The sequence below is a fragment of the Pseudophryne corroboree genome, chromosome 2, assembly GCF_028390025.1.
Source record: "Pseudophryne corroboree isolate aPseCor3 chromosome 2, aPseCor3.hap2, whole genome shotgun sequence".
Taxonomy (NCBI): domain Eukaryota; kingdom Metazoa; phylum Chordata; class Amphibia; order Anura; family Myobatrachidae; genus Pseudophryne; species Pseudophryne corroboree.
The window spans coordinates 76,821,936-76,948,230 of record NC_086445.1 but is presented as its reverse complement, the minus strand read 5'-3'; the positions used below and the strand labels follow the sequence as shown (position 1 = coordinate 76,948,230).

At 47.1% G+C, this 126,295-nt stretch overlaps 1 protein-coding gene across 2 annotated transcripts; it reads right to left on the bottom strand.

The window, feature by feature from the left end:
- Positions 1 to 46,614: 46,614 nt before the first annotated feature.
- LOC134999652 (high affinity choline transporter 1-like) lies at positions 46,615 to 125,572 on the bottom strand. 2 transcript variants are annotated; one of them, XM_063951439.1, is made up of 8 exons: positions 125,187 to 125,572; positions 110,682 to 110,795; positions 69,309 to 69,464; positions 65,061 to 65,209; positions 63,714 to 63,857; positions 57,068 to 57,221; positions 53,132 to 53,349; positions 46,615 to 51,473 (listed from the first exon to the last, which is right to left on the bottom strand). In XM_063951439.1, exons 1-8 carry the CDS (start codon positions 125,362 to 125,364, stop codon positions 50,922 to 50,924), a joined length of 1,665 nt encoding a protein of 554 aa, XP_063807509.1. In that variant the 5' UTR covers positions 125,365 to 125,572; the 3' UTR covers positions 46,615 to 50,921. The 2 variants fall into 2 exon arrangements, with proteins under 2 accessions (XP_063807509.1, XP_063807510.1); XM_063951440.1 differs by lacking the exon at positions 125,187 to 125,572 and adding an exon at positions 122,489 to 122,590.
- Positions 125,573 to 126,295: the final 723 nt, after the last annotated feature.

The following is a 126,295-nucleotide window of genomic DNA, read 5'->3' as shown; positions in this document are numbered from 1 at the left end:
ACTCTGGTTGCAGTAATTTGTCCGTTGCACTATAAATGGAAGTGTAGGGGAAGACTATGGCGCAAACAGGAAAAATAGGTACAATGGCCCTCATTCCGAGTTGTTAGCTCGGTAAAAATCTTCGCATCGCAGCGATTTTCCGCTTAATGCGCATGCGCAATGTCCGCACTGCGACTGCGCCAAGTAAATTTGCTATGCACTTAGTAATTTTACTCACGGCTTTTTCATCGGTCTGGCGATCGTAATGTGATTGACAGGAAATGGGTGTTACTGGGCGGAAACAGGCCGTTTTATGGGCGTGTGGGAAAAAACGCTACCGTTTCCGGAAAAAACGCAGGAGTGGCCGGAGAAACGGAGGAGTGTCTGGGCGAACGCTTGGTGTGTTTGTGACGTCAAACCAGGAACGACAAGCACTGAACTGATCGCAGATGCCGAGTAAGTCTGAAGCTACTCAGAAACTGCTACGAGGTGTGTAATCGCAATATTGCGCTTACTTCGTTCGCAATTTTAAGATGCTAAGATTCACTCCCAGTAGGCGGCGGCTTAGCGTGAGCAACTCTGCTAAAATCGCCTTGCGAGCGAACAACTCGGAATGACCTCCAATATACACAGTTGAGTCACATTATTATGACCAACTCCTGCATTCAACGTCGGCAGCGCGTAGCCCATGAAGTACGTCACTTGTCGTGCGCTGGCTTGGTGGGTATATAAGGTGTGCGATAGGCTGTCTGCACACATATCACACGTTCCTGTCATGGGTAAAAGGGGCGATTTATCTGAGTTGTAATAAGCGATGATTATCGGCTTTCGGGTCAAGGGTGGCGGTATTTCTGACACAGCGCAGTGTGTGAACTGTTCGCGTGCTGCTGCGGTCAAGGTGTATTGTGACTGGGCAAATGGCACCATTGCGAATAACCGGCGTGGAAACTGCAGAGCGCCACGTGCTATTGATGTGAGAGGTGACTGTCAGCTACGAAGGTGTATGAGGGCCGACTGACATGCTACAGTGGAGCAGCCCACCGTGACAATGTACCTGCGCCAACCTACCAGCACCTTATTGAGTCTCTCCTAGCCCATCTAGCTGCTGTCCGTGCTGCATGCGGCAGTTACTCTGGCTATTAGCTGGTGGCCATAATAATGTGACTCGCCCGTGTACAATCAGTGCAGATACATGATCAAAGGCTCTATTAAAATAAAGCAATATACTGTACAAAGTGAAAATTATATTCTCAAGCATAAATGGAATATTAATAGTCACTTATAATAAAGATGTATTCATCAGGGATCCCAGTGATATGTCGAATTAATCTTCTTTACGTTAATCTGCTCATTAAATATCCTCGTGCTGATATAGAAGCATGGAAACACACAAAAAAGGAAACAATGTGTAATACTATATCAGTAATATGTAAAACACCAATATTGAATCGGTAGAGATATGATCTAAAGGATCATCAAATAGATAAAACCACATATACAAATGTCACAATAGGCCTGGTGAAAAGGTAAATGCACCTCCAAGTACAACATTAATGGATAGCAGATCCTACTCACTTTAATGTGAAATAAATGATACACATAATGGTATATTTTAGTTATTAACCTCCCTGGCAGTGGTACATGCAGGACACCCAAGACAACGGTAGTGCATACCTCACTTACATGTAAGAAATGAATATTCATACGAATGAAAGTTTCTTTAACACCTTCTGTGGTGACTTTATTTGTACTATGTCACACCTCCCAGGGTGGGTTTTTAAATGAATTACCTGCTCATTGCCAGCGGTTTCACGTACTGGGTGTCATGCTCATTGCCAGGGTTTTTATGCTTTTGGATCCATGCTTGTTGCCAGGGGGAATGCTCGTTGCCAAGGGGATGTATATTTGATGGCGAGCTCTAGCCTGCCAGTACTGAAATTCTCTCCCCCTCCTCCCTCGTACTCTACATCGGGGTGCATAGTTTTGCGGAGTGACGCGGTTGTGTCGTAACATCATGATGCAACTGCATCATTCCGCAAATCTCTGCACCCCCCCTTCTCCCCCAGGTGGAGTACGAGAGAGTATGAGCAGTGGCTTGCCCCGGAAATATTCCGAAATAGCCAGTCTCACTAGTGCAGCTGGCTCCAGATATTTTCCGGGCATGCTACTTAAGGGGTTAAATACTACACAGTAAATCTACTGTAAGCTTGCCCAACTCACAATCACACGGAGTTGGGATCCTCACATAAAGGCTTCTTTCAAGGCTCCTCCTTATGGTATGGTTTTCCTTTCATAAATCCGTATATAGGGGGTCATTCCGAGTTGTTCGCTCGCAAGCTGCTTTTAGCAGCTTTGCACACGCTAAGCCGCCGCCTACTGTGAGTGAATCTTAGCTTATCAAAATTGCGAACGAAAGATTAGCAGAATTGCGAATAGACACTTCTTAGCAGTTTCTGAGTAGCTCCACACTTACTCGGCATCTGCGATCAGTTCAGTCAGTTTTGTTCCTGGTTTGACGTCACAAACACACCCAGCGTTCGCCCAGACACTCCTCCGTTTCTCCAGCCACTCCCGCGTTTTTCCCAGAAACGGTAGCGTTTTTTCACACACACCCATAAAACGGCCAGTTTCCGCCCAGAAACACCCACTTCCTGTCAATCACATTACGATCACCAGAACGAAGAAAAAACCTCGTAATGCCGTGAGTAAAATACCTAACTGCATAGCAAATTTACTTGGCGCAGTCGCACTGCGGACATTGCGCATGCGCATTAGCGACTAATCGCTCCGTTGCAAAAAAAAAATGACCCCCCCCCATAGTGGATATGAGCCAGAGTACTCAAATTAAGTCTTAAAACTACAACCATTCAAAATGACAAAAATAAAAATGTTAAAAATATATATATTTAAAATAGGGTTCCAGAGGGAAACTAACAAAGTCCACATTCCTTTTTAAGAGAAGGTTAAAAGTTAGACCCATATAGTCCTATGCACAGGTGTAAGTGTCCAGACTTTCTCCTGAACATGTTGTCAAACATACTTCCAATCAAATAGAAAAGGCTTTGGAAAGTGTCCCTGGTATCCCCAACTCTCCAACACCAACGCGTTTCGATCTGGTGTGATCTTTATCAAGGCATCCTTGGTCAATTTAGTTGGTAACCAGAACTGGGCTCTGGTTGCGGTAATATGTACATTGCACTATAAATCGAATTGTAGGGGAAGACTATGGTGCAAAATTGGAGAACAATCAGATATCTGAACCTGCCTAAAGAGGAAAAATAGATGCAATATACAAACAGCGTAGATATATGATCAAAGGTTCCATAAACATAAAGCAATATACAAAGGGAATTCGGCACGCACAAAATCCCAACTTCAGCCACAAAAATGCTGGGAGGTATGCACTATGTAACTCTCAGTCTGTGGTTTCCTGCTGCCTCCATTCCCCTCCTCACATGCTACTGCCCCTGTCACATGCAGCCCTGTCCTCACTGATACATCACTCCTCTCCTGATATACTCTGTGCTGCTGGGAACCCTGCTCCTTACACTATATAACTGTCAGTCTATGGCTTCCTCTCATGGACCAAAACTGGCATGGACATCTCCAGACCAAGGAAGAAAAGTAGCTACCGGAATTATATCAACAGTAATTTGAATCCTAAAGGAAACTCCAACATTCTAAAGAGCTCTGGACCAAGTTTATGGACATAAAAAAAAGACAATTTACTTTGCACCCCTCATTCCATAACTGTGCTGTCCCGCTCCTCTCTCCTCTTCCTGCCCAGCTTTATCATGGGAGAGACACCAGCTAAGCGCGATGGAGGAGGAAAGGGTGCACTGTGGAATCCCTACACCCATCAGGGAAGCCCTGGTGGAAGGGAAGTGAGGTTTATTTGAACTAATTTTACTGCACTATAGGATTAGTTGGCATCATCAATTAGACAATCTAGGCTTCTGCATAAGGCCCGGATTACTTTGAGGTATTAACACTGAGCACTGAGAGCAGGGCTGAATTAAGGCTTTGGGGGCCCGGGGTACTCAAGACAGACCATGGAATTGGGGGGGGGGGATAATAGGTTGTGCATACTTCCCAACATGACCCATTCCATGAGGGACAAAATGCTTTCTCGGGACATCCATCTTAATATATGATTGGGTCACCTGTGTTGAACTGTTTAATTGATAAGAAAGGTATTTCAACAGAGGTGATTGCAATCAGAAATTAAGAGGGGAGTAAAATAGCGTTTTATCCCTCCTGGAAGGGGTCATGTTGGGAGGTATGGATTGTGTATATTACACTAAAATCAATGGTGTATATTAGACTTAATCATTTAATAATACCTGAGTACTGTTTATAGTTCCAATTCATTTAGAGACAACTATTTTATAAAGTGTTCTTGTAGAGCATGGGTGGCCAACCAGTCAGAGGCAAAGAGCCAGAAAAGATCTGTAGTCAAGGGGAAGAGCCACTATCATGTGCGCGCCCAAGGCGCGTGCGCAAAAATGGGGGTGTGGCCAATTTGTCACAAAGCCACACCCCATTTTTGTGCGCACACCTTTCGGTATGACGTTTGTAGGAGTATGACCTTGTGTCATAACCCCATTTTTAGTCATGTTGTACAGTGCCACATACATGTAATGCCCCCGTGCAGTGCCAGATACATATAAAAATGCCAAAAAATGGGTGCCTCCACAGTGCCAGAAACATATATGCCCCCACAGTGGCAGATACATATATACCCCACAGTGGCAGATACATATATGCCCCCTGTGCCAGATACACATGTGCCCCACAGTTCCATGTACACATTCCCCACAGTGCCAGGTACATATATGCCCCCAGTGCCATATACATATATGCCCCACAGTGCCAGATACATATATGCCCCACAGTGCCAGATATGCATGCCACCACAGTGCCAGATACACATGCCCCCACAGAGCCATATACATATGCCCCCAGTGCCAGATACACGTCCCCACAGTGCCAGATATGCCCCCACAGTACCAGATATGCCCCACAGTGCCAGATATATATATGCCCCCAGTGCCAGATACAGATACAGTATGCCCTCAGTGCCAGATACACATGTCCCCAGAGTGCCAGATACATATATGCCCCACAGTGCCAGATATACATGCCACCACAGTGCCAGATACACATGCCCCCACAGAGCCAGATACATATGCCCCCAGTGCCAGATACAGATACAGTATGCCCTCAGTGCCATATACACATGTCCCCACAGTGCACTCCCTGCGTGCTCCCCCCCCCTCACCCTAGTGCCAGATGCAGATATGCCCCCAGTGCCAACTACACATATGTCCCCACAGTGCCAGATATTCCCCCAGTGCCAGCTACATATACTGTATGTCCCCCCAGCGGCAGCTACATATATGTCCCCACAGTGCCAGATATGCCCCCAGTGCCAGATACACATGTCCCCACAGTGCCAGATATGCCCCCAGTGCCAGCTACATTCAGGTATATGTCCCCACAGTGCCAGATATGTCCCCAGTGCCAGCTACATATATGTCCCCACAATGCCAGATATGCCCCCAGTGCCAGCTACATATATGTCCCCACAGTGCCAGATATACCCCCAGTGCCAGCTACATATATGTCCCCACAGTGCCAGATATATCCCCAGTGCCAGCTACATATATGTCTCCACAGTGCCAGATATGCCCCCAGTGCCAGCTACATTCAGGTATATGTCCCCACAGTGCCAGATATGCCCCCAGTGCCAGCTACATTCAGGTATATGTCCCCACAGTGCCAGATATGTCCCCAGTGCCAGCTACATATATGTCCCCACAATGCCAGATATGCCCCCAGTGCCAGCTACATATATGTCCCCACAGTGCCAGATATGTCCCCAGTGCCAGCTACATATATGTCCCCACAATGCCAGATATGCCCCCAGTGCCAGCTACATATATGTCCCCACAGTGCCAGATATACCCCCAGTGCCAGCTACATATTTATCCCCACAGTGCCAGATATACCCCCAGTGCCAGCTACATATATGTCCCTACAGTGCCAGATATGCCCCCAGTGCCAGATACACATGTACTCACAGTGCGCTCTCGCCCACCCACCCCCCGTGCTGCTCACCACACTGCTGCTCTGCTACGTATGAGGGGAGGAGAGCTCAGCATGCGCTTCTCCTCTCCTGCCCCTCAGTCTATGGCTGCGGTGACTATCTTCAATTCGGCGCCGAGCCGTGAGCCAATCAGAGCTTGCGGTCCGGCAACCAATCAGGACCCTTAGCTGCCGGTCCGTGAGCTCTGATTGGCTCACGGGCCGGTGTTGAATTGAAGATAATCACCGCCGCTGGTGTCCTTAGAATAGAAGTACAGGTATGTGTGTGTGCCAGGCTGTGTCGGGCAGCGGTGGCCGGGAGCGGATCGAGACACATGCGGAGGATGAAAGAGCCGCATGCGGCTCGAGAGCCGCCGGTTGGCCACCGCTGTTGTAGAGGAACAAAGACAACTTATATAGAATTTATCTTGCAAAAGGCAATAGCAGCAGCCTCTGTACTACTTACACACTGGGACAGGACTCAGGAGGATTCTCTGGGTGTCTCTAGAAACGAATGCTCTCATTAGATAATAGGTTACATAGGACCCTGACACCCAGATGGGGAGGAGGAGAAGCTGGGATTCCTGGGTCACTTGCAACTCTCTCTCCCTCCTATCTCTCTTGTCGGGAAGCTCCATTGGTAGCTCATGAAACCTGATACTCCTGTGTATCTGCCTGCACTGCAAACTGCCCTGCTCACATTCTGGCTGCCTGGTTCTGCTGCTGCACAAGAGGAAGACCTAGTGACGCCATTGTGCTCCAGGTGGGGGGCACTCTGACAGGAGGGGGGGGGGGGGTACTGGGGTACAGTATCCCCTGGTCCCCACCTTAATCTGGCAATGACTGAGAGTAGTGCTGGTTACAGGATGAGGCACTCACAGATCACTGGAATTGTAGCCTAAATATTTACTTTTGAGTCGCATTCGCCAATCACCCAGATATCATCAGATTTCAGCTTCACCTTCTGCTTCATGCCAGTATTATTCTCCAGGATCCAGCATGCTTCCACCGAGCTCCCAAAGCTGATAGCGCTGCGGATAACTGGAACAGGCTCATTTGTATTAGTAACACTGTGAGCACCTTCGCCTAACACGTACATACTCAGCCAGCTAATTTACACATTTTGTAAAGCTGGGTACACACTGAATGATATGTCAGCCAACCTGGCGGATCAGACCAACATCGGGTACATTGTGTAGATTGTACCCACTAGTGCACACTATACTTGGTTATTTGCCGGGCTGTCCTGTCGGCCGTGCTGAACGCCCAAAGAAACATCCCTAGCAACAACCAATCAGGGAAATGCGGAGTGAGCGATATAACACGTAATATATTGTGCAGTGTGGGGGTCATTCCGAGTTGTTCGCTCGTTATTTTTTTCTTGCAACGGAGCGATTAGTCGCTAATGCGCATGCGCAATGTCCGCAGTGCGACTGCGCCAAGTAAATTTGCTATGCAGTTAGCTATTTTACTCACGGCATTACGAGGTTTTTTCTTCGTTCTGGTGATCGTAATGTGATTGACAGGAAGTGGGTGTTTCTGGGCGGAAACTGTCCGTTTTATGGGTGTGTGCGAAAAAACGCTACCGTTTCTGGGAAAAACGCGGGAGTGGCTGGAGAAACGGAGGAGTGTCTGGGCGAACGCTGGGTGTGTTTGTGACGTCAAACCAGGAACGAAACTGACTAAACTGATCGCAGATGCCGAGTAAGTCTGGAGCTACTCAGAAACTGCTAAGAAGTGTCTATTCGCAATTCTGCTAATCTTTCGTTCGCAATTTTGATAAGCTAAGATTCACTCCCAGTAGGCGGCGGCTTAGCGTGTGCAAAGCTGCTAAAAGCAGCTTGCAAGTGAACAACTCGGAATGACCCCCTGTGTACGGCACGACCGATCTATTGTTAGACCAGTCGTGCCGTCGCTGTGTACACTCATAGCTCAGTATGCACCATGGGCTGGGCAAAGCTGCTCAGTGGAAGCTCCATCTCCCACAAGGTGCAGCTGCACAGCCAAAGCTCCACCTTCCACAAGATGCATCAATAATATTGTATTCCATACAGTATCCAGTGTATAAAAAGACCAATGTTTACATTAATGTCCAGGGTCGTTACCACAACATATTACATTAATACAAATAAGTGGTCAGGAAAAGGTTAAACATACCATAATAAATAAACAAACAAGCAAACAAACGTAATAGAACAAGTACTGAACTTTGTAAGCACACATTCTCCCACCTCGTGGTAAGGCTCCTGTCTCTTCTTCCTAGTAGCTACTCTCTGGTCTAGTGCACTGATTGAGGACTGAAATCCACACACACAACAGACTTGGTAGAAGAAGCTGCTACCACTGGGCATGTGCAGCAGCTCTGCTCTGTCCCCTAAAATGCATGATGCAGCGGCAGCTTTAGTAATCGTATTATATACCATTGCTATTGTTGTCATAATTTGAGCCACTTGCCAAGAGGAGGGGGGTTTCTAAACTATAAATTGCTGTACACGTATGTAGTGACATTGTAGATATTGGGGGTAATTCCAAGTTGATCGCAGCAGGACATTTGTTAGCAGTTGGGCAAAACCATGTGCACTGCAGGGGGGGCAGATATAACATGTGCAGAGAGAGAGAGATTTGGGTGTGGTGAGTTCAATCTGCAATCTAAATTGCAGTGTAAACATAAAGCAGCCAGTATTTACCCTGCACAGAAACAAAATAACCCACCCAAATCTAACTCTCTCTGCACATGTTATATCTGCCTCCCCTGCAGTGCACATGGTTTTGCCTAACTGCTAAAAAATGTCCTGCTGCGATCAACTTGGAATTACCCCCCTTGTGTACTGCGTAAGAAGGAAAGTATCTCTAGAATAATATACTGTTGTACATTAGAGTATTCCGTTCTGTGGGCCTACTTCAGACTCTATCGCTGCAGAGGTAGTGATCATAGTCTGAATCCCTTTGGGGAGTGCGCCCGTGCACCCCGGGAGGCCCAGTGACATGCTAAAAGCATCTCAGGGCTGCGATCGTCTCTGCCTGATTGACAGACAGAGGCGGTCGTGGGTAGGGAGGGGGCGTGCACACGGCGTTAGAACGCCGTTCGTGAGGCACGGTCCAGACAACGCAGGCGTGTCTGGTCTGTTGCTGGGGCGGGCCGTGGCGGCTGCGTGATGTCACACACAGTTGCTGCAACCCGGAATGCAGCGGGTAGCCACCTGCGAGCGCAGGTAGGGGGCTACTTAGCGGGTGCGAAGGGCCTGACATGCGGGGCGGACTAGCCCTGTGCTGGGCATTCCCCACATGATTAGCACATCTACGATCAGGTCTGAGTCACCCCCTATGTAACACCAGCTCCCAAGGCAGGTGACAAGGGGGATCCTGAGGATAAGCCCTGATTTGTTATTCGGAGATTGGGGTTGAAGATTCTAAACCCGAACAACCAAATTACTATGTTTTCCCTAAAAACATAAAGATTTACCACGTGCTGTGTGTTCCATCTCTTAGGGAAACAGCCAGGGCTCGGGCAATTACAGCCCATTGTTAGGGGCAACGTTGGGGTCAGACTCACAAGCGCCTCACGCCATGCACAGTATATCATTGGGTGTGCGCTGTTTCTGGTGGGAACTTCTGAAACTGAAGGGGGGAGACCTAAATCCGACCTCACTAGCAGTGACAGCGTTATACAGCCGGTAGCAGATCTCAAATGACAGTGTCCCTAGGACCCATAGAGTGTGAGCGATGCTCAGCGCCATCTAGTGTACAGACCCAGATTGCTGTTACAGCCACATACGCCCGGGGTGCCACCACATCTTAGCGTGTTATGTACTCCTGCCAACAGGAATACATCGCAGTTACACAGTATTTATGTAATGCCCAGAGAGTCAGGGACATAAGGGGATATTTACCTTCTGCACTGATAGGTGCTAGTGTGATGCCAGCACAATAAATGTGCAATGGGTAAGGGTGTGTGTGTGTCTATGTGTATCTATATTAGTATGTGTGTGTACGTATGTATGTGTATTTATGTATGTGTATCTATATATGTGTGTGTATGTATCTATGTGTATCTATGTGTGTGTGTGTGTGTGTGTGTGTGTATGTATGTATCAATATGTGTGTGTGTGTGTGTGTGTGTGTGTGTGTGTGTGTATCAATATATGTGTGTATCTATATATGTATGTGTGTGTGTGTGTGTGTGTGTGTGTGTCTATGTGTATCTATATTAGTATGTGTGTGTATGTATGTATGTGTATTTATGTATGTGTATCTATATATGTGTGTGTGTGTATCTATATATGTATGTGTATCTATGTGTGTGTGTGTGTGTGTGTGTGTGTGTGTGTGTGTATCTGTGTGTGTGTGTGAGTGTGTGTGTGTGTGTGTGTGTGTGTGTGTGTGTGTGTGTGTGTGTGTATATGTATGTGTGTGGGGGGGGGATTTTGACATCTGTGTTGTTTTCACAAAACAGTTTGTGATAAGAATACATAAAAGTGGACTTCCGGTTCCGGCGCTGATGTGAGAGGAGGGGGAGCTCCGCTATCACCGCCGCTGCCTCCCGCTTCAATCGCTGCTGAGCGCCATCCAGACACTATTCAGTGTCCTCCCCACAGTGCACTGAACCCTCTGCCCGTTTATGGAGCGCTATTTCGGCCCCAGCATGCCCTCCAACTCCAAAAATAAAGCTAAAGCTGAGAAGTCCCGGGAATCCAAGATGGCCACCGTGGCTACTGTACAGCACGCTCAGCAACCCTCTGCCCTCTCCAGAGAGCCTTCTGGCTCATCCTCTGCTGCCTCTACCTCTCACAACAGACATATATAGTGGCAGATGCTCAATTAGCTTAGTGATATCACTCAGGTGCTTGCAAGGGAGGGGTATTTCTAAGCAAGAAACAAAAAGCATTTTGTTTCCCCCAGAACCCTGAATGATACCAGTAACCAGATTTCTCTAACGTCCTAGTGGATGCTGGGGACTCCGAAAGGACCATGGGGAATAGCGGCTCCGCAGGAGACTGGGCACAAAAGTAAAAAGCTTTAGGACTACCTGGTGTGCACTGGCTCCTCCCCCTATGACCCTCCTCCAAGCCTCAGTTAGATTTTTGTGCCCGAACGAGACGGGTGCAGGCTAAGGGGCTCTCCTGAGCTGCTTAGTGTAAAAGTTTAAAGTAGGTTTTTTATTTTCAGTGAGACCTGCTGGCAACAGGCTCACTGCACCGAGGGACTAAGGGGAGAAGAAGCGAACTCACCTGCGTGCAGAGTGGATTGGGCTTCTTAGGCTACTGGACATTAGCTCCAGAGGGACGATCACAGGCCCAGCCATGGATGGGTCCCGGAGCCGCGCCGCCGGCCCCCTTACAGAGCCAGAAGAGTGAAGAGGTCCGGAAAATCGGCGGCAGAAGACGTCCTGTCTTCAATAAGGTAGCGCACAGCACCGCAGCTGTGCGCCATTGCTCTCAGCACACTTCACACTCCGGTCACTGAGGGTGCAGGGCGCTGGGGGGGGCGCCCTGAGACGCAATAAAAAACCTTTGTTTGGCAAAAAATACATCACATATAGCTCCTGGGCTATATGGATGCATTTAACCCCTGCCAATTTTTCCATTAAAAAGCGGGAGAAAGGCCGCCGATAAGGGGGCGGAGCCTATCTCCTCAGCACACTGGCGCCATTTTTTTCCTCACAGCTCCATTGGAGGAAGGCTCCCTGACTCTCCCCTGCAGTCCTGCACTACAGAAACAGGGTAAAACAAGAGAGGGGGGGCACTAAATTGGCATATTAATATATACAGCAGCTATATTAGGGAAAAACACTTATATAAGGTTATCCCTATATATATATAGCGCTCTGGTGTGTGCTGGCAAACTCTCCCTCTGTCTCCCCAAAGGGCTAGTGGGGTCCTGTCCTCTATCAGAGCATTCCCTGTGTGTGTGCTGTGTGTCGGTACGCTGTGTCGACATGTATGAGGAGGAAAATTATGTGGAGGCAGAGAAATTGCCTGTGTTAGTGATGTCACCCCCTAGGGAGTCGACACCTGACTGGATGGTCTTATGGAAAGAATTACGTGATAGTGTCGGCACTTTACAAAAGACTGTTGACGACATGAGACAGCCGGCAAATCAGTTAATACCTGTACAGGCGTCTCAAACACCGTCAGGGGCTATAAAACGCCCGTTACCTCAGGTCGATACAGACACTGACACGGACACTGACTCCAGTGTCGACGGTGAGGAAACAAACGTATTTTCCAGTAGGGCCACACGTTACATGATCACGGCAATGAAGGAGGTTTTGAACATTTCTGATACTACAAATACCACAAAAAAGGGTATTATGTGGGGTGTGAAAAAACTACCCGTAGTTTTTCCTGAATCAGATGAATTAAATGAGGTGTGTGATGAAGCGTGGGTTTCCCCCGATAAAAAACTGCTAATTTCTAAAAAATTATTGGCATTATACCCTTTCCCGCCAGAGGTTAGGGCGCGTTGGGAAACACCCCCTAGAGTGGATAAGGCGCTCACACGCTTATCAAAACAAGTGGCGTTACCGTCTCCGGATACGGCCGCCCTCAAGGAACCAGCTGATAGGAAGCTGGAAAATATCCTAAAAAGTATATACACACATACTGGTATTATACTGCGACCAGCAATCGCCTCAGCCTGGATGTGCAGTGCTGGGGTGGCTTGGTCGGATTCCCTGACTGAAAATATTGATACCCTGGACAGGGACAATATATTATTGACTATAGAGCATTTAAAGGATGCATTTCTATATATGCGTGATGCACAGAGGGATATTTGCACTCTGGCATCAAGAGTAAGTGCGATGTCCATTTCTGCCAGAAGAGGGTTATGGACGCGACAGTGGTCAGGTGATGCGGATTCCAAACGGCATATGGAAGTATTGCCGTATAAAGGGGAGGAGTTATTTGGGGTCGGTCTATCGGACCTGGTGGCCACGGCAACGGCTGGGAAATCCACCTTTTTACCCCAAGTCACCTCGCAGCAGAAAAAGATACCGTCTTTTCAGGCTCAGTCCTTTCGTCCCCATAAGGGCAAGCGGGCAAAAGGCCACTCATATCTGCCCCGGGGCAGAGGAAGGGGAAAAAGACTGCAGCAGACAGCCTCTTCCCACGAACAGAAGCCCTCCCCCGCTTCTGCCAAGTCCTCAGCATGACGCTGGGGCCTTACAAGCGGACTCAGGCACGGTGGGGGCCCGTCTCAAGAATTTCAGCGCGCAGTGGGCTCACTCGCAAGTGGACCCCTGGATCCTGCAGGTAGTATCTCAGGGGTACAAATTGGAATTCGAGACGTCTCCCCCTCGCCGGTTCCTGAAGTCTGCTTTACCAACGTCTCTCCCCGACAGGGAGGCGGTATTGGAAGCCATTCACAAGCTGTATTCCCAGCAAGTGATAATCAAGGTACCCCTCCTTCACCAGGGAAAGGGGTATTATTCCACGCTGTTTGTGGTACCGAAGCCGGGCGGCTCGGTGAGACCCATTTTAAATCTGAAATCCTTGAACACTTACATAAAAAGGTTCAAGTTCAAGATGGAGTCACTCAGAGCAGTGATAGCGAACCTGGAAGAAGGGGACTATATGGTGTCTCTGGACATCAAGGATGCTTACCTCCATGTCCCAATTTGCCCTTCTCACCAAGGGTACCTCAGGTTTGTGGTACAGAACTGTCACTATCAGTTTCAGACGCTGCCGTTTGGATTGTCCACGGCACCCCGGGTCTTTACCAAGGTAATGGCCGAAATGATGATTCTTCTTCGAAGAAAAGGCGTCTTAATTATCCCTTACTTGGACGATCTCCTGATAAGGGCAAGGTCCAGGGAACAGTTAGAGGTCGGAGTAGCACTATCTCAAGTAGTACTACGACAGCACGGATGGATTCTAAATATTCCAAAATCGCAGCTGATTCCGACGACACGTCTGCTGTTCCTAGGAATGATTCTGGACACAGTACAGAAAAAGGTGTTTCTCCCGGAAGAGAAAGCCAGGGAGTTATCCGACCTAGTCAGGAACCTCCTAAGACCAGGCCAAGTGTCAGTACATCAATGCACAAGGGTCCTGGGAAAGATGGTGGCTTCTTACGAAGCGATTCCATTCGGCAGATTCCACGCAAGAACTTTTCAGTGGGATCTGCTGGACAAATGGTCCGGATCGCATCTTCAAATGCATCAGCGGATAACCCTGTCTCCAAGGACAAGGGTGTCTCTCCTGTGGTGGTTACAGAGTGCTCATCTCCTAGAGGGCCGCAGATTCGGCATTCAGGATTGGGTCCTGGTGACCACGGATGCCAGCCTGAGAGGCTGGGGAGCAGTCACACAGGTAAGAAATTTCCAGGGCTTGTGGTCAAGCATGGAAACGTCACTTCACATAAATATCCTGGAACTAAGGGCCATTTACAATGCCCTAAGTCAGGCGAGACCTCTGCTTCAGGGTCAGCCGGTGTTGATCCAGTCGGACAACATCACGGCAGTCGCCCATGTAAACAGACAGGGCGGCACAAGAAGCAGGAGGGCAATGACGGAAGTGGCAAGGATTCTTCACTGGGCGGAAAATCATGTGATAGCACTGTCAGCAGTGTTCATTCCGGGAGTGGACAACTGGGAAGCAGACTTCCTCAGCAGACACGATCTTCACCCGGGGGAGTGGGGACTTCACCCAGAAGTCTTCCAAATGATTGTGAACCGTTGGGAAAAACCAAAGGTGGACATGATGACGTCCCGCCTCAACAAAAAACTGGACAGGTATTGCGCCAGGTCAAGGGACCCTCAGGCAATAGCTGTGGACGCTCTGGTAACACCGTGGGTGTACCAGTCAGTGTATGTGTTCCCTCCTCTTCCTCTTATACCAAAAGTACTGAGAATCATAAGAAGGAGAGGAGTAAAGACTATACTCGTGGCTCCGGATTGGCCAAGAAGGACTTGGTACCCGGAAATTCAAGAGATGCTCACGGAAGACCCGTGGCCTCTACCTCTAAGAAAGGACCTGCTCCAGCAGGGACCATGTCTGTTCCAAGACTTACCGCGGCTGCGTTTGACGGCATGGCGGTTGAACGCCGGATCCTGAAGGAAAAAGGCATTCCGGATGAAGTCATCCCTACCCTGATCAAAGCCAGGAAGGATGTGACCGTACAACATTATCACCGTATTTGGCGAAAATATGTTGCGTGGTGCGAGGCCAGGAAGGCCCCTACAGAGGAATTTCAACTGGGTCGATTCCTGCATTTCCTGCAAACAGGACTGTCTATGGGCCTCAAATTAGGGTCCATTAAGGTTCAAATTTCGGCCCTGTCAATATTCTTCCAAAAAGAACTAGCTTCTGTTCCTGAAGTTCAGACGTTTGTCAAGGGAGTACTGCATATACAGCCTCCTTTTGTGCCTCCAGTGGCACCTTGGGATCTCAATGTAGTGTTGGGATTCCTAAAATCACATTGGTTTGAACCACTCACCACTGTGGACTTAAAATATCTCACATGGAAAGTGGTAATGCTGTTAGCCCTGGCTTCAGCCAGGCGTGTTTCAGAATTGGCGGCTTTATCCTATAAAAGCCCTTACCTAATTTTTCATACGGACAGGGCAGAATTGAGGACTTGTCCTCAATTTCTCCCTAAGGTGGTTTCAGCTTTTCACTTAAACCAGCCTATTGTGGTGCCTGCGGCTACTAGGGACTTGGAGGATTCCAAGTTGCTGGACGTAGTCAGGGCCCTGAAAATATATGTTTCCAGGACGGCTGGAGTCAGAAAATCTGACTCGCTGTTTATCCTGTATGCACCCAACAAGCTGGGTGCTCCTGCTTCTAAGCAGACGATTGCTCGTTGGATTTGTAGTACAATTCAGCTTGCACATTCTGTGGCAGGCCTGCCACAGCCAAAATCTGTAAAAGCCCATTCCACACGGAAAGTGGGCTCATCTTGGGCGGCTGCCCGAGGGGTCTCGGCTTTACAACTTTGCCGAGCAGCTACTTGGTCAAGGGCAAACACGTTTGCTAAATTCTACAAATTTGATACCCTGGCTGAGGAGGACCTGGAGTTCTCTCATTCGGTGCTGCAGAGTCATCCGCACTCTCCCGCCCGTTTGGGAGCTTTGGTATAATCCCCATGGTCCTTTCGGAGTCCCCAGCATCCACTAGGACGTTAGAGAAAATAAGAATTTACTTACCGATAATTCTATTTCTCATAGTCCGTAGTGGATGCTGGGCGCCCATCCCAAGTGCGGATTGTCTGCATTACTTGTACATAGTTATTGTTACAAAAATCGGGTTATTGTTGTTGTGAGCCATCTTTTCAGAGGCTCCTTCTGTTATCATGCTGTTAACTGGGTTCAGATCACAAGTTGTACGGTGTGATTGGTGTGGCTGGTATGAGTCTTACCCGGGATTCAAAATCCTTCCTTATTGTGTACGCTCGTCCGGGCACAGTATCCTAACTGAGGCTTGGAGGAGGGTCAGAGGGGGAGGAGCCAGTGCACACCAGGTAGTCCTAAAGCTTTTTACTTTTGTGCCCAGTCTCCTGCGGAGCCGCTATTCCCCATGGTCCTTTCGGAGTCCCCAGCATCCACTACGGACTATGAGAAATAGAATTATCGGTAAGTAAATTCTTATTTTAAATCCCACACAATATTAGGATTCAGAGATCTCGGTTACATATACAGTATTTGCGCGAATGTATGAATAAGACCCCAAGCCGCGTCAAGGCCTCTCTGTATATTGGGGGTCCCTAGCGCAATATCTAGGTGCAGGGTGCGACACCCCAAAAATCAGCATAAGCTAGAAAGCCCAGAGCAGCATACCAGTGAAAAAACTAAAGTGTTAATAAATTAGTGTTAGGAAGCCGAAGCTATATACAGAAAGTGATACAAAAATAATGATATGTAATTAAAATAATGAAATATTGAAGAAAATAAGAATTTACTTACCGATAATTCTATTTCTCATAGTCCGTAGTGGATGCTGGGGACTCCGTAAGGACCATGGGGAATAGCGGCTCCGCAGGAGACTGGGCACATCTAAAGAAAGCTTTAGGACTATCTGGTGTGCACTGGCTCCTCCCCCTATGACCCTCCTCCAAGCCTCAGTTAGGATACTGTGCCCGGACGAGCGTACACAATAAGGAAGGATTTTGAATCCCGGGTAAGACACATACCAGCCACACCAATCACACCGTATAACCTGTGATCTGAACCCAGTTAACAGCATGATAACAGAGGAGCCTCTGAAAGATGGCTCACAACAATAATAACCCGATTTTTGTAACAATAACTATGTACAAGTATTGCAGACAATCCGCACTTGGGATGGGCGCCCAGCATCCACTACGGACTATGAGAAATAGAATTATCGGTAAGTAAATTCTTATTTTCTCTAACGTCCTAAGTGGATGCTGGGGACTCCGTAAGGACCATGGGGATTATACCAAAGCTCCCAAACGGGCGGGAGAGTGCGGATGACTCTGCAGCACCAAATGAGAGAACTCCAGGTCCTCCTCAGCCAGGATATCAATTTTGTAGAATTTTACAAACGTATTTGCTCCTGACCAAGTAGCTGCTCGGCAAAGTTGTAAAGCCGAGACCCCTCGGGCAGCCGCCCAAGATGAGCCCACCTTCCTTGAGGAGTGGGCATTTACAGATTTTTGGCTGTGGCAGGCCTGCCACAGAATGTGCAAGCTGAATTGTACTACAAATCCAACGAGCAATAGTCTGCTTAGAAGCAGGAGCACCCAGCTTGTTGGGTGCATACAGGATAAACAGCGAGTCAGATTTCCTGACTCCAGCCCTCCTGGAAACATATATTTTCAGGGCCCTGACAACGTCTAGCAACTTGGAGTCCTCCAAGTCCCTAGTAGCCGCAGGCACCACAAATAGGTTGGTTCAGGTGAAACGCTGAAACCACCTTAGGGAGAAACTGAGGACGAGTCCTCAATTCCGCCCTGTCCGAATGGAACATCAGATAAGGGCTATTTCAGGATAAAGCCGCCAATTCTGACACGCGCCTGGCCCAGGCCAGGGCCAACAGCATGACCACTTTCCATGTGAGATATTTTAACTCCACAGATTTAAGTGGTTCAAACCAATGTGACTTTTGGAACCCAAAACTACATTGAGATCCCAAAGTGCCACTGGAGGCACAAAAGGAGGCTGTATATGCAGTACCCCTTTTACAAACGTCTGAACTTCAGGGACTGAAGCTAGTTCTTTTTGGAAGAAAATTGACAGGGCCGAAATTTGAACCTTAATGGACCCCAATTTCAGGCCCATAGACACTCCTGTTTGCAGGAAATGTAGGAATCGACCCAGTTGAATTTCCACCGTCGGGCCTTACTGGCCTCGCACCACGCTACATATTTTCGCCAATTGCGGTGATAATGTTTTTGCGGTTACATCCTTCCTGGCTTTGATCAGGATAGGGATGACTTCATCCGGAATGCCTTTTTTCCTTCAGGATCCGGCGTTCAACCGCCATGCCGTCAAACGCAGCCGCGGTAAGTCTTGGAACAGACAGGGTCCTTGCTGGAGCAGGTCCCTTCTTAGAGGTAGAGGCCACGGATCCTCCGTGAGCATCTCTTGAAGTTCCGGTTACCAAGTCCTTCTTGGCCAATCCGGAGCCACGAATATAGTGCTTACTCCTCTCCATCTTATCAATCTCAGTACCTTGGGTATGAGAGGCAGAGGAGGGAACACATACCCTGACTGGTACACCCACGGTGTTACCAGAGCGTCTACAGCTATTGCCTGAGGGTCCCTGGACCTGGCGCAATACCTGTCGAGTTTTTCCCAACGGTTTATAATCATGTGGAAGACTTCTGGGTGAAGTCCCCACTCTCCCGGGTGGAGGTCGTGCTGAGGAAGTCTGCTTCCCAGTTGTCCACTCCCGGAATGAATACTGCTGACAGTGCTATCACATGATTTTCCGCCCAGCGAAGAATCCTTGCAGCTTCTGCCATTGCCCTCCTGCTTCTTGTGCCACCCTGTCTGTTTACGTGGGTGACTGCCGTGATGTTGTCCGACTGGATCAACACCGGCTGACCTTGAAGCAGAGGTCTTGCTAAGCTTAGAGCATTGTAAATGTCCCTTAGCTTCAGGATATTTATGTGAAGTGATGTCTCCAGGCTTGACCATAAGTCCTGGATATTCCTTCCCTGTGTGACTGCTCCCCAGCCTCGCAGGCTGGCATCCGTGGTTACCAGGACCCAGTCCTGAATGCCGAATCTGCGGCCCTCTAGAAGATGAGCACTCTGCAACCACCACAGGAGGGACCCCTTGTCCTTGGTGACAGGGTTATCCGCTGATGCATCTGAAGATGCGACCCGGACCATTTGTCCAGCAGGTCCCACTGGAAAGTTCTTGCGTGGAATCTGCCGAATGGGATTGCTTCGTAGGAAGCCACCATTTTACCCAGAACCCTTGTGCATTGATGCACTGAGACTTGGCTCGGTTTTAGGAGGTTCCTGACTAGCTCGGATAACTCCCTGGCTTTCTCCTCCGGGCGAAACACCTTTTTCTGGACTGTGTCCAGGATCATCCCTAGGAACAGAAGACAAGTCGTCGGAACCAGCTGCGATTTTGGAATATTGAGAATCCAATCGTGCTGCCGCAACACTACCTGAGATAGTGCTACACCGACCTCCAACTGTTCCCTGGATCTTACCCTTATCAGGGAATTGTCCAAGTAAGGGATAACTAAAATTCCCTTCCTTTGAAGGAATATCATCATTTCGGCCATTACCTTGGTAAAGACCCGGGGTGCCGTGGACCATCCATACGGCAGCGTCTGAACTGATAGTGACAGTTCTGTACCATAAACCTGAGGTACCCTTGGTGAGAAGGGTAAATTTTGACATGAAGGTAAGCATCCTTGATGTCCCGAGACATCATGTAGTCCCCTTCTTCCAGGTTCGCAATCACTGCTCTGAGTGACTCAATCTTGACTTTGAACCTCTGTATGTAAGTGTTCAAAGATTTTAGATTTAGAATCGGTCTCACCGAGCCGTCCGGCTTCGGTACCACAACAGTGTGGAATAATACCCCGTTCCCTGTTGCAGGAGGGGTATCTTGATTATCACCTGCTGGGAATACAGCTTGTGAATGGCTTCCAAAACTGTCTCCCTGTCAGAAGGAGACATCGGTAAAGCCGACTTTAGGAAACGGCGAGGGGGAGACGTCTCGAATTCTAATTTGTACCCCTGAGATATCACCTGAAGGATCCAGGGGTCTACTTGCGAGTGAGCCCACTGCGCGCTGAAATTCATTAAGACGGGCCCCCCACCGTGCCTGATTCTGCTTGTAAAGCCCCAGCGTATACTGAGGGCTTGGCAGAGGCGGGAGAGGGTTTCTGTTCCTGGGAACTGGCTGATTTCTGCAGCCTTTTTCCTCTCCCTCTGTCACGGGGCAGAAATGAGGAACCTTTTGCCCGCTTATCCACGAAAAGACTGCGCCTGATAATACGGCGTCTTCTCATGTTGAGAGGCGACCTGGGGTACAAACGTGGATTTCCCAGCTGTTGCCGTGGCCACCAGGTCTGAAAGACCGACCCCAAATAACTCCTCCCCTTAATAAGGCAATACTTCCAAATGCCGTTTGGAATACGCATCACCTGACCACTGACGTGTCCATAACCCTCTACTGGTAGAAATGGACAACGCACTTAGACTTGATGCCAGTCGGCAAATATTCCGCTGTGCATCACGCATATATAGAAATGCATCTTTCAAATGCTCTATAGGCAAAAATATACTGTCCCTATCTAGGGTATCAATATTTTCAGTCAGGGAATCCGACCACGCCAACCCAGCACTGCACATCCAGGCTGAGGCGATTGCTGGTCGCAGTATAACACCAGTATGTGTGTAAATACATTTTAGGATACCCTCCTGCTTTCTATCAGCAGGATCCTTAAGGGCGGCCATCTCAGGAGAGGATAGAGCCCTTACAAGCGTGTGAGCGCTTTATCCACCCTAGGGGGTGTTTCCCAACGCACCCTAACCTCTGGCGGGAAAGGATATAATGCCAATAACATTTTAGAAATTATCAGTTGTTATCGGGGGAAACCCACGCATCATCACACACCTCATTTAATTTCTCAGATTCAGGAAAACTACAGGTAGTTTTTCCTCACCGAACATAATACCCCTTTTTGGTGGTACTCGTATTATCAGAAATGTGTAAAACATTTTTCATTGCCTCAATCGTGTAACGTGTGGCCCTACTGGAAGTCACATTTGTCTCTTCACCGTCGACACTGGAGTCAGTATCCGTGTCGGCGTCTATATCTGCCATCTGAGGTAACGGCGCTTTAGAGCCCCTGACGGCCTATGAGACGTCTGGACAGGCACAAGCTGAGTAGCCGGCTGTCTCATGTCAACCACTGTCTTTTATACAGAGCTGACACTGTCACGTAATTTCTTCCAACAGTTCATCCACTCAGGTGTCGACCCCCTAGGGGGTGACATCACTATTACAGGCAATCTGCTCCGTCTCCACATCATTTTTCTCCTCATACATGTCGACACAAAAGTACCGACATACAGCACACACACAGGGAATGCTCTGATAGAGGACAGGACCCCACTAGCCCTTTGGGGAGACAGAGGGAGAGTTTGCCAGCACACACCAGAGCGCTATATATATACAGGGATAACCTTATATAAGTGTTTTTCCCCTTATAGCTGCTGTATAGTTAATAATATTGCGCCTAATTTGTGCCCCCCTCTCTTTTTTAACCCTTTCTGTAGTGTAGTGACTGCAGGGGAGAGCCAGGGAGCTTACCTCCAACGGAGCTGTGAGGGAAAATGGCGCCAGTGTGCTGAGGAGATAGGCTCCGCCCCCTTATCGGCGGCCTTATCTCCCGTTTTTTTATGTATTTTGGCAGGGGTTAAATGCATCCATATATCCCAGGAGCTATATGTGATGCATTTTTTGCCATCCAAGGTGTTTATTATTGCGTCTCAGGGCGCCCCCCCCAGCGCCCTGCACCCTCAGTGACCGGAGTGTGAAGTGTGCTGAGAGCAATGGCGCACAGCTGCAGTGCTGTGCGCTACCTTGTTGAAGACAGGACGTCTTCTGCCGCCGATTTTCCGGACCTCTTCTGCCTTCTGGCTCTGTAAGGGGGCCGGCGGCGCGGCTCTGGGACCCATCCAAGCTGGGCCTGTGATCGTCCCTCTGGAGCTAATGTCCAGTAGCCTAAGAAGCCCAATCCACTCTGCACGCAGGTGAGTTCGCTTCTTCTCCCCTTAGTCCCTCGATGCAGTGAGCCTGTTGCCAGCAGGTCTCACTGAAAATAAAAAACCTAAACTAAAACTTTCACTAAGAAGCTCAGGAGAGCCCCTAGTGTGCACCCTTCTCGTTCGGGCACAGAGATCTAACTGAGGCTTGGAGGAGGGTCATAGGGGGAGGAGCCAGTGCACACCAGATAGTCCTAAAGCTTTCTTTAGATGTGCCCAGTCTCCTGCGGAGCCGCTATTCCCCATGGTCCTTACGGAGTCCCCAGCATCCACTTAGGACGTTAGAGAAATAGTGTTAGTGAAGAAATTAGTATGTGATAAGTGTTAACAGAATGTAAAGGTATGCCACACTAAAACCATCCAGCTCAGCCAGTCCAGGTGAAGCACACCCCACACCTCCATTACCCCAATCTGGGTCTATGATCAACCAGCAAGGAGCCACATGATAATGGCTCCTTACTTAATATATCTAAGCTAAGAGCTACCTACCTTAGAGCAACCCCATAATGCTCCATATGGCATATCAGGACCTGCACCTCCTCCTAATGCTAGAGCCGTTACTGCCTCTTACAACAGACATATATAGTGGCAAATGCTCAATTAGCTTAGGGTGGGTACACACTGATAGATATATTTGCAGATCAATTGATCTGCAGATATAGCTATAGACAGATCGGGCAGTATACTGTGCATACACACGGCCCGATCTGTCGGGGACTGACGTCATGAACTGGGCAGGCATGTACACATGCCCGCCCAGTTAAGCTGTCACCGTCGGCTGCCGCAGCATGTGTGCAAACGGTCGGCTTATCGCCCGTACACACACACAGCGGTGCGCCAATATATCAGTAGATATCTTGGCAGTCGGCTGTGCTGCAGGGCCAACACGATATGTCTGTGAACGACGGAGTTCACAGACATATCGCCCATACACACTGGCCGACGGACCCACGATATATCGGCCGTACAATAGAACAGCCGATATATTGGCCAGTGTGTACGGGCCTTAAGTGATATCACTCAGGTGCTTGCAAGGGAGGGGTGTTTCTAAGCAAGAAAAAAAGCGTTTAGTTTCCCCCAGCACCCTGAATGATACCAGTAACCAGATTTAAATCCCACACAATATTAGAATTCAGAGATCTTGGTTACATATATTTGCGCAAATGTATGAATAAGCCCCCAAGCCACATCAAGGCATCTCTGTATATTGGGGGTCCCTAGCGCTATATCTAGGTGCAGGGTGCGACACCCCAAAAATCAGTATAAGCCGGAAAGCCCAGGGCAGCATACCAGTGAAAAAACTATGGTGTTATAAATTAGTGTTAGGAAGCCGCAGCTATATACAGAAAGTGATACAAAAATAATGAAATGTAATTAAAATAATGAAGTATTGAAGAAATAGTGTTAGTGAAGAAATTAGTAAGTGATAAGTGTTAATAGAATGTAAAGGTATGTCACACTAAAGCCATCCAGCTCAGCCAGTCCAGGGGAACCACACCCCGCATCTCCATTACCCCAGTCTGAGTCTATGAGTAGCCAGCAAAGAGCCACTTGATAATGACTCCTTACTTAATATATCTAAGCTAAGAGCTACCTACCTTAGAGCAACCCCATAATGCTTCATATGGCATATCAGGACCTGCACCTCCTCCTAATGCAAGAGCCTTTCTGCCTCTTACAACAGACATATATAGTGGCAAATGCTCAATTAGCTTAGGGTGGGTACACACTGATAGATATATCTGCAGATCAATTGATCTGCAGATATAGCTATAGACAGATCGGGCAGTATACTGTGCATACACACTGTCCGATCTGTCGGGGACTGACGTCATGAACTGGGCAGGCATGTACACATGCCCGCCCAGTTAAGCTGTCACCGTCGGCTGCCGCAGCATGTGTGCAAACGGTCGGCTTATCGCCCGTACACACACACAGCGGTGCGCCAATATATCAGTAGATATCTTGGCAGTCGGCTGTGCTGCAGGGCCAACGCGATATGTCTGTGAAGGACGGAGTTCACAGACATATCGCCCATACACACTGGTCGACGGACCCACGATATATCGGCCGTTCAATAGAACAGCCGATATATTGGCCAGTGTGTATGGGCCTTAAGTGATATCACTCAGGTGCTTGCAAGGGAGGGGTGTTTCTAAGCAAGAAAAAATAGCATTTTGTTTCCCCCAGCACCCTGAATGATACCAGTAACCAGATTTAAATCCCACACAATATTAGAATTCAGAGATCTTGGTTACATATATCTGCACAAATGTATGAATAAGCCCCCAAGCCGCGTCAGGGCCTCTCTGTATATTGGGGGTCCCTAGCGCTATATCTAGGTGCAGGGTGCGACACCCCAAAAATCAGCATAAGCCAGAAAGCCCAGGGCAGCATACCAGTGAAAAAACTATTGTGTTAATAAATTAGTGTTAGGAAGCCGAAGCTATATAGGTGATACAAAAATAATGAAATGTAATTAAAATAATGAAGTAATTAAGAAATAGTGTTAGTGAATAAATTAGTAAGTGATGAGTGTTAATAGAATGTAAAGGTATGCCACACAAGAGCCATCCAGCCCAGCCAATCCAGAGGCACCGCAGCCCACGCCTCCATTACCCCAATCTGGGTCTATGATCATCCAGCAAAGGACCACATGATAATGGCTCCTTATTTACTATATCTAAGCTAAGAGCTACCTACCTTAGAGCAACTCCATAATGCGCTACCTCCCCAGAGCTGGGCAATCAAGTACCTGGTCTCTCCCCTTCTCAGACTTAGCCTCATGCTGACCCTGCATCCCCAGCCCTGGAGTTGGAAGCTCCTATTACTTATACTATGATGGTGCTAGCTATACAGGCTGCGCAGTTTGCCCAGGCTATACAGCAAGTCACTGTGCAGGTCAAACATCTTGAATCTACCATGGCTGTGCTTGAAAATAGAGTGGATGTGAATTTCCAGGATATTAGATCCCAACATGCTTTGACCTCCAAGCTGCAGAAAGACTTCTCAGATATGAAATAAATTAGACCTTGAGAATAGGTCCTGTTGCAATAATCTGAGGATTATTAGTATTCCTGAAACAGTGAAGGGTCCAGCATTATATCATTTTTTAGAAGTCAAGTTGCCTTCCCTCCTTCAAATTGAATTGGTCTGTGCAGACTTAGTGATTGAAAGGGCACATAGAATTGGCCCGCTCCGTGACCGCAACAACCAACGCCCCCGAGTGGTAATCTTTCACTGCTTGAATTATGCTGTCAAAGTCAGAAAAATATCACGCTACACATTGCCATATTTGCACCTCATGCGTGTCCCCGCTGCGAGTGCATGAGCTCTCCCGTGCGTGCGCATACTCGCTGTTGCGTGCACCCGCAGGCGCACGGTGTGCGCATTTACGGTAAAGTTTATGTGCGTCTAGCGGGCGACTCGTTCGTAACATATTTTAACTATATAATGTATTTTGTAGATTATGGTCCCTTTGATAGAATCTGAAAGTTTAGTTAAGGTAGCATGTTCATAGACAAAGAGATCCCTCTTTGTTTGATACGAAGGGTCAGACAGGGGTTATACAGTGGTGTTTAGTATCCATCGGAAGAGTATTTAATTAGCAATATTCCGGTGTTGGTTTGAAGCAGATTAATCGCTCGTGCGAATAGTTATGGACATAAGAAGTTTATGGACATTTACTATTATTTGCACTTTATTATCCATGCGGCGGGAAACCCAGTTTCCCACCCACCTGAGCAGTTGGAAATAGTCACAGCCCACCTGTATGAATCAACCTATGACCTTTTGTTATAATGGGAAGACGAATTCCTGTGTCCAATGAACAATAAGAATATAAGGACCATTGTACTGTATTATGTGTAGGGTATAAAAGGACAAGCCACTCTGGGCCAGCTCTCTATTCTCTTAAACGGTTCTCACCACTGATAATCGGGAGCTGGATATCCAGAGGCGCATGCGATTGTTTCCCTTGAGCGTAAGTTTCTCCGCAACCATATTGCCTTTATTGTTATTGTGAGCCATATCTCTCTCTCTCTCTCTTCTCTTTCTCTCTCTCTCTCTTAAGTGTTATTGTACTGCTATTGTATTTCATGTGTAGTTTTCTGGTTAGGTAGTCAATGTTATTTTGGTAGTGTATGACTTGTATTGTATTATTCTTTTGCAAATAGAACGTTCATATAAGGTGTTAGAACCTAATACCGGTATCTGTGTATTTATTATATTTCTAAGTATTCTCAGAGCTCGTACAGCTTCCAAGTTAATAAGGTTACACTGTGTTACATTTACACCCTATCACTGCACCAAGGTTTATTGCATAAATACATTGTTTATGGTATAGTTATAAAGGTTTAACATTGTGAGCATCAGCGCCGCTTGTGATCTCCTCGTGGTCCCAAGCGTCCGCTACGCTAGTAGCATATCATTACGTTAGTCGGCAGCCTATAGCGTGCCTGCCTGTGATCTCTTGGCCGTGAGCGAACGTGACGCTCGAGCGTCTCGACTACGGCTAAGCGATTGTTACGCAACGTGCGTACCCTTACGGTATACCATACGCCAATAGCGTACTGTGTTCTTTCACCTTTTAGAGGGTTTTAAGTAAGATAAATATTAGGCTTTATCAATTGGCGGCTCGTCCGTCCTTCACATATCTGCACTAGGTAATTTCAGCAGACATTATCCATCAGCAAAGGGCGGGAGGTAATATTCCTCGTAGTGCTGACCGGATAAGCGTCTGCTTCGCTTAGTAAAGGGTGCTGAAGGAATCCGGAACCGGAGGTAAGAACAATACGCTAGTGTCTTTTAAAACTGTTTATTTCTGTCTTGCGTACGCACGCACGCACGCATATATCTGCATTTCTTTTCATTCGTGTATTTTCACATATCACTCTCCTGTTTGCCATTTCACAATTGATAACGTACTAAGAAAGATTTGTTGCTATTAGTAGTTAAAGAGTAAAAGTAATACATTTAAGGGGTAATTTGTAAAGCACGCACACAGCTTTGCCTAAGATACAAGGAAAGACCTGGGTGGTGCTCGGTAGATGATTGAAGACCATCTACATTGATAAACGTGTTAATTGTATTTCTGTGGACATATCTGGCTGGCATACACGTGTTTCTAACAAAAGGGTTAGACTAGTGTACGCAACGTAAAGGCCGACGCACGCAGCGTATATTACGCAACGGAGCGTCTGGGTACGCCCACGTAACTCAAATTACACTATAGTATTATTTTAACAGGCGAAAAGGTGGCAACGCGATAAATAGCGCAAGTCAATTTTAGTGTCCGAAATTTAAACTAATAGATCCTTCTCTAAATTTACGACTCATCTGGTCTAAAGGAAAGAAATTTCTGCGCAGAAATAGAAACAAAAGTAAAGTGTACATGTGGTGAGTGAGTGTTTGTATATATATGTTTTTACAATTTTTGGGTTGAACCACAAGAAGTCGAGTTCTCGTGAGGTACATACATGTAAGTGACGTGCATGGTGGCTGGGGAGGCATCCCTTGTTAAACATAAATTTGAGCATTAGAGTATAGCAGACCAGGAGGTCTACTGTAGCACAGACCAGGAAGTCCGGAACAGACCAGGAGGTCCAGGTACAGCAGACTAAGAAGTCCGCTATAGAGAAAAGAGCACAACCCAGGGGGTGGTGCGGTACCCATATAGGCCATTAAAGCTCTGGCTGAAGGAATTCGCAGCCGCAATTTTCGATTCCACTGATCGCTCCACACATAAGATTAGTTGCTTATGTGCCGAACGATTGTACCGCACGTAATTGTGTGCATTAGTTAGTAATCTGACCCAGTGCCATTTGCGTACGAAAGGGGTCATAAACGCTATTTGTACATTCTAACGTGATTTGTGTAATTTTTTTATTTTAAGGGAGGTTCGCTGGTCACTCAGGAACTATCCAGCAACCAATAGTTACTGGAAAGAGTAAGTGCTCTTCGGATCACCCTCGCATGTTCCAGTAAATAGCGGTTCAGGTCGCAGGGGCCCTGGGTCGAGTACGCCAGCGCTAAGGCAGTGTGTGGGCGTATTGGTCGGCGTGGGCGAGTGAGTGGGGTACTCGGTAAACCGCCACCGTCGGCCTATCTTGAACATCTTGGTTTTTGTAAGGGTTCGCTGAAGACCCTGATTAAGGTCAGAGGTAGTGAAAGCAACACCTGCAAGTTATGGGGGCCAGTTGTTCAGGTAGGGGGCGATCAACCTCGGTTCGGGTTGATTCAGTAAACCGACCAATCGGGTCGGCAAGGTATGTAATGTGTGAAAAATACGGTTCACACACAGAGGTTTTATGTGATGAATGGGAAAGAATGACTGTACATGATGGGGAGAAGTTTCCAAGAGTAGGCAGCTTTAGCCCAGATGTGTTACTAAATCTAAGGAGAAGGATATGTCTCATTAAATCAACAAAGAGACGGATCAAACATTATGATTATTTACAGTTATGGCAACAGGAGGGTGAAATACAGAGAGGACTGGCTCAGGCGGCGGGATCTAACCCTATCAGGAAACTGATAGCTACGGCACCACCGCCACCTTACATAACGGGAGAGAAATTGGTTGCGGAGAATGACGCACTAATGTGTAATAAACAGGCACTTAGTAACTGTATAAATGTTAAGGATAATACGAATAAGATGAGTAATGCAAGTATTAACCCGTGCAAGTTGTACCCTGTTTTAAACTTTCCCCAGGAGTGTGATCAAGAGGACGAATCGGCAACAATATCGGCGCTCTCTCTAGCAGCCACCATATCAGAAACAGCAGTAGGCACGTCCCAACCCCCGAGATTAGTATCAAAAGCCCCTAGCGGAGGGACAGGTGAGGTCGTATCAACGGGTAAGTACGGCACCATACACTATGCTGAAACCATTTCACCACAAGCTGTAGAATCTATTCAGAGCGATGTAAGTAGACTTAATCCCGTTAGGGTAATAGCAGTGCCAAATGGGAAAACGGACACTTCAGGAGTCACTCCTGTCAGAAACATCGCCATGCACTGTCCATTTTCCCGAATGGAATTAAGAGCAATAGTGTCTGAATTCCCTGACCCTAGAAAAGATCTAGTTGCTAGCCAGAAATACATTAGAGACCTAGGGAATACGGTAGAGCCCAATAACAAAGACTGGCAGATATTGCTGAGGGCATGTTTACCCTCCAATGTCGACTCAGCACAATTTTTAGCTGACTGTAAATTAGATGAGGATGTACCCCTTACGGATGTGTACAACCAAGACAATGTAAAGAGAATAAATTTACAGTTAAAAGAGTATTTTCCAGCTGTAGTTAAATAGAACAAGATTTTCTCCATAAAACAAAAAGAGGCAGAAACAGCTGCTGACTATTTTCACAGGGCATTACAGGAAATGGCTAAGTATGCAGGCATAGAAGACATCAAGACAAATGTAAATCATAGAGAAGTAGCAGTATCTGTGTTAATGGATGGATTAAAGGAGGTATTGAAGGCTAGGGTACAGACCACGCAACCATGTTGGCGAGGTCTGTCGGTGGCTACTTTAAGAGAGGCCGCCCTTGATCACGATTGGAATATAACCAAACACAGGGAGTTACAAAGTGATAAATTAATGACCGTAAGTATACAGGCCCTGACTACAAGGCAACCTTTGTATAAATCTCCAAACCCTGTGGGTAAGTCAAATGTGGTAACCTGTTATTTCTGTCATAGAGAGGGACACTTTGCACGAGACTGTAGAGTGAAAAACACACAAATATCATATCAACCCCCTAGACAACGACATGACACACGAAATTGGGATCAGGGACCGCAGAGACGGAGTCATGAGCCACATGCAGGGGAAACAAAAAGGTATCCCCCAAAAAGAGACTGGCAAGTCTCTGGTAGTTCCCATTTACCCCCTTCTCAAGTAGTTGCTGCCAGCGCGATTCAGGGAGGTCACCATACCCAATAGGGGTGTGGCCATACCTGTAATCTGCAGCCAGTGAAATTGATTGCATGCCTTGGAAGTGAACCCGAGGTCACAATTGATGTAGCTGGTAAATCATTAAATTTCCTTGTAGATACGGGGGCGGCCAAATCAGTGATAAATTCGACAGTGGGCATGAGAACCACTGGTAAGACAATTCCAGCCATGGGAGTAACGGGAGTAGTCTAGCACTACCCTGTTAGCAAACCAGCAGAGATTACAATAGGGCCTTTGCATACCAAGCATTCCTTTTTGCTGGCAGCATCGGCACCGACTAATCTCCTGGGAAGAGATTTATTGTGTAAAATGGTGTGTGTCATTTATTGCACTCCTGAAGGTGTATTCTTAGACATACCTGAGAATCACGCTCAGGAAGTGCGAGACATGCTAGACTCCCCATCAAAATGAATGTCCCACACTGTTATGTTAAATAGGAATCCATCCCAGGTAGAAGAAATGACATCCCAAATACCAGAGTCACTGTGGACTAAAGATGGACAAGACACTGGATTAATGGCAAACGTAGCTCCAGTAGTTGTGCAAGTAAAAGATGGTAGGATAGCTCCAAAAATCCCACAAAACCCTCTGAAGCCAGAGGTGGAGTTAGGAGTTTACCCAGTAATAGAGCGCTTGCTACAACAGGGCATTCTGGTAAGAACATCCAGCACTGCCAATAGTCCCATCTTCCCTGTGAAAAAGAGTGGGGGGAGGGGTTACAGGCTAGTGCAGGATCTAAGGGGGATTAACAAAATAGTTGAGAGTCAATTCCCCGTAGTGCCAAATCCAGCTGTCATCCTTATGCAGATCCCTCCCACTGCAAAATTTTTCACTGTGATTGACCTCTGCTCCGCCTTCTTTTCGGTACCCCTGCATCCTGACAGCCAATATTTGTTTGCATTTACATACAGAGGAGTCCAATACACATGGACTCGATTACCGCAAGGTTTCATAGACAGTCCAAGTATATTTTCACAGGCTTTGCATGATTGTTTACAGTCTTTCCAACCAGAGAGTGGATCAATATTAATACAGTATGTGGACGATTTACTACTGTGTTCAGATTCACTGGAAGCGTCCCTGAAGGATACGAAACAGCTCCAGTTTCATCTTTCAGACACAGGACACAAGGTTTCCAAAGACAAACTACAATTATGCCAGCCTAAAGTAAAATATCTGGGACACTGTCTAACACAAGGACTGAGACACCTGACCGCTGATAGAATTCAAGCAATTAGAGACATGACTCTGCCACAAACCCAGCAACAGATCAGAACGTTTTTAGGAATGTGTGGGTATTGCCGTAACTGGATCCCAGGTTTTTCCATTCTAGCATTACCCTTGCAAGAGATGGTCTCATCAAACAAACCTGATCGGATTTCGCATACAGACGAATCCGAGATGGCATTTGAGAGACTTAAACAGTGCCTAACGCAGGCACCAGCATTAGGTATGCCAGACTATGGGAAACCCTTTGAGCTATACGGAACAGAAAGTGCTGGTTGCGCGGCAGGCGTCCTAACCCAAAAGCACGGTGATGCCAGCAGGCCGGTAGCATACTACAGCGCTCAGCTAGATACGGTAGCGCGATCCCTCCCCACATGCTTGCGAAGTGTCGCTGCAATAGCATTGCTAGTTACAAAAAGCGAAGATGTAGTGCTAGGACACAACCTCACAATTCATACACCACATGCAGTGTCAGCCTTGCTGAATTCTGCCCAAACCAGGCACGTCTCATCAGCGCGGTTTACAAGATGGGAATTGGCATTAATGGCCCCCGTAAACATCACCATAAGGAGATGCAGTGCATTAAATCCTGCAACATATCTCCCAGGTGTGCCTGGACAGGCACAAAGGGTGGAGGATGAGAGTGATGGGGAAGGAGGATTTAATACAAGGGATGACACACATGATTGTATGGAATATTTGACCCAAAATTTCACGGCAAGGCCTGACATCAGTGACAACCCACTGGAAGATGTAGATTTTACTTTCTACACTGACGGTAGTTGTCACAGACAGACGGACTCGGGAGACTTGTGTACTGGATACGCAGTCGTAGATGACCAAGGCACCATAGAAGCAGAACCGCTAGGCCCACCTCACTCAGCACAGGTTGCTGAACTGGTTGCCCTAACCAGAGCATGTGAATTGGCTAAGGGAAAGTCAGCCAATATCTACACCGATACATTCTAGATACGCCTTCGGGGTAGTCCATGATTTCGGAGCCCTATGGCGCCTCAGAAATTTCATGACGGCAGCTGGTACACCGATAGCGCATGCAGCTCACATCAAAAGGCTTCTAACAGCGATACAGGAACCCAACAGAGTGGCTGTTATCAAGTGTAAAGCACATACATATAGCCAAGACCCAGTATCACTTGGTAACAGCCGAGCAGACGAAGCTGCTAAGTTAGCAGCCGGTACCCCCAGACAGACAGACACCACACAATTGATGGTATTCAATACCATCAACACACAGAAGTTGTGTGAAATGCAAAATTTGTGTTCCACACAGGAAAAGGCAGTTTGGAGGTCAAAAGGATATGGCCAGGAGTCCTCAGGACTCTGGACAGATGGACAGGGTAAACCAGTGGCCCCCAGAGCATATCTTCCATGTTTAGCTGAAGCAGCACATGGGCTGACTCATCTGGGCAAGGAGGGAATGTGCAAGTTGGTAAGAGCATATTGGTGCGCCCCAGGATTCTCATCCCATGCAGGTAAGAGAGTAATGTCATGCCTTACCTGCTTGAGGAAGAACATCGGAAAGGCAATACCAACAGAACCATCTCATATCCCACCTACAGGTGGCCCTTTTCAGGTAATACAGATTGATTTTATACAATTACCCCCTTGTCGAAATTTGAAATATGTACTTGTTTGTATAGATGTGTTTTCAAATTGGGTCGAAGCATTTCCTGCGGCCACAAATACCGCTATGTTTACTGCTAAGAAAATTGTGCAGGAATTTGTGTGTAGATACGGTATCCCTAGAATAATTGAAAGTGATAGGGGTACCCATTTTACAGGTGATGTCTTTCAAGGAATGTGTAAGTTGATGGGAATTGATAGTAAGCTGCACACTCCATATCGCCCCCAGGCGAGTGCGAAGGTGGAAAGAGTGAACAGCACTATTAAAAATAAATTGAGCAAAGTTATGGCAGAAACAGGATTAACATGGCCAGAAGCTTTACCCATTGTACTATACAGCATCAGAACCACTCCCAGGTCCCCTCTTAATCTGTCCCCCTTTGAAATTCTGTTTGGTCGACAACTACATGTTATGATTAACCCTCAGGATGATTTGAAGTGTAACAATGAAGTGACTGTAAAATACCTGGTTAACATGAGTAAACAGCTAAGGAATCAGAATGACAATCTGAAGTTAATGATTCCTGATTTGCCAGATAGTAATTGTCATGACATTGAACCTGGGGATTATGTAATGATACGGAATTTTCTACGCTCAGGTTGCCTTATTGACAGATGGGAAGGACCATACCAAGTCTTATTGATTAGCACGACAGCGTTGAAGGTTGCCGAGAGAGAGACTTGGGTTCATTCGTCCCATTGTAAGAAGGTTGCTGATCCAGAGAGGTCCCGTGATAAAGAACAGACGGTAGAGGAAGTTGTATCACTGGAGTGTCTGTTTCAGGAGAACTGAGACGGCACCTGAGCATTGAGAATAATAAGATCGGAGGCAGTTGTCAATTCCCTGTTCCCTTTTATTGTTTTTCTCCACTTCCCATCCCATCTCCCTCAATTGTTTCTTTCCCCCTTCTCATTCTTCTCCATTTCCTCCTATAAGATGGACTTGCCCCAAGAGACTGTGATCCGGATTTTTCTGTTGACCATGATGTTGACCAGAACAGTCTGTTCCGGCGAGAGTACCATGGAGGTCGAGAGAGGTTCTGGAATGGGTTCTGATGACAGAGATGGAGGCGTAGATTTCCAAGAACAACATAATCACCGAGTAAAGGCGAGTTTCAGAAAACGATCTGGTAGCATTGACAATAGAAGAAATTGTGAAGGATTGTTAGCTGAAGAGAACTGTATCTGTAGACTCTGTGACAGTGTAGTTGAGGATGGGTGTATCAAGAAATGCCAATCCAGTTTTAATATCCACATGGACCGGCATCCATTGAGTGACTATCACTCCTTAGTGGGTAAAGTGTTAAATCAGACAGATTGTTGGGTATGCTCTCAAGTACCTCAAGGCCATAGCAAATCAGGATTAGTGCCCTTCCCGTTAACTATAGGGGAGGTACTTGAGCTAAGTGGTGGGAGACCGGTGGACAGGAGGTTTAATATCTCCAGTCCTCCTAGTTTGAAGCTCCACCAATATCATGTGGATAGATCCCTAATATGTTTTAACATTTCCAATCCCCGAAAGCCGGGAAATTGGGAAGTGTCATGGAATAACCAAACCATGACCTTTTCATACAGAGCCGATAGAATGCCTACAGATACAGAACTTATACGCCACATAGCCGGTAGTGGAAAATATTTTCGATATAGGTATACCCTAGGAAGTAGGACCATGAGAGTTGGAGAGGTATCACCAGGATACTGTGCACACATCGTACAAACCGATACATGTACTAAACAGATGGGAGAATTAGGGTTAGGAGATTTCATATGGAAAATGTGTAATATGGTTATGTCCTACTCCGTCCCATATGTTCTCCCCGATGATGCATATTTCATATGCGGGAGGAAGGCGTATAAGTGGCTTGCCCCAAACTCTGAAGGATTGTGTTATATTGGAAAAGTACTGCCTGAGGTAATGACCGTATCCCACACTAAAATGAAGGATATTCACCGTGTTGCCCAAGCTCCTTATACTCATACTCATTACGAGCACATCGTTAAACGTCATCTAATAGAGAGAACAGAGCATCCGGCCTCTGACCTGATCAGTGAATCCACCGGGATTCAATTCCTAATCGCGTTAGATATCACTCGTACCGCCAGAGGAGTGATAAATTATAAATATATATCTGCGCTTGCAAATTTATTAGACAACATCACTGAAATGTATGATGACACATTCAGGTATACTGGAAGGGAGCTCCAAGCTTATAAAACAGAACTGGTCCAGCATAGGATGATTCTCAATTATCTCACAGCTGTGACGGGTGGGTATTGTGTCACACTGGCAACTCAGTACGGCGTAAAATGCTGCACTTATATTACGAATAGCACCGAGGACCCGGTCGAGGTCATAGACCAAAAGATGGACGACATTCTCCAATTAAAGTGGGAATTCCGCAGGAGACACAATCTCACCCTTGCTGCTGTGGGTAATGAGCTGACCAGTTGGGTGTCATGGTTGAACCCGCGAAATTGGTTCTCTGGTTTAGGAGAATGGACCCAAGGTATTATCATGGATGTAGGGAAATTCCTTTTGTGTGTCCTGGGTGTCATCATACTAGTCGGTCTGATATTTAGATGCGTTCGGGTTTTAACAAAGTGTAAACGTAGCGCCCGAGTAATGAGTTTAAGGAGTGAAGATACTGTAATAACAACGACTGATGTGATTTATGACCCAACGATAGAGACAATGTTGTGATGAAAATGTGATTCCACGGTCCGTTTCTTTCACCTGTTTCTCGTTTTTCTCCAAGGTAAAAAGTCCCGCTTGGAAGAGGAATTTGACGACCTTGTATGCAGACAACAGATGGATTAAAGAAGAAGTTTGACAACCTTGTACACAGACATCAGATGGACTATGCCATAGACCCCCATGTCCCTAGTACTTTTAATTTTACGCTAGCCCAACACTTTTTGTAAGTCTATGGACATTGATAAAGCTTTGCTTACGTTTATTAGCAAAAGCACAAAGAGACTACAGTCAACATGTACATCAAGACAAGACAAGACCTCAATCGGCAAATGTATATTAAACTCACATAGTTTATCAATGCATTTACCATAAGTGTTGTTTATCTTCATCTCTACAACCTTCAGGTAATGACACACATAGTCGATAGGGAATACAGGCACAGATATCAGCACTCACATACTCCCCCATTCATGTATCATCAACTAAAATGTGCTCCCCCATTTTGTTGCAACCAAAAGCCGAAGAGAGCTCAGTAAAGTTTGACAGCCCATCCACAGACCCGTACCCCGGGATAAGAAGGAATTCAAATGTATACTTCTCAATACCTCGAAGCTTGATTTAAGACACGTACGGCACGATGATACATGACCCCCCAAACATGGATTCATAAACACATGCTTCTGCTATCTCACTAGGTCATACCCGTTTCCTACCTTCTCCTCTCCTCCCCTACCCAACCATAGAAATGTATTTACACATGACATATATTTTTCTCTTTTTGAAATGTTTTAGAAAGTGGCAGTTATTGGTGACTGCCAAAGAGTGGACTGTCAAAGTCAGAAAAATATCACGCTACACATTGCCATATTTGCACCTCATGCGTGTCCCCGCTGCGAGTACATGAGCTCTCCCGTGCGTGCGCATACTCGCTGTTGCGTGCACCCGCAGGCGCACGGTGTGCGCATTTACGGTAAAGTTTATGTGCGTCTAGCGGGCGACTCGTTCGTAACATATTTTAACTATATAATGTATTTTGTAGATTATGGTCCCTTTGATAGAATCTGAAAGTTTAGTTAAGGTAGCATGTTCATAGACAAAGAGATCCCTCTTTGTTTGATACGAAGGGTCAGACAGGGGTTATACAGTGGTGTTTAGTATCCATCGGAAGAGTATTTAATTAGCAATATTCCGGTGTTGGTTTGAAGCAGATTAATCGCTCGTGCGAATAGTTATGGACATAAGAAGTTTATGGACATTTACTATTATTTGCACTTTATTATCCATGCGGCGGGAAACCCAGTTTCCCACCCACCTGAGCAGTTGGAAATAGTCACAGCCCACCTGTATGAATCAACCTATGACCTTTTGTTATAATGCGAAGACGAATTCCTGTGTCCAATGAACAATAAGAATATAAGGACCATTGTACTGTATTATGTGTAGGGTATAAAAGGACAAGCCACTCTGGGCCAGCTCTCTATTCTCTTAAACAGTTCTCACCACTGATAATCGGGAGCTGGATATCCAGAGGCGCATGCGATTGTTTCCCTTGAGCGTAAGTTTCTCCGCAACCATATTGCCTTTATTGTTATTGTGAGCCATATCTCTCTCTCTCTTCTCTTTCTCTCTCTCTCTCTCTTAAGTGTTATTGTACTGCTATTGTATTTCATGTGTAGTTTTCTGGTTAGGTAGTCAATGTTATTTTGGTAGTGTATGACTTGTATTGTATTATTCTTTTGCAAATAGAACGTTCATATAAGGTGTTAGAACCTAATACCGGTATCTGTGTATTTATTATATTTCTAAGTGTTCTCAGAGCTCGGAGACGCTCGTACAGCTTCCAAGTTAATAAGGTTACACTGTGTTACATTTACACCCTATCACTGCACCAAGGTTTATTGCATAAATACATTGTTTATGGTATAGTTATAAAGGTTTAACATTGTGAGCATCAGCGCCGCTTGTGATCTCCTCGTGGTCCCAAGCGTCCGCTACGCTAGTAGCATATCATTACGTTAGTCGGCAGCCTATAGCGTGCCTGCCTGTGATCTCTTGGCCGTGAGCGAACGTGACGCTCGAGCGTCTCGACTACGGCTAAGCGATTGTTACGCAACGTGCGTACCCTTACGGTATACCATACGCCAGTAGCGTACTGTGTTCTTTCACCTTTTAGAGGGTTTTAAGTAAGATAAATATTAGGCTTTATCAATGCTCATAAAGACGCCATCTGGGCGTCGTTGAGACGTCATCTTAATTTGCACTGGGAAGATTCTGACTCTAAACGACTGATATTTCAGGACTATTCGGTTGAGGTCACCAAAGCTTGCAAGGCTTTCTCTCCAGAGTGTACACGGCTCATTCAGGACGGCTGCAAGTTTGCCTTACTCTATCCCACCTGACTACAGATCTTCGATGGTTCCGCTTCATTGACTTTACTACTGTGGCGGATGCCGAAGCACACCTGCGGGACTGTCAAGAGTCGGCTCCCGACAACTCTGATCGTTTTGACGAGGATGAAGATAATTGACTTTTATTCCATTTTCATGATGATCTATATGATCTTGTCAGCTTTTGACTATTTGCCTGTGATCCTGATTTCATGCTCATTGAACCGACCTGCCATCACTACCTCATATGCCACGTACTGTATTTAAGATCTCAACACTGGTCATTGTTATGTCTTTCTAACTACTCTTTTTCTCTGCGTATAGAGGTGGTTTAATATATATATATATATATATATATATATGTAAATATATATATATATATATATATATATTGTATATATATATATATATAGATAAAAAATGAGGCGGCACTCAGAGATTTGTTGAAAAGCAAACAGGTGTGTATTCAAATCATCACATCACATCAACGTTTCGGGGAACAAATCCCTTTCATCAGGAGCATATATATATGCATTTCTAATAACCTATCTGGTCATAGTTGATATGTGGGCTATGTATGTTTATATAGATTTGCTTTTTATATTTTTCATGCCTCTCTTTTTTTTTTTTTGCATTTCCTGTTTTGGGCAATTGTGTTCATTGTGTTCGTTCTGATTTTGTGTCTATTTTCTTGCTATGGGACTTTATTGACCCTTTTGGCCTGTTGGGGTTTACCTCATGCTTGCAATAATTATGTGGCGGTTGATTAGGAGCTTCATCAGCGCCCTGTTTTCTTATTTCTTGTTTTACTACCTAGTGGCTTTTGCTGCTGGTGAATTTACCGGAAGATGTGTATACTGACTTCCATGTTTAATGTGTTTAGGCGGGTAACCCCGGGTTTCCCTATTTACCTTTTTGTATTTGGGAGGTCATTCCGAGTTGTTCGCTCGCAAGGCGATTTTAGCAGAGTTGCTCACGCTAAGCCGCCGCCTACTGGGAGTGAATCTTAGCATCTTAAAATTGCGAACGATGTATTCGCAATATTGCGATTACACACCTCGTAGCAGTTTCTGAGTAGCTTCAGACTTACTCGGCATCTGCGATCAGTTCAGTGCTTGTCGTTCCTGGTTTGACGTCACAAACACTCCCAGCGTTCGCCCAGACACTCCTCCGTTTCTCCGGCCACTCCTGCGTTTTTTCCGGAAACGGTAGCGTTTTTTCCCACACGCCCATAAAACGGCCTGTTTCCGCCCAGTAACACCCATTTCCTGTCAATCACATTACGATCGCCAGACCGATGAAAAAGCCGTGAGTAAAATTCCTAAGTGCATAGCAAATTTACTTGGCGCAGTCGCAGTGCGGACATTGCGCATGCGCATTAAGCGGAAAATCGCTGCGATGCGAAGATTTTTACCGAGCGAACAACTCGGAATGAGGGCCTGAGTTCTTCTGTTCATCTCTCTTTGTTCCTTTATTCTTCTTCTTTCTTTGTTCTTTTCTCTCTTTTTCCTCACCTTTCCTGCCTCTTCCTCTTTTACAGTCAGAGTGGGGATCTGTGGTGCATTTGCATTTGCCGATATTTTTTAATGTGTTTACAGTACTTAACATGTATGTTCTTTCTATTTGCTCCCATCATATGACGTCCCTTAAGATTTGCTCTTGGAATATAGGTGGGAATAACTCCCCAGTCAAACGTAAACGTGTTCTCACATATATAAAGAAGCTGAATGTTGATGTAGCGCTGCTCCAAGAGACACACCTGACCCTAACTGAAACTGCCAAACTTGCTATGTATAATAAACTGGTTTTAGCATCTGCCTTGTACAACTCTAAAGCCAGGGGCGTTGCAGCTCTGCTACATAAGTCTATTCATCATCATGTGCTACATTCTTCATATAGTGACCCAGAGGGTCGGTATGTTTTGGTGGAGGTCTCTTTGCGTTCTGTACGTTACGTCATTTGCACTGTCTATGCCCCTAACACATATTCAAGGTTGTTTTTCAACGTCTGCTGGCTAAATTGCCCACGCACACTACTTCTCTGCTAATTGTGGGTGAGGATTTCAATAAGGTGTCTTCTGCAGCCATGGATATACAGACCCCCCCCCCCCCCCCCCCAGGAAATGGTATAAGCCCCCACGTTTGGATATCACTTTTTTAATAACCATCTCCACCTGCCAGATCTATGGAGGGTTCAACACCCCACAGACCGGGAGTTTACATGCTTGTCTGCTGCACACGGGACCTTATCACGTATTGATTATTTATTATTGTCTACACTTCTACTCACCAGAGTTATTGACTCTGGCATAGAACCCATTTGTGTGTCTGATCACGCACTGACCTGGCTGAAGCTGGCTCCCACTTTTGAGTGGGGTGTTCATTGTCATTGGTGCTTCCCCAGCTACCTACTCTCATCCTTACATTTTAGAAATATGGTGGAAACTGCATGGCAAAACTATGTACATGATAATATGTCCGATTGTGCAGCAGAATCCGGTTCTGTTTTGGCAAGCCTCTAAGGCAGTGATCACAGGTGTCATTACTTCATACATTGATAAACACTCCAAATCTATGACAGCATCTTATGTTAAAAGTCAGGAGGACCTTACCCAGGCCTTCCAACTTTATAAACATACGCCCACCCCTGATCATAAATTAGACTACCTTCTTAAGAAACAGACTTTTGACACTATATTGACTCAGATTAGTGATCACTATTCTTATCAGCGTTGTTATCAGTTTCATAAGCATGGCAATAAGACAGTAAACTCCTTACTAATCTTCTCAGGGGCACCCAGACTCCATCAGTGGTGACATCCTTGATAAAGCCAGACGGCACTAAGCTTCAAACAGGTAGACAAATTATTGATGCTTTTCGAGATTTCTATGCTTCCCTATACTCTAATGAACCTATTGATGTGGGCAACAAATCCAAATTTTGGGAATCATTAGTTCTCCCACAACTTACCTCGCCTCAGGCTACTGCTCTTATTGCCCCTATAACTTTGGAGGAATTAATAGCTCTTGTTAAAACACTTAAACCCTGCAAGGCACATGGTCCTTATGGGCTACCGGGAGATTATTACCATCTTTTATTCCCTAAAATCCAAGATACCCTGCTAGCAGTATATAATTCTATCTTGTCGCCCCATTACTTGCCACTCCATTTTAAAACAGCTACTGTATTACCAAAATATTATCTAACCCGGAACTTCCTGGGTCTTAGCGCCCCATATCCTTATTGAACGCTGACTACAAGATCCTTACTAAACTTATGGCAGATAGACTTAAATTTATTCTTCCCTCAATTATTACATGTTAAAAAATCTGACCTTCCACACTGTGTTATAGACAATTTCCTTTTTAAAGATACATACTACACTTGCCACTCGTTACGTAAGTTTTTTAAAGGTGACCCTTCCGAATCTTTGTACGCCACTTTTTGGGGCAACTCAACCTTCCCGGGGGCCTGGATAATGTGAGATATCTACTCTGGAGATCCAAATGGATCTCGGCCATCCAAGATGTCTTTGACCTGGGAAGCCGTATTCTTCCTTTCCAAGATTGCTTGATAAATTTGACTTGCCTAATGCTCACTTTTACATGTACCGCCAGGCACGTCACTATGCACTTTCAATGGTTCCTCCCGCTTCTCCCTCCCTGTCCAGAGTACCGGCCACTGCTCTCACTACGTTGTTACATTTCACCAGAACTTGCCCATATAAAACTCGGATGCTCACAGTCGATTTACAACATACAGATCCCAATTCTATATGGTCTGCTACTTTAAATGCCTGGCAATTGATTATCCCTTCACTCCTGATTTTTTAATATTATGACTCTGTGCTCAAACATCTATCATCAGCGGCGCTCCAGGAGGTACATGTTAAGGAGATACATTGGGCATATATTGCTCAAAGCCAGAGACGCTACATGAACCCGGAGGAAACTGGCCATTGTCCGAAGTGTCACTCCTCCTGTGCCACGCACTGGCACAATTTTTGGGAATGTGGGAAAATTAGAATATTTTGGGGTAAAGTGTTGCAGTATATCAATACTCTGTTTTCTTTTCAACTTCCTCCTGACCCTTTAGCGTTACTCTGTGCCAATTTTGATAACTCTAATCTAGGAGCGCTGAAATCCGCCATCCTCCCACTATTAACGACTTGTTACTATAGCCAAAAAAGCTATACTCATACAGTGGATTTCTGTCAATCTCCCAAACTTGCAATGGTCAAATCCCATCTTCTGCAAATACTTTATTTTGATCGGAACTCTACGATCACTGATACTGAGAAAGGAGTTGTGAAGTTCCATAGAAAATGGGAATTTTTTATTGCTCAAATGAGTGAGTCTGATCAAGATAAAGTATTCAAATTATTTGAAAATACGACATGGTTCCTTTATAGACAAGTAGATTTAGCATTGTGATCTAACCCCCTTGGCTTGGGGTGGATAGCCTCTTGTCTCTCCACTTCATTTCGACTTTCTTTCTGCATAGTGTCTATTTCCACTGTATGACTATAGCTGACCTGCACATTTTTTCTTCATCATAGCTCATCTTATTTTATTCTCCTTACTACTGTGGATTGTGATAATAGATATGGGTTTCAAGTATATGATGATTTAAGGACCATCATCCTACTCTACCCACCCACTCTGACTGAACTCTACTTTGCCCCCTTCTATGGTTATATCCAGGAAGGGGGTCATTTCTTACTTTTCTCTCTTCTTTCTCTTTCCTCTTCTCTTTACTCGGTCTCTCTCTTTCTGTTTTTTCTCGAGGAACAAATCTGAGGAAGGGTACAGAAAAATATCTGCTGCTTTGAAGGTCCCAATGAGCACAGTGGCCTCCATCATCCGTAAATGGAAGCAGTTCGGAACCACAAGGACTCTTCCTGGAGCTGACCAGCCGTCTAAACTGAGCGATCGGGGAAGAAGGGCCCTAGTCAGAGAAGTGACCAATATTCCGATGGTTACTCTGTCAGAGCTACAGCATTCCTCTGTAGAGAGAGGAGAACCTTCCAGAAGTTCCTTCTATGCACAGCAGCAAAGCCGAAAGGAAAGAATAGTAGGGACTAGGGATCATCACCGGGTGAGTGTGACCTTGGGACAAAGTTGGTTATTTAAATAGATGCCGGCAGTCCAGGCAGGCAAATCACCCCCCCATCCCAGGACCCTCACAGAATGAGACAAGGCCTTGAGGCATTGGAGTCCACCAAGAATTACCTGTCTTCTCAGTCCAACCCTGTCTCCCCTCCCACAGCCTAACCCTAACCCCGCCCGGCTGCCCCTATTGCTTAACCTGAACCCTCCCCTTCCCCAGTGCTTAACCCTAACCCAGTGCCTAACCATAAGCCTCTGTGACTCAGACATATGCGCAGTAAGAATAACAACCGCTTTACGTACAATAAACGCTTTACGACCACATCTGAATTAGGCACCTGGTGCGTCCGGGGGCATGGGCCCATTACCATGTGTACTATTCTGTGGGGTACACAAGATGGTGAATAGGGGTAGTCTTCAGGTTGCCGGCGGCCGGGCTCCTGATGACCACCATACCGGCGCCGGAATCCCAACCGCCGGCATACCGACAGTTTTTCTCCCTCTTGGGGGTCCATGACCCCCCCAGGAGGGAGAATACATAGCGTGGCGAGCGCAACGAGTCCGCAAGGGGCTCATTTGAGCTTGCCCAGCTGTCGGTATGCCGGTGGTTGGGATTCCGGTGCCGGTATGATGCCCGCCGGGAGCCTAACCGCCGGCATCACATACACCCGGTGAATAGTAGACACCAGCGGAAAGAATGGTTGGAGCACACCAGCCGGATAGACTTAAACATGGAAACATAGAAATTGACAGCAGATAAGAACCACTTGGTCCATATAGTCTGCCCATGTACACGCAGACTTACACACTAGTGTTCATTTTTTGGTGTGAGGCAATTAACCTACCAGTATATTTTTGGATTGTGGGAGGAAACCAGAGTCCCTGGAGGAAAACCATGCAAAGATGGGCAGAATGTACAAGTTAGGGCCATGGTAGGAACCCATGACCTCAGTGCTATGACGTAGTAATCCTAGTCATTAACCATCTAGATAGGGCCGTGTGGCGAGAAAGGGAATGGAATGCCGAGGTGGAATAAAAAAAGGTGGGATGGAAAGTTGTTAGCAGAGGTTGGATGGGACAGGATAAAGTTAGTAGAGGCTGAGTAGGATGGAGGTAGGTACATTACAGGTAAGTTTTCACCTTTGTTTCCCATGTTTCCACCTCTCCTTTGTTCCCTTATTCTCTTCCCCATCTGACCTGTTTTCTGTTTGTTCTATAGTTAAAATTGTCAATAAAATATATATTAAATAAAATTAACAACAAGCTATGTTATAGATTAATATAATTTTAATTCCTTGCTTTCATTTTACCCGGATCTCCCGAGGACTGTACATCTGGTTTGCTGTAACCACTTCCCCCCATGTAGTAATGTGGCGGTGTGTGCAAGGTGAGAGGGACGCTGCTGTCTTTTAGAGAGCACGCTGATATGCAGGGCAACGTATGACTGGCCAGTTCCGACACCTGCAGTTTTCGATTTTGACAGCTGCTGGTGTCATTGCCCCATACAGTGCTGTCCCTGGCTGTGGTGGGTGTCGGCTCCAGACTGCATGTGAAATCTCTCGAGAGTAGCGAGATCACTCACATGCGCACTGGAGCCGGCCGGGAGGAGAGACACAGCGCATCAGCACTAAGCTGCGTGATGACTGTGTGCTCTGGTGGGGAGTTTTCACTCCCCCGCTTCGGCAGACAAGATGTTAATACATCTAGTCGATGTTCCTTTCTGCTTCTCCTCGGTAATGAGGTAGTGGCACGTGCCATGCCGCTATAATACATCTCCGCCACAGTGCCGCGCTACTGCTTCCCTCCATAATGCTTCACACCTGAAGTATTTGCCCATACCTAACCAATATGGCCCCCAACAGACGCCATCTTGTCACTCACTTGCTTGACCGCCATGGTTGTACATGGCTGTGTACTACTAAGCTCCATGGCGGACCAGTGAATCCTGCTGCCAATGTCTGAATACATGATGTACTGTAAACACACACGTATGTTCTGGACTGTAGAAAAAACCCTACAGGAACATGACAGAGAACATTCAAAGCTCTGCAAGGATAAGGCTCTGGTTGGAATAGATCCCTCTTGCACTGCGTACTGTGCTACCTCTGGGCCATGTAGACAATAACCCACTTTGTGCTAGTATACTGCATGGGCCGTTGGAGTGGACTCTGGAGGGACATTTGCTTTTGGGCCTCCTTGTATGCTATCTGCGGTGGTGCCGTGCTCTTCAGCCTGGGACCTTCCTTTGCTTTACATAAAGCTAAACCCACCGCAGCACCCATAGACGGTGAGAGACCCTGCATTAGGACTAACTTATACCTGCACTGTTACCACTTTACACATTGCCATATGTGTTTTTATTTGGAGTTGTACATGCATTATGTATTATTAAATATGTTTTTTATGCTTATATTCTCCTCGTACATTAAGTACAGTATTTTGAGGTTATTACATTTTTCTGGGCATAAGCGCCAACACACTTACCAAAATTGGGGTGTGGTATGTAGGGTCGACTACACTTAGGTCGACAGTGTCGAGGTCGACGGTAAGTAGGTCGACATGGTTTCTAGGTCAACAGGGACTCTAAGTCGACATGTTCTAGGTCGACGTGACATAATGTCGACATGAGGTTTTTAAACTTTTTTTGGTGTCGTTTTCTCCGTACAGTGACCGGGAACCCCAATTAGTGCACAGTGTCCCCTCGCATGGCTCGCAGGTTACCGTTCCCATTCGTAGTCCATGTGGATCGTAAAGTATGAAAAAGGTAAACAAAAATGTAAAAAAATTGAAAAACTCATGTCGACCATTTGTCATGTTGACCTAGAGTCCCTGTCGACCTAGAAACCATGTCGACTTACTTACTGTTGACCAATAGTGGTCGACCTAGACATTGTCGAGCTAAGTCTGGTCGACCTAGAGACCGGGTCCCCCAAAATTGTATTTGCAAGTGTAAAAGCACTGAAAGTACAGTGGGTGTGTTACTCTGATTCAGAGGGGATCATACTGGCGATGTTGGACTTAGCGGAGCGATAGTTTGCTGCGCGCACGCACGTCTAAGTCGCACCGCGCATGCTTTGTGCCAGTGCAGGGTTGCAGGTCTAATTTCAGGGGCACGCAGGGAGAAGTGCAGTGGAAATGTAGCGGGCGGATGTACACAAGGGAAGGACTTTGTAGCGGTATTTGCTTTATGTTCCAGGTGGGCGACCGCCAATGTAAGCAGCTCTGTGTCCACCTTTCAATCGGGCTCGGTGTGCTAACAATACTGCAGAGCTTCTTCTAGAGTAGACCAGCCTGAGATAACAAAAAAACACTCCCCTTGAGAACCTCTGTTTTAAACCTTTAATGCACCTTATTATTCTTATTTATCATTGTTTATATAAATGGCGCCACCATATTCTGCGATGTTGTACAGAGGATACTGAATCATTCACATCAGTCCTTGCCCCATGAGAGCTCACAGTCTAAATTCTCTTCCTCACAGACACAGACGCCGGACTCCATTTTTGTCAGCAGACTGAATGTTTTTAGATTACATGTATCTCCCAATATTTACAATTCAGAATTTGGACAAAATAAGCCCCGCCCTATCGCCCCACACCTTGCTCGCTTCTTCCAGAATCGTCCACTTTAGCTCACGCCTGCCTGTTGGTTGCACATGGGGCCTGATTCATATTTGTATGATGTTTGGGGAACTTTGCATGTGCAGAACGGGTTCTGTGATGTCGCTCGCAGTCCCTGGTCAGCTGCAGATGATTGACATGCTGCGGCAGGGCCGTAACTAGGTGTGTGCAGAAGGTGCATTGCCCACAAAGCATTTGCCCTGTAGGCGCACTTCTACATACACCCTGAGGGGGCCGCATATTCCACCTGCCGACAGCCGCTCCTCCCGTTCCCGCTCCTCCCGTTCCCGCTCCCCTGTGCACTCTTGCAGCATCTGGCACCCCAAGCTCTGACCAGCGGGAGCCTCTGCCGCATTTAGTCAGCGGAAGCGCTGGCCGCCAGTAAATCCACTGTGCGCTCCGCTCCCTCGGCCCGCCCCTCTCTTGGCCTGCAATGCAGTGTGCAGGGGGAGCGCCATGTCAGGAGCTGGCAGCAGCGCAGGAAGAAGGAGAAATCATGTAAGTGGCTTCCTACACACTACACTACTCTACACTACAGTACACTACACTACAGTACACTACTCGACACAACACTACAGTACACTACATTACACTACAGTACACTACCCTACACTACTGTACACTATATTACACCCTAAGGGTAGGAGGCGATGTAAAGTGCTCTACGTGCCATAATGTGTAAAAGGGGACTCGACCTGCTGAAATGTGTAAAAGGGAGCTCTACCTGCCGTAATGTGTAAAAGGGAGCTCTGCCTGCTGTAATGTGTAAAAGGGAGCTCTGCCTGCCGTAATGTGTAAAAGGGAGCTCTGCATGCCATAATGTGTAAAAGGGAGCTCTGCCTGCTGTAATGTGTAAAAGGGAGCTCTGCCTGCCGTAATGTGTAAAAGGGAGCTCTGCATGCCATAATGTGTAAAAGGGAGCTCTGCCTGCTGAAAGGTAGAAAAGTGGACTCTACCTGGCGTAATGTGTGATAAGGGCTCTACCTGGAGTAATGTGGAAAATAGGTCTCTACCTGGCATAATGTGTAAAAGGGGCTCTACCAGGTATAATGTAAGTGGCGCTACTGTGCGGTGTAATTTGAATAATGGAGACTACTGGGCAGCATAATATGAATTGGTATTATTCTTCACCATGAACACCCCGACATTTTGGTCGCACGCCTATTTTAAATATGGGGAGGGGCGTTGATGCTGTTTCTCGCACACAGAGCTATAATGTCTAGTTACAGCACTGTGCTGCGGTGTTTGGGGGATGGAGCAGGGGGGATGGGGGGGGCAGCACCTGGCGCCATTCTTCAAAACAGGGGGCGTGTTGCCCCATTTTGAAGGCGTGACGGGTCTAGAGTGTGCATCGAGTCGTTGCACGCAGACTTCTAGGACCTGAGTATCCGGATTTGACAACCAGCCTGAGTAAGCTTCAACCATTGCGAATTGCGACCGATGGCCGCGATGGTGATCCGAGATTGCATACTGAGACGCAGCACTCATTTTCTCACTAATGGGAGGCGCCTATCTCCGACAGACGTCTCCTGCTGCATTAGAATTTTATTTGCATGGAATTGCACAGCCGCAATGAAAGTGGCTGTGCAATTCCATATAAACATGTATCGGCCCCATGATTCGGCATGGTCCCATGTAAAGTGGGACAATTAGGAGGTATGCGTTATTTTAGGCACATGCTGCGCCTGCTTTATGCATTTGTTATCGCAACAGTTATTTTGAATTACACACCTCCCACACGAAGTATACTTTTTTCTTTAATCAGCAACCTAAAAATGATAAATATTGTTTTAAAATAATACCTAGTCTTTAAAAATATTAAGTATTTTCTTATATCCATATAAACTTAACGCAAAAATAGATAAAAAATCTGATATATGACCTAAGTAAAGCACATACAGTGCAGTCTCTAGACACATGTTTCTGTAGGAATATTTTTAAGTCCCATTGCTATATAGGGGGTCATTCCGAGTTGATCGCTCGCTAGCAGTTTTTAGCAGCTGTGCAAACGCTATGCCGCCGCCCACTGGGAGTGTATTTTAGCTTAGCAGAAGTGCGAACGGTTGTATCGCAGAGCGCCTGCAAAAAATTTTTGTGTAGTTTCAGAGTAGCTCAAAACCTACTCAGCGCTTGCGATCACTTCAGACTATTCAGTTCAGGATTTGACGTCACAAACACGCCCTGCGTTCGCCCAGCCACGCCTGCGTTTTCCCTGACACTTCTGCGTTTTTCCGAACACTCCCTGAAAACGGTCAGTTGCCACCCAGAAACGCCCACTTCATGTCAATCACTCTGCGGCCACCAGTGCGACTGAAATGCATCACTAGACCTTGTGCAAAACTGCATCGTTCGTTGTGCCCGTACATCGCGCGTGCGCATTGCGCCGCATACGCATGCGCAGAACTGACATTTTTTAGCCTGATCGCTGCGCTGCAAACAAATGCAGCTAGCGATCAACTCAGAATGACCCCCTTAGTGCCTAATTCAGACCTGATTGCAACAGCAACATTTTTCTCTAATGGACAAAACCATGTGCACTGCAGGGGAGGGGGGGGGGGGGGCAGATATAACATGCGAGGGAGAGTTAGATTTGGGTGGGGTGTGTTCAAACTGAAATCTAGCAAGGACAGGAGAGAACAGAGGGGACAGGAGAGAGGAGTGACATGACCAGGACAGAGGTGACAGGGCAAGGTCAGAAAAGATAGGGACAGGAGAGAGGAGTGATAGCGCTGGGACAGAGGTGACAGGGATATGACAGTGGGGACTGGGACAATACAGTGAGGACAGGACAGAGAGGACAGGACAGTGACAGGACAAAAGTCATATGACCAAGACAGGGGGGACAGCACAGAGGGAACAGGAAAGAGGTATGGAGGAGATGATGCTGCGGGCACCACTGCATAGGGGAAGTGGCAGAGAGGAGGAAAACTACACACAGGATTGTAGTTTTACTATAAGTGAGTGACGAGTTCACTGCATGGATCCAGGGGCCCACACCGCACACCCTGCACCCATTATTTTTAATACTTACCCTCCAGAGTCCCATGGTGCAGCAGCAGCGCTGCAGAAATCACTGGGAAAATGGCACCGCTCCATTTTCCCGGTGTTTCATGCATGCGCAGTAGGAAAATCACTGGAAAAATGGCTGACACGCCATTTTCCCAGAGATTTGTGCATGCACTCTAGTCTCTGGGACGCTAGGGGCCCCTAGGGGCCTTAGTGCCCAGAGCTCTACAGCGCTGCCGGCTAGAGAGGAGGGGGCCCAGATGGAACCTGCATATGGGCCTCCTCCATTCTATATACAGCCCTGTGCAGGGAACACCCTTCCTCTCTGTCCACTACCGCTGGCTGTGCCTGTAGAGCAGCCTAGCCCAGCAGCACATCGGGCAATGAGAGCGGACTGCTGCACCAGCAGTCTCCTCTCTCTCACTGCCCAATGTGCTGCTATAGAAACGATCGTAGACCCGGGCCCTGCATCTGCAAACTTGGCTCATGCAATCCAGCGACTGTGATGCATGCACACTACAAAAAAAATGCTCAAATTCGTGAAATATCACCATTGCGTCTACCCAGGGCAGCCAACTGGGGGGGGGGGGACTGTGGGGACTGGTGTCCCGAGCCCTTACAGGGAGGGGGTTTACCCCTGGCTCCTACCGCCAATACCTGTAGAGCTGCACCGGTCTGTGAATCAACAGCAGGCGGATGCTCAGGGAGGACTTCTTAAAACAAGTCTTATCTGCACATCAGCTCTCTGTGAACCGTTCCTATAGGTCCACAACACTCCACCTATATGTAACGTCAGAATGTATGACATCACATAGGGTTGGAGCAGTGCGGCAGAATATTTTTTGGGGGGGAGGGAGGGGCCCTGTCTATTTGGTCAGTCCAGGGCCCCACAATTTCTTATGGCAGCCATGCGTCTACCTCTGAATCAGGCACTTTGCTCATGATGCTTAAATAACGGGTTGCTGTTCTGCAAATATACACATAGCAGCATAATTATCTTACACGATTATTTTTGGGAAAAGTGTTGGCAGATGTCATCAGGAGGAGGTTCCGTGTTCTCAGGTGTTTGCAGGCCCACCTGCTGCTCCAGCTCATATTGAGGGGTAGGAGACGGCACTTTCCGAAATACATTGCCCATGTCCCACTCAATGGGCAGTATCTTCTTCATGAGCAGGTACTGAGCCAGATACGACGTGACGATGATGGTGATCAGACTAGCCAACATAGTGAATGTCTTGAAGGGGAACAGCTGCACATAGACACCATCCACCAGGACGCAACCGGGGTAGTGGAGGGCTGGGGGGATTTTCAGGGAGTTTTCTCCTCCCAGGAGCCGCAGAATCAGACCCAACAGAAATCCCACTGCGGAACCATAGGCGTTGGTGCCGGGGACGAAGAGGGCGCAGCAGAGCTGTGGGAATAACACGGCATATACCAGCTCTCCGCTCAGGAACCAGAGGTCATACACAGAGTTGGAGAGGAATGCCAGCCCCATGCCTGCGGAGCCGAGCAAGACCATCGAGAGGCGCATGACCCACAGGATTTCTCTGTCTGAGGCCTATGGGAATGAGATAGAAATCATTCATTGTGGTGAGGGAGTAAGACCCTGGAGACATTTCTACTGCGTACAGGATTGTAGTCATAAACCGGGACACATCCCAGAAACAGATGTGACATGCCCTAATCTGAGACGCCATTCCCCCGTTACCAGCCATAAACCATACTTGCCGACTATCTGGCTGCTCCCTCCCGGAGGGAGCAGCCAGGTCAGCTCACTAGGGGGCGGGGCTTGAAAAGGGGGCGGTCAGGGGACGTGGAGATGCAGACACGTCTTTGCAGCCCCGCCCCCAACTTTTTAAAGTCTACATTAACGGCATTGCAAAATGGGGGGCGGGGCTACAATGACGCGTTTTGACGCAAATCGATCAATTGCCCCGCCCACTTTTCATCTTGCTGCGGACGGTTGCAGGCAGAATATTAACCTTTAGAATATTGTATGACGACCATCACTGATTTGTAGGATAATTGAACTATCACTCTATGGGGCATATTTGTCACAATCCGCATCTCAGATGCGGATGGAATGTGATAATATCACCCCAATCCACAATGCAATAATTGAATACATCGCAAGCATGTATCCACTATCATATGCAGTGTCAGAGCTTACAAGAAAGCTCTCTGAATCCGCTCTGCACACTTCTCGGGGTATTTTTCAGAGAAAATACCCTGAGTATGTGCTGCGGCCAGGGTCGGACTGGCCCACAGGGGTACAGGGGAAACCACTGGTAGGGCCCTACCGCCTGGGGGCCCACTTCCTCCTCTAGGGATCAGGTTCCAGACTGTTCTGTTACTAATCTAGTACATTATCTTGCATGCACTACAGTATTTACTGTATATATTATCTAGGGGACCTAAACTTGCAAAATGGTTAGGCAAACCAATGAAATGGCTGGGCACACCCCCTCTAGAGACTAGTCACACCCCTAAACATGGGACCTACCACTGCATTCTCCCGGTGGGCCCTACAAGCCCCAGTCTAACACTGCCGGCGCCTGCACCACCGCCACCGCTGGGAAGCCCCCCCCTTGTACTTATCTGGTGATCAGTGTCCGGTGCGCTCCTCAAGCTCCAGTCATCTGATCATCGGCTTCCAGCTCTGTGACCCCGTCATCTGATGTCTGCTGTAAACTGCTGTGAATTCTGGTTTACAGCAGACATCAGATGACAGCGACACAGTGCAGGAAACCACCGATCAGATGACCGGAGGCACGGAGGAGTGCACCGGGACACCAATCATGGTACCATGTAATATTTTTAGAAAAAAAAACTTTTTTTTAGGTTGCTCAGTCTGTGGTTATTAGACACACTTAGCTGATCACAGGTGCCGAATCCTGACTCTGCTCTGCCTGTCATAACAGAGAATGAAGCCGGGAACCTGTGGATAACGCAGTCTGAAGATTGCGTTATTATCACAGGGCTCCCTCCAGTACTTTTTTTTTTAAAGTTTTCTTTTTTTAGTAAATTCAGCCAGATCGAATATCCCAATACAAGCATGGGAAATGCAATCTGATTATTAAAAAAAAATGGGAGTTGGAGTAGTTTTTCACGAAAACTGCTCCAAAAAACCTTGGTGTAACTAAAATAATGTGAAAAGGGTGTAATTCACATTATTCTTGTAAAAAGAAAATTAATAAATAAGGCCATATAACTCACCGTTTTCCTTAGCAACTTCTTGTAGATGTTGTAGGCAAACATGGAACTGGCTGATAGAAGTGACGAGTCCGCAGAGGACATGACGGCGGCCGCAATGGCTCCTAGGCCAACAACAGATATGTAAGTTGGGCACAGGTACTGCAGAACCAATGGAAGGATCATGTTGGACTCGTTCCTCTCATAGGGTGTTGGCAGGCCGTAGATAGTCTGGTTCCAGTCTAATTGGATGGCAGAAAATAGCCGTCAGCTTTATATCCCGTTATAGCTAAACTGCGGTTTCATCTCACCACTGTTATTTCAACAAATTAATCTGTTCAATTTTATATATCATTTAAAATGGGCTGACATTTTTGAGGGGTGAAGAAAGAAGCTGATAAGGCGGAAGATAGAGGACATTTCTATTGCAGTGCTTTGAACACTGCGATCACCCATTCTTACCCAAGTCACAGAAACTACTGAGGGGCAAGTGAGTTCCAGCATCTGGCATCACACACATCGGACTCCAAACTGGGAGCAGACAGACCACCATGGACATCTGCATGCCAGAGAAAGCCCATCTTCAAGATCCCACTTTCTTGCTGGGTTTCAGTGTAATGGGAGGTTGTCGGCTCTGCCTTTCAGTGTTATTTGTGGTTGTCGAATCTGCCTTTCAATGTTATGGGAGGTTGTCGGCTCTGCCTTTCAGTGTTATTTGTGGTTGTCGGCTCTGCCTTTCAGTGTTATAGGAGGTTGTCGGCTCTGCCTTTCAGTGTTATGGGAGGTTGTCGGCTCTGCCTTTCAGTGTTATTTGTGGTTGTCGGCTCTGCCTTTCAGTGTTATGGGAGGTTGTCGGCTCTGCCTTTCAGTGTTATTTGTGATTGTCGGCTCTGCCTTTCAGTGTTATGGGAGGTTGTCGGCACTGCCTTTCAGTGTTATTTGTGGTTGTCGGCTCTGCCTTTCAGTGTTATGGGAGATTGTCGGCACTGCCTTTCAGTGTTATTTGTGGTTGTCGGCTCTGCCTTTCAGTGTTATGGGAGGTTGTCGGCACTGCCTTTCAGTGTTATTTGTGGTTGTCGGCTCTGCCTTTCAGTGTTATGGGAGGATGTCGGCATTGCCTTTCAGTGTTATTTGTGGTTGTCGGCTCTGCCTTTCAGTGTTATTTGTGGTTGTCAGCTCTGCCTTTCAGTGTTATGGGAGGTTGTCGCACTGCTTTTCAGTGTTATTTGTGGTTGTTGCCTCTGCCTTTCAGTGTTATGGGAGGTTGTCGGCTCTGTCTTTCAGTGTTATGGGAGGTTGTCGGCTCTGTCTTTCAGTGTTACGGGAGGTTGTCGGCTCTGTCTTTCAATGTTATGGGAGGTTGTCGGCTCTGCCTTTCAGTGGCCCTCATTCCGAGTTGTTCGCTCGCAAGCTGCTTTTAGCAGCTTTGCACACGCTAAGCCGCCGCCTACTGGGAGTGAATCTTAGCATAGTAAAATTGCGAACGAAAGATTAGCAGAATTACGAATAGACACTTCTTAGCAGTTTCTGAGTAGCTTCACACTTACTCGGCAACTGCGATCAGTTCAGTCAGTTTCATTCCAGGTTTGACGTCACAAACACTCCCAGCGTTCGCCCAGACACTCCCCCGTGTCTTCAGACACTCCCGCGTTTTTCCCAGAAACGGCAGCGTTTTTTCACACACACCCATAAAACGGCCAGTTTCCGCCCAGAAACACCCACTTCCTGTCAATCACATTACGATCACCAGAACGAAGAAAAAACCTCGTAATGCCGTGAGTAAAATACCTAACTGCATAGTAAATTTACTTGGCGCAGTTGCAGGGCGAACATTGCGCATGCGCAATTAGCGGAAAATCGCTGCGATGCGAAGAAAATTACAGAGCGAACAACTCGAAATGACCAGCAGTGTTGTTTGTGGTTGTCGGTTCTGCCTTTCAGTGTTATGGGAGCATGTCGACTCTGCCTTTCAGTGTTATTTGTGGTTGTCAGCTCTGCCTTTCAGTGTTATGGGAGGTTGTCGGTTCTGGCTTTCTATATTTTACACAACATCTTAGCAAATTATTCCATGTATATAAATTTGGATCCGATATGATATACCGGCAGACGGATGCCGGCTGTCAGTATACTGACAGCAGCATCCCATCTGCTGGAATACCATCAGCGAGTCCCCTCCCCACACTTCTGGCCAGGTGGCAATCAAAGAACTCGGTTGGACCTCCTAACCGAGTGGGAATTATGAGCGGGTGTTGGTGTACCAGCCGTCAGTAAAATACCAGCCGTCGGTAAAATACCGGCTGTTAGGATTCTGGCATTGGGATCCTGTACGACGGGATCCCCACAGCTGCCATTTTAACTGCATCCCAATAAATGTCTGTACTGTACATAACGTATCAGAGTTCTAACAAAGCAGATGTTTGTAAAGTACTGTGAGAGAGATTCTGTCCATGTAATATTAGGGATTAATGGGCATATTTATCAATATTATTTTTAGTGAAATAATGTGAAAAACTTTTCACATTATTTTAGTATTACCTAAATGTACTAAACGGCATTTGGATTAGAATTCACAAAATTCTCCTCCAAGCCCTTAAATTTGCATTTTTTTAAGAAATCAGATTACATTTCCCGTACTTGTAATGGGAGATGTGATCTGCCCAAATTTACTAAAAAAAATAAATTAAAAAAAATACCAGAGGGAGCCCTGTGATAGGTCTTCCCTCTGGTTCCCCAACTCTTGCCCATAAGAAACAGAACACCTTTCTCCTTAGGGGAAGAAGAATAATGCCATTCCACTTGAAACTGGATTGGATATTTTTTTCAATCTTTCAATTACATGGAAAAATATTTAATTTAATTTAAAATGAGTTCCATACGGATGTAGTTTTCTACCATCAGTCTGATGCCAGAAGTAAGCAAACCAGCCAGTATCATACTTTTTAGACCTAAATCACGGGTACTGCCCGGCTGCGACCCGCGTCAGCCCCCTTTCCCACTGCACTCTCCAACCCGGCATATTGCCGGGTTAGTGACGTTGTCAGTGACACGGCTGGTGCGGCGCTTGGAGATCACATGATCTCCAAGCGCCGCCCGCATATTCACTGTAAACGGGAAGCCGGGTCATGCGATCCAGCTCCCATTTACACTGCACAGTTTGCCAGGTTGAACATGTGTTCAATCCTGTAAACTCCCCGAGTTGGAATAAAAGGTCACTCGACTCAGATTATTCCAACTCTGCCCTTTTACACCGAGCAGCAACATGGGTTATGCACTTTCATGTGCAATAACTCGTGTTATATGCTGGCGGTGTAAAAGGTGTATTAGATAGGAAGCCAGTATTTAGGCAGCATTATGGCACACATTTGGGTGGGTGAGATGTTTCAAGAGACTTGGAGAAAGATAAACTAGAGAAGTTGCCCATCGTAATAAATCAGCTTCTGTCATTTACCTGGCACAGTCTTTAAAATGGCATTAATAATAAGTTGATTGGTTGATTTGGGCAACTGCTCCATTTTATCTATAAGGCTTGAGATGTCTCTCCTTTGGTGACTTATTTTCACTGTGCACCCCCTCACTGTGTGACTTCTACAGAAATGGAAGAAGGGCAGAAGCTGGCAGCTTGTTGCTTGCCCATGTCCACTTTAGACGGGAGATCGGGCGTTCAAAACAATTGAATATCGCCCTTAGAGCCTGCACCCTCTATTATTCTGCATGGTAATTTACTAATAGCCTCATGTATCAATGAGTGATACATTTCACTGTGAGTGATAAATTGCACCAGTCAATCAGCTCCTAACTGCCATGTTGCAGACTGTGTTTGAAAAATGACAGTTAGGAGCTAATTGTCTGGTGCAATTTATCACTCACAGTAAAATTTATCACTCATTGATAAATGATCCCATAAATATGAATTCTACAGAAATCATCTAGTTTTTGCACTGACGTGCTATTATTATCTACCTGTGGATGCGGCAACTGCTCCAATGAGAATGGACGGAACACCCATGACGGCACAGAGAATCCCTGAGAGGTAGGAGGTCACCATCGCTTTCTTGGAGGACGATGAAGCAAGAACTCTCTGAAAATATGTTTGCCACGCAATGCCACCCAAACTCTGAAATGATAAAAGATGCCAACAAGCCAAGGATTCATTGATATGGACCCATCCACTACATACAGTGGAGAAGCATTCACAACGATCTTACTGCTTGTGTTTCCTACGTATTCTCTAAGCTGGAGAATTGTGTATTCCTATGCTTCCTATTATAGCACTGGATATTTGCTTTCATAAAGGTACTAATCAGTAATCACACACACAATGATTCCATGAACATTAATCAATGGATCTTTTTACAAATGCCCATTTCTTTAAATAATGAAGGTCATTCTGACCCGATCGCTCGCTGCAGTTTCTCGCAGAGCAGCGATCGGGTCGGAATTGCGCATGCGCCGGTGCCGCAATGCACCGGCGCATGCCGTATGGCCGAAGGCCATCGTTCAGTAGCAATCGCCTCTGCCTGATTGACAGGCAAAGGCGGTCGCAGGGCGGGAGGGAGCTGGACTGCGGTGTTAAGCCACGGTTTAGGGGGCGCGGTCCAGCCAACGCAGGCTTGGCTGGACCGTTGGGGGGACGGGCCGCGGCGGCTGCGTGACGTCTCACGCAGCCGGTGCAGCCTGTGGCCGCGACGATCAACTCCCGGCCAGCCGCAGGAGCTGCGCTGGCTGGGAATGACTCTACAAATACAAAAGCATCGCCGCTGTGCGATGCTTTTGTATTTGTGCGGTGGGGCAGACTGACATGCGGGGCGGACTAGCCCTGCACTGTGCGTTCCCCCGCATGTCAGCACAGCTACGATCAACTCAGAATGACCCCCAATGTCTACAGACAGAATGATCTAAATGAGATCAGTTGATGTATTAAAGCACCGAATGTCCGGAGTGGGCTGGAAAGGGAGGCAGGAGCAAAATTGGCCACTAAGTTCCACCCTACTAATCTTTGAAGTCACATGAGCTGGTCCACACCAGTTATATACTATGGAGGATCTGCATCAAGTCTTGGAGAGAGATTAAGTGGAAAGAGATTCATTGCCAACCAATCAGCTCCTAACTGTGGGGGTAATTCAGATCTGATCGCTGCTGTGCATTTTCGCACAGCGGGTGATCAGATCCGATCTGCGCATGCATATGCACCGCGCTGCGCCGGCACGTCGCACGGCTGCAACGGGCACCGGTGCCCTGCGATGGGATGGTGTGAAAAATTCATTCGCACGGGCGACCGCAAGGAGACTCTTAGCACTCGCCCCTCTGCCGGCATTCTGGCGGGCGGGATGCCGCTGTCGGGATGATGATAGCCGGCATCCCGTCCGCTGGTATAACGTATCACACCCCAGTTTGGGTGGCTTAGCTTAGGAGTAACTGCAGTGAGACCTATAGAACAAGAGTGACAGAAAATAAATCACAATGCGCTAAAAACAAGTGTGATACAAACATATATAACTGAATACGTTCACCAATTTTTCCTCCTCCACGTTTGCGTATGTGGATATATTCCTCATGTGCATGTAAGGAAATCGAAGAAAAAATATGCCATATGGTGAAGTACAGTTTAATACATTAAAAACATAATTTCCAACATCAATCATTCAAAAAAAAAGTGCAAGTGCAATGTAATAATAACAGCAAGTGTGGGGAATCCTCTGGAGGCTGCAAAAATGAACAATTACCGGCTGGGTGCAAGACTATTCACATAGAACAATCCTGGCAGTGCATAAGTCCGTTGGATAGCCCGGGTTCCATAGACCACGTATGCAGATGGCTTTCCTGTCGGGTCTTAGTCCAGTCAGCTGCCTCCGTCACCCCACACGTCCACCAACGCGTTTCAACCCGCTCAATCGGGTCTTTTTCAAGGTGTGTGTCCAGAAAAGAAGATGTCTATCCATCCCGCTATCCGTTTTTAAACTCACTTTGTCCAATCCCCGGCCGGCGAGCGCAGCTGATTCCTATACACAGATCAAACTACAAGTCCCGTGAATCATTGCGGCGCTCGTCCGGCCGGTTTCCTGTTTCCTCCGTGCGCCGATACGTCATTTCCGGTCAGTAACCTTGGTAACGTTTGTATAGCTTCTTCGATCCTTCATGTATAGCAGATGTTCCTTAGATCGTACATAAGTCCAGATTCTTTCCAACTCCAAAAATAACACCTCCGGAAGGAAGGGGACATAATATTAATGCGGGTTTAATTTACAATATGTCATTAAACAGTGGACTGGACTTTTAAAACCTTCAAATACACATGCAAAACATTTTAAACCCCAATTCTTCCATAAAGTGCACAATGCATATATGAAAGTGACTGGTGCAGACAGGCAAAGTAACGGTTTATAGAGTGCAAGGTAAAAAGGTAAAAGATAAAAAGAATAAAATCCTTCCCGGTGCAATTAAAGAAACCACTTGAGTTCAAAGTCAATATTAAGACCTCCAGGCTGTAATGTTCCCAGGTCAAAAATAGCTCTCATCTCGGCCTGTGCTAATTGAGTTGCTGAATCCTTCCTTCTCCAATGACCTTTTACAGCCCGAAGCCCTAAAAATCTTTTGATCTGTGATGTACACTTGCTATGAATTTTCTTAAAATGATCTGACAGAGCGTGGCTGTCCAGGCCCCCCCTGATGTTTCTCAGATGTTCTCCCATTCGGACTTTGAGGGGTCTGGACGTCCGACCTATATAAAATAGTCCGCACCCACATTCTATGGCATAGATGACGTTTTTCGTGTTACACGTCACAAAATCCCTAATTTCATATTTATGATTATTAATTGTCACCTCTGTGGTTTTGTTTTTCCCATCCCCCTGAATATTGCGGCACCCAATACAGGTTCCGCATCGAAAAAAACCTTTCGATTTAATCGTTGAAATAGATTTAGTGGGTGGCAAAGCGCTCCTCACCAACCTGTTCTTTATGTTGGGGGCCTTTCTGTATATACATTTAGGCCTTGCTGGTAATAGACTCCCCACAATAGGATCGTTTTGTAAGATCTTCCAATGTCTTTGTAAAATTCTCTCTACCTCCTTATAGTTGGAATTAAAATCTGTAATAAAGGACCACTCATGATTTGTTACCTCTCTCCTTCTTATTCTCTGATGTTTTCAAGAGGGTTTCTCGGGGGATATCCTTCACCCTTTTTAGGTCTTTATCAATTGCATCTTTCTGATAACCAGATGCAATGAAATTATCCCGCATCTCTATTGCCTGTTTTTCATATACTTCCCCATCCGTACAATTCCTTCTCAGGCGTCTTAGTTGTCCCCCGGGAATATTCCTAAGCCAATCAGGATGATGACAGCTTTCATTTCTTAAATAAGCATGGGAGTCAGTGGTTTTAGAGTATCCTTTTGTTAAAATCTTATTCTCCTCTATATAGATGGTTACATCTAAAAAATTGATAGTTTGTACATTACTCTCAAATGAAATATTGATGTTGACACTGTTCGAATTTAAATAGACAAAAAACATTTCTAAAAGCGCCTGACCTCCCCTCCAGATAAAAAACACGTCATCTATATATCTCGACCAGGACACCAGGTTCGCTCTATTTAAATTCGAACAGTGTCAACATCAATTTTTCATTTGAGAGTAAAAGGATACTCTAAAACCACTGTCCTTTATTACAGATTTTAATTCCAACTATAAGGAGGTAGAGAGAATTTTACAAAGACATTGGAAGATCTTACAAAACGATCCTATTGTGGGGAGTCTATTACCAGCAAGGCCTAAATGTATATACAGAAAGGCCCCCAACATAAAGAACAGGTTGGTGAGGAGCGCTTTGCCACCCACTAAATCTATTTCAACGATTAAATCGAAAGGTTTTTTTCGATGCGGAACCTGTATTGGGTGCCGCAATATTCAGGGGGATGGGAAAAACAAAACCACAGAGGTGACAATTAATAATCATAAATATGAAATTAGGGATTTTGTGATGTGTAACACGAAAAACGTCATCTATGCCATAGAATGTGGGTGCGGACTATTTTATATAGGTCGGACGTCCAGACCCCTCAAAGTCCGAATGGGAGAACATCTGAGAAACATCAGGGGGGGCCTGGACACCCACGCTCTGTCAGATCATTTTAAGAAAATTCATAGCAAGTGTACATCACAGATCAAAAGATTTTTAGGGCTTCGGGCTGTAAAAGGTCATTGGAGAAGGAAGGATTCAGCAACTCAATTAGCACAGGCCGAGATGAGAGCTATTTTTGACCTGGGAACATTACAGCCTGGAGGTCTTAATATTGACTTTGAACTCAAGTGGTTTCTTTAATTGCACCGGGAAGGATTTTATTCTTTTTATCTTTTACCTTTTTACCTTGCACTCTATAAACCGTTACTTTGCCTGTCTGCACCAGTCACTTTCATATATGCATTGTGCACTTTATGGAAGAATTGGGGTTTAAGATGTTTTGCATGTGTATTTGAAGGTTTTAAAGGTCCGGTCCACTGTTTAATGACATATTGTAAATTAAACCCGCATTAATATTATGTCCCCTTCCTTCCGGAGGTGTTATTTTTGGAGTTGGAAAGAATCTGGACTTATGTACGATCTAAGGAACATCTGCTATACATGAAGGATCGAAGAAGCTATACAAACGTTACCAAGGTTACTGACCGGAAATGACGTATCGGCGCACGGAGGAAACAGGAAACCGGCCGGACGAGCGCCGCAATGATTCACGGGACTTGTAGTTTGATCTGTGTATAGGAATCAGCTGCGCTCGCCGGCCGGGGATTGGACAAAGTGAGTTTAAAAACGGATAGCGGGATGGATAGACATCTTCTTTTCTGGACACACACCTTGAAAAAGACCCGATTGAGCGGGTTGAAACGCGTTGGTGGACGTGTGGGGTGACGGAGGCAGCTGACTGGACTAAGACCCGACAGGAAAGCCATCTGCATACGTGGTCTATGGAACCCGGGCTATCCAACGGACTTATGCACTGCCAGGATTGTTCTATGTGAATAGTCTTGCACCCAGCCGGTAATTGTTCATTTTTGCAGCCTCCAGAGGATTCCCCACACTTGCTGTTATTATTACATTGCACTTGCACTTTTTTTTTGAATGATTGATGTTGGAAATTATGTTTTTAATGTATTAAACTGTACTTCACCATATGGCATATTTTTTCTTCGATTTCCTTACATGCACATGAGGAATATATCCACATACGCAAACGTGGAGGAGGAAAAATTGGTGAACGTATTCAGTTATATATGTTTGTATCATACTTGTTTTTAGCGCATTGTGATTTATTTTCTGTCACTCTTGTTCTATAATTCTCTATGTGGTGGAGGTTGAGAGTACCCTCCAAGACAGAATTTTAACACACCTGCTGCTGTTTCTAAGCGCACTCCTATACCCTTTCCTCCACCCCTTGGTTTCACTGCAGTGAGACCTAGCCCAGCAATACCTACCCAGGGCACACTGCCCGAGGAAGCAAAATTATTGCATGAAAGGTGTCTACCACCTCCCATAGGTGCAAAGTCGGCAACAATGGAACTGCATAAAATAAAATTTTGGGCCTAGGTATTAAGGGGCCTTTTTATCACCATCCATATCCAAGCATGCGGATGTGGTGTGATAAAATCGCCCGAATCCGCACTGTGATAATTGATTACATCGCACGGATGTATCAATTATCGCATGCAGGGACAGAGCATGCGAGCAAGCTCTGTCCCCCTGTGATGACACCCAGCATCATTGCGGTATTTTTCTGGAAAAATACCCCGATATCCTGCTGCGCATGCGCCGATGACATCGCCGCTACTGCTGCCGTCACCCCATCGCTACTGCCCCCCCCCCCCCCCCCGGCGCCATGCCCCTCCCCTTCCCCCTTGTATGGTAAATATACTTACCAGTCTAGGAAGCCGGTGATCGCTGCTCCTGCACGGCTGCCGGGCCCTGGATCCTGTGCGCTGCTGTGACCCCCGGTGCCCTAAAGTGAGCTGCTGTTTTGCAGCATCACTTTACTGCACCGGGGGTCACAGTACAGCACATGGAGGACCCAGCGCCCAGGAGCCCACAGCGGAGCACCACTCACCAGCTCCCTGGAGTGGTAAGTATGTTTTTTTTGTTTGTTTTTTTACCAGTGATCAGCCTGTGTGTCCATCAGACACACACAGCTGATCACTGGAGCCCAGTCCCCGTGGGCAAAAGTAGGAATCTTGCAGTGCTGCCATGTGATTTAGCCAGCCTGAGCTGGTGTAATTATCACAGAGCACACTGCGGTATATTTTTTTACATTTTTTTTTAGTATGTACGGCCACATAGCATTTCCCATTATAAGTATGGGGAATGCAATGTGGGTTACTAAAAATATGACAATGAAATGGTTTGGAGCAGTTTTTCACTATATTGGAGTGATACTAAAATAATGTGAAACGGCTGAAAGAAACACTTTTTTTTAACATTACAGGTATTTTAGTAAAAATAATGTTAATAAATGTGCCTTTAAATCTTCTGTATAATGTCATGTTAGGATCTCCAGCTGCTGAACTGTAATATATGCAATCCTCTTCACCAGGAGAAATGATGTAGAATAAAGGCACTTACCAGGTATGCCAAATCATCCAGCCATCTTGCAATGTATTTTGGCTGTATGTTACCAATCCAGGGCCCTTGGTACAGTTTATGCACTGCTGTGTAAGCAATGTTTTCAGATGCAGAATTTAGAAGAGCAAATGGTACACAAATCCACTACGTTTAAAATAAGACAAATGATTAGTATTCATTTAATATTTAATGGACTGTAATAACATTTAGGAGCTTAGCTTCCTCTCTCATTTCCTCTCTACCACTTACTGTAACTACACACTGTATTTACTGTGAGTATTGGGCTGTAATCAGGACTAACGCAATCTGCAATAGGCGCTGCTGGCGAATATACTACGTTTTCTCCCCCCCCCAGAGGTTGACTGTTCATGCGTCAGTCGTTAACCTCTCAAGCCTGTTTAATGAAGATATGTACTTTGTAACTTATAAGCAGAGAAACAGCCCCTGACAAATTATCTGTCTGTGGGGGTATCCAATTAAAGCAGGTCCGTTTTCGCCGGATAGCGCGATTAATGACAGATGGTCATTATGGCGGTATCCTGTTACAGGCCGTTTTCACTGGCCGAAAAATGAACCCACGATCATGTGAAAAACACATGAGATCAGGAATAAGTGTTATCCGCCTGAGGCACCCGAAGCATAATCCGTGGTAAGTGGTAGCATCGTGGGGAGGAGCCTGCCACATCGAGGCTAATAGGATAGCCCATGGTGATACAATTACCCGCAGTTATTGACCGTGAGTAATTGGATACCCCCAGTGCATGTAAAACTCTATGCTCAGTAGTACAACTAAGGTGGTATGGGCGGGTCAGGCATACCAGTAAGAAATTAGTAACTGGTACACCGTACCCCCTACCACCCTACCGCCGACGCAACTAGCTGTGTCGCCAAATGAGTCACAGCGCTTAGTGACGAGATGGTTCCCAAGTCCTGAGTGATAATAACTGGGGGGGTGTCCTGGTGACATTCCCTGTGATGCATGACCACTCCTCCTGTAGTCCATGGCTATTTTTTTTGTGCACACCTACGGGTGGCACATAGAGTACTGCAAAGACGTTACAACTACTTGCATCACTGTCTATGCCTTATATAACAAATTATCACATAATAATAATGATAATAATAATAATAATAATACACATGAGAACTAAACATCGTATTTTGATATAAATTAGCCTGGACTTTGCAATTAGTAATATAATTGGATGAGGGTTTGGCTGTTAGTAAAAAAAAAAAAATCTGGAGTCATGTTCTATATGTGGTCTTACAGTATGTAACGGGACTGAGGGGTTTCTGTGCTATTAGGGGTTTACGTTTTAGCTCTTTCCAAAACAGAATTGTACTCACCAGACTGATTATCATGAAGAGTAGCTGGATAACATCTGTGTAAGCAACGGAATACAGACCTCCAAGTATAGTGTACAGAATGACTGTACACGCCGATATGATAATAGATAAGAAGCCTTTCACATCCAGGATGACACTGACAGTCGCTCCTGTGAAAACAAACACGAACTGGGTGTAAGTGCTACTCATTCAGAACATAATGCTGGGGGGTATGCGGTAAACATACTGCCCATCGGGATCCCGGCTGTCTCAATACCGATGCTGGTATCCCGACGGGGGTACTATATTGCCGCCGGAATACCGGCGATGAAGGTGATACCCCCTCTATAGGTGTCCACGACACCCATAGAGGGAGAATAGAACCTGTGGGGGCCACTGAGCCTGCAGCGAGGCGTGCGCAGCGAGCCCGCAAGGGGCTTTGTTACGCTCGCCCCCCTGCCAGCATTCTAGCGCCCAGGATGACAATGTCGTTATACTGACATTCTACTCCCGGACGGCGGGATCAGAGCCGGCCATAGGTATAGGCAAACTAGGCAATTGCCTAGGGCATTTGATAAGCCTAGGGGCATGAGCAGCTTCTGCTGATTAAAATGATATGCGGCATGCCTATATTCTGTGTGTAACATTTCATATGCAGATACAGCCACAGTCTCACACAGTATATAGGCATGCTGCATATCAGTTTAATCAGCATAAGCTGCTTGTGCATCCTATCCACATAGCGATGCAAATAAGATGCATTTTCATTAAAAAAAAGGTGCCCGATGTTAGCATTGAGGCAAGATTTGTGAGGCAGAGGTTACAGTGTTAGTGGAAGTGTGAGTGCTGTGTGCATGGGAGTGGGTTGGTTGTGTAGTAGTGTGCGGAATATCTGTAAGGAGCATTATGTGTGTCATGTAAAAATGCATTAATAATGTGCAACATATGTGTAGCAGGGTACTACTGTATGTGTGTCATTATGTGTATAATGACATTAATAATGTGCGGCATATGTGTAACAGGGTACTACTGTATGTGTGTCATTATGTGTATAGGGGCACTAATAATGTGCAGCAAATGTGTAGGGGGCACTGTGTGTCATTATGTGTATAAGGGCATTAATAATGTGCGCCATATGTGTAAGGGACATTATGTGTAAAAGGGCATTAATAAAGGTTGTCATAATGTGTAAGGTGCATTATGTTTATAAGGACATTAATGTGTCTCATATGTGTAAGGGGCATTACTGTGTGGAATTGTGTATAAATGCATTACTAATGTGTTGCAATATGTGTATAAGGTGTTCTACTATGTGGCGTTGCATATAGAAAGGGCACTACAGTGTCGTCTAATGTGAATAAAGAGCAATAAGGTGTGATGTAATGTGAATAAGAAGCAATTCCGTGTGATGTAATGTGAATAAGGGGCTCTACTGTGAGGAGTAACGTTTATAAGGTAAAGTGATACTACTGTGGGATGTAATATGAATTACGGACACTATCGCAAGATAAAATGTGAATAAAGTTGCAGTACTGTGTGGCGTAATTGGAATTGGGGTTACTATTGTGTGACCATGCCCCTTCCCAGCGAGAAGATGCCCCTTTCTGGGCTGTGTGTCAAATGTGCGAACTGTTCCTATATAAGATATAGGGGGTACAAGGCCTGCTATGGGTGAGGGGTGATGGTGCTGGGAAAGAGGTGCAGGGTCAGAGGCAGAACCAGCGGTGGTGCTAGGCGGCACCAGCCAAAATCTTGCCTAGGGCATCATATTGGTTAGGGCCGGCTCTGGGCGGGATCACATACCGATCCCCGCTAGGGCACCTTTGTGTATCCACATATCAAGAACAGACCCTAGACGTATACTGTATGTGTGCCTGCCAGGGAATTTAGGGGGTAATTCAGACCTGATCGTAGATGTGCAAAACAATGCACATCTACGATCATTTTCTCTGACATGCTGGGGGGAGGCCTAGCAAAGGGCAAGTCCGCCCTGCATGTCGAGCCCTACCCCCCCCCTCCCTCCCCCCTGGCAGACATGTGAAAGCATGGTTCGAGTAGCCCTCTGCCTACGCAGCCGGACTGTGAAGGTAGACGGCTACCCACCATGTTTTGGGGCACAGCGGCTGCGTGACATCACGCAGCTGCCGTGACCCACCCCAGCAATGGTCCGGACACACCTGCGTTGTCCGGACCGCACCCCTTAAACGGAGCATCGACGCCCCGTTCCCGCCCCCCTCCAGGTCTTAAACTGTGTTCTGAAGAGAACGCAATTTAGGACCTTGCACATCGCCGTACCGGCATACGCGCATGTGCAAAAATCGGTTCATCTCGATTTTTGCACACTTGCAATAGGGTCTGAATTAGGCCCCTAGACTGTAAGCTCTGCTGGTGCAAGGACTGATGTGAAAGATTACATATTCTAGTTACAGCTCTGCGTAATGTGATTGGCACTAGAAAAATAATAATAATTGTCTGAATAGTATTATAAAAATAGGACAATGTAACAGCGAATATAGAACTACAAGTCCCAGCATAATATTTTTTAATAAAAGAAAGGCAAAATGTGGGTATCCAGCAATTGGGGGAGTTACAGGTTGCCTTAATTGTATTATTAAGTAGCATGCTGGGATTTGTAGTTCAATATGTGATGAAACATCTTCATACTGCACTTTCACGCTAGGACTCGTTGTTTCGGCAACCCCCATATTACTGTAACCCTTGTCAGTGTGTAACGCCCCCTGTTTCAGTGGGTTTCCTCCGGGGGTGCTTTATGCATACCTCCCAACTGTCCCAATATTGGCGGGACAGTCCATTTTTCTGGGACTGTAACGCTGTCCCATCCGCGGGTCGCAGTGTACCGCGGTGGTGGTGGGGGCAGTTTGGAGACCCTCTCTCACTCGTTGCTCTGCTAAGTGGAGCAGCGGTGAATAGATGCTGTGAAAATGCGCACAGAGTCTGTTTACTGGGAGAGAGGAACAGGGGGCATACCAGCAGCTCACAGAGCGTTTAGCATGTCCCCCACAGCTGCTAAAATGGGGGCGTGACCAGCGATCTCGGCAATTCCACAAGAACACGCCCCTACCCGTGAGGCCACGCCCCCTATTTTCACACATGCGCCTTCGGCGAGCATCTGTGTCCCTCTGCTCCCAACTTTAGAAAGTTGGGAGGTATGTTTTATGATATACCGGCAGACAGGATGCCAGTTGCCCATATACCAACAGAGGCATGCAGCCTGCAGGTATACCGGCAGCTTCGGGCCTGGTGTTTCACTCGCCATAGGTTCTATTCCCACTCGTTTGGTGGCGTGGACCCACCAACTGAGTGGGAATTATGGAGGGGAGGTCGGAATTACGACCGCTGGTAAAATGTCTGATGTTGGAATTCTGCTGCCATTTTGAATACATCCCTACTCTGGGGGCTCCTGTTTCCTACCACACTCCAAACCATACTGGCAGGTTAATTGGCTGCAGGCAAAAAAATAACCCTAGTGTGTATGTGTGTCCAAGTGATAGGAAATATAAGGGTCTATTTACTAAGCATTGGATGGAGATAAAGTCGCGGGAGATAAAGTACCAGCGAATCGGCTCCTAACTGCCATTTTTTCAACACAGCCTGTGGCATGGCAGTTAGGAGCCGATTGGCTGGTACTTTTGGGGTCATTCTGAGTTGATCGCACGCTGCTGATTTTCGCAGCGTAGCGATCAGGTTACTACTGCGCATGCATATGCACACAATGCGCACGGGTGTCGTACGGGTACAAACAGCATCGTTGCTGTGCAAGGCTTCTAGCGACTAATCCATTCGCACAACCGATCGCAAAGAGATTGACAGGAAGAGGGCGTTTATGGGTGTCAACTGACCGTTTTCTGGGAGTGGTAGGGAAAACGCAGGCGTGTCCAAGCGTTTGCAGGGCGGGTGACTGACATCAATTCCCCGATGGGGGGCGGAATGTACTAAAGCCAAAAACGTGGTTATAAACTCAGAAAATCCTGTTTAATAGCTATTAATGTCCGTTATTAAATGGGGTCCTTACTTAAGTACTGCCCTCTGGAATCTACTGATTTGTTTATTTACTATAATATTGGACCAAACATACACAAGGGTCTAGGGGTCTCATGTTTCTCCTCCTCCCACGGCTGTCAACATCTTTTGTCCAGCTCACTTCCTGACTGTGTCTCGTCCCTCACTCTCTGTCCTCCGGATTGGGAGGGACATCTGGCTCAGGACGGACCTTGCAGGACTATAACCTGGTTATATACGAGAACTCACCTAAAGATGCCAAAATTGATGCAAACCAAAAAATGTCGCCCAGAAGTGGTGGAATAAACAGAACGCTTCCCATTTTGTCCCCAAACGCTTCCTGTAGAGGGTCCATCATTGTCACATAGTTTTTAGATCTCATTGGCTTAACAAAGAACATCGCACCTGCAAGATAAGGCAACATGAGGTAGTGAGGTAACAGAACATATTCATTAGCAAGAACACAGTCAACATACTGTACATTGTTATTATACTTTGTGATATATTATGTTTTTCAGTCCTTATACTGTATTAATTACCGAGGGGATTATTCTTTTTTTAAGGGACCTGGTCCTCTTAGGCCTATCCATCAAGCAAAGGTACAGAAGTTAGTGCTAATAACACCTCAAAAGAAGATCATAGTTGTGAACGTCCACCTGGTTCCGCTTACTGGGTCTGATTCAGGTTCGGATGGAAAGAGCACAGCTGCCGGTTCCTTGGGAGCAGCAGTGATGCTTGTGTGTGAGGTAGGCTGGTACGTGCGTGCGTCTCAGACTCTCCACATGTGGTCCACCGCTGCATCTGAGGATCACTCTACGAGACCATCAGCAGGCTACATCTGTACATTGCGTGATTTTCTTCATTGCGAATCGGACCCACAGTAGACAGAGCACAGATCACGCGTCACTGGGGTAACACTTGGATGTCTTATGCAGTGGAGTTCGGGTTTCCATCATGGGCCTGTGTAATATGGGGTGGTTTTGTTCAATATTGGGGGGTATATGGAGCATATGGGAGGCTTTGCTAAGACACTGGGGACTCTCCAGCTTCGAACAAATTTGCAATGACGTGCGCTAATTAATCGCTGCACAGTACGGCTTTGGCACATGTGCAATGGTAAAAAAATCCCTCCATTATGTCACAACACCAAGGGGTATAAATCAGGCCCCACTCTCTCTAACCTTTGATAAATTTCCCCTTGTGTCTTAGTCTTGGCTTTACACAATACCATTACTAAGCAGTGATAAGAGCAGAGAAGTAGCCAGTGGAGAAGTTGCCCATGGCAACCAATCAGCACTGAACTAACATCTATAATTTGCATACTATTAAATGATACAGAGCTGCTGACTGGTTGATGGGGAAATTTCTCCACTGGCTCACTTCTCCGCTTTTATCACTGCTTAGTAAATGTACCCCTTAACCTTGGCTTTGCACAATACCAGGGTGAGCAGGTTTTCTCACTTAACCCAAGTCCCAATAGCCGGATGTATGACCCATCTCACCACTCCCATCCCTGCCAGCCACACGAGTCGACCCATCTTGCTGGAGATCGGGACCTCTGCGTGCCGTAGGTGCTTGCAACTCCTCAGAAAGCTAGTGTGGCCTCGGATGGAGGAGCGTGACCTGAAATAAAGGGGGTGTGGCTTAGTATAATTCCCTGTCTGCGTGACTTTGGGTGCGTGCTCAGCGCTTTCCAAGCAGCTGGGCAGCCCCTGGCTCATCTTCCTGCAGTGTTTAAATGCCATGCAGAGCAGAGCAATGGTGATCACTGGCTCTCCCAACCTGCCCTTTCTACCCGGGGACAGCGGAACGGTGCCCAAATAGCGGTCCCGCTGACACCAGTACAGCTGGGACTCGGAAGGTACAGTATGCTATTGTGAAGTACTTTCCCATGGTGGGGTCCAGTTTGCTATGTATGCTCTCCAGATTGTGAGTGAGTCCTAGAAGATCATCAGACAATTGTACAGGGCTCATTCATCAAGAGACAGACACATTGGTCTTATGCTAAGTGAGTGCCACGCGGATTGCATAGTGTACCCTGTGTTATTTCGCTCTGTGCATGCCCAGATCATTAAGTATGACTCTGCAACCTATGGAGGCATTGTAATAAAGTCTGAGTTCATGCAAATGAATGCAGTCCGGAGGAAAGGGATGCGGTTAATTTACTGGCTGCCGGGATCCCGGCATTCAGGATTCCGCCGCTGGAATCACAACAGCCGGTGAAATGCCGGCGGACGGAATCCCGACCGAGGCCCCGTAATCCCACTCGGGTGGTGGTCCACGCCACCACCCGAGGGGAAATATAATAATGTCACTCCCCACGGTGCGTGATGCGTAGCGAGCACAGCGAACCCACGCTGTGCTCGCTGTCGGCATTCCACCTGTCGGGACTCCGGCGGCGGTCTCCTGACTGGTGGTAAATCATACCGAACCTGGGACAAAGACACATTTATTCCTGCAAAAACTGTTTACACTCGTGACCGCCAGATGGTGATGCAGAGTATTTGCATTTTAACTGTGTAATTATTGTAAAGTACATTCTGTGCTAGAATTAAATTCATATATAGTATACGCTAGTGTATTCCAACCACTGGTCTTAAGGCACACTAAGGGGTACATTTACTAAAGTGCTGGTTTTTAGAAGTGGAGATGTTGCCCAAAGCAACCAATCAGATTCAAGCTATTATTATTCTAGATTCTATAAGATAATAGATTGAAACTGATTGGTTGCTATGGGCAACATCTCCACTTCTAAAAACCAGCACTTTAGTAAACATACCCCTAACAGGCTAGGGGCCTAATTCAGAACTGATCGCAGCAGCAAATTTGTTAGCTAATTGGCAAAACCATGTGCACTGCAGGTGGGGCAGATGTAACATGTGCAGAGAGATTAGATTTGGGTGGGGTGTGTTCAAACTGAAATCTAAATTGCAGTGTAAAAATAAAGCAGCCAGTATTTACCCTGCACAGAAACAATACAACCCACCCAAATCTAATTCTCTCTGCACGTGTTATATTTAGAGTAGGTACTAATTAAGTCACCTATGCTCAACTATGGCTGTCCTTAAAACCTGGACTGTTAGTGTGCCTTGAGGCCCATAGTTGGGAGCCCCTGTCATACAGTATATAGGCTTGCCATACTATCCCTTTAAACCGGGACACTCATGAATTACACAGGTTCTGTGGCTGTCTGACTTCAAGTCTGCATTTCACCTGGTTTACTTTTCATCAGCAACAGAACCTGTGTAATTCATGAGACCAATGGACCGTACACACTGGCCAATATATCGGCCGTTCTATTGAACGGCCAATATATCGCAGGTCTGTCGGCCAATGTGTACGGGCGATATGTCTGTGAACTCCGTCGTTCACAGACATATTGCGTCAGCCCTGCAGCACAGCCGATGGCCAATATATCTACCGATATATTGGCACATCGCTGTCTGTGTACGGGCAATCAGCCGACCGCCCGTACACATGCTGCAGCATGTGGCGGTGATTGACAGCTGAACTGAGCGGGCGTGTGCACACGCCCGCCCAGTTCATGACGTCAGTCCCCAACGGATCGGAAAATGTGTATGCACAACACACTGCCCGATCCGCCTATAGATTTATCTGCAGCTATATCTGGCAGTGTGTACCCACCTTTAAAAACAACAGACAAAGAGGAAGGGGGGTGCAAATCCCCAACCCCCAAATTCCCTTCCGCACACTGAGAATTACCTGTAACAATCCCTGAACCTATCTGGTAATAAAATTCAGAGAATTTGTCACAAATGTTTGCAAACACATGTTTAGCTGCTGGCCACTTCACGGCTTCTCTGATACAGCAGTCCTAACCTACATAAAAGCAGTGCCCACATAGGGCCATGTAATTTGTCACAGTACGCCTCATGATAAAGGCTTTTACTAAAACACTTCCAAACAGAGAGCTAACTTACCCGGGAGCCACCCCCAGGATCTCCCATTGGCACTACAAGGAACAGCATGCCTTCCAAATGCTGCTCCCATTCAATGCCTCATGCACACAAGCAGACAAACAATTAGGAAGCTGCTCAATCATACCTGGAGGTAATTATATATCAGGTGCTGGAAGGGGGAGGGGTCACATACAAACAACAGACAAAGAGGACGGGGGGTGCAAATCCCCAACCCCCAAGTGGGCACTGCTTTTATGTAGGTTAGGACTGCTGTATCAGAGAAGCCGTGAAGTGGCCAGCAGCTAAACATGTGTTTGCAAACATTTGTGACAAATTCTCTGAATTTTATTACCAGATAGGTTCAGGGATTGTTACAGGTAATTCTCAGTGTGCGGAAGGGAATTTGGGGGTTGGGGATTTGCACCCCCCTTCCTCTTTGTCTGTTGTTTGTATGTGACCCCTCCCCCTTCCAGCACCTGATATATAATTACCTCCAGGTATGATTGAGCAGCTTCCTAATTGTTTGTCTGCTTGTGTACCCACCTTTACTCAGCCAGATAGCTCGGTGCAGCTTTTTGGCATAAACTGGATGAAAAAAATATTGTATTGTGAGCTGTGAGGTACTTAAAATTGGGTGAAAATGACTGTACATTAATGTTATTGAGGTTAATAATACTCTAGGAACAAAATAGGCACAAATCAAGTCAATTTTTGAAAAAAATGTAAACTCAAAACCAGTTACAACTGAACTCCAAATTCAAACTGGACGCCGAATTAGAGCCAAAACCAAAACAAGTAGAAATGGTCTGACACATATCTCTACTTTTCGGAGGACTGATAGCAATAGACTACTTGCAGAGATAAGATGATCTGCATCATACTTACCTACTTTCTGGCAGCTCTCTCCGGGAGAGAGCTGCCAGGACGGCTCAGTGGAGGGGCTGGGCAATGTCGAGAGGAGGGGGCGGGGAGGCGGAACGGGTCGGGGAGGAGGCGGAATGGGGCGGGGAGGAGGAGGAGGCGGAATGAGGGTGGGGTTATAGCGTCACACGTTTAAACCATGCCCCCCCACTCTGTAATGCCGCGATAACCGGCATTTTACAGCAGGGGGCGTGACTATGATGACACGATTCAACAAGAATCGCGTTATCTACTGTCCGGACCGCCCACTTTACTCTCAAAGTGGGCGGCCGGGCAGGGAGGAATTTGAAAAACCGGGAGACTTGCCTGCTCTTCCGTAGGGCCGGGAGGGTCACCCGATTTTCGGGAGCCTCCCGGCCATTCCGGGAGAGTAGGCAAGTATGATCTGCAGGGATTTCAGCACTGAAAAAAAAAACTGAAACTCACCCCTCCAGTGGTCTCCGCAGCTCCCAGTGGCCCCCCCTCCATCTTTTTACTTGGGAGGGTGCTGCTGGGAGGCTTTGGAGCTGCTGGTAGGCCCAAGGGTGGCAGTTGTGATACCCACGTTTGGGGTACCATTTATACATACTAGCCCCAATTGTAGCTCCGGCTACCTGATAAGTTGCCATTGGAAGACCCTGACAGGGTTAAAACACCTCTCTCCGGTTGCCTAGCAACGGCCCTAGAGAGGGCTGAGATGGAAGCCACTGGGACCCAGGAGTGTCCAGGTGTTTTCAGGAGAGCGGGAATCCCTGGAGTGCTGGGCATCGGAGGAGAGAAAAGGTGCGAGAGAAAGGAGGAGGAGCTGACCGTGAGGAGAGGAGGAACAAGTCCGGCGCCCGGGAGTGTTCGGGCGGGAGAGGAAGCGGGTGAAGACTTGCAGCGGAGAGGAAGGATGAGACTGCCTGTCCAGAGCGTGAGGAGCCCTCGCCGCTGCTGCACTCGGCAAGCAGGAGGGATACAGCCGCCAGCAGCACCGACCCTCGGGAAGAGACCCGCCAGCCGCAGCCGCGCATCGTGAGGCCGCCGAGCCGGGGAGAGGAGACCGGCCGTTACACACAGCCAGCAGGGAGCAGAGCCGCCCGCCGCAGCAGCGCATCACCCGTCGGGACACGCAGACGCTGGGCGGGGAGAGGAGCCGCCAGCCGCAGCAGAGTTAAGGGGGATCCCAGCAGCCGCAGCAGCACCGGAGAAGCACAGCAGCCGCAGCTGCGCCACTACCGTCATCTAATCAAAGGAGCCAGGTACCCTCCATGTGTCCCAGTTCCCCAAAGCTGTAATTAAAGAGAGACACATTGCCTAAGAGATAAGTCCCTTAGTGAGGGGTGCATTCACACAACGAATCTAGTCAGCCTCTGTCTCCCTAGAGACCCTGCAAGAGGTAGTCCCCTGAGCTTACATCCCAGCATTGCATAAGACTTCCCACATTGCCTGCAGACTGTTCTCCTGCCTATCTCCTAACAAAGCCCAGATATTAACTGCATGTTGTCATCCTAATGCCTGACTCTTCTACAAAGCCTACTAGTTAACGTTAACATTCTTTTTCACAAACAGTTACTACGCTGGCCCTTGCCAATTACCACCTTCAGTTCTCCGCAACTCACTCCCATATGCAAAGTGACTTTTGTGATTCATCTAAACTTTCACTTGGACTTTTCAGGATTGTATATAGCGTCAGAGACTTCCTTATTTGAGTTCATATCGCCACCTAGTGGCTCGTTAGTATACTGTTTGAACATTCTTGAATCAGCCTTACTAAATGTTCTTTTTGTGTGGGGTTTTACTGTTTTGAGAAAAACACTTATGCTGATGTTGTGATACATTTATGCCTACTACGCAAATGATATGTGATATTCGGAAGTGGGCCTTTTGAGGTAAACTTGATTACTAGTCAACACTTGAATTCATTGAAACTGTGACTATCCTTTTTTTTTCTGAGTTAATAAACTTGCTGTCACCATCAATTTGCATTTCCTTTGTCCATGGGGTCCTCTTTGGGGTGTCCAGTCCCCTGCCACAGGCTCCTGCGGAAGAAGCTACGAGAGGCCCTGAGTCAGACAGCGTCCTCTGGAAATACAGGTACGACACTGCACCATCACAGGGGTTGATATAACACGGGGATATGTAGTTCTCCTAGCAGCTCACTCCCCCCCCCCCACACACACACACACCGGGAGTCACACACACTCACCCATACACACACTCACGGACACTCATACACACACTTGCAAACACTCACACAGCTTACATACTCACCGCTGCTGCAGGAGACCAGCTCCCAGCACTGGAGAAGAAGACATCGCTTTGGAAGGTAAGTAAATACAGACCAATTAAACTAATTGGAAACTTCCAATTACTTAATAAGTCCTCAGGGAGGGTGCCGCTATTGTGCCAGAGCAAGTCCCAGTGATTTTTTCAAAAACTTTTTAGGAAAAAAATCAGACTTGCTCTGAAGGGATATGGTCAGGGGTTAAAGTGAGCCGGAGCCCGGAACAGGGCGGAACTGCGTTCTGTCAGTTCCACTTGGAGACGGAACGAAGTTCCGCCTCTGTCTCACCTAACCCGACGTGTGCCCAGCGCTGCAGGGAGATTCCGAGTGCCCACTGAGATTGTGTTACCAACGGGCGCCCGGCTCTCTCTCCACACAGTGGAAGCCGGCGGCAGGAGCTCACCACTGAGTTCCGGCTTCCGGATCTGTCAGTGCGTGCTATGGGAGAGACGTCATGACGTCTCTCCCATAGTGCCGAAGAGCCGACACCAGGAAGACTGCTACGGTCAGACGTGGGAGCGGGGCTTGGTGAGTTTGGTGTTTTTTGTTTTCATATGTGTGAATGTATTAGTGGCGCATCTACTGGGGGGCAAGCTACTGGGGGCAAACTACAAGGGGCAAGCTACTGAGGCAAACTACAGGGGGGCAAACTACAAGGGGGCAAGCTACTGGGGGCTAACTACAGGGGAGCATTACTACTGGGGGCAAATTACAGGGCTTCATTACTAATGGGGGCATAACTAAAGGAGCATTACTACTGGGGGCATAACTACAGGGGCATTACTACTGGGGGCAAACTACTGGGGGCTAAATGACTTGGGGGCATTACTACTGGGGGCTAAACTACAAGGGTGCAAGCTTCAAGGGGGCTAAACTACTGGGGGCATAACTACAGGGGGGCACTACTACTGGGGGCATTATTAACGGGGTCTAACTAGTGGGGGCAAACTACATGGGGGCTAAACTACTGGGAGCATTACCACTGGGAGGCTAAACTAAAGGGGGGTAAACTACTGGGGTCATAACTGCAGGGGCATTACCACTGGGGGCATAACTACATGGAGGGCATAACTACTGGGGCTAAACTACAGGGGACTAAAACGACTGGGGGCATTACTACAGGGGACATTACTACTGGGGGCAATACTGCACAGGGGCATTACCATTAAGGGCCTTACTACTGCGGGCACTACTAACGAGGGCATTGTAAAGGGGGCACTTCATAAGGGGCATTGCTCCTGGGGACATAAGGGGCACTACTACTGCAGGCATTGCATAAGGGACACCACTACTATGGGCTCTATATAAGGGACACTACCACTGTGGGCACTACCAGTACAGTGGACATTGCATAAGGAGCACTACTACTGTGGGCATTGTATAAGGGGCACTACTGCTGTGGGCATTATGTGTATTACAGGGTTCTACTACTGTGGGCATTATTACTATTGTGTGACCACGCCCCTTTCTTTTTGAGACCATGCCCCTTTTTGGGGCGCGCACCTACGGTGCACATAATACCTTTATTACATGGGTGCCGTGCGGAGGGGGGTGGGGTGAGTTCCACCACCTCTCTAGGACCACTTTAAGCACTGGATACGTTCCTAAGGTCGACCTCACTTAGGTCGATAGTCATGAGGTCGACCACTATTGGTCGACACCTGGAAAAGGTCGATATGAGCATTATGTCGATTTGAAAAAGGTCGACACATGAAAATGTCGACGTATTTTTTTTCATAAATACAAATATTTTTTTTTAACTTTTTTATACTTTACGATTCACGTGGACTACGACTGGGAATAGTAACCTTGCCTGAAGCATGGCGAGGGGACACGGTGCACTATTTGGGGTTCCCCGTCACTTTACGAAGAAAATGACACCAAAAAAACTAGTGTCTGTTGACCAATAGTGGTCGACCTAATGTTTGATGGGTGTGGTTTGGAGGGTCAACCATACTTAGGTTGACAATGTCTAGGTCGACCACTAATGGTTGACAGTACTAGTGGTCGACCTAGAATTGTCAACAGGGATTCTAGGTCGACAGGGTTTCTAGGTCGACATGTTCTAGTCGACATGTTCTAGGTCGACAAGTCAAAGGGTCGACATGAGTTTTGGGGGGGTTTTGTGTCGTTTTCTCCGTACAGTGACCGGGAAACCCCATTAGTGCACCGTGTCCCCTCGCATGGCTCGCTGCTCTGCTACCGCTGCACTCGGCACAGGTTACTATCCCCAATCGTAGTCCACGTTGATCATTAGTTATGAAAAAGTTTTTTTTTTAAATAAAAATTTAGAAAAACTCATGTCGACCTTTTGGCCTGTCAACCTAGAACATGTCGACCTAGAGACCCTGTCGACCTAGTTACTGTTGACCAATAGTGGTCAACCTAGACATTGTCGACCTAAGTGTGGTTGACCCAGAGACCGGATACCCTATTTGATATCCCTCAGAAAGATCACTAACTCTTCATTTGACGGTATCTTTTGGATGAAACCTACCTTTATGAATCCACTTTCTCTCAAATTAAGATAATTTAATCCAGATACAATAGCATACTTTCCTACTCTCCCGGAATGGCCAGGAGGCTCCTGAAAAACAGGTGGCGCTCCCGACCTACCGGAAAAGTTGGCAAGTCTCTCAGCCAGCAGCCAAGCCCCCGCACTCACAGGAGAAACACTCATATATCCCTCGCAGCGGGGGTGCTGATGACGCAATTTGCATCATCGTGATCCCGCCCCCTACCCCACTATGCAGTTAATCTCAGTATAGTGTAGCGGGGGCAAGGCCACGATAACGCAATCTCGTGGCCACGCCTCCTGCTCCTCTCCATCATGCCCCCTCACCTGTGCCGCGCCACGCACACCTAGCTGCCTCCTCCTCTTCCTCCTGGAGGAGGCAACCAGACTGTCAGCAACTATTTACAATAGCCATTTAAATGGATGCACATTTAAAATACTGCCTTCACACGTACCTCAGTGATTTGGAACCATATTTTAGCAAGTTGATGCAAGATATGCAGCCTCATGCATCAATGTCACATTACCAATAAGATGATACAGTAAGTGAAAAACTCTCTTTAATTTTGTTAAAATATATATATTTGTTAGTTTACTCTTCATTGTCTAACAGTATTGCATTATGGGGGTCATTGTCAGTTGTTCGCAGCTCAGCGATCAGGCTAAAAATCGGCATTTCTGCGCATGTGTATGCCCCGCAATGCGCACGCGCGACGTACGGGTACAAAGCCCATTGTGGTTGTGCACAGGTTCTAGCGAAGTTTTCAGTCGCACTGACGGCTGCAAGAAGATTGACAGGAAACAAGGGGCGTTTCTGGGTGTCAACTGACCGTTTTCAGGGAGTGTTTCCAAAAACGCAGGCGTGTCTGAAAAACGCAGGCGTGGCTGGGCGTTCGCTGGGCAGGTGTATGACGTCAAATCCGGACACGAATAGGCTGAAGTTATCGCAAGCGCTGAGTAGGTTTAGAGCTACTCAGAAACTGCACAAACCGTTTTTGCAGAGCTCGGCTGCACAGGCGTTCGCACTTCTGCTAAGCTAAAATACACTCCCCAGTGGGCGGCGGCATAGCGTTTGCACGGCTGCTAAAACTAGCCAGCTAGCGATCAACTCGGAATGAGGGCCTATAGTAGATTATGAAAGATTTTCTACCTTTTTAAACCTCCTAATGGCTGAGGGCCATACTTCCCTCATGACAGTGAAACATTCAAAAACAACTTATACTATAAAAAAAATGACACAGAGACTGTATTTTGGCAGAAAGTTGTTAACTATTTATTAATAAAATCTACTAACTTGAAAAAACAGAAATCAAATTATATTAATTTGGATAGTTAAGAGAAAGAGTATGGTGGCCAGAAAAAGAACGGCTGAAATCCCACTTCAAAACCCCAATCTAATTAAACAGAGTCCAGGCGGGACTGGCGGCAGCAGCGCTGACAGTGAGTACTGAGTACTGACAGTGCCTGCGGCTGTGCGGGGGGGAAGGGGGGGGGGGGGGCGGTGCTGCACACACCTAGTTACGGCCCTGCCTACAAGGGAGTGTATTGTAGCTGTGCAAGTTGAGCGTTACAAAATAACTTTGTGCAGTTTCTGAGTTGCCCAGGACTTACTCAGCCGCTGCAATCACTTCAGCCTTTCCGGGGTCGGAATTGACGTCAAACACCCCTCCTGCAAACGCTTAGGTACGCCTGCGTTTCCCCAACCACTCCCAGAAAACAGACAGTTACCACCCACAAACGCCTTCTTCCTGTCAATCACCTTGCGATCGGCTGTGCAAATGGATTCTTCGTAAAAGCCATCACACAGCAACGATCCGCTTTGTACCCGTGCAACAAGCCTGCGATTTGCGGTGCATACTCGCGCAGTTCTGACCTGATTGCAGCGCTGAAAAAAACTGCTAGCGTGCGATCCGATCTGAATTAGGCACAGTGGACCTTCTGACACATAAAAATGCAAATTTGGGACACAAATAAGTCCCTCCCATATTCTACCCAAAACTCAACTACTGTAGATCTGCAAAAACAATGCATGAATAATCCCCAGACCATGCACCATGACCACTTCTTCTGTTGGGAGGTATGTATTTAAGGGACTGTTTTTCTTAGTTCACCAATCAGAGCACCACGTCCTTTCCATTAAATATAAAGTAAAGAGCAGTTTTATTATATAGAGGTGTATAATTGAAGCTATCTGCCCAATGCTGAGAAATATACAGTATTATTGGGGACACAGAAAGGTTAAGTAAAATCTCTCCTGTTTCTCTCACACTAATTGGTTTTCCGATCTGCTCTAAATTGGATACAATTTGATTTCGAAGCATAATCATGTACAGAACAGAGCAGCAAAATAATGTCCTGTCTCCAAAGAACGAAATGACTGAAATAGGAGTGGAGAGGGTTAAACATCCATAGGCTGGGGATGTCATTGTGGGAGACAGGTGACTAAGCTATCCAATAGCGATTTGAGTTGGTAGAAGCTAGCTGCTTGATGGGGGTAATTCTGAGTTGATCGCAGCAGGAATTTTGTTAGCAGTTGGGCAAAACCATGTGCACTGCAGGGGGGGCAGATATAACATGTGCAGAGAGAGTTAGATTTGGGTGGGGTGTGTTCAATCTGCAATTTAAATTGCAGTGTAAAAATAAAGCAGCCAGTATTTACTCTGCACAGAAACAAAATAACCCACCCAAATCTAACTCTCTCTGCACATGTTATATCTGCCCCCCTGCAGTGCACATGGTTTTGCCCAATTGCTAACAAAAATCCTGCTGCGAGCAACTCAAAATTACCCCCTACATGGGGTGAGAAAAGGATGAGCTTCCTCTTTTTCCTGTTCTTGGAGTCAGGGTAAGTCCTCTGGCATTGGCCCTCATTCCGAGTTGATCGCTCGCTAGCTACTTTCTGCAGCCGTGCAAACGCATAGTCGCCGCCCACAGGGGAGTGTAGTGCAGCCAAGCGGGACGAAAAAGTTTTTTGCAGTTTCTGGGTAGCTCTGGACTTACTCAGCCCATGCGATCACTTCAGTCTTTTTGGTACCGAAATAGACGTCAGACATCCACCCTGCAAACGCTTGGACATGCCTGCGTTTTCCCAAACACTCCCAGAAAACGGTCAGTTGCCACCAACAAACGCCCTCTTCCTGTCAATCTCCTTGCAATCGGCTGTGCGAATGGATTCCTCAGTAAGGTGTCTGCTTTCAGCAGAGTAACAGGGCATGGGTTCTAATCCTGGGTATGACTGCTAAGAAATGTGTGATTCCAAATAAATGACAATGAAATATATGCATATATAATTTTAGAAGTGAGGCTAGGGTTGTATTATTTATATATATTCAGTGCTCCCCTGCTGCTGCTGCTGATTCATGGCTTTGTCGCGCCCCTGGCATTCTGCGTGCGTCCCGGCCGGTACATCGCGGGTTCCGTGTATGGCCTAACCGCGGCCCTGGATGATCCCCTTCTGTCCTCCTCTGCCCTCCCTTGCCTGCACAGCCGCGTGGTTTGTGGACGGCCGCGGGTTCCCCGTCTCTGCTGCCGCGTCTGGCACTGCAGCAGGGAGCAGAGAGCGGCAGGCGAGGCCGGCTGCAGGGGACGGACAGGTGGGTGCCGCTGTCCGGGCCCCGCTTGGAGCCGCGCAGGGCGGGCGTGCGACAGCTTCTGGATGCCGGGTGAGGGCCCTGCCACGGGGGGGGGGGGGGGGGGGGGGGGGGGGCGCCAGGCCAGTGATGATGCCTCCCTGGGTTCCCTTGACAGGGATGGGGCAGTGTGAAATGGTGGCCATTTTAGTGAGGGGAGACCCATGACTCCTAATGCTGCCATGACCAGCCATTCCTCTCATGACCTCCGTGACCCGGGGGCTGGGTGTGCAGATTCCGATTCTGTATCCCTTCCCTCGGGGCGGTCGGGTAGTGGCCGCAGGGGTTCATGGGTGCCCTCGAATCAACGGGTCAATCGCCTTCTGCATTTGACCCCTGCCAGTTGTCTGCAGCTTTTTCCTCTATGGCGGCCGATCTCGCCCCTCTAGTGTCGGTCATGGCACCGACTGCAGGCGGTTCTGGCTGTAGGGGGTGGGGCTCTGGGGTTGCTGCCTTTAGGTCCAATCCGAGAAATAGGGTGCCGTCCGCTGTGTCGGTTTCTTACCTGTTCCCCGGCTCTGGGGCTCCGGAGTCGGACTTGCCTTGTTTTTCAGATCATGAGGAGGACTCGGATGAGCCGCTGGACGTTGAGGGTGATTCTGCATCTGCGAACGGTCGGCCGGACACGTCAGGTGAGGAGTACGGTGAGTCTGTCAGGGAACTGTAGTGCTCTTTTTCCTCTTCTTTCTCTCGGGCCAGTTCCTCTTCCTCTTCACTCAGATCTTCAGTCAGTAGCGCAGCGCGGACCCGCAAATGTGCGGCCAGATATGTGAAGAAGAAAGCGGGCAAACGCAAACACGGTGCCAAGCGCAAGAGGGCCTTTGAGTTCTCCCGCAGGGAACGGAAGCGACGCAACCTGCCAGGTGTCTTCCATTGGAGGTAATTCAGAGGTGATCGCAGCAGCAAATTTGTTAGCAGTTGAGCAAAATCATATGCACTGCAGGTGTAGCAGATATAAAATTTGCAGAGAGAGTTAGATTTGGGTGGGCTATTTTGTTTCTGTGCAGGGTAAATACTCGCTGCTTTATTTGTATACTGCAATTTAGATTTCAGTTGAACACACCTCACCCAAATCTAACTCTCTCTGCACATGTTATATCTGCCCCCCTCCCCCCCCCCCCCTCCACTCTGCAGTGCACATGATTTTGATAAACTGCTAACAAATTTGCTGCTGTGATCAAATCTGAATTTGGCCCATTGTTACTACACGGCTTTGTTGCGCGGGCTGCGTGGGAGTTGCGGCAAGAAAATTAAAAAAGGCAACTATGTTGATGTTTTCACTTTGACCGATGATGCCAAGAAGGAGTTTAAGGCCGCTAGAGCGAAAGGTGGGATTGGAGTGGAAGCCTTTCAGTCTTATGATGCTTGGTTGGCTGGATTCCGCGTTTTCGCAGCCCGTTATCTGGAGGATCGGCAGAGTGAACACAGTAACATAATCCGCTATATACACATGATTCATGATATGCCGCGCAGGTATTCTGGGGTTGCCTGGAGGGTATACGACGACAAGTGTAGGCGCAAGCAGGATTGTTTGCATGTCATAGACTTTGGCTGTAAAAACGTTGAAGTGTGGATGGATGTTTACCAGGGCACGGCAGGATGAGAAGGAGGTCTCGCGGGCTACCGCAGACTTCACGCCGGTTAACCCGGGGGCGTCCCGGACCTATGGGGAGGCTCCCCAGGCTAGGCGTTTCAGCGCACCTACTCGTTCACAAGGGCCTGGTCCAGAGAAAGGAAAACGCTTTGCCTTTAATAATGCCACATGTCCCGTCGGGCAACGGTGTCGGTTTCAACACCTCTGCTTGTGTTGCGGTGGGGCCCACCCCGCCTCCAACTGCTTTCGAGGCGGGTGCTCTGCCCCGAAGGCAAGTTATACCGGGCCTGCCAAGCCCGCGACTGCAGCGTCCTCTAAGTAGGGCTCCTTCCCCAGTACGGTCAGGAGCTATGCTTAAATGGTTGTCTTGGTTTGAGGATCAAGATGTAGTGTGTTTCCTTATTGAGAGTTTTAGTTATGGTTTTCGGTTACCAGTTTGGGGTGAAGTTCACGTTGGCTCTTCTCGGAATCTGTAAACGGCCCGGTCTTTTCCTGAGGTACTACGTGACAAGGTGGAGAAGGAGATCCAGCTTTGCCTCATGGCGGGTCCTTTATCGCAACCCCCTGTTGGAGAATTTGGTTATTTCACCGGTGGGCATTGTTCTGAAGAAGGCTCTGGGTAAGCTTAGGCTCATTCAACATCTTTCTTACCCGTCAAAGCATTCTGTTAACGACGCCATTCCACCCGAGTATTGTTCGGTGGTCTACCCGTCGTTTGACGATGCTCTGGATATGGTTCGGGGCTACGGGCCTGGGGCCCTCATGGCTAAGATTGACATTGAATCGGCTTTTCGTCTGCTCCAGCTTCATCCTGATTCATTTAGGTTTATGGGCTTCCGCATCGGGAACGAATATTTCATTGACAATTGCTTGCCAATGAGGTGTTCTGTTTCCTGTGCCTTTTTTGAGAAGTTCAGCTCCGTATAGCATTGGTGTGTGGAGTTTTTGTTGGGAGGTCGGGGTCTCGTCAATTACTTAGACAACTTCCTTTGCGTTGGCCCGGCAGGTTCCGATCGTTGCTCAGAGCTCCTTTTTAGTTTGCGGGCCTTGTTCTATCATTTTGGCGTCCCGATCGCAGCTGAGAAGACGAAGGGCCCTGTGTCATGTTTGTCTTTTTTGGGTAGCCAAATAGACAAAGCGGTGGGCTGTTGCAGCCTGCCCCGTGATAAAGTGGAAAGTTGCGCGAGTGCATCCTGCAGTGTGTGACGGCGCGTATGGTTATGCTTCGGCAGGCCCAATCGCTTTTGGTCCTGTTGAATTTTGCCTGCAGAGTCATCCCGATGAGAGACTCTTTTGTCGAAAGTTGGAGCGGGCTACGGCTGGGGTCGCCAGGTCCCATCACTTGATTAGATTATCTTCTGAGATAAAGCGGAATTTGGCCGTTTGGGCTTTGTTTCTGGACGACTTTAATGGTGTTCGGATCTGATTGGCTCCTACAATCGATAATTCTAGCTTGCAGTTATTCACGGACGCAGGAGGGTCTGTGGGTTTTGACTGTTATCTACCTGGTTCTTGGTGCGCTGCTTCTTGGCCATGGTGCTGGTTTGAGAGGGGTTTGACTACAGATCTTTTGCTGTTGGAACTCTTTCCTATCATGGTAGCCGTGGAAGTTTGGGGCAGACAGTTGCGCGATCGCAGCATCCTGTTCAGGTGTGATAATCTGGCCGTGGTGCACGCGATCAATAATCAGTGGGCCAAATCATTGTTGGTATTGCGCATTTTGGCTCAGTTGACACTGCAATGCTTGCGCCACAATGTGCTCTTTTGGGCGCTACATGTCCCAGGTGTGGATAATGGCGTGGGTGATGCGTTATCTAGGTGCCAATGGGAAAAGTTTTGTGCGCTTGCGCCGCTTGCTGATATTGTTGGGGTTCTCTGCCCCTCTTATGTTTGGCAGGTGATCAAGCTGGATTGGAGGGGTTAGCGGAGCATTCCATCGCCCCGACTAAACTTCGGGCGTATCGCCAGGCTTGACGGAGTGGGTCTCGTTCTCCAAGGGGCTGGGGCTTTTAGGTAGGAGCGGGCATCGCCAGATGCTTTCTTTTATTTGGCAGCTCTATGTCTCTGTGAGATCCAGAGCAGTAGCCTCCCGTTACCTGGGCTGCATTTACTTTTTCCTGATTTTAGAAAGAGCTTTCTGATTATGAAAGCCTTGAAAGGCTGTGCGCAGGTGGTCCATGTTCCCCCGGATAGCAGGCGTCCCATTGACACGTCACTTCTCCCCGCCATACTGGGTGCAGTTGAGAACATAGCCGACTCGGCTTTTGAGTCCCTGCTGTTTTGTTTGGCTTTCTCTTTGGCTTACCACGGCGCTTTTCAGGTTTCAGAGCTGGTTGCCCCCTCCAAAAGGTTGGCTGCAATTTTGCTTCGCTTGGACGTGCGGATTGACGTTAGGTCACTGTGGTGTCATATTCGTCGGTCGAAGACGGATCAGATGTCTTGGGGGAAATGGGTTTCCTTGGGTCCCTCATTTTCCTTGAGCATCGGCCCAGTGTCTCTGGCTGTTCATTATGCTTCAGTCAGGCCCTCCTCGGAGGGTTCTTGGTTGTTGCATTATGATGGCTCGCCTCTAACTAAATACCAGTTTAGTTGAATGCTGCATCGCTGCCTCGCCAGCGTTGGCCTTTCCCCTCGCGACTTTGGCACTTATTCCTTTCATATAGGTGCGGCCACGTCGGCAGTAGCGGCGGATTTGCCCATCGATGATATCAAAGTTTTGGGTCGTTGGAGGTCTACCTGTTATAAGCGTTATATTAGGCCTGATCTTTTGTGTTAATGTTTACAGTGTGTTAAGTTGTGTGTGTCGTGTTCAGTTGTTATGCTTGGTGTTTGTTTCCCCTGTCCATCCTACTCAGGAATTAGCTACAGTACTTACTGCTGCTGGCAGTGGTGAGTCCGGAGTTTTTTTTTTTTTTTTTAAAGTTAGAATTTTTATTGAGGTTGATCAGTAATCAAAACATTAACAAGAACAAACTTGTGCAGGTTAAGGAAATTGAACATGAAGACAAACATTTTACATACCTAATCAGAACAGTAGAGACCTTTCCATGAAATTATAGGCCAACAGGTACTAGTAATATGCGCCCTGCATATCTCTAGACGTGTATCTGACCTTTCTCATTTTATTTTACCGATATAGTATAAAATTTATACCAAAACAGAGTGTAAACTTGTGAAGAGTGAAAGTAAGAAAGAAAAAGAAAAGGAAGGGAGAGAAGAAGCTAGAGAATGTATCTTAATAAAGGGGAAGCATTGGGGAAGTTACATATAGGGAAATAAGAGAATGGGAACAGTCCACTGTATTGGTAACAGAGGGGGAGACAACAGAGGTGATAGAGGTATTAGCAAAGTTAGTAGCATAAGCATTATCAACATAGTTCGGGCATCAATAAAGACCGAGCGAGGTACCAAGGAGACCAGATGTTGTGGAACTGGGCCACAGTGTTATTCCTCAGGCTTGTAATATATTCCATACTGGCTATATAATTAATCTTGGACAACAGTGATGCCTTGGAGGGAGGTTTATGGTCTTTCCAGCATTTAGCGATCAGAGATTTAGCCACCATGCAAAGTAGTATGGTAAGCTTGTCTTGGGTTTTGGGTAGCAATGGTATGGGAGCATGCAGTAGAGCAGTTTCAGGGGAGAGGTCTAGATTATGTCCGCATGTTTGAGCAATAAGTGCTCCTACCATTTTCCAAAAGGGGCGAATAGAGGGGCACGTCCACCATATGTGGAAAAAGGTGCCCTCCTCTCCACAGAGTCTCCAACACAGATTTGATGTCGTGGGGTAAATGGAATGAAGTCTGGAGGGAACTAAGTACCACCTGGTGTAAACCTTATAGCATGTTTCCTTAAGTGCCACACTAATGGAAGCTTTAGCGATGCGCATTCTGATTTCTTCCCATTGATCATCTTCCAACAGATGGGAGAGATCTGATTCCCAGGCTAGTTCATGGGGTTCACGGGCAGGGGGGTCTGGGGTCAGAATAGAGTTGTATATTGTTGAGATATTCCCCTTTTTGCCGATTGAGAGTAAACACATATGTTCAAAGGATGTGGGTGGCTTCAAAGGTGTAGTTTTAAGCTGAGATTTGAGAAAGCTAAGAATTTGGATGTAATGGTATTGACACGAGGCTGGTAAACCAAGGCGCTCCTGAAAATCTCCAAAAGAGGTCGGTGCTGAGTGGCCTTTAACATGGATAAATCTCGTGATACCCTGAGATTGCCATGGGGCCGCTATTTTTCGCTCGCAGCCTGGGGGGAAGGCAGGGTGTCCCCAGATAGGTGTTAAAGGTGAGGGGTATGAGGATAGATTGTAGGTGCTGCGGAGTTTGTCCCATAATCCAAGGGTGAATTTAATCGTGGGGATTGAATAGGCCGAGGCTGGTCTGCAGGACCTGGGGAGCCATAGAAGAGAGTCGAGGGGGACGCCCTGATATATTGAATTCTCAATATCAACCCATTTTCTGTGCCCTTGGGGGGAATGCCAGGACACCATGTGATTAAGGTGACAGGAATCAAAATAAGATTGAAGGTTAGGATATCCCAATCCGCCCGAGGTAGCACTCTTAGTCAACAGTGTTCGTCTTAATCGAGATTTACGGTGAGCCCAGATAAATTTGTTGCACAGTGATTGCAAAGAGGCCAGAGTCACTCGGGGCACCATTATCGGGATGGTCTGAAATAGGTAAAGAATGCGGGGAAGGAAATTCATTTTCAGGGCGTTAATCCGTCCAATCCATGAAATGAATAATCTATCCCATTTATCCAGGTCTTGGGTGAGAGTTTTAATCATAGGAACATAATTAGTCTGGTATAGGCTGGAGTAGGATTTAGTAATGAATATGCCGAGGTATTTGATAGCCGAGGGTCTCCAAAGAAAAGGGAAAGAGGAGGTTAGAATCAAGTGGGTCTGGGGTGGGATATTAAATGCAAGGGCCTCAGATTTGGTGTGGTTTATTTTGTAACCAGAGAGAGAACCGTATAGTAGTAATTCTTTTTGTAGATTAGGAAGAGAAATCAAAGGGTTAGATAAAGTCAAGAGCACGTCATCCGCAAATAAAGATATTTTGTTTGAGCTCTGCCCCACTGTAATCCCCCCAATGTCCGAGTTAAGTCTAATACGGGCCGCAAGAGGTTCGATGCATAGAGCGAAAAGTAGGGGCGAATGAGGGCAGCCCTGGCGAGTACCATTCTTCAAACTAAATCGAGGTGAGCTCAATCCATTGGTCAGGACCATAGATGAGGGGTTGAAATAGAGGGCAGCTATTGCAGTGATGAAATGACCATGGAGGCCAAACGTAGATAAAGGGCCAGGAAATGCGATCAAATGCCTTTTCGGCGTCTAGCGCCAAGGCAATCGCTGGTGTTTTCGTCGAGTTTATTTGGTGAATCAAATTAATGGTGCGTCTGGTGTTGTCCGAGGCCTGGCGGCCAGGGATAAATCCCACTTGGTCAGGATCTATTAATGATGGCAACACAGCGTTCAGGCGAGTTGCTAGTATTTTGGCAAAAAGTTTGAGATCGGTAGTTATCAAAGATATGGGTCTGTAATTTGTACAATGCGAGGGATCTTTTCCGGACTTCGGGATTACAATAATGCGGGACGTCGTGGAGTCAGTATGGAAGGGCGTACCCCGTAATATTTTATTAAACAGGGAGATCATATGAGGGATGAGTTGAGGGGCGAAGGTTTTGTAATACACCATCGGATAGCCATCCGGACCAGGTGCTTTCGAAGGTTTCTGGGTTTTCAAAGCTGCTTCAATTTCCTCAGCAGAAATATCAGCATTGAGAGTAGAGTTAGTTTCCTCGTCTATATGAGGAAGAGCGCATGACTCTAGATATTGTTGTGCCTGGTCGGCTTGTGCTAAGGGGTCGGACGGGGGGTCAAGGTTATAGAGTGTCCTATAATAATCAAAGAAGATACTATTAATTTTTTTGGGGTCGTAGGTAATGTTACCTGAGGGTTGTCTAATAGTATGGATGCATTGGTTAGCTTTTTTGGCACGTAATTGGTTAGCTAATAAAGTATGTGCCTTGTTACTTTTATCGTAAAATGATTGGTTGGCCCATCGAAGCGAGCGCTCAATATTCTCTGCCAAGAGGGATTGTAGGTCATCTCGTGCTTTAGAAAGTTCGGCTAGAGTTTTTTTAGAGCGTGTGCATTTATGTTCCTGATCCAATGTTGCAATATTATCCGTTAACAGGGCAATTTGGTTTTCTCGGATTCTCTTACGACGGGATGCAAATTGGATAATGGATCCCCTGATAACCGCCTTATGGGCTTCCCATATAGTGGCTATATTGCAGTCACCTTCTACGTTAACCGCAAAATAATCCCGAAGCTCTGTTTTAATTAAGTCTTGGAACTTAGGGATCTTCAATAGTGTCTCGTTTAGTCTCCATGTCGGTCTACCGTCAGGGATATCAAAAATGTCAAATGTCGCAATTAAAGCTGCATGGTCAGTCCAGGTAAGTGGGACTATCGAGGAAAAGCGAGCGGTGCGGGAGAGAGGTGCACAACTCAAGAACATATCAATACGAGAGTACACATCATGCGGATTAGAATAGAAGGTATAGTCCCTGGTGGTCGGGTTAAGGAATCGCCATACATCGAACAAACCAGCCTCGGCCATGCCCCTGTGTAATACGGAGGAATTCGGGGTTTGACTACTACGCAAGGGGCCGGACCTGTCCATGCCCGTGAGAGCCATATTGAAGTCGCCACCAACAAGTATTTTACCTCGTCTATATGAGTAAAGGTCGTGGAAAAACTTACGAAAGAATTTGGATTGGGCAGTGTTTGGAGAGTACAGGTTAGCCAAGGTAACCTCCTCGTGTCCAATTTTTCCTCTCACCATTACATAACAGCCTTCATTGTCGTGCTTACAGTCTAGGAATTGGAAAGGGACAGACCCCCTTATTAAGATAGCCACCCCATGTTTTTTTGCTGTATGGTTGGAGTACCAGGCCATAGGAAATTGTTTAGATGTCAGGGAGGGATGAGAATCTGATTTCAAGTGTGTCTCCTGTAAGAAAATCACGTCACCTTTTAATGTTTTGAGAGATTTGTGGAGATGAGAGCGTTTCTGGGGAGTGTTCAGCCCTTTGACATTAATGGACAGGCACTTTAGCAGCATGATTGAAGCTGAAGAGGGGGTAATTCGCTGGAGATCCTTAGGGTCCCGGACTCTGCTAATATGGACGAGAGAGATAGAAAAAAAAAAAAAAAACAGAAAAAAAAAAAAACAACAACAAAGAATAAAAAGAGCAAAATAGGAGTGTGTGATTCCGTATACGTACAATATTAGTTAAATGAATCGAACTATCTGTGCTTACAGGGGTGTCAATACACAGGTGTACTGTAACCGGAGTCTAAGAGAGGAGGGGAGCAGAAGAACGATGAACAAAAAAGAATAAAGCAGACACAGTATCCAGTAGGCAGGATACTCGGCTGCTAAGGTTGAGCTCTCAAAGAAAAGAAAAATGAGAGAGCTCGCTGGCGGGACACAAATGCAATATAACAGACGAGGGTATTACCCCTCTATGCTTGATAATAACTTTAATCCCTAAGAGTCGGGGGAGGAGGTATCGAGATAGGGCACTGACGCCCCCCACCCGAAACCACTAACAAACAGAACGTGCGGACCTGTGTGTAGCTAACTAAGATCTACTTCAGGGGCGAGATATTCCTAAACATAGAACACGATAATATGAGTGATCATATAACATATAGCAACATTTTAGTGATAACAATAAAACCAATGGTAATATCGCTGGACAGGTCGGCGGCCAGAGACAGTCCTCACGGTTTCGGAAAAGGATTCAATCCAGTAATCTGTCTATACGGCAATGGCTCCAGGCCGCCGACCAACACAGCGAGACAACAACATAGTACTACTTGAGGCATAAAGGTCCGCCAACAAGAACCTTCTAAGAAGAGAGTTAATGAGCATTCGTGTATGGAGCGGTACCTAAAACAGGGCTTACATAACAGTTGAGCAAGATTGAGAACAAAATCGGATAGAGTAAATGTTATAAAAACATTGAAATTAAACAAAAGGAGCTTCACATCTATGAGGTAGCAGCCGGAGTCAGCTGCAACTTTCGAAGCAATTTGTCCCCATCATCAGGAGAGCGAATGGTGTAAATTTTGCCATCAATCTCCACAATGAGGCGGAAAGGGAATCCCCAGCGATATTTATAACCATTGTCGCGCAGTGTGGAGGTGACAGAGCGTAAATCGCGTCATTTAGCAATGGTCACCGGTGACAGATCTTGATAAATCTGAAGCCGGGAGTCTTCAAATAAAATTGAAGTTGAGTTTCTGCACGCCAGAGTAATGCTATTTTTAATCTTGAAGGACAGAAATCGGAGGATAACATCGCGGGGAGGCTCCGAGTCCTTTGGTTTAGGTCTTAGGGCGCGGTGAGCTCTCTCTATCGAAATGGCAGAGTTTGAAAGCGACGGGACCAGGTGTAGAAACAAGCGTTGGAGGTATGGTTCCAATTCAGAGGCTGTGATAGATTCAGGGACATTGCGGATGCGTAAATTGTTCCGCCTTTCGCGATTTTCGCTGTCCTCAACTTTATCCTTAAGGAGTTCCAGTTCGCTGGATAGGTAGCTCATGTCCTCCCTCACTTGTTTGTGGAGATTTTGTTGGTGGTCCACCCGTGATTCTAGCGCGGTTGTGCGGGAGTCCAGTGCCGCCATGTCGGATTTTAATTCCCCGATCGCTGTTTGAAGAGCTGTCGTAAATGAACTCTTAAGGTCTAGTATCATGTTCTGGAGGGACTGGATGTCCGCCTTGGTTGAGGGTGCATCCGTCTGATCCATGATGGGGGTGGGCATCGGTGAGGATGGAGACGAAGCTTCTGACGGTTTTTCCCAGCGTGAGAAGTGTTGTGAGATATCTTGTGAAGCTCATCATTTTTTTGCTCTGGTGTTCGCTCTGCTCATAATATCTGGTGAAAGTAGAACGCCCGTTTAAGGAGTGGTAACAAGAATGGTCCACCTGGATGTTACGTGTTTAACAGTTGGTCCGGGTGAGGGGGAAGTCAGGCATTCGTGAAATTACATCATTTATAGGACTTGAGTCCCATTAATCTATGAAGACGGTGAGAGGGGTCCACGGGAGAGCGTCCTGATTTACAATACACTTTTCCGTGGTTGTATGAAATGTAGTGTAAGAGATAAAAAATAGCAGCTGCGGGGTTGAGATTTTGACTTGATTCCTTGTGAAAATAGGGAGAGTGTATTTTCACAGCTCCAGCAGGGGCAGCAGAGTGCAGATAAGATAGGATGTGCCTAATCTGCCACCTCCAAGATGGCCGCCGTCAATAGTGTGTGGAGAGACTTCTTATGGGCATTCACAGCGGTGCCCCCAGGGGTTTATTTTACTTTTAGATGCCCCCAGGTCCCTCATCTATCTCCGCCCCCCCCCCCCCCCCCCCCGCCAGTTGCCGCGGCCAGCAGGCCTCTCGGAGCGGTGTAGCGCCTGCTTCCTGTCAGACGCCACACCCAAGATGGCCGCTGCCACCGGAGCTCCGTGATTCTGATCGGCTCCGGCCCTGCACCTCCAGGAGCTCTGAATTCCTCCTCGGCTGCCCTGTCAGGCCTCCCCAGGCAAGGGGTACGGGATGTGGTGGCGGTGTAAGTCCGGGGGCAACGTTTTAGCGGCCGGGCGATCCCGGGCGGGGGTATTTATAAATTTAGGCCCCGGCTTCACCTCACAGGGAAGGCCGCAACCCGCAAGCACAGGGCAAGCCCGTGCTCCGGCTCCGCAGCTCACTCCCTTAGTGCCCTAATTAACAGGGGCAATTGTGGGGTGGTATGGGGGAGAGACAGGTGGGGTAAAAGCTGTTTTAAATGGTTATAGGGGTTTGAATCGGCAGGAGCTCCCTCGGGACACTTCCTCTCAGTTAGGCCTCAAGCCACGCCCCCTCGAGTCCGGAGTTTTTTAACGATTTTTTACCTGACCTGACGGACTTAATTCGACTTTCTTGATTCTGATTCGGCTAATTGGCTTCCATTTTATATCCCTCAGCAGGTTTTACGTTTTTTACTCTGGTCAAGTTTTATCTGTGTGCCCCGACAACCCTAACCCCCCCTCCCCCCACCCTTCGTTCGTTCGAACTCTTTCCCCTTTGTGTATTTTTGTTGCTTCATATTGGCTGGAGGCTAGTCACCAATGTCACTGTGTTGTACTTCGCAAGAAATTTTTCTTTTGGCAGATCATCCTACACAGTTATTGTATGGTCTCAACTTGCATATCCATACTAACCAATTTTTTATCTTCTTCCATTCCCTATAGGGTTAGTGGGTGATAGGTGCATGGTGTGGGTTGTCAGTCACTCCTTTGTTTACTGGGCAGCTAGATTTGTTGCCTCCGGTGAGGCGCCTGTTTTTCATGGCACTGAGGTGATCAGGTGGTTAGGTGTAAGAGGTTTGAGGTGGCGTGATTTGAAGGTGTTCCTGCTAGAGAACGTAAGGTGTCATGGGTTGCCCGGTGTATTAGTACTTCACTTAGGTGGTAACGATTTGGGGAAGATGTCGCAATTGGAGTTACGTGGTACTATTTTGAAAGATTTGGTACTTATCAAGAGGGCGTGGCCTTCCTGCACATTGATATGGTCTTTTATTGTGCCCAGGTTGCATTGGCGAGGAGCTAAGGACTGTAGGGCGATTGATGAGGCCAGAAAAAAGCTTAACTCAGCTGTGGCAAAATGGGTACTGGAGGCTGGTGGTGCGGTGGTTTCCACATGAGAGGATCAGGTTTAGGTATCACTATCTTTCCCGGCCTGATGGCGTCCATTTGGATAGGGAAGGTTTACGTATCTTTTTGGAGGATCTGTTTGTTGGGGTGTCTTCAGTGCGTTAGGTTTTGGTGGCGGGGCAAAGTTACTGGGAGCAGCCACTTCGCTGTGGCGGGAAAGAATGGCAGGTTACCTGTTTTTAGGTCATAGCTAGATGTTTAATGGTTATTTTGGGTTTGTTTGGTCTCCAGGTCTTTATTTTAGAATTATGGTAAGTGTTAAGGGTTTATTCACAAACATGGTCATCCATCAGCCGTTAGGATGTTTATATAATTTAACACATGCATTACCTAGATTACTGCTGAACACAGGTAACTGAAGGTAGTACACACATTACGGAACCACGGCTGGCAAGTAAACAGGCTAAACACATTTTATATTCTTTGCACTGTAATTTATTAAATCATTAAGGCATAAACATTGATATCACTACTGAGCATGTGCAGGGCCATCTTGTTTTCTTGACTGTGTAAGAAGTGACAGAGTGAGAGACAAAAGTCTCCTGTTTAGCTCCAGAGAGACCTGTGACTACCTTCAATCCACTGCGTTTTCCAGCATTCCTGCACCGCGACCTATTTGCAGTATACACTCACCATCTGATAAGCTGTATGAAACCCAGCTCCGCTCCATCACCAGTGTACATGCAACAGTGAGTACGACTGTACCTGCTACCTATCAGTAGACCAACACCACTGATTAAGTAACTAGGCTGTTCATAGTTTGAGTCATCCTGGTGTGCATGCCTACATAACTCTGCAACACAAACACCTGCACACACGTCATTCACAATAGCTTAAATGCTTTTCCCCATCGACACTTACACCAGCCCTAGGGTAGGTATAGTTTCGGTTGACCGTCACCCTCTGCAGCTGCTTTCAGCGACACACCCCTGACACTCCCATAATATGCTCAGCCCCTCTTGCCTCCCAGTCACTGGGGTTGATTCAGAGGTGGTCGATAATTGCACTGCTGGTGTGCCTTAGCGTGCAGCATTAGTACGAAAATACTGTATGCAAAAGCTGCAGGAGGCGCCCGGGGCAAAGACAGGATTTCTGAAGGAATATCGCCAGCACATGAAGGCTGCATAACTAGCATGTAACAAGCTATAGTCTGACCCACACAAAGTGCAGTTTATGTTATACAGTACAGCAGACATATGCAGGCCCAGTGACCACGGTAAGCTACAGATTCTCTCCCTGGTGCAATGATTGATCCACAGACACACATATACAGCAGACTTGGTAGGAAAATCTGCTTCCACTGGGCATGTGCAGCAGCACCATTCCACCCTTTATACTACATGTAGTGGGGGCTGGCCAGGCTGTGGGGAATGAGGGTTTCCAGGCAACTGGGAACCCCCTCTGCACTTGCCTATGGTGCCTACGGGCTTCTATGGTCCACTGCTGCATCCTAGGATGCAGCATCGGATCAACTGCGCATGACCCTTGGACATCTGAGTAACCCTCGGGTAGTTCAAGATGTCCGGTGAAGTCACGATGCTGGAGCCAGTGAAGGTGCAACCAAGAATACAGACACTGGCTCCAGCCCCATGGCTAACAAACCCCCCGCCCCCCCATTTGGGCCCCTGCGAGCGACATCGGCTTCTGTACATGCTCAGATTCAAAAACTTTGGAGATGTGCATAAACAGGCTTACATACATCTCTGAAACAGGCCTTTTGCCCAGCAATGCCCCATACATTATACAGTTCCATACCTCCCAACTGTCCTGAATCCAGCGGGAGAGTCCCACTATTCAGATACTGTCCCTCCCGCGGGCAGCAGTGTCCCGTGGGCGGGGGGCAGTTGGGGAGGCTTTGATCACCTGCTTCTCTGCTCCGCAAAGCAGCGAGTGAGCTCTGAATATTCAGTGTTGGGAGGGGAGCAGGGGCCTGTCCAACAGCTCGGGCATGCCCCCTAAATGCTGGTCTACTGGTTAGTGGTGCAATACCACGCCCACTCGGACAATGCCACACCCACTTTACCCGAGGCCACACTTTTTTCTTTGGTCGCGCACGGCTATGCCGCGCGACCGTTCCGACTCCAACAACTGAGAAGTTGGGAGGTATGCAGTTCTTCCTCCGTGCGTCTGAATCGCTACTGCAAATGTATTGCCACATCTTCGGGATGTGTGCACAGTGCGATTTTTTTATTTTATTTATTTTTTTAAAGATTTATCATGCACGCTTAGTAGCAAAAAAATCTCTCAACTCCATGCACAAGGAATTACATGCAACGCAGAATCAGTCCCATAGAGAGCAATACCACCACTGCTTTCTGCAGACTTTATGATATTGACGCATGTGTAATGTACAGGAAAGAGAAGGAGAAGGTACAGTAAACTGTATTCAGATGTGGCCTATACTCGGAAGAACTCAGTGTACCTAATAGTGATGAGCGCCTGAAATTTTTCGGGTTTTGTGTTTTGGTTTTGGGTTCGGTTCCGCGGCCGTGTTTTGGGTTCGACCGCGTTTTGGCAAAACCTCACCGAATTTTTTTTGTCGGATTCGGGTGTGTTTTGGATTCGGGTGTTTTTTTCAAAAAACCCTAAAAAACAGCTTAAATCATAGAATTTGGGGGTCATTTTGATCCCAAAGTATTATTAACCTCAAAAACCATAATTTCCACTCATTTTCAGTCTATTCTAAATACCTCACACCTCACAATATTATTTTTAGTCCTAAAATTTGCACCGAGGTCGCTGTGTGAGTAAGATAAGCGACCCTAGTGGCCGACACAAACACCGGGCCCATCTAGGAGTGGCACTGCAGTGTCACGCAGGATGTCCCTTCCAAAAAACCCTCCCCAAACAGCACATGACGCAAAGAAAAAAAGAGGCGCAATGAGGTAGCTGTGTGAGTAAGATTAGCGACCCTAGTGGCCGACACAAACACCGGGCCCATCTAGGAGTGGCACTGCAGTGTCACGCAGGATGGCCCTTCCAAAAAACCCTCCCCAAACAGCACATGACGCAAAGAAAAAAAGAGGCGCAATGAGGTAGCTGTGTGAGTAAGATTAGCGACCCTAGTGGCCGACACAAACACCGGGCCCATCTAGGAGTGGCACTGCAGTGTCACGCAGGATGTCCCTTCCAAAAAACCCTCCCCAAACAGCACATGACGCAAAGAAAAAAAGAGGCGCAATGAGGTAGCTGACTGTGTGAGTAAGATAAGCGACCCTAGTGGCCGACACAAACACCGGGCCCATCTAGGAGTGGCACTGCAGTGTCACGCAGGATGGCCCTTCAAAAAAACCCTCCCCAAACAGCACATGACGCAAAGAAAAAAAGAGGCGCAATGAGGTAGCTGACTGTGTGAGTAAGATAAGCGACCCTAGTGGCCGACACAAACACCGGGCCCATCTAGGAGTGGCACTGCAGTGTCACGTAGGATGGCCCTTCCAAAAAACCCTCCCCAAACAGCACATGACGCAAAGAAAAAAAGAGGCGCAATGAGGTAGCTGACTGTGTGAGTAAGATAAGCGACCCTAGTGGCCGACACAAACACCGGGCCCATCTAGGAGTGGCACTGCAGTGTCACGCAGGATGTCCCTTCCAAAAAACCCTCCCCAAACAGCACATGACGCAAAGAAAAAAGAGGCGCAATGAGGTAGCTGTGTGAGTAAGATTAGCGACCCTAGTGGCCGACACAAACACCGGGCCCATCTAGGAGTGGCACTGCAGTGTCACGCAGGATGGCCCTTCCAAAAAACCCTCCCCAAACAGCACATGACGCAAAGAAAAAAAGAGGCGCAATGAGGTAGCTGTGTGAGTAAGATTAGCGACCCTAGTGGCCGACACAAACACCGGGCCCATCTAGGAGTGGCACTGCAGTGTCACGCAGGATGTCCCTTCCAAAAAACCCTCCCCAAACAGCACATGACGCAAAGAAAAAAAGAGGCGCAATGAGGTAGCTGACTGTGTGAGTAAGATAAGCGACCCTAGTGGCCGACACAAACACCGGGCCCATCTAGGAGTGGCACTGCAGTGTCACGCAGGATGGCCCTTCCAAAAAACCCTCCCCAAACAGCACATGACGCAAAGAAAAAAAGAGGCGCAATGAGGTAGCTGACTGTGTGAGTAAGATAAGCGACCCTAGTGGCCGACACAAACACCGGGCCCATCTAGGAGTGGCACTGCAGTGTCACGCAGGATGGCCCTTCAAAAAAAACCCTCCCCAAACAGCACATGACGCAAAGAAAAAAAGAGGCGCAATGAGGTAGCTGACTGTGTGAGTAAGATAAGCGACCCTAGTGGCCGACACAAACACCGGGCCCATCTAGGAGTGGCACTGCAGTGTCACGTAGGATGGCCCTTCCAAAAAACCCTCCCCAAACAGCACATGACGCAAAGAAAAAAAGAGGCGCAATGAGGTAGCTGACTGTGTGAGTAAGATAAGCGACCCTAGTGGCCGACACAAACACCGGGCCCATCTAGGAGTGGCACTGCAGTGTCACGCAGGATGTCCCTTCCAAAAAACCCTCCCCAAACAGCACATGACGCAAAGAAAAAAAGAGGCGCAATGAGGTAGCTGTGTGAGTAAGATTAGCGACCCTAGTGGCCGACACAAACACCGGGCCCATCTAGGAGTGGCACTGCAGTGTCACGCAGGATGTCCCTTCCAAAAAAACCTCCCCAAACAGCACATGACGCAAAGAAAAAAAGAGGCGCAATGAGGTAGCTGACTGTGTGAGTAAGATAAGCGACCCTAGTGGCCGACACAAACACCGGGCCCATCTAGGAGTGGCACTGCAGTGTCACGCAGGATGGCCCTTCCAAAAAACCCTCCCCAAACAGCACATGACGCAAAGAAAAAAAGAGGCGCAATGAGGTAGCTGACTGTGTGAGTAAGATAAGCGACCCTAGTGGCCGACACAAACACCGGGCCCATCTAGGAGTGGCACTGCAGTGTCACGCAGGATGGCCCTTCCAAAAAACCCTCCCCAAACAGCACATGACGCAAAGAAAAAAAGAGGCGCAATGAGGTAGCTGACTGTGTGAGTAAGATAAGCGACCCTAGTGGCCGACACAAACACCGGGCCCATCTAGGAGTGGCACTGCAGTGTCACGTAGGATGGCCCTTCCAAAAAACCCTCCCCAAACAGCACATGACGCAAAGAAAAAAAGAGGCGCAATGAGGTAGCTGACTGTGTGAGTAAGATAAGCGACCCTAGTGGCCGACACAAACACCGGGCCCATCTAGGAGTGGCACTGCAGTGTCACGCAGGATGTCCCTTCCAAAAAACCCTCCCCAAACAGCACATGACGCAAAGAAAAAAGAGGCGCAATGAGGTAGCTGTGTGAGTAAGATTAGCGACCCTAGTGGCCGACACAAACACCGGGCCCATCTAGGAGTGGCACTGCAGTGTCACGCAGGATGGCCCTTCCAAAAAAACCTCCCCAAACAGCACATGACGCAAAGAAAAAAAGAGGCGCAATGAGGTAGCTGTGTGAGTAAGATTAGCGACCCTAGTGGCCGACACAAACACCGGGCCCATCTAGGAGTGGCACTGCAGTGTCACGCAGGATGTCCCTTCCAAAAAACCCTCCCCAAACAGCACATGACGCAAAGAAAAAAAGAGGCGCAATGAGGTAGCTGACTGTGTGAGTAAGATAAGCGACCCTAGTGGCCGACACAAACACCGGGCCCATCTAGGAGTGGCACTGCAGTGTCACGCAGGATGGCCCTTCCAAAAAACCCTCCCCAAACAGCACATGACGCAAAGAAAAAAAGAGGCGCAATGAGGTAGCTGACTGTGTGAGTAAGATAAGCGACCCTAGTGGCCGACACAAACACCGGGCCCATCTAGGAGTGGCACTGCAGTGTCACGCAGGATGGCCCTTCAAAAAAACCCTCCCCAAACAGCACATGACGCAAAGAAAAAAAGAGGCGCAATGAGGTAGCTGACTGTGTGAGTAAGATAAGCGACCCTAGTGGCCGACACAAACACCGGGCCCATCTAGGAGTGGCACTGCAGTGTCACGTAGGATGGCCCTTCCAAAAAACCCTCCCCAAACAGCACATGACGCAAAGAAAAAGAAAAGAAAAAAGAGGTGCAAGATGGAATTGTCCTTGGGCCCTCCCACCCACCCTTATGTTGTATAAACAAAACAGGACATGCACACTTTAACCAACCCATCATTTCAGTGACAGGGTCTGCCACACGACTGTGACTGATATGACGGGTTGGTTTGGACCCCCCCCAAAAAAGAAGCAATTAATCTCTCCTTGCACAAACTGGCTCTACAGAGGCAAGATGTCCACCTCATCATCACCCTCCGATATATCACCGTGTACATCCCCCTCCTCACAGATTATCAATTCGTCCCCACTGGAATCCACCATCTCAGCTCCCTGTGTACTTTGTGGAGGCAATTGCTGCTGGTCAATGTCTCCGCGGAGGAATTGATTATAATTCATTTTAATGAACATCATCTTCTCCACATTTTCTGGATGTAACCTCGTACGCCGATTGCTGACAAGGTGAGCGGCGGCACTAAACACTCTTTCGGAGTACACACTTGTGGGAGGGCAACTTAGGTAGAATAAAGCCAGTTTGTGCAAGGGCCTCCAAATTGCCTCTTTTTCCTGCCAGTATAAGTATGGACTGTGTGACGTGCCTACTTGGATGCGGTCACTCATATAATCCTCCACCATTCTTTCAATGGTGAGAGAATCATATGCAGTGACAGTAGACGACATGTCCGTAATCGTTGTCAGGTCCTTCAGTCCGGACCAGATGTCAGCATCAGCAGTCGCTCCAGACTGCCCTGCATCACCGCCAGCGGGTGGGCTCGGAATTCTGAGCCTTTTCCTCGCACCCCCAGTTGCGGGAGAATGTGAAGGAGGAGATGTTGACAGGTCGCGTTCCGCTTGACTTGACAATTTTCTCACCAGCAGGTCTTTCAACCCCAGCAGACTTGTGTCTGCCGGAAAGAGAGATCCAAGGTAGGCTTTAAATCTAGGATCGAGCATGGTGGCCAAAATGTAGTGCTCTGATTTCAACAGATTGACCACCCGTGAATCCTTGTTAAGCGAATTAAGGGCTCCATCCACAAGTCCCACATGCCTAGCGGAATCGCTCCGTGTTAGCTCCTCCTTCAATGTCTCCAGCTTCTTCTGCAAAAGCCTGATGAGGGGAATGACCTGACTCAGGCTGGCAGTGTCTGAACTGACTTCACGTGTGGCAAGTTCAAAGGGCATCAGAACCTTGCACAACGTTGAAATCATTCTCCACTGCGCTTGAGACAGGTGCATTCCACCTCCTATATCGTGCTCAATTGTATAGGCTTGAATGGCCTTTTGCTGCTCCTCCAACCTCTGAAGCATATAGAGGGTTGAATTCCACCTCGTTACCACTTCTTGCTTCAGATGATGGCAGGGCAGGTTCAGTAGTTTTTGGTGGTGCTCCAGTCTTCTGTACGTGGTGCCTGTACGCCGAAAGTGTCCCGCAATTCTTCTGGCCACCGACAGCATCTCTTGCACGCCCCTGTCGTTTTTTAAATAATTCTGCACCACCAAATTCAAGGTATGTGCAAAACATGGGACGTGCTGGAATTTGCCCATATTTAATGCACACACAATATTGCTGGCGTTGTCCGATGCCACAAATCCACAGGAGAGTCCAATTGGGGTAAGCCATTCCGCGATGATCTTCCTCAGTTGCCGTAAGAGGTTTTCAGCTGTGTGCGTATTCTGGAAACCGGTGATACAAAGCGTAGCCTGCCTAGGAAAGAGTTGGCGTTTGCGAGATGCTGCTACTGGTGCCGCCGCTGCTGTTCTTGCGGCGGGAGTCCATACATCTACCCAGTGGGCTGTCACAGTCATATAGTCCTGACCCTGCCCTGCTCCACTTGTCCACATGTCCGTGGTTAAGTGGACATTGGGTACAGCTGCATTTTTTAGGACACTGGTGACTCTTTTTCTGAGGTCTGTGTACATTTTCGGTATCGCCTGCCTAGAGAAATGGAACCTAGATGGTATTTGGTACCGGGGACACAGTACCTCCAACAAGTCTCTAGTTGGCTCTGCAGTAATGATGGATACCGGAACCACGTTTCTCACCACCCAGGATGCCAAGGCCTCAGTTATCCGCTTTGCAGTAGGATGACTGCTGTGATATTTCATCTTTCTCGCAAAGGACTGTTGAACAGTCAATTGCTTGGTGGAAGTAGTAAAAGTGGTCTTACGACTTCCCCTCTGGGATGACCATCGACTCCCAGCAGCAACAACAGCAGCGCCAGCAGCAGTAGGCGTTACACGCAAGGATGCATCGGAGGAATCCCAGGCAGGAGAGGAATCGTCAGAATTGCCAGTGACATGGCCTGCAGGACTATTGGCATTCCTGGGGAAGGAGGAAATTGACACTGAGGGAGTTGGTGGGGTGGTTTGCGTGAGCTTGGTTACAAGAGGAAGGGATTTACTGGTCAGTGGACTGCTTCCGCTGTCACCCAAAGTTTTTGAACTTGTCACTGACTTATTATGAATGCGCTGCAGGTGACGTATAAGGGAGGATGTTCCGAGGTGGTTAACGTCCTTACCCCTACTTATTACAGCTTGACAAAGGGAACACACGGCTTGACACCTGTTGTCCGCATTTCTGTTGAAATAGTTCCACACCGAAGAGCTGATTTTTTTGGTATTTTCACCAGGCATGTCAACGGCCATATTCCTCCCACGGACAACAGGTGTCTCCCCGGGTGCCTGACTTAAACAAACCACCTCACCATCAGAATCCTCCTGGTCAATTTCCTCCCCAGCGCCAGCAACACCCATATCCTCCTCATCCTGGTGTACTTCAACACTGACATCTTCAATCTGACTATCAGGAACTGGACTGCGGGTGCTCCTTCCAGCACTTGCAGGGGGCGTGCAAATGGTGGAAGGCACATGCTCTTCACGTCCAGTGTTGGGAAGGTAAGGCATCGCAACCGACACAATTGGACTCTCCTTGTGGATTTGGGATTTCGAAGAACGCACAGTTCTTTGCGGTGCTACTGCTTTTGCCAGCTTGAGTCTTTTCATTTTTCTAGCGAGAGGCTGAGTGCCTCCATCCTCATGTGAAGCTGAACCACTAGCCATGAACATAGGCCAGGGCCTCAGCCGTTCCTTGCCACTCCGTGTGGTAAATGGCATATTGGCAAGTTTACGCTTCTCCTCCGACAATTTTATTTTAGGTTTTGGAGTCCTTTTTTTACTGATATTTGGTGTTTTGGATTTGACATGCTCTGTACTATGACATTGGGCATCGGCCTTGGCAGACGACGTTGCTGGCATTTCATCGTCTCGGCCATGACTAGTGGCAGCAGCTTCAGCACGAGGTGGAAGTGGATCTTGATCTTTCCCTAATTTTGGAACCTCAACATTTTTGTTCTCCATATTTTAATAGGCACAACTAAAAGGCACCTCAGGTAAACAATGGAGATGGATGGATACTAGTATACAATTATGGACGGACTGCCGAGTGCCGACACAGAGGTAGCTACAGCCGTGGACTACCGTACTGTGTCTGCTGCTAATATAGACTGGTTGATAAAGAGATGTAGTATGTATGTATAAAGAAGAAAGAAAAAAAAACCACGGGGAGGTGGTATACAATTATGGACGGACTGCCGAGTGCCGACACAGAGGTAGCTACAGCCGTGGACTACCGTACTGTACTGTGTCTGCTGCTAATATAGACTGGTTGATAAAGAGATGTAGTATGTATGTATAAAGAAGAAAGAAAAAAAAAAACCACGGGTAGGTGGTATACAATTATGGATGGACTGCCGAGTGCCGACACAGAGGTAGCTACAGCCGTGGACTACTGTACTGTGTCTGCTGCTAATATAGACTGGTTGATAAAGAGATGTAGTATGTATGTATAAAGAAGAAAGAAAAAAAAACCACGGGTAGGTGGTATACAATTATGGACGGACTGCCGAGTGCCGACACAGAGGTAGCTACAGCCGTGGACTACCATACTGTACTGTGTCTGCTGCTAATATAGACTGGATGATAATGAGATGTAGTATGTATAAAGAAGAAAGAAAAAAAAACCACGGGTAGGTGGTATACAATTATGGATGGACTGCCGAGTGCCGACACAGAGGTAGCTACAGCCGTGGACTACCGTACTGTACTGTGTCTGCTGCTAATATAGACTGGTTGATAATGAGATGTAGTATGTATGTATAAAGAAGAAAGAAAAAAAAAACCACGGGTAGGTGGTATACAATTATGGACGGACTGCCGAGTGCCGACACAGAGGTAGCTACAGCCGTGGACTACCGTACTGTACTGTGTCTGCTGCTAATATAGACTGGATGATAATGAGATGTAGTATGTATAAAGAAGAAAGAAAAAAAAACCACGGGTAGGTGGTATACAATTATGGATGGACTGCCGAGTGCCGACACAGAGGTAGCTACAGCCGTGGACTACCGTACTGTGTCTACTGCTAATATAGACTGGTTGATAAAGAGATGTAGTATGTATGTATAAAGAAGAAAGAAAAAAAAACCACGGGTAGGTGGTATACAATTATGGATGGACTGCCGAGTGCCGACACAGAGGTAGCTACAGCCGTGGCCTACTGTACTGTGTCTGCTGCTAATATAGACTGGTTGATAAAGAGATGTAGTATGTATGTATAAAGAAGAAAGAAAAAAAAACCACGGATAGGTGGTATACAATTATGGATGGACTGCCGAGTGCCGACACAGAGGTAGCTACAGCCGTGGACTACCGTACTGTACTGTGTCTGCTGCTAATATAGACTGGTTGATAAAGAGATGTAGTATGTATGTATAAAGAAGAAAGAAAAAAAAACCACGGGTAGGTGGTATACAATTATGGACGGACTGCCGAGTGCCGACACAGAGGTAGCTACAGCCGTGGACTACCGTACTGTACTGTGTCTGCTGCTAATATAGACTGGATGATAATGAGATGTAGTATGTATAAAGAAGAAAGAAAAAAAAACCACGGGTAGGTGGTATACAATTATGGATGGACTGCCGAGTGCCGACACAGAGGTAGCTACAGCCGTGGACTACCGTACTGTACTGTGTCTGCTGATAATATAGACTGGTTGATAATGAGATGTAGTATGTATGTATAAAGAAGAAAGAAAAAAAACCACGGGTAGGTGGTATACAATTATGGACGGACTGCCGAGTGCCGACACAGAGGTAGCTACAGCCGTGGACTACCGTACTGTACTGTGTCTGCTGCTAATATAGACTGGTTGATAATGAGATGTAGTATGTATGTATAAAGAAGAAAGAAAAAAAAAACACGGGTAGGTGGTATACAATTATGGACGGACTGCCGAGTGCCGACACAGAGGTAGCTACAGCCGTGGACTACCGTACTGTACTGTGTCTGCTGCTAATATAGACTGGATGATAATGAGATGTAGTATGTATAAAGAAGAAAGAAAAAAAAACCACGGGTAGGTGGTATACAATTATGGATGGACTGCCGAGTGCCGACACAGAGGTAGCTACAGCCGTGAACTACCGTACTGTGTCTGCTGCGACTGGATGATAAATAATGATATAAAAAATATATATATATCACTACTGCAGCCGGACAGGTATATATTATATAATGACGGACCTGCTGGACACTGTCTGTCAGCAGAATGAGTTTTTTATAGAATAAAAAAAAAAACACCACACAAGTCACACGACGAGTGTTTAACTTTTTCAGGCAATCACAATATAGTATACTACTAACTATACTGGTGGTCAGTGTGGTCAGGTCACTGGTCAGTCACACTGGCAGTGGCACTCCTGCAGCAAAAGTGTGCACTGTTTAATTTTAATAATATGTACTCCTGGCTCCTGCTATAACCTATAACTGGCACTGCTCCCCAGTCTCCCCCACAATTATAAGCTGTGTGAGCACAGTCAGATATATACATAGATGATGCAGCACACTGGGCTCAGCAGTGCACACAGATATGGTATGTGACTGAGTCACTGTGTATCGTTTTTTTCAGGCAGAGAACGGATTATATTAAATAAAACTGCACTGTCTGGTGGTCACTGTGGTCAGTCACTAGTAAACTCTGCACTCTCTACAGTACTCCTAAGCTCCAGTAAATCAAGTGTCTCTGTCTCAAATCAATCTCACTCTCTCTCTTCTAATCTAAATGGAGAGGACGCCAGCCACGTCCTCTCCCTATCAATCTCAATGCACGTGTGAAAATAGCGGCGACGCGCGGCTCCTTATATAGAATCCGAGTCTCGCGATAGAATCCGAGCCTCGCGAGAATCCGACAGCGTCATGATGACGTTCGGGCGCGCTCGGGTTAACCGAGCAAGGCGGGAAGATCCGAGTCGCTCGGACCCGTGAGAAAAAACATGAAGTTCGGGCGGGTTCGGATTCAGAGGAACCGAACCCGCTCATCTCTAGTACCTAACCTCACTAACAGCTCTCTTCACTGTCATCCCTCCTTCCATGTGGCCCTTTAATCCTGGTAAATACATGAAGTAGGCGGATGATCTTTCCTCCCAGCAGACACAGCACGAGCGCTGCAGGAAGCGGCACAGTCTGTTCTTTCTATGCCTTAACAACACTCCAATTTACTTTCTTTTCAAAGCAGCCACTTGTAAAATACATCAGATATAAACTAATCCTTAACCCTGTCACTGCCAGAGAGTCACTGCAGTCCATCGCCCAACCCGGGCAGGAGTCCATAGTAGCTGTTGAATATAGCAGCTCAGTGTACTTGTTTTTTTCTAAAAAAAATTATATAATTACAAGTATAAATGAATGGTTCCAGGACTCTGTAGCAAGTTGTTTGTATGAACGCGGGGCCTGGTTCATGTATATGTAAGGAATTGCACTGCAGCAAAGAAGCGGCTGTGCAATTTCATGCCATTAAAATTGTAATGCAGACGGAGGCGTCTACAGGAGATAGATGCCTTCTGTATGCATTAGCAAGGAGCTCACCATCGCGACCATCGGTCACAATTCGAGATGGTTACAGGTACCGGCCAGCCTGTGTAAGCTAGGTGTCGCTCCTGCTCTGCCCCCCCCCCACCCCCCCAAAAAAAAACCCGCCTCAGCATGTCAATCATACTGCGGCAGACAGGGGGCTGTGGGCGATATGGTAAGACCCATTTTGCACATACTGCACACCCTTTTCACATTATTTTAGTATCACTTGGAGCCGGATGTATTAAAGGGCTTCATGAAAAACTGCTCCAGTCCAAACCCTTTAATTCACTTTTTTTTAGTAAACAAATCGCATTTCCCATACTTATAATGGGAAATGCGATCTGACCAGACATACTAAAAAAACATTTAAAAAAAAACATTGCAGTGTGCCCTGCAATAATCACCAGGCTCACTGCGGATTGTGTACTTCTGCACAGCTTTCTTTGCTCCTAGACACAGGCTGATCACTGTGATCGGTGTTCCGGTGCAGGCTGCTGGTCATCGGGGCTCCCTGCTGCTCCTGTGACCTCCAGTGCAGTAAAGTGATGCTGCAAAGCGGCAGCTCACTTCACAGCGCCGCAGGTTACAGCAAGCAGGGAGCCCCGATGACCGGCAGCCATCCAGAAGCTCCAATCAACAATCCCCGGGTGTTGCTGAGTATGATCACCGGTGGGGGGCCCGCTGCATGGGGGGGCAGTGGCAGGCTTGGACTGGCCCTCAGGGGTACAGGGGAAACCACCAGTAGGCCCCACTGCCTGGGGGCCCACCTCTTGCTCTAAGGATCAGGTTCTAGACTGTGCACTTGAATTATACATTATACATATGTTACCTTATACTGGATTATGGTGTACTATTTTCTACAGTGCATTGCTGTTATTAATCTGGTACATTATCATGCATGCAACAGCTGAATTTACTGTGTATATTTATGAAGGGGCCCAGACGTTGCACTCTCTAATGGTTAGTCAAACCAATGATGTGGCAGGCCACACCCCCTCAGCAGACTGGCCACACCCCTAAACATTGGTCCCTACCACTGCATTAACTTGGTGGGCCCTACATGCCCCAGTCCGACACTGGGTAGTGGCGACGGGGGTGGGGGGTTTGAGCTGGCGACGGTGGCAGCGGCAAAGTCGGAGGAAACTCTGTCCCTGCATGTCATAATTGATACATCCATGCGATGTAATCATATATCGCAGTGCGGATTGGGTCGATATTATCACATCCCATGGTGATAAATCGGCCCCTAAGGGAGATGGTGATTCTAAAAGAGAACAGTTTATCTCCTTTACATGCTTTATCAAAAGTAGGCAAGTATGTGTAGAAGTGGAGTTAAGTTCCTGGGGGTTGTGTGTCTGGACAAGGCCACGGAAAAAATCCATGATTTCCAAACCGAGACTTGTTGACCATGCCCAGCCAGGTGCTCCGCTAGATACTTCTCATCAGGGCAGATGTCCTGGCAGAAGAGCCAAGATTAATAATGTCGCAACTTTGTTCCAAAATCTTTGCAAATAGCAGGGATAAAGGCATTTCAGTTTGTGGGCAAGTCCTTCACATGTGCAGGAAAGGTCATCTGTGGCCACAGCCCATCTAATGCAATAGAAGAGCTGATGATATAGCCAAGTTTATCAGGTGTTTAGTATTAGCAGATGCTTACAAATTGGTAGGTTCATAGCAGATGTGAACAAGGAGGTTAGTTCACACATTGACTCCAAACCAGAGTAGGTTTTATTGAAGATAACAGAGTACATATTAAAAGAAGATAAACAGCAGTCAAAATGATAAGGTATCAATCACTATTAGGCTAAGTACTGTACATATTATAGAGCCAAGTAAACAACATGCACCTGCAGTCTAATCAGTCTGACCTTTTAAGTCTGGTGACTCAGGCATGTGATGTTATGGAGGCTCATGAGTCATGTACAATAACACAGGCATGTGATGTTATTTTTGTTGATGACTCATGCACAAAAACACTCAATCAAGAGACAGCTTGTAGCAGCATTTAACAATTAAACTACATGTCAGCATTTAGTTCTAACAGCAGGTTAAAGAATTTTTCTTAATAAGATATACAGTAGAGCTGTATGCTATTCCTTTCCCGGTTAGGGAGGGGTGAAGGTAACTCCTTTTCCCATACCCATTTGTGGCGGTCCAGCAGGGACTAAAGAATAAGGCTATGTATAGTGGAAGGGGGGAAGATTTAAATATGTTAATCCAAAATATCCCTCTCCTCGAAAATATGCATTACTGTACCCGTAGGCTACTCCTGAAGATGGCATTAGCATTACAGATCTTCGTAAATCCGACAGTTTAGCGGCCTTTATAGAAACCTATGGGGGCTGCTTTTATGGTCGGAAATGGAGGAACTGCGGCAGATATCTTTGGCCATCCCTCCTTCTTAAATCCTATGGATGCTTACCTTTTGTGGGGATCCTCCAAAAACAGTATGTTTTACGAGGGATTTAGTGCAAAACACGTTTTATAAATAAGCCTCTAAGTGATTCAGAAGGATGGCAAAATCAGATCAGCTGCATGGGATGCCAAGACTTGAGGGGCGCCATTGAGGCTGCCTAGTGTAGCACAATTATTGGGCTTTCTCTAAAAATAAACCTTATTATTCTACATACCTAGGGGTTTTTTCAGGACTGTTAGCAAACCAAAAAAGCACACAAATGGGCAAAACCATGTGCACTGCAGGGGAGGCAGATATAACATGTGCAGAGAGAGTTAGATTTGGATGGGTTATATTGTTTCTGTGCAGGGTAAATACTGTCTGCTTTATTTTTACACTGCAATTTAGATTTCAGTTTGAACACACCCCACCCAAATCTAACTCTCTCTCTGCACATGTTACATCTGCCCCACCTGCAGTGCAGCATGGTTTTGCCCATTTGCTAACAAACCCGAATAAGGCCCTTAATGTTGGTTTTTGTAAACCAGATGATCCGCCAGCCGGCATAGTTAGCTCTGTATCGCACTATCACATACAGTAAATATAATCTAGAAGTAAATAAGTAATAAAATACAGTAGAAGCTCTGCTCACCAATGAAAAACGTTGCAGCAAATCCTATGGGTGCGTGAACCCAGGCAAATCCTTTGGTAGGAAGATAAACAATTTCCGCAGCACCATTGATGTAGGCACCGCCAACCCATGTCGCTGTGTAATGCAAGAGAAAAAGAGAATTTGATTTACTCATCCCAGTAAAGTTACATAGCACCCTATGCCCCCATCTTCTCCATGTTAGCCGGCAGCCGCAGCCTTTCCAGCCCAGCACATGTTGCTGTGTGCTGGGCTACAGTAGATTCAGACGCGATGCAGTTACAATCTCGACGGTCGGGATCACGGGCGCACAAGAAAATCACGCCTGAATCCTGACACACGACGGAATGCCATTGTCAGAATCCTGAATGGGGACAGGACACCGGCGTCGGATCCCCACTGTCAGGATCCCGATCATCCAGACAGCGGGGCAGGTAAGTACTACGCCGGGGGTGGGGAGTTAGGTTTAGGCGAACCCCCAGGGACTTAGGGTTAGGGTGCAGTAGGAGGGACGGTTAGGTTTAGGGTGCGGGGAGGAAGGGTTGGGGTTAGGCACCACCCGGGGGAAATAGGGTTAGGCTACGGAGGGGGGGGGGGGGGGGGGTGATGGTTAGGTTTAGGGTGCAGGGAAGGGGGGGGGTAAGTTTTGGCGCCACCCAGGGAGGTTAAGGTTAGGCTGCAGGCAGGTGGAAGGGGAAGTTAGGGTTAGGCACCAAAAAAGGAGGGTTAGGGTAGGGTACGTTAGGGGGAGGGTTAGATTACTTTGCCCCCTTGTCTGGATTTCGCCCTGTCCGGATGCCGTTGTCCGTCTCCCGAAAGCCGGCATGTCATACCCAACCCGATCCAGGGATCTACTGTACATGAAAGAAGTTAGTTGCGCCCTAAGAGAAATATGTCCACCTAAGATTCTTATGTCCTTCTTTCCCTGCATCATTAGAAAAGTCGTGTTTCACATTTACTGTAGAATAGATGAAAGTACGAGGTTTTCTTTCTCTAGGATCAGTAATAGATGTATAATGTAGGGAATTATGAATATCACATAGCCTTATATACATGATATGGTCAGTGAGATAAACTGCACAAATGGTTCAATAGAATTACTGTTAGGAAGAGTCAGCTCAGATGGTAGTTGGGATGTATACACAGCCTCTCTTATATACAGTTCCCCCACATTACTCTGTTGTTCTAAACTCATTTGGTTACATTCTACAGTTTGTGCATTCAGAGTAGAGCTTTGCAAAAATTGAAATCCAATGAAAATTGTGTTTTATTTTTTACATATATTGCTATGGTTGGCACAGGAGGAGATGGATCAAGCCTTTGAGGGGCAGATGTGCTAAGCCTTGGAGAGTGGTAAAGTGGAGCGAGATCAGCTCCTGACATTTTTCAAACACATACTGTACCATGGCAGTTAGAATCTGATTGGCTGGTACTTTATCTCTATCCACTTTATCTCTCTCTAAAGCTTAGTACATAGACCCCTATGCTAGATAAATGACAGGAGCTGATTGGCTGGTGTGGGCAACATCTGCGCTCTCTCTCTCTCTAAGGTTTGTTACACTCCTTTACAAACTTTTATTCTTTAGCATTCAAGCAGCTATTAATGATTGCAGTTTGATATGTGTCTGATCACTGCCATGGCAACCACGGTCACATGATGTAGGGGAGATGTATCATAGCTTCTAAAGTGTGGAGAAGCTGTCCATAGCAACCAATCAGATTATAGCTAGCCCTAATCAAGGACCTTTTAGAAAATGATTAGTAGAAGCTAACTAGATGCTGTGGGCAACTTTCACTTGCCCTCTTCTCCCGTATGTGTCTTTGGCTGCTTACAATAGCCACAGTTGTTTATCCTGTAGTGAGCTCATATAACCATTCTCAGCACGAGCAAAAGCAGGATTTGCATGGGTGGGGTGTCCAGAAATGTGTGGAGCCAAGTATGGGGGTGGAGACTGAGGGGACCCAGTATATGCTGGGTCCGTTAAACTATTGTGTATATATATATATATATATATATAAAAAGGAAAAAAGACAGCACTCAAAGCCATAAATATGTTGGTGGTGCAAGGCAGTAAAAAAGTATAAAGACACTCGCTCTCCCAGCACATTGGAAAAAGCAAAAAGCCAGCACTCACAGTTTGATGATGAAGAAACGAACAGGATTTATTCCATTTCAAAGACACACGTGTGGGTACAGAATCACAGTCGCAGCCGGACAGCTGTTTCAACCACTTTAGCCCCTGAGGAAAACCTAAAGGGGTTGAAACAGCTGTTGGGCTGCGACTGTGATTCTGTACCCACACATGTGGCTTTGAAATGGAATAAATCCTGTTCGTTTCTTCATCATCAAACTGTGAGTGCTGGCTTTTTGTTTGCTTTTTCCAATGTGCTGGGAGAGCGAGTGTCTTTATATATATATATATATATATATATATAGTGGTAGGAGAGGTACTTTGCCACCTGTAAGCTATACACAGGGTCCTGGGGGTAGATGGACCAGGTTCCCATCCATTTGGCCCAGACCAGGTCTTATAGGCTTCTTAGCCCAAGAAGCTGCTTCATCATCCAGCACCTGGGTGCTGGGTTTAAAGCAGAGTCTCTCCCATGAGTCAGGGCTCCTGAAGGCAGTTAGTGTCCAGGTGATAGGCCTGCTAGGGAAAGTGGGATCTGGAGGGCTGGGCCACTAGTGTCTGGATGCCGGGACCTGAAGGGTTCCTTATTAAGTAAGAGGGAGTGAGGCATGGCCTAACCTCCCTGGTAGTTTATACTAAAGACAGTGATCTCTGTTTTATGTATATCTTTGTTTTTGAGCTACCTGAATAAAAGGTATTTGTTGTTTTTACACAAGCCTGGAGTCGGTCGCTGGTGGAATTTTTGTAGCAGAGCACATTCTAGCAAGACTCCTGTTAATAAATATATATATATATATATATATATATATATATATAGGATGCAGTCAGGATGCTGGTGCTCGAAATTCCAGCACCGGAATCCTGGTAAGCAGCCAGAATGCCGGTGCTGGAACTCCGACACCACTTGGAATGCCAACGCCGTAATCCTGACTGCCAACATCCCAAACGTAAGCATGCCGGTGACTTCTAAATTTTGGCTGCAGTGGTGTAGGGGGGGACGGTGGAGGTTAGGTTTAGGCTGTAGGGGGAGAGTTAGGGTTAGGCTGCGGGGAAAGGAGGGTTAGGTTGCAGGAAAGGGGGTTAGGGTTAGGCACCTCCAGGGAGGGTTACGGTAAGGTTGTGGGGAAGGGAGGGTTAAGGTTAGGCTGCAAGGAAGGAAGGGTTAGGTTTAGGCACCACCGGGGAGAGGGTTACGGTTAAGGTGTGTAGACACGGTGAGATTTTGACTATCTTTGATATTGACTTTGCGATTTCCCCTGAACTCCTCGGAGCCCAGAACCACCGATATTGACAATCTCTTTACTTGAGATTTTGACTAAGTGCCAATTTTGACTATACTACAGTATGTACTAGAATATACAATATAGTCAAGATTGACTTGCCTGCACAGTCTATCCTTGCGATACTGACCCCGCATCGGTATCGCAAGCTGTGTACACACGGTGCGATTTGCACCAACTTTCCTTATGATTTTAACTATTTAGTCAAAATCGTAAGGTTACATCGCACCGTGTGTATGCACCTATAGGCTGCGGGGGAAAGGTTAGGGTTAGGCTGTGGGAAGGGAGGGTTAGGAATGTCGGGATGCTGAGCGTCGGGATGCATCCCAAATGTCGGTATCCCATATCACACCCATAGTGTGTGTGTGTGTGTGTGTGTGTGTGTGTGTGTGTGTGTGTGTGTGTGTGTGTGTATATAATAAGATTTTACTCACCGGTAAATCTATTTCTCGTAGTCCGCAGTGGATGCTGGGGACTCCGTAAGGACCATGGGGAATAGACGGGCTCCGCAGGAGACTGGGCACTCTAAGAAAGATTTAGTACTACTGGTGTGCACTGGCTGCTCCCTCTATGCCCCTCCTCCAGACCTCAGTTAAGGACACTGTGCCCGGAAGAGCTGACATTACAAGGAAAGGATTTTGGAACCCAGGGTAAGACTCATACCAGCCACACCAATCACACCGTATAACTTGTGATAAACTTACCCAGTTAACAGTATGAACAAACAGAGCATCAACCAATGGATGCCAACATAACATAACCCTTTATTAAGCAATAACTATATACACGTATTGCAGAAAGTCCGCACTTGGGACGGGCGCCCAGCATCCACTACGGACTACGAGAAATAGATTTACCGGTGAGTAAAATCTTATTTTCTCTAACGTCCTAGTGGATGCTGGGGACTCCGTAAGGACCATGGGGATTATACCAAATCTCCCAAACGGGCGGGAGAGTGCGGATAAGTCTGCAGCACCGAATGGGCAAACACAAGGTCCTCCTCAGCCAGGGTATCAAACTTGTAGAATTTTGCAAAGGTGTTTGAACCCGACCAAGTAGCAGCTCGGCAAATCTGTAATGCCGAGACCCCTTGGGCAGCCGCCCAAGAAGAGCCCACCTTCCTTGTGGAATGGGCTTTCACTGATTTTGGATGCGGCAATCCAGCCGCAGAATGAGCCTGCTGAATCGTGTTACAGATCCAGCGAGCAATAGTTTGCTTTGAAGCAGGAGCACCCAGCTTGTTGGATGCATACAGGATAAACAGCGAGTCATTCTTCCTGACTCCAGCCGTTCTGGTTACCTAAATCTTCAAAGCCCGGACTACGTCAAACAGCTTGGAATCCTCCATGTCACAAGTAGCCGCAGGCACCACAATAGGTTGGTTCAAATGAAAAGATGACACCACCATTGGCAGAATTGCGGACGAGTCCGCAATTCTGCCCTGTCCATATGGAAAACCAGATAGGGGCTTTTACATGACAAAGCCGCCAATTCTGACACACGCCTAGCCGAAGCTAAGGCCAACAGCATGACCACTTTCCACGTGAGATACTTTAGCTCCACAGTCTTAAGTGGCTCAAACCAGTGGGATTTCAGGAAACCCAACACCACGTTAAGATCCCAAGGTGCCACCGGTGGCACAAAAGGGGGCTGAATATGCAGCACTCCCTTAACAAACATCTGAACCTCAGGCAGTGAAGCCAGTTCTTTTTGAAAGAAAATGGATAGGGCCGAAATCTGGAACTTTATGGACCCTAATTTTAGGTCCATAGTCACACCTGACTGTAGGAAGTGCAGGAATCGACCCAGCTGGAATTCCTCTGTAGGGGCCTTCCTGGCCTCACACCAAGCAACATATTTTCGCCATATACGGTGATAATGCTTTGCTGTCACATCCTTCCTAGCCTTTATCAGCATAGGAATAACTTCATCCGGAATGCCTTTTTCCGCTAGGATCCGGCGTTCAACCGCCATGCCGTCAAACGCAGCCGCGGTAAGTCTTGAAACAGACAGGGCCCTTGTTGCAACAGGTCCTGTCTGAGAGGCAGAGGCCATGGGTCCTCTGTGAGCATTTCTTGCAGTTCCAGGTACCAAGTCCTTCTTGGCCAATCCGGAACAATGAGTATAGTACTCACTCCTTTTCTTACAATTCTCAGCACCTTTGGTATGAGAGGAAGAGGAGGAAACACATAGACCGACTGGAACACCCACGGTGTTACTAGTGCGTCCACAGCTATCACCTGAGGGTCCCTTGACCTGGCGCAATACCTTTTTAGCTTTTTGTTGAGGCGGGACGCCATCATGTCCACCTGTGGCAGTTCCCATCGATTTGCAATCTGCGTGAAGACTTCCTGATGAAGTCCCCACTCTCCCGGGTGGAGGTCGTGCCTGCTGAGGAAGTCTGCTTCCCAGTTGTCCACTCCCGGAATGAACACTGCTGACAGTGCGCTTACGTGATTCTCCGCCCAGCGAAGAATTCTGGTGGCTTCTACCATCGCCACCCTGCTCCTTGTGCCGCCTTGGCGGTTTACATGAGCCACTGCGGTCTGACTGGATCAGAACCGGGTGGTCGCGAAGCAGGGTCTCCGCTTGACTTAGGGCGTTATATATGGCCCTTAGTTCCAGGATATTGATGTGAAGGCAAGTCTCCTGCCTTGACCACAGCCCTTGGAAATTTCTTCCCTGTGTGACTGCCCCCCACCCTCGGAGGCTTGCATCCATGGTCACCAGGACCCAGTCCTGAATGCCGAATCTGCGACCTTCGAGAAGGTGAGCACTCTGCAGTCACCACAGGAGAGACACACTGGCTCTGGGGGATAGGGTGATTAACCGATGCATCCGAAGATGTGATCCGGACCACTTGTCCAGTAAGTCCCATTGGAAGGTCCTCCTATGGAACCTGCCGAAGGGAATGGCCTCGAATGATGCCACCCTCCTTCCCAGGACTCGAGTGCAGTGATGCACTGACACCTGTTTTGGTTTTAATAGATTCCTGACCAGTGTCACGAGCTTCTGAGCTCTCTCTATCGGGAGATAAACCCTTTTCTGGTCTGTGTCTAGGATCATGCCTAGGAGAGGCAGATGAGCTGTAAGAACCAACTGCGACTTTGGAATATATAGAATCCAGCCGTGTTGCCGTTTCACTTCCAGAGAAAGTGATACGCTGTTCAGCAACTGCTCTCTTGATCTCGCTTTTATGAGGAGATCGTCCAAGTACGTGATAATAGTGACACCTTGCTTCCGCAGGAGCACCATCATTTCCGCTATTACCTTGGTGAATATTCTCAAGGCCGTGGAGAGACCAAACGGCAACGTCTGAAATTGGTAATGACCATCCCGTACCGCAATTCTGAGGTACGCCTGATGAGGTGGATAAATGGGGACATGAAGGTGTGCATCCTTTATGTCCCGAGTCACCATAAAATCTCCCCCTTTCAGGCTTGCAATAACCGCTCTTAGCCATTCCATCTTGAACTTGAACCCTTTCAGGTATATGTTCTGGGATTTTAAATTTAATATGGGTCCGACCAAACCGTCTGGTTTCGGGACTACAACATGGTCGAATAATAACCCCCTCCTTGTTGAAGGAGGGGAACCTTGACCACCACCTGTTGAAGATACAATTTATGAATTGCAGTTAACACTGTTTCCCTCTCGTGGGGGGAAGCCGGCAGGGCCGTCGGTGAGGGGGCATCTTCTCAAAGTCCAGCTTGTATCCCTGAGACACAATATCTATTGCCCAGGGATCTAACAGGGAGTGAACCCACTTGTGGCTGAACTGACGAAGGCGTGCCCCCTCCGGGCCTAGCTCCGCCTTGCGGTGGATTTTTGTAGAGGCCTGGGAGGACTTCTGTTCCTGGGAACTAGCTGTGTTGTGCAGCTTCTTTCCTGTGCCCCCGCCTCTGGCAAGAAAGGACGCACCTCGGACTTTCTTGTTTCTTTATTCGAAAGGCTGCATTTGATAATGTCATGCTTTCCTAGGCTGTGCAGGAATATAAGGCAAAATATCAGAATTACCAGCTATAGCTGTGTAGACCAGGTCCGAGAACCCTTCTCCACACAATCCTCAGCCTTCCACATGCCTCTTAAGTCGGCATCATCTGTCCATTGCATATTCTACAGGACACGTCAAGCAGAAATCGACATAGCTTTGACTCTAGGACCCAGTATACTCATGTCTCTTTGGGCATGTTTTATATATATATATATATATATATATATATATACAGGTTGAGTCTCCCTTATCCAAAATGCTTGGGTCCAGAGGTATTTTGGATATGGGATTTTTCCGTATTTTGGAATAATTGCATACCATAATGAGATATCATGGAGATGGGCAGGGCCGAAACTAGGGGGGGGCTAGGGGGGCAGGCGACCTGGGCGCCAGATTGGAGGGGGCGCCGAGACCCCCTAACACCCGCCGCGGCACTTACTTTTAAACCCCCTTCTCCCGAGTGCCCAGCTCGGGGGGCGGGGTTTCGCGGAATGACGCGATTGCGTCGTGACGTCACGGCGCAAGCGCGTCATTCCACGAAACCCCGCCGGAGGAGGGAGAAGGGGGAGTCCGGAGCCGCGCAGACGAGGAGGGAGAGGCGGCTGAAGAGCGGCGAGAACCGCTTCAAATGTAAGTCAGCCCCTCTCCCTTCCTCTCTCTCTCTCTCCCTCCACCACCTGCCGCAATGTGTAAAATGGGGACCTGTGCCTGCCGCTATGTGTAAAATGGGGACCTGTGCCTGCCGCTATGTGTAAAATGGGGACCTGTGCCTGCCGCTATGTGTAAAATGGGGACACTTGCCAGCGTACTGTGTAAAATGGGGACCTGTGCCTGCCGCTATGTGTAAAATGGGGACACTTGCCAGCGTACTGTGTAAAATGGGGACCTGTGCCTGCCGCAATGTGTAAAATGGGGACACTTGCCAGCGTACTGTGTAAAATGGGGACCTGTGCCTGCCGCAATGTGTAAAATGGGGACACTTGCCAGCGTACTGTGTAAAATGGGGACCTGTGCCTGCCGCTATGTGTAAAATGGGGACACTTGCCAGCGTACTGTGTAAAATGGGGACCTGTGCCTGCCGCAATGTGTAAAATGGGGACCTGTGCCTGCCGCAATGTGTAAAATGGGGACACTTGCCAGCGTACTGTGTAAAATGGGGACCTGTGCCTGCCGCTATGTGTAAAATGGGGACACTTGCCAGCGTACTGTGTAAAATGGGGACCTGTGCCTGCCGCAATGTGTAAAATGGGGACACTTGCCAGCGTACTGTGTAAAATGGGGACCTGTGCCTGCCGCTATGTGTAAAATGGGGACACTTGCCAGCGTACTGTGTAAAATGGGGACCTGTGCCTGCCGCAATGTGTAAAATGGGGACCTGTGCCTGCCGTAATGTGTAAAATGGGGACACTTGCCAGCGTACTGTGTAAAATGGGGACCTGTGCCTGCCGCTATGTGTAAAATGGGGACACTTGCCAGCGTACTGTGTAAAATGGGGACCTGTGCCTGCCGCAATGTGTACAATGGGGACACTTTTTCCTGCCGCAATGTGTAAAATGGGGACACCTGTCTGCCGCAATGTGTAAAATGGGGAATGGGGACACTTGCCTGTCGTACTGTGTAAAATGGGGACACTTTTTCCTGGATATGAAATTTATGTTAGAAAAGGCAGTTTCTCAGGTAAAAAAGTTCTGAAAGAGATATATATATATATATATATATATATATATAATATTTTTATTCATTTATTTTTTATTTTTTTTATTTTATTTTATTATTTTTATTTATTTATTGTAAAATATTTTTTTTATTTTTTTGCGGGGGGGGGGGGGGGGGGGGGTGTGTGTGTGTGTGTGTGTGTGTCAAATGACTACCTTGCCCCGGGTGACAAAAATCCTAGTTTCGGCCCTGAGATGGGACCCAGGTCTAAGCACAGAATGTATTTATGTTACATATGCACCTTATACACACAACCTGAAGGTAATTTTAGCCAATATTTTGTATAACTTTGTGCATTGAACAAAGTGTGTCTACATTCACACAATTCATTTATGTTTCATATACACCTTATACACAAAGCCTGGAGGTCATTTATATTTTAATAACTTTGTGTATTAAACAAAGTTTGTGTACATTGAGCCATCAAAAAACAAAGGTTTCTCTATCTCACTCTCACTCAAAAAAGTCCGTATTTCGGAATATTCCGTATTTCGGAATATTTGGATATGGGATACTCAACCTGTATATATATATATATATATATATATATATCACTTAAGACAGCATTTTTAATATATATATATATATATATATATATATCTCTATATATACATATATATATATATATATATATATATATATCTATATGCATACTAGGGTCTCAATCTCTGCTGATAAGGTACCTGTCCACGCTGCCACAGCGCTATAAACCCATGCCGACACAATCGCCGGTCTGAGTAGTATACTAGAATGTGCACGCTATCTGCAGGATCCCTGAGAATAGCTAGTGCTACCTTCTGTGCAAACAGGACACCCTAGGGGAAGATTCCCAACACATCCTGGCCCTAGTGGGGAAAGGATACTGCCGGATAATTTTTTGTGGGAAACAGCAATCTCTTGTCTGGAGATTCCCGCTCTTTTTCCTCATGAGAGGAGGGAAATTTACCTCAGCTTTCTCCCCCTTAACATGTGTACCCTTGTGTCAGGGACAAATGAGTCATCAGTGATATGCAAATCATCTTTTATTACAATAATCATATATTGAATACCTTTCAGCCATCTTGGCTGTAACTTTGCATTATCGTAGTCGACACTGGAGTCAAACTCCGTGTCGATATCAGTGTTTATTATTTTGGATAGTGAGCATTGTGAGACTCTGAAGGTCTCTGTGACACAGGGACAGACATGGGTAGATTTCCTGTCTGTTCTCTAATCTTTTGTGCAATAAATTCACCTCAGCACTTACACATATCCAAACAGGTGTCGGCGTTGTCGACGGAGACACCCTCTCACACACATATTTGCTCTATCTCCTCCTTAGGGGAGCCTTTTACCTCAGACATGTCGACACACACGTACCGACACACCACACACACAGGGGATGCTCTATTCGAAGACAGTTCCCCCACAAGGCCCTTTGGAGAGACAGAGAGAGAGTATGCCGGGTGGTCTTCTGTTTGCCGGCGGTCGGGCTCCCGGCGCTCAGTATACCGGCGCCGGGAGCCCGACAGCCGGCATACCGACACTTATTTTCCCTTGTGGGGGTCCACGACCGTGCCCGTAGCGTGGCGAGCGCAGCGAGCCCGCAAGGGGCTCATTTGCGCTCGCCAAGCTGTCGGTAAGCCGGCGGTCGGGCTCCCGGCGCCGGGATGCTGGTCGCCGGGAGCCCGACCGCCGGCCAGCCGTAGTGAACCCAGTATGCCAGCACACACCCCAGCGCTATATGACCCTGGAATCACACAGTAACTTAGTGTTAACCCAGTAGCTGCTGTATATATTATTTTTACGCCAAATTTTTGTGCCCCCCCCTCTCTTTTTCACCCTCTCTATCGTGCAGGGGAGAGCCTGGGGAGCTTCCTCTCAGCGGAGTTGTGGAGAGAAAATGGCGCTGGTGAGTGCTGAGGAAGAAGGCCCCGCCCCCTCAGCGGCGGGCTTCTCCCGCGATTTAAAATTAATGGCGGGGGCTCATGCATATAACAGTGTCCAACTGTATATATGCTGCTTTTGCCAGGAGGTACTTAATTGCTGCCCAGGGCCCCCCCCCCCCCTGCGCCCTGCACCCTACAGTGACCGGAGTGTGTGGGTTAGTGTGGGCGCAATGGCGCACAGCTGCAGTGCTGTGCGCTACCTCATATGAAGACAGGAGTCTTCTGCCGCCGATTTCAATGTCTTCTTGCTTCTGCCGGCTTCTGTCTTCTGGCTCTGCGAGGGGGACGGCGGCGCGGCTCCGGGAACGGACGACCAAGGTTAAGATCCTGTGTTCGAACCCTCTGGAGCTAATGGTGTCCAGTAGCCTAAGAAGCGCAACCTAGCCGCAGTTAGTAGGTTTGCTTCTCTCCCCTCAGTCCCTCGTAGCAGAGAGTCTGTTGCCAGCAGAAGCTCTCTGAAAATAAAAAAACCTAACTAAAATACTTTCTTATTAGCAAGCTCAGGAGAGCTCACTAAAATGCACCCAGCTCTGTCCGGGCACAGATTCTAACTGAGGTCTGGAGGAGGGGCATAGAGGGAGGAGCCAGTGCACACCAGTAGTACTAAATATTTCTTAGAGTGCCCAGTCTCCTGCGGAGCCCGTCTATTCCCCATGGTCCTTACGGAGTCCCCAGCATCCACTAGGACGTTAGAGAAATATATATATTTGAGATATATATAAATACTATAATTGAAATAATATAAAGTTTTAATAATCACTTAAGTGCCACCAGGTAGACGTTCAGACAGCAGGCTGCAGAGGACATCTGACATCTGAAATCCCCGTTAATAAGATTAATCCCTGGAAGCAGTATCAGGGAGTCTTCAACAGCGGAGGCACGGAGGTGGACTGGAGAATGAGATCAGAAGGATCCGCACACACAGAGCAGGAAAGGTCTTCCACACAACCCACCAATCACGGGTCCTTGAAAAGGGGTGGGGCCTAATACCAGGGGTGGGGCTTAAACCGCGGTCCGCAAAAATTGGTCTGTCATGGGGGGTTTCTGGGTGCTCAGAACCCCCCTTCCCCACCTCCCACGTGTGCGCCACTGATTCTCAGGTCACTGCTATTAATAAACTTATTAATCAATTAATAGCTCAGTTTGCTTTTTATTAGGTTTTATGACAACACAAAGTGGACCACGGACAATAGCAACACAAACATTATGGCTGAGTAATGCTGAATAATTGGGGACTACATATGCAGGTTATTGGAGCTATTTAATATGCTGGTCACTTGGGGATATTATGCATAGAGTTTAGTATTTGGGGTCTATTCTCTAGCATGTGTCAATGCTTGGAGAGAAATAAAGTACCAACCAATCAGCACCTAAGTGTCACTTTACAGGCTGTGTTGGAAAATGACAGAAGATGAATGGTTGGTACTTTATCTCTTTTTACATTATCTCTCTCCAAGGTTTGATAAATCTTCCCCTATGTACTAAAATCAGTATGTACTTTATTACTGCACTCAGGCCCGCCATCAAGGGGTTACAGTGGGGATACCAGTCCCGGGCCCTGACTGAGAGGGATCCCAGGTGGCAGCAATGAGGATCGCGGGGACAGGTCAGCTGCCTGCGCACCGGCAGGGCACACTGCCACAGAGGCACACAGAGCAGCCGTGTGTATTCTTTCTATTGAGCCCAATAGCTACAGTGCACATGGTTTTGCCCAACTGCTAAAAAATTTCCTGCTGCGATCAACTTGGAATTACCCCCATGGTGCCAAATATGTTCTATGGATGATACTGTGATAAAAAAAAATCAGTGTGTCAAGGTCTGTCATGAAACATATTATACCGTAACACAAATTGCCACGTTAAGGATGCATTGCAGCTTCTTGTTTAAGCCAAAGTAATGCAACATTCAAATAGACATTTCTTTTTGCGCACTAATACATTCTACTTTTTGTTTCCTTTGCTCAGTATTTAGCTACATCATTTCAGAATGAACACTTTGCTCTAAAAATATTAATACAGTAATTGCTACATATACACACTGGGGGGAATTCAATTAGATGTGAGCTTGGTCCTGCCAGCCAGTCATGGGAATGACATTTACAATTCAATTTCGAACTCTCATTTCTTTTTCAGAGTAAATTCAGGTGTATTTGTCAGGGGTTCACTACGATATGCCGGCGGTCGGGCTCCCGGCGACCAGCATACCGGCGCCGGGAGCCCGACCGCAGGCTTACCGACAGTGTGGCGAGCGCAAATGAGCCCCTTGCTGGCTCGCTGCGCTCGCCACGCTACGGGCACTATTTTATTCTCCCTCCAGGGCGGTCGTGGACCCCCACGAGGGAGAATAAGTGTCGGTATGCCGGCTGTCGGGATCACGGCGCCGGTATACTGTGCGCCGGGATCCCGTCAGTCGGCATGCTGAAGACCACCCTTTGTCAGGACCTCCCAGGTAGTGAAAATCTTTATTTTAAGGTAAAAATATTAGGACTTACTACAGAACCCATTGGACACCCTCCTTAATGACTAATTAGGCAGTTGGAAATTTTTAATTATGTGCTTAATTGGGACAATAATTACATGTCATTATTGGGGTTAAAAAAAATATATAATGGCCTCAAATTACTCCCAAATCAACTTTTTCAAATTTAATTAAAGTATTTATTTCAATGAAAAATAATTGCTTTTTCGCATTTTTTTTGTAGAAATTTGTTATTAAAATGGCCTCAAATTACTTCCAAATTACCTTTTTATCTACTTTTTTTTTGCATTTTTTGTTTCATTCCTTTAATATTTTTTTTGAAATGCGCAAATCAGCCATTTGACACCTTTTAAAAGTTTCCAGTACTTCCCTTATGCCTACTAACAGCCTTCTATATGGTCTTGCTAACAAAGTTGTCACTTTTTGGGGGTTCAGAAAGGTCTCCCCACTTTTTTACCCTCTTTTCCCAATTTGCTTTTTGGACAAAATTCATTTAGCCTTGTGTAGAGTAGTGTGAATTGGCATGGAGCAAAGTGTGCGTATTTAATAATGTAAGTTTACCTTTTGCAAACTAGCACCTAATTGAATTCCCCCAATTAGTTATCTAGAACTGTTATTTTCTGCGATAGCTGCAACTATAAACGTGACAGCAAGACCCTAGAAAGTGAGAAAGGTTTGCATTTTCTGCAACGTTTCCAAAATACGTGTGATTACTATCAGTGCTATATATACAAAAACTATACACAAGTACACATACATATATACATAGACAGATAGACAGACAAGACAGACAGACAGATACTGTAGATAGATAGATAGATAGATAGATAGATAGATAGATAGATAGATAGATAGATAGATAGATAGATAGATAGATAGATACTGTAGAAAGATACTGTAGATAGATACTGTAGATAAATAGATACTGTAAATAAATACTGTAGATAGATTATATATACTTTGTCATTTTGTTTGCTTACCAGTCGTTGTAAAGACTCCAACAAACAAGTTTAGGTTTCTCCCTCCAACGATGGCCACCTCCGTCTCTGTGTTATTCCTTTCATTCTTTTTGGCTTTCCAGGCAGCCCAGAGGCCGGTCGCCAGGGTCATTGCATAGAAAATAATCACTGCTATCAAGCCAGGAACATTCAGTGCCATTATTCCAGAGGGTGAGACGAGAGCTAATTATCTCCGGCCTGGACAGACTGTGGCAGGCATGTCACACTCACCAGAAAGTCTTACAATAAGAAAACCTTTGCATTTTGGAACACATTCCCAGCTGGTCTATATATTGGGTCGCTATAGGCTCCACAAGTGCTGGATCAGCTCCTCTAGGAGACCTCCTGTACTCTTCTACAAAGTAAAAACAAACTTTTTTTCTTGTGCCTCCAACTTGTAGAAGGGGAGGTGATTGGCCGCATTCCCAGGATCTGTCTTCAGATGTCAAACAGGACAGGAGCTCGTATGTTTTCTTTAGGTTCATCTCATCTTGTTTCATCTCCTTTGCTTTTATTTCCAGGATTTTGCAAAGTGTATGCCGAGCAGCTAACAGACATTAGTGAGGGACTTGTTGTACTTCTTAAGCACATTATGGGTTACCACACCTTTGAGTGTCACCATCTAAGACTGTGGTGTCTATTTACTAAGCCTTGGATGGAGATAAAGTGAACGGAGATAAAGTACCAGCCGATCGGCTCCAAACTGTCATCTTTCAAACCCAGCCTGTGACATGTAAGTTAGGAGTTGATTGGCTGGTGCGTTATCACCTTCCACTATATCTTCATCCAAGGCTTAGTATATAGACCCCTGAATTTGCATGTGATGGTTGGAAATCTTCAGGGAACAATTTGGATGATACTTTAAAACTGGACTCTGATCTTGGTTTCTCTTATTTTACAGTTGGCTGCGACAATCTGCAAAAGATATGAGTAGGCCTAGAACACTTTGTGCATAGGAAGGGTCAGAGAATCCATCCAGCATGACCTTGGGACTGAAATATAGGGGGACATTTACCAAGCAGTGATAAGAGCGGAGAAGTGAGTCAGTGGAGAAATTGCCCCATCATCCAATGAGCAGCTCTGTATTATTT

What these genes read in the sequence shown, in the direction of transcription:
- LOC134999652 (XM_063951439.1), bottom strand. Translation starts at nt 125,364, where the DNA reads ATGGCACTGAATGTTCCTGGCTTGATAGCAGTGATTATTTTCTATGCA. An exon ending in TGGATGATTTGGCATACCTG is followed by an intron (nt 57,222 to 63,713) that starts GTAAGTGCCTTT and finishes TTATCATTTCAG; the next exon opens with AGTTTGGGTGGCATTGCGTG. An exon ending in AGCAGTTGCCGCATCCACAG is followed by an intron (nt 53,350 to 57,067) that starts GTAGATAATAAT and finishes CCATCCAATTAG; the next exon opens with ACTGGAACCAGACTATCTAC.